This window comes from Theropithecus gelada, chromosome 7b (assembly GCF_003255815.1).
Source record: "Theropithecus gelada isolate Dixy chromosome 7b, Tgel_1.0, whole genome shotgun sequence".
Taxonomy (NCBI): domain Eukaryota; kingdom Metazoa; phylum Chordata; class Mammalia; order Primates; family Cercopithecidae; genus Theropithecus; species Theropithecus gelada.
The window spans coordinates 61,719,645-61,863,823 of NC_037675.1; the positions used below are offsets into that span (position 1 = coordinate 61,719,645).

Genomic DNA, 144,179 nt, shown 5'->3' on the forward strand with positions numbered 1-144,179 from the left:
TATTCTTCAGTCATCATCTACTGTTGGCTTGATTGTCACTCCTCTTCTTATCTGATCCCAACCAATTAAACGCCAGTGTTTTTCAACTCTTTGGCTAAGGGCAATTTTTTCTCCTACCTCTGTGCACACTGGATTGGTCAAAACAATTTTACCCAAATCGGCCTTGACAGCACTAACTCTCCCTCCTGTTGACAGGGATACTATATTCACCATGAGCACTTCATTCTTAGACAGCTTTTGAACCTTTGCTGCTTTCTTGTCTCCTTCAGTGCGTACACCTAGAAGCCGTCTAAGCAGGAAATAGGAAATTTCCAATTCTGTGAATATCTCAGGTAAAGCTCCGACTGCACCAAGTACTTGCCCCACCATTCTGTCAGCCCGGCATAAAGTGGGTCAATTTTTGTTCCAACTCCAATAAAACCGCCTGGAGCAGCATATTGCAGATCATTATGCTCTGCAAAAAGTGATACAATTTTGGAAAAGATTGGTTTACACATGAGTTTTCCTTCACTATCTTTGGAAACAATACCAGGTCTTACTTCTATCTCCTGGCCCACCTTTAATACTCCTTTTAGGATACTACCACCAGCTACACCTCCCTTAAGGTCATCAACTTCACAGCCAGGTTTGTTGACATCAAAAGATCTAATAACAATAAGCTGGGGCTCTGAACTAAACTCTCTTGGGGATACTGGAATTTTCTTTACTATGTACTCACAAACAACTTCAATGTTGTATTTCAACTGAGCCGAAATTGGAATAATGGGAGCGCCCTCTGCTACTGTAGCTTGGACGAATGCAAGGATCTGCTCGTATTGTTCTTTAGCCTGACTTTCTTTTACCAAATCAATTTTATTTTGTAGAATCAAAATACGCTTCAGTTTCATGATCTCTATAGCAGCCAGGTGTTCAGACGTCTGAGGCTGAGGACAAGATTCATTACCAGCTATCAACAGAAGAGCTGCATCCATCACTGCTGCACCATTCAGCATAGTAGCCATCAAAATATCGTGGCCAGGCTTAACAAAGTAAACGTCTAATTTGAAGTTCCCTTTGGTCCCTGCAATGTCTGCAGGAAACTCATCAGGTGTACTGCTCCCACAAGATCTACAACATTCTGGCCGAGGGCAACTTGGGTCATCAAGTTTATAAATCTTAGCATTAGCATATCCAAGCTTGATTGTAATATTTCTTTCTAGTTCATTTTTGAACCTGATGGTGTGAACTCCAGAAATAGCTTTGACGACTGTGGATTTCCCATGAGCTACCTGACCAATTGTACCTATATTAATTGTGGCTTGTCTGCTGATAACTTCGTGTGAAAGTGGCATCAACTTGGTAACATCCAACGTGGTGAGATCCTGACGCGAAAGATGCGGCTGCCCCAGAGTCACTCCAGCTTTTCCGCCCGCCATGTTGCCAGAAGAGCCCCTTGTGGGTTTTAAAACAATACTTCAGGACACAAGGAATGGAACGAGGGAAAGCGTCTGGAAACAACATGACTAACTGAACAACCTAGAATAACATTTTTGAAAGCTGTTTTGTAGAGCACTAATTCTTTGAGATGTTAATATAAGTGAAAATTATGTAGTCTAGATTGGTAAATGGAAGATTCAGCACATATAAAAACAAAATTTCCTAACTGGAACATCTTAGAACTTTGTATTTTCTAATATGCATTCTTAATTTGTTGAGAGAAGACATGTATTCCTAAAGGTTATTTAATTACAGAAGCAGTTTTTATTTTCATAGAGCATCTATTAGCAATAATGTCATGAAGAACACATTTTGGCAACAATGATAGAGCATACAGAAACAAAAACCTGTTCAACTTAGTTTAAGCATGATCTTAATTAGACTGCAGAATAAAACAGTTTCAAATAAGTACTGGAAATAAGAGGCATCATTGCATCAACAAATAAACACAACACATTCTTTTTAAAAATGAATACCATGGGAACAATCGCTGACTGATGTCCTTTACTGTATATGCAAATTCTAAGATACCTTCTTAGAACACAAAGGGTTCAGTGCTTAGCATATGGCCGCCTTCGCATACAGTTGGCGTAAATAATTTTTAGTCCTGAGTGAACTACATGAGTTAATAAGAAACAAATTTTAACCTTCAAATATTCCACCAAGTCAGTCTTTCATAATTTGGAAGCCTAAAGCTTTCTTTAGGTGTCCCTCAAAGGAGCTATAAGATGCCTTCTAAATTCCAAAATTCTCATATCCAGTTTCAATGTGAGACTTGAAAATTATGTAATGGTCTTTGGTAGTCATTGAAACTGTGGTTCCACTATTGAATCCTTTTTATTTTATTTTATTTTATGTTATTTTATTTTATTTTATTTTATTTTATTTTACTTATTTTTGTTGAGATGGAGTCTCGCTCTGTTGCCCAGGCTGGAGTGCAGTGGTGGGATCTCGGCTCACTGCAACCTCCACCTCCCAAGTTCAAGAGCGATTCTCCTGCCTCAGCCCCCTGAGTAGCTGGGACTACAGGTGTGCACCACCACGCCCAGCTAATTTCTGTATTTTTGGTAGAGACGGGGTTTCACTGCATTGGCCAGGCTGGTCTTGAACTCCTGACCTCAAGTGATCTGCCTGCCTCAGCATCCTAAAGTACTGGGATTTCAGGCATTAGCCATCGTGCCAGACCCCACTATTGAATCTTTATAGTCATTTTACCTTACAGTAGGCAGACTAACATTTTCAAAACAAATCAGGTTATATCTTCATTCCAACCCCTGAATTCAAAACTCTAATGACAGGTTGTTACACTCTCAATAAAATCTGCACTCCTTACTATGTATGGCCTGTGAGGGTCTACATAATATGGTCCTTGCTAACTTTCTGATTTCAACATCTACCTCTCCTTCCTCACTTAGTCCTCAAACACCCCTAACTTCTTTCTGACTCCAGACCTTTGTCTTCTACCTTAAATAGTCTCCTTTCATATCACCCTTTACATTACAAGCATCTTCCCACTTTTTCCTTTCATATTGGTGGGTCCCTCACCTTATTTTGGTTATTATCAAACTGCCATCTCCTCAGAGAAAGGCCTTCCTTAACCACTTTATTTAATATAGTACTTCTGTCATGCTCCACCTTCTCACCCTCCATTTCCAGTTAATTTTCTTCATACCACTTATTTCTGACACATATTTTTGGCTGACTTTCTCTTACTCACTGAATATAAGCTCCCTAAGGCATGGGCATTCTCTGTTGTCTTATCTATCATATCCCATGCCTAGCACAACTCAAAATTTATTGAGACTTCAGGCACAAAAGAGGTCTCAATAAATTTTTTGTTGACATGATAAAATGTGTTAAAACACTTTCTCATGTCAATACCAAATGAGCAAAATATAAGTATCATGTAATGCTAATAGACAATTATTTATTTGTTTATTTTGTCTGGAGGGGGTACTTATTTTTGTCAACAGTCAAAAGTCAGGTAACAAATATTTACTGAAAGCTTACTGCAAGGCAGTAACCATTCTGGTAATCATACTTAAGAAAGAATCATGGGTCTGGGCACAGCAGCTCACGCCTGTAATCCCAGTGCTTTGAGAGGCCGAGGTGGGTGGACCACCTGAGGTCAGGAGTTTGAGACCAGCCTGACCAAACTGGTGAAACTCCATCTCCACTAAAAATACAAAAGTAGCCCAGTGTGGTGGCGCATGCCTGTAATCCCAGCTACTCAGGAGGCTGAGGCAGGAGAATCACTTAAACCTAGGAGGGGAGGTTGCAGTGAGCTGAGATTGTGCCACGGCACTCCAGTTTGGGAGGCAGAGTGAGACCCCTTCTCAAAAACAAAGAAAGAAAGAAAGAAAAGAAAGAACCATGGGGCTGGCACAGTGGCTCCTGCCTGGAGAGGAAAAAATAAAACTTGATAAACCTCTAGCAATAATGACACAGATTAACAGAGACAAGACAAAAATCATCAATGCCAGCAATGGCACAGGAAATATCATTGCAGATTCCACAGCCATTAAAAGGAAAATAAGGCCAGGTATGGTGGCTTACACCTATAATCCCAGCACTTTGGAAGGCTGAGGCGGGTGAATCCCTTTAGCCCAAGAGTTCGAGAACAGCCTGGGCAACATGGTGAAACCCTGTCTCTACAAAAAATACAAAAATTAGATGGAAGTGGTGGCACATGCCTGTAGTCCCAGCTACTTGGAAGGCTGAGATGGAGGGATCGATTGGGTCTGGGAGGTCAAAGCTGCAGTGAGCCATGATTGTGCCACTGCACTCTAGTCTAGGTGACAGAGTGAGACCCTGCAAAACAAGAAAGAAAGAGAGAGAGAGAGAGGAAGGAAAGAAGGAAGCAAGGAAGGAAGGAAGGAAGAAAGGAGGGAAGGAAGGAAGGGAAGGAAACAAATAAATAAGGAATACTACTGCATTAGTCAGGGATGGATATATATATATATATGCACATATATATATTTATATATATTTTAGAAAATATGTGATTATGGAGGCTGGTAAGTCTAAAATTTGCAAGCTGGGCTGTCAGGCTAGAAACCCAGAGGAGACCTGATGCTATAGTTTGGCCCAGAATCTACAAAGAACTCAAACAAATTTACAAGAAAAAAACAACCCCACCGAAAAGTGGGCAAAGGATATGAACAGACAGTTCTCAAAAGAAGACATTTATGCAGCCAACAGACACATGAAAAATGCTCATATCACTGGTCATCAGAAAAATGCAAATCAAAAGCACAATGAGATACCATCTCACACCAGTTAGAATGGCAATCATTAAAAAGTCAGGAAACAACAGATGCTGGAGATGATGTGGAGAAACAGGAACACTTTTACACTGTTGGTGGGAGTGTAAATTAGTTTGACCATTGTGGAAGACAGTGTGGCAATTCCTCAAGGATCTAGAACTAGAATTACCATTTGACCCAGCAATCCCATTACTGGTTATATACCTAAAGGATTATAAATCATGCTACTATAAAGACACATGCACACTTATGTTTATTGCGGCACTATTCACAATAGCAAAGACTTGGAACCAACCCAGATGTCCATCAATAATAGACTGGATTAAGAAAATGTGGCACATATACACCATGGAATACTATGCAGCCATAACAAAGGATGAGTTCATGTCTTTTGCAGGGTCATGGATGAAGCTAGAAACCATCATTCTTAGCAAACTATTGCAAGGACAGAAAACCAAACACCACATGTTCTCACTCATAGGTGGGAATTGAACAATGAGCTCACTTGGACACAGGGCGGGGAACATCACACACCAGGGCCTGTCATGGGGGTGGGGGCTTGGGGGAGGGATAGCATTAGGAGAAATACCTAACATAAATGACGAGTTGATGTGTGCAGCAAACCAACATGGCACATGTATACCTATGTATCAAACCTGCACGTTGTGCACATGTACCCTAGAACTTAAAGTATAATAAAAAATAATAAATAAATAAATAAATAAATAAATAAATAAATAAAAGATTATATACCATGACCAAATGGGATTTATCCAACATACACAAGGCTGGTTCTCAAATTCAAAAATAAATCAATGTAATCCACCATATCAACAGGCTAAGGAGAAAAATCACATGATCATCTCAATTGAGGCAAAAAAGGCATTTGACAAAATGTAACGCCCACTCATTTAAAAAAACAAACAAACAAACAAAAAACCTCTTAGCAAACTAGGAATAGAGGAATACTTCCTCAACATGATAAAGAGTATCTATTAAAAAAAGAAACCCTACAGTTAACATCAAACTCCACAGTAAAAGACTGAATGTTTCCTTTAAGATCAGAAACAAAGAAAGATGTCCACTTTTATCCTCTTATTCAACATAGTACTGGAAGTTCTAGACACTGCAATGGGACAACAAAAAATACTAAAATCCATACAAATTGAAAATGAAGAACAAAATCTGTTCTTATGTGCAATGGTATGATTATCTGTGTAGAAAATTCCAGGGAATCTACAAAACTAAAACTAAAACTCCTAGAGCTAAGAGGGGTTGCAGAAAACACGATGGTATAGTTTGAATCGTTGTCCCTGCCCAAATCTCACGTTAAATTGTAATCTTCAGTGTTGGAGGTGAGGCCTAGTGGGAGGTGGTTGGATCATGGGAGTGGGCTCCTCATAAATGGCTTGGGCCAGCCTCTTGGAATAAATGAGCACTCTCTGAGCTCGCCAGTGATCACCTGAGATCTGGTATTTTTAAGGTGTGTGGCACGTCTCCCCTCCACCGATTCCTGCCCTCTCTTGCTCCTGCTTTTGCCATGTGAAGTGCCTGCTCCAACTTTACCTCCCACAATGACTGTAAGCTTCTTGAGGCCTCCCCAGAAGCTGATGCAGGAGCTGTGCGTCCTAGAGTCTGCAGAACTGTGAGCCAATTAAGCCTCTTTTCTTTATAAATTACTGGTCTGTGGTATTTCTTTATAGCAATGCAAGAACTGTCTAATACACAAGATCAACACATAAATATCAATCATATTTATACATGCAGTGGCTCCCCTTTTCCAGTTTTGCTTTCCACAGTTTCGGTTACTCATGGTCAATCACAGTTTTTGAGGATTAAATGTAAGATTTGAGACGTAAACAGTCCATATGTTTTAAATCATAAACCATTCTGAGTAGCATGATGAAATCTTGTGCCATCCTGCTCCGTCCCACCTGGGACGTGACTTATCTCTTTGTCCAGCGTATCCACACTCTATATGCTGCCCACCCATTAGTCACTTAGCAGCCATCTTGGTCATTTGATCAACTGTCCTGGTGTCACAGGGCTTGTGTTCAAGTAACCTGTATTTTACTTAATCATGATCCCAAATCACAAGAGTAGTAATTATGGCATATTGTTACAGTTGTTGTATTTTATGATTAGTTATTGTTGTTAATGTTTTAATGTGCCTAACTTACAAATTAAACTTTACCATAGGTATGTATGCATAGAAAAAAAGCATAGTATATATAGTGTTTGGTAATATTCATAGTTTTAGGTATCCCCTGAGGATAAGGGGGGAACTACCGTACTAACAATGAACATGTGGACACTAAATTGAAAAACCTAATGCTATCTGCAATTATTCCAAATAAAATTGAATGCTTACATATACACTTAACAAAATGGATGTAGAATCTGCATGCTGAAAATGACAAAATGCTGATAAAAGAAATAAAAGAAAACCTAAATAGAGATATACCATGTTCGAGGATTACAAGACTCTATGCAATAAAGATGACAGTTACAGTTCTCCCATATTGATTTAATGTAATTCCTATTATAATCCCAGAAGGGATTTTCATAAACATAGAGAAGCTTATTCTAAAATTTATATAAAAAGGCACAGGCCCTAGAAAAACTAAAACGTCTTTTAAAAGGAGAATACAATGGGAGGACTCACTCTATCCAATATTAAGGCCTACTGTATAGCAACAACAATCAGGACAGAGTGGTGGTGTTGTTAGAGGGACAGACACATAGGTCTACGGAACAAAACAGAAAACCTGGAAATAGACCCACACAAATATGCCCTACTGATTTTTTTGCAAAGGTGCAAAAGCGATACAATGGAGTAAGGACAGCCTTTCCAAAAAAAGGCAAAAAATGACCTAAACCTCATGCTTTATACAAAAATTAACTCAAAATGTATCATAGACTTAAATGTAAAACATAAAACTATGTAACTTTTAGGAAAAAAAGAAGAAAATCTTCAGAATCTAGAATTAGAGAAAGTTATTAGACTTGACAACATAATCCATAAAAGAAAAAGAAGCATAATCCATAACAGAAAAAATAGATACATTGAATCTTATCCAAATTAAAAACTTTTTCTCTGTGAAAGACTGTTAAGAGGATGAAAAAAAGGCTACTGACTAAAAGAAAATATCTTCAAAGTACATATGCAAAAAGTACTATTATATAGAATATATAAAGTACTCTCAAAACTCAACATTAAAAACAGTCTAATTAGAAAATGGGCAAAAGATTGAAAATGGACGTTTTATTGACGAGGATATACAAATGGAAAATAAATACACGAAAAAATTTTCAGTATCATCAGTCATTGGAGAAATGCAAATTCAAGCCATAAGATATCACTACACACCTATTATTAGAATGGCTAAAATTAAAATGTGACAACCAGTGCAGATGAGGATTCAGAGAATCTGATCACTAATATATTGCTGGTGAGAATATGAAATGGTACAGACACTCTGAAAAATATTTTGGCAGTTTCTTTAAAAAAGCGAAACATGAAACTACCATATGACAATGCTCAATAAGTATTGAGCATTTATCATAAAGAAATTAAAACATATTCTCACAAACACTTGTAGACAAATGTTCATAGAAGCTTTATTTGTAGTAACCAAAAACTGGAAATAACTCAGATGGCCTTCTATGGGTGAAGGATTGAACAAACTGTAGACTATTACTCAGCAACGAAGAAGAACAAGCTGCTTATACATGTAACAATTCGGATGAATCTCTAGGAAATTATGATGAGAAAAAAAAAAAATCCAATCCCCCAAAATTACATGGTCTATGATTCCATTTATATAACATTTTTGAAATTTCAAAATTATGGAAATAAAGAACAGATTAATAGTTACTAGGGATCATGAAAAGGTGGGGTGAAGATGGCTATAAAAGTTTCATCTTTGTAGTGATGAAACTGTTTATTATCTTGACTGTATAGTACTTTATCCATGTGAATACCATAGTTGTAATGTACAAAAGTTTTGCACTATATTACCACTGGGGAAAACTAGGCAAAGAATGCGTGGACTCTATTGTTTCTTAACAACTGCATGTGAATCTACAGTTATCTCAAAATATAAAAATTAATTTTAGAAATTTATATGCCTGCTGTTCCACTAATCCCAGGCCTAAGAATTTCTCCTATAGAAATAAAGCCATTAGAGGCCAGACGCAGTGATTCATGCCTGTAGTCCCAGCACTTTGGGAGGCCAAGGCAGGCAAATTGCTTGAGCTCAGGGCAACACAGTGAAACCCCATCACTGCAAAAAATACAAAAAATTAGCCTGGTGTAGTTGCATGTGCCTGTCGTCCCAGCTACTTGGGAAGCTGAGGTGAGTAGATTGCTTGAGCCAGGGAGGTTTAGACTGCAGTGAGCTGAGGTGATGTCACCGCAAAGGCCCTGTCTCAAAAAAACAAAAAAGAAAGAAAAAGAAAAAGGAAAACTATTAGAATGTAAAAACATATAAACATTTACTGAATGTTTTTAGTGGCAAAACCTGGAAGTAAAGTGAACACCCAGCAATTTGACAATGTTAGAATAAATTATGGTAAATAATATTATGTGTCTATTAAAATAATAAATTAGAGCAATACTGGTCGACTTAAAGGGATTTTTAAAAAGTTGAATAAGTAAAACAAGATGAAGATGTGTGGAATGTGCGTCTCTTTTTATAAAGCATATAATGACAAAACCCCTATATATTGATGAGTATATGTATCCATACATATGAATTTATATTCCTTTTCATAATTATATGAGTGATATAGTTTCAATCTTCCCTCCAAATCTCATGTTAGAATGTAATCCCCAGTGTTGGAGGTGGGGCCTGGTGGGATGTGTTTGGCTGTCGCGGGTGGATCCCTCAAGGGTTGGTGCTGTCCTTGTGGTAGTGAGTTCTCACATGATCTGGTTGTTTAAAAACCCTGCAGTTAACATTATACTTCACAGTAAAAGACTGAATGTGTGTGTGGCACACACCCGCACCCATCTTTTTTGGTCCCCCTCTCACCATATGATGTGCCTGCTCCCACTTAGCCGTCTACCATGAGTCAAAGTTCCCTGAGGCTTCCCCAGAAACCAAGCAGATGCCAGTGACATGCTGGTACAGTTGCAGAACCGTGAGCCAATTAAACTCTTTTTTTTTTTATAAATGACTCTGCCTCAGGTATTTCTTTATAGCAATGCAAGAAAGGCCTAATACAATGAGCATGGAAAAATATGGAAACATATATATTAGGTTGCTGATAGGGTTACCTGGGAATAAAGAGGTTTTGGGGACATCAATGTGGTAGAATAGGGAACAATGGTAGTGCAAAGAAAATGAGTAAAATAAAAATGGACTATATTAAAATGTGTACAATGGACAAAAATTATGCATTTCTGTAAAATTACATGTCTGGTACTTTTTTCTTATGTTTTCTAACAGATTATTTGTAATATATATATAAGTTATAGATGTTTTAGTTTGATTTATATCTGGCTTCTATACTAAAATATCTTATTAACTCTAATAGCTTTTCCATTGATTTTCTTGGGTAAACAATTGAATATGTTGAAAATAAAATTTTGGATCCTACTTTCTAGTTTGTATGCTTATTTTGACTCCTTTAATCACTTGAAACTTTAGCTTCCAAGAAGGTATTAAAGAATATTGGTTTTCTCAGCCATCTGTATTTTGTTTCTTTAATATTCCTAGGGCTTACAATTAAATATGGTGTTAGTTATAAACTTAAAATATTTTTTGGAGGAATATATGTGTGTGTACTTTTTATGAGGAAAATATGCTGAACATTAATGAGTACCTTTGACATCTATCAACATAACACTTTTAAAAAATTTCTTTAGGCCTGGCAGAATGACTCATGCCTGTAATCACAGCACTTTGGGGGGCTGTGGTGGGTGGATAGCTTGAGCCTGAGAGTTCATGACTAGCCTGGACAACATGGCAAAACCCTATCTCTACAAAAAAATACAAAAAACTAGCTGGGCATGATGGCACATGCCTGATAGCACATGTCTGATGGCATATGCCTGTAGTCCCAGCAACTCAGGAGGCTGAGGCAGGAGGATCAATTGAGCCCAGGAGGTGGAGGCTACAGTGAGCTATGACCATACCACTGCACTCCAGCCTGGGTGACAGAGCAGTACCCTGTCTTAAAAAAAAAAAATTCTTTGACCTATTAATATGATATATCATATGAATATATTTATTAATATTAAATCATCATTGCATTTTAGAAAATAAATTCTCTATGGGTAGTGTTCATTTATTTAACATAGTTCTGGGTTTAATTTCCTAATATTTTATTTCAAAGTTATTCCAAATTCATTGGCGGATTATCTGTAGTTTTCTTTTTTAACTTTTATTTCATTTTATTTTATTTTTGTGGGTACATAGTAGGTGTATGTATTTATGGGGTACATGAGATGTTTTGATGTAGGCATGCAATGTGAAATAAGCACATAATAAAGAATGGGGTATCCATTCCCTCAAGCATATATCCATTGAGTTGAAAACAATTCAATTGCACTCTTTATTTTAAAATAAATTAAAAATTGACTATTTTATAGTCACCCTGTTGTCCTATCAAATAGTAAGTCTCATTCATGCTTTCTATTTTTTTGTCCCCATTAACCATCCCCACCTCCCCTACTAGCCCCCCCACCAATCCTTCCCAGCCTCTGGTAACCATCCTTCTACTCTCTATGCCATTGAGTTCAATTGTTTTGATTTTTGGATCCCACAAATAAGTGAGAATATGAGATGTTTGTCTTTCTGTGACTGGCTTATTTCACCTCCAGTTCCAACCATGTTGTTGCAAATAACTGGATCTCATTCTTTTTTATGGCTAAATAGTACTCTGTTGTGTATATGTAGCACATTTTCTTGAGCCATTCATCTGGTGTTGCACACTTAGGTTGCTTCCAAATCTTAGCTGTTGTAAACAGTGCTGCAACAAACATGGGAGTACAGATATCTCTTCAATATACTGATTTCCTTTCTTTTGGGTATACACCCAGCAGTGGAATTGCTGGATCATATGGTAGCTCAATTTTTAGTTTTTTAAGGAATCTCCAAACTCTTCTCCATAGTGGTTGTACTAATTTACATTCCCACCAACACTGTACAGGGTTCCCTTTCTCCACATCCTCGCCAGCATTTATTATTGCCTGTCTTTTGGATATAAGCCATTTTAACTGGGGTGAGATGATATCTCATTGCAATTTTGATTTGCATTTCTCTGCTGATCAATGATGTTGAGCACCTTTTTATATGCCTGTTTGCCACTTGCATGTCTTCTTTTGAGAAATGTCTATTCAGATCTTTTGCCCATCTTTTGACAAGATCATTATATTTTTTTCCTATTGAGTTGTTGGAGCTCCCTATTTATTCTGGTTATTAATCCCTTGTCAGATAGGTAGTTTGCAAATATTTTCTCCGATTCTCTGGGTTGTCTCTTCACTTTGTTGATTGTATCCTTTGTTTTGCAGAAGCTTTTTAACTTGATTTAATCCCACTTGTCCATTTTTGCTTTGGTTGCCTGTGCTTGTGGAGTATTGCTCAAGAAATTTTTGCCCAGACCAGTGTCCTGGAGATTTTTCCCCAGTGTCTTCTTGTAGTCGTTTTACAGTTCGAGCATTTAGATTTCCATCTTTAATCCATTTTGATTTGATATTTTGTATACAGCAAGAGATACGGGTCTAGTTTCATTCTTCTGAGTATGGATATCCAGTTTTTCCAACACCATTTATTGAAGAGACTGTCTTTTCCCCAATGTATATTCTTGGCACCTTTGTTGAAAATGAGTTCACTGTAGGTGTGTGGATTTGTTTCTCGGTTCTGTATTTTGTTCCATTGATCTATGTGTCTGTTTTTATGCCAGTGCCATGCTGTTTTGGTTACTATAGCTCTGTAGTATCATTTGAAGTCAGGTAATGTGATTCCTTCAGTTTTGTTCCTTTTGCTTAGGATAGCTTTGGCTATTCTTGGTCTTTTCTAGTTCCATATAAATTTTAGTATTGTTTTTTCTATTTCTGTAAAGAATGTATTTTGCTAGGGTTTGCATGGAATCTGTAGATTGCTTTGGGTAGTATGAATATTTTAACAATATTGATTCTTCCAGTCCATGAGCATGGAATATTTTTCCATTTCTTGGTGTCCTCTTGAATTTCTTTCATCAGTATTTTATAGTTTTCATTGTAAAGATTTTTCACTACTTTGGATAACTTAATTCCTAGGTATTTAATTTTATTCATGGCTATTGTAAATGGGACTTTTAAAATTTGTTTTTCAGATTGTTCACTGTTGGAATATAGAAGGCTACTGAATTTTGTATGCTGATTTTGTATCCTGCAACTTTACTGAGTTTGTCGGTTCTGATAGTTTTTTGGTGGAATCTTTAGATTTTCTAAATATAAGATAATATCATCTGAAAACCAGGATAATTTGACTTCTTCCTTTTCAATTTGGATGCCCTTTATTTCTTTCTCTCGTCTGATTGCTCTAGCTGGAACTTCCAGTACTATATTGAATAACAATGGTGACAGTGGGCATCCTTGTGATGTTCCAGATCTTAGAGGAAAAGCTTTCAGTTTTTCTCCATTCAGTATGATACTAGCTGTGGGTCTGTAGCTTTCTTTTGTGTACAATTTTTATCAAATGTTGGTACCAGCGTTATTAAAATGATCTGAAATTCTCTCGTATATTTTTGTTTCTCAGTAAAGCACAATTTTTCTATACTTCTCAAACTTTAAAAAACATATAAATTATTTCTTGGAAATTTGCTAAGGCCTGCTACATTCCACAGAGGCAATTTTTAATAAACTTTTCAATTTGTTACATGGTTGTTCTCTTGAGTCAATTTTTTATAATGTACATTTTCAGAAAAGTATTCCTTCTATCAAAATAGCTCTATCAGATCTTCTCATTTTCAAGAGAAGCCAGAAATTTTCATTACAGTAGTACTGCTTTTATTAAAAATAATTTTAGACTTATATTAATGTTAACATCTTATGTAACCACAGCACAATTATCAAAGCCAAAAAATTAACATTAACAGCTTATTAGCTAATGTGAAAACCAATTGTCCTATTAATATACTTTTTTTCTGCAACAGAATCCAATCAGATCCCATGTTGTATTTAATTGTCTCCTTTGTCCTTATTTTTTAATGTTAACAAATAAGTTATAATGCTGCAGGACTAACAAGACCTCAGACCTCCAGTTTGCTACTTCTGGACAAGCAAGGCACAGCTAATCCTTATGTCTTGTGTGTCATCAGCAATAGCTGTCCTGAAACTAAATGCAGGGTTGATGAGAGTTTAATAATGTATAGAAAAGTGAGTGTTTACTATATCTTTACTTTCTTTAATTTGCCAGAGGAATAGTGGCACTTACTGTATCATGTAGAAATCAATTTTTATTTTCTTATTCTGGTATTCTCTACATCTTGCATGGCCTAGCATATAGTATATGTTGAGTATCTGTCAAATAAATGAGTAAATTCTAACAAAAAAGGAAATGCTGGCCATTTGGGAAAAGTTTCTACTAGCAAGAATGTGTGTGTGCTATATTTTTGTGCACATGTGATGTTTTTGTTTATTCATCATCTATTTTCCTTTCTTTTGGAATAGTAACCCAATTTTCCTTTTGGAAACGACGTCTCCCAACACTATGCAGTCTTGCTGAAACCATCAATCAAGGTGCCAAGAAGTGAGCAAATGACTCAGGTTATACCAATAAAGTTTTCCTGGAATTTCAAGCCTTGAGCAGAATGATACTCTGCTCAATGAATGGCTGGAGCTGATTCATTCCATTAGCAGAACACTGAATGGACCTAGACTCCTGGAATTTTTCTGATTCCTATCCTTCCCATGGCTTAATTTGTTCAGCTTTTGCTTCTATTTTATACGCTACTTCCATCCTTCCAATAAATTCTCACCTCCCCCCGACTTGGTTTGGCTGTGTTTAGTCAGTGTCAGTTTATTGCTTATAAAGAAAGAAATTTAAGTATATATGAAAGGGGAAGTGGGAAGCCTATTTCTAGATTTTCTTCCCTAAATGAGTAGAAATTAGCAAAGAGGAAAGGTATGGTATATAAAATCCAAGTTCTCCCCTCTTCCATATGTAAGCTAATCACATGTCCTTCATAATATTACAGCTTATTTAACATCCATATATCAACTATAGTATTATATAACAGCTATGGATATATCTATAGTACATACAACATATATCAATATCATATAATTATGTTCTATATTATATATAAAGATAACTATTACATATATTAAATTTAACAATATATCTTAATATAAAACAGTAATATAAGATATAGCAAATGATACTTTTTTTCATGAAAAAAATTCAAGTAGATATTTCATCATGGAAAAGAATAATCAGGCATTTCTCAAACTACTAGATTAAAATTTACTGAAGCTAATATCACTTGTTAAACAGGTATATAATAATCTGAAAAATACATTATTTGACTTCCAAATCCTTGGTAATAGTGATCCACTATGTTCTAAAATGTCTTACCCTATAACAGTTTGCACAGTTCAATCATAATTTTAAAAAAAGACACATTTAAACTATTTGCTTATAAAACTCTTGACATATTTGTGTTATTTTTCTTTATGTGTTTACAATATGGAATTTGAACATCACAGCACAAAATAATTCTTATTACTGGTTTAGGAATCTGTGTTTATTAACTTATAATAAAAACACATGCATTTGTATCCAATTTCATTTCTTAACATAAAGATATGGTCAAAGCATTGACCATCAGCTGTCATCTTTCATATATTGATAGCTCAGAGAAAAGTTAACTACATTTGAAATCCTGGAAAAAATTGTTAAGCCTTCAGCATTCCCATGTCAAAGTAATCACTGTGACTAACACACAGCAATAAATGACAAAAAACAGAAATACAAATAGCTGTTTTACATTATGTCAGTACTTACAGTTGACCTAGTCTTTGTGTTTGGTCTCTGATGATCTTAATTGTGAAGTGTCATTTCCTTTAAGAGCTAAAGAAAATACAGTGTACATAATGTCCCATGAAGTCAAATTAAACAATTAAGTACATAATTTTTGTATAATTAAAATTGTGATAAGTTATATGAAGGAGGTATGCAGGGTGTTATGAAAGTGTAGAACAGGTATTCCAGTAGTCTTTGGTAGGGGAAGGAAGACTTCTTTGAGGAAGTGGCATGAATCAGTGAAAATCCTGTTAACGAAGTCTATGATTCTCTTCAGATCTAAAGCCACATTTTTGGTTACTTTTCTGTTTAAGCTAGTCTGAGTTGGGTGTCTGTTACCTACATGTGAGAATCTTAACTAATATGCCATTTAATGTCAAGTAAGAAGTAAAATTACTTTTGTTCAAGATATTCAGGAAAAAACATTATTTTTAGGGTTTAGTTTGCTATGTGAAGTTCACTTCTAATTGCAATTAATTTTTCCTAGGTAATTTTTTTCAAGCTCATTCCCCAAAGAAAATGTAAAGAAAATAATTTGATATATCCACACATATGTTTTTTGAAACTCAGGAAAACTATACTTTAGGACAAACTAATTATCCACTAGGACAAAAATGTTTCAATTTCAAGTATTTTCTTTTTTTTTTTATTTTTATTTTTTTCTGGAGATGGATGCTTGCTCTGTCACCCAGGCTGTATAGTGCCATGGTGCCATCTCAGCTCACCGCAACCTCCACCTCCTGGGTTCAAGCGATTCTCATGCCTCAGCCTCCTGAGTAGCTGGGATTACAGGCACCCACCATCATGCCCAGCTAATTTTTGTATTTTTAGTAGAGACAGGGTTTCACCATGTTTTCCAGGCTGGTCTTGAACTCCTGACCTCAGGTGATCCACCCACTTTGGCCTCCCAAAGTGCTGGGATTACAGGTGTGAGCCACTGCGCCCGGCCTCAAGTATTTTCAAACAACTTTAAGGAATATCAGAGAAGACTATTTTTCAAAGTTATCATCTGCACATACATTTACCAAGTGTATACTAAATGTTATATAGTAATTTGGTAAACATTTATTGAGCATATGCTAAAAACCAGACTATAGGATGCGAAGATTAAAGACCAAATTATTGCTCTCAAGAAGCCCACTTCTAGGATTGTGAGAAAATTTCATAGGGAAAACTATATTCAACAAAACAGTAGCGTTAGATACTGGAAACACAAAAATGATTAAGATTTACTTTGATCTGGAGGACCAGCCTAGTGGCACAGTTAGCTCATGCCATTCACCTTTCTTTCAAAAATTATTTATTGAGCGCCTACCATGTGCTAGGGACTCTGCTAGGCTCTGTCTGAGGAAGCAGTAGCAAACAAATCAAATACATTCAAATGGGAAAGATGGAAATTACTCAAGAATTATAAAAATAATTAAAGCATTACTGCACTTTGGGGTCACTAATAGACCTAGAGCTTAATCCTTCCACTTATAGATCACAAAGTGTAGTTTTAAAAATAGATAAATTATAAAAGAATGTTTTAAAAGCTATGATAAGAGGTATGAACAAAGTATTTTTGAATCATACAAGAAGTGCCAGGATCTGCTTAGTGAAATCAGAGAAGGCATTGCAGAAGTGTCTTTGAGCTAAATTGTAAAGGACAAATGAGAATCAATAGCATATGGGTGATATTTTAATCAATAAAAGAAGATAAGAGATTTTTTGCCTACAATTCTCTAATCACAATGAAAAGATAAGTACTATTTTATTGATTTTGTTTTTGTAGGCATGGAATGTTAATTATGTTTCTGTTTAATTAAGCTACCTGTTATAGATATACTGATAAGTTACACGTCTTGTGTTACATTGAAATATAGGAATAAAATATTTTGTTTTATACTCACAACTGTGTTTTTGAGATCAGGTTGATTTATGTATGAATAAATTCAAGTTCTTAGAGAGGTGCTACTGTTGCTGTGGAGGATTAATTTTTGTCTGGCTCAGGTAAGCTACACTATTATTTTGTTCCTCTTTTCTCTCCCTTATTCACCATATTCTTGCCACATTGACTTCTACTTCCTAGAAATTCCAAGTTCCTGCCTCAGGACCCTTGCCCATATTATGCCCATTACCTAAAACATGTTACATATTTACACAAGTCTTGTACATTGCCCATCTTTCCCACATAGCAAGCCTTAAATTTTTTTCTTGAATTAATTATTGTCAACCACATTTTTACTTCTAAGATCCTTTTATTTTTCTGCTTCTATCAAGAATAGACAGAAAGAGACACATTAATTCAGCAAGGAAGACTGTTATTGGTTATGTTTTAAAATCCTCATAATTCACAACTGAAATATTTCTCTATAGTGAGAATGCATCAATTATTTTATTTTATTTAAGTTTCGGGATGTGCAGAATGTGCAGGTTTGTTATGTAGGTAAACGTTTGCCATGGTGTACCTAGATAATACCTAGGTGCTGGGTTGATAGGTGTATCAAAACGAATATTAATCCTCCACAGCAATAGTAGTGTCTCTCTAAGAACTTGAATTTATTCATACATAAAATCAACCTGGACTCAAAAACACAGCTATGAGTATGAAACAAAATATGTTATTCCGATATTTCCATATAACACAAGAAGTGTAACTTATCAGCGTATCTCCAACAGATAGTTTAATTAAACAGAAATATAATTAACCTATCAACCCATCACCTAGGTATTATGCCCAGTATACATTAGCTATTTTTTCTGATGCTCTCCCTCTCTCTGCACCCCCTAATAGACCTCAGTGTGTGTTGTTCCCCTCCCTCTGTCTATGTGTTCACATTGTTTAGCTCTCACTAACAAGTAGGGGCATGCAGTGTTTGGTTTTCTGTTCCTGCATTAGTTCACTTAGGATAATGGCTTCCAGTTCCATCCATGCCCCTGCAAAGGACATGATCTCATTCCTTTTATGGCTGCATAGTATTCCATGGTATATCTGTACCTTTTCTTTATCCAGTGTATTATCGATGGGCATATGAGCATTTGGGTTGATTCCATGTCTTTGCTATCGTGAAGAGTGCTGCAATGAACATATGTGTGCATGTATCTTTATAATAGAATGATTTATATTGCTTTGGGTATATATCCAGTAATGGGATTGCTGGGTCAAATGGTATTTCTGTTTCTAGGTCTTTGAGGAATCTCCACACTGTCTTCCACAATGGTTGAACTAATTTACATTCCCATCGACAGTGTAAAAGCAATCCTATTTCTCCACAGCCTCACCAGCGTCTGTTGTTTCTTGACTTTTGAATAATCACCATTCTGACAGGTGTGAGATGGTATCTCACTGTGGTTTTGATTTGCATTTCTCTAATGATCAGTGTTGTTGAGCTTTTTTCATATGTTTGTTGCCTGCATAATTGTCTTTTTTTTTTTTTTTTTTTTTTTGAGAAGTGTCTGTTCATGTCTTTTGCCCACTTTTTAATGAGATTGTTTGTTTTTTCTTGTAAATTTGTTTAAGTTCCTTGTAGACTCTGGATATAAGACCTTTGTTGGATAGATTGCAAAAATGTTCTCCCATTCTGTAAGTTGTCTGTTCACTCTGATGATAGTTTCTTTTGCTGTGCAGAAGTTCTTTAGTTTGGTTATTTTAATTTAAATTAGTTTAATTTTGATCCCATTTGTCAATTTTTGCCTTTGTTGCAATTGCTTTTGACATCTTTGTCATGAAATCTTTGCCTGTGCCTATGTCCTGAATGGTATTGCTTAGATTTTCTTCCAGCGTTTTTATAGTTTTGGATTTTACATTTAAGTCTTTAATCCTCTTGAGTTAATTTTTGTATAAGGTGTAAGAAAGGGGTCCAGTTTCAATTTTCTGCATGTAGCTAGAAAACAGGCTAGCCTGTTCTCCCAGTGCCATTTATTAGAATATTCTTTCCCTATTGCTTGTTTTTGTCAGGTTTGTCGAAGATCATATGGTTGCAGATGTGCAATCTTATTTCTGAGTTCTCTATTCTGTTCCATTGGTCGATGTGTCTGTTTTTGAATCAATATCATGTTGATTGGGTTACTGTAGCATTGTGGTATAGTTTGAAGTTGGGTAACATGATACCTCCAGCTTTGTTCTTTTTGCTTAGGATTGCTTTGGCTATACAGGCTCTTTTTTGGCTCCATATGAATTTTAAGAACTTTTTTTCTAATTTTGTGAAGAATGTCAATGGTAGTTTGATGGGAATAGCAATGAATCTATAAATTACTTTGGGCAGTATGGCCATTTTCATAATATTGATTGTTCCTATCCATGAGCATGAAATGTTTTTCCATTTGCTTGTGTCCTCTCTGATTTCCTTGAGCAGTGGTTTGTAGTTCTCCTTGAAGAGGTCCTTAACTTCCCTTATTAACTGTATTCCTAGGTATTTAATTCTGTTTGTGGTAACTGTGAATGGGAGTTCATTCATGATTTGGCTCTCTGTCTGTTGTTGGTGTATAGGAGTGCTTGTGATTTTTGCCATTGATTTTGTATCCTGAGACTTTGCTGAAGTTGCTTATCATCTTCAGAAGTTTTCGGACGGAGACGATGAAGTTTTCTGTTATCTGCGAATAGAGACAATCTGGCTTCCTCTCTTGCTATTTGAATACCCTTTATTTCTTTCTCTTGCTTGATTGCCCTGGCCAGAACTTCCAATACTATGTTGACTAGGAGTGGTGAGAGAGGGCATCCTTGTCTTGTGCCAGTTTTCAAGGGGAATACTTCTAGCTTTTGCCCATTTGGTATGATAGTGGCTGTGGGTTTGTAACAAATGGCTCTTATTATTTTGAGGTATGTTCCTTCAATACCTAGTTTATTGAGAGTTTTTAACATGAAGGGATGTTGAATTTTATCGAAGGCCTTTTCCACAAGATACTCATGTGGTTTTTGTCTTTAGTTCCGTTTAGAGGATGAATTACATCTATTGATTTGTGTCTGTTGAAACAGCCTTGCATCCTGGGGATGAAGCTGACTTGAGTGTGGCGGATAAGCTTTTTGATGTGCTGCTGGATTTGGTTTGCCAGTATTGTATTGAGGATTTTAGCATCGATGTTCATCAGGGATATTGGCCTGAAATTTCATTTTTTGTTACATCTCTGCCAGGATTTGGCATCAGGATGATGCTGGCTTCATAAAACGAGTTAGGGAGGAGTCTGTCCTTTCAACTGTTTGGAATAGTTTCAGAAGAAGCAATACCGCTCCTCTTTGTACCTCTGGTAGAATTCAGCTGTAACTCATCTGATCCTGGGGTTTTTTTGGTTGGTAGGCTATTAATTACTGCCTCAATTTCAGAACCTGTTATTGTTTTATTCAGCGATTCAACTTCTTCCTGATTCAGTCTTGGGAGGGTGTATGTGTCCAGGAATTTATCCATTTCTTCTAGGTTTTCTAGTTTATTTGCATAGAGGTATTTGTAGTATCCTCTGATGGTTGTTTGTACTTCTGTGAGGTCAGTGGTGATATCCTCTTTATCATTTTTTATTGTGTCTATTTGATTATTCACTCTTTTCTTCTTTATTAATCTAGCTAGAAGCATATCTATTTTATTGACTTTTTCAGAAAAACAGCTTCTGGATTTGTTAATTTTTTCAAGGGTTTTTCATGTCTCTATTTCCTTCAGTTGTGCACTGATCTTGGTTATTTCTTGTCTTCTGCTAGCTTTGGGGTTTCTTTGCTCTTGGTTCTCTAGTTCTTTTAGTTGTGATGTTAGGATGTCTATTTGAGATCTTTCTAGCTTTTTGATGTGGGCATTTAGTGCTGTAAATTTCCCTCTTAAGACTGCATTAGCTGTGTCCCAGATTTTCCCTGTTAACACTGCATTAGCTGTGTTGTCTCTTTGTTCTCATTAGTTTCAAATAACTTCTTGATTTCTGTCTTAATTTCATTATTTACCAAGGAGTCCTTCAGGAGCAGGTTGTTCAATTTCCATGCAGTTGTGTGGTTTTGAGTTAATTTCTTAATCTTCAGTTCTAGTTTAATTGTGCTGTGGTCTGAGAGACTGTTATGATTTCATTTCTTTTGCTTTTGCTGTGGAGTGTTTTACTTCCAATTATGTGATCAATTTAGAGTTAAGTGCCATGTGGCACCAAGAAGAATGTATATTCTGTTGTTTTGGGGTGGGGAGTTCTGTGGATATCTATCAGGTCCACTTGATCCAGAGCTGAGTTCAAGTCCTAAATATCCTTCTTAATTTTCTGTCTTGATGGTCTAATATTTACAGTGGGTTTTAAAGTCTCCCACTATTATTGTGCAGGAGTCTAAGTCTCTTTGTAGGTCTCTAAGAACTTGTTTTATGAATTTGGATGCTCCTGTATAGGGTACATATGTATTTAGGATAGTTAGCTCTTCTTGTTGAATTGAACCCTGTACCATTATGTAATACCCTTCTTTGTACTTTTTGATCTTTGTTGGTTTAAAGTCTGTTTTGTCAGAAACTAGGATTGCAACCTCTGCTTTTTTCTGCTTTCCATTTGCTTGGTAAATTTTCCTCCATCCCTTTATTTTGAGCCTATGTGTGTCTGTGCATGTGAGATGGGTCTTGACTTTTTATCCAGCTTGTCATTCTGTGTCTTTTAATTGGGACATCTTGCCCATTTACATTTAAGGTTAATATTGTTGTGTGAATTTGATCCTGTCATCATGATGCTGGCTGGTTATTTTGCAGACTTGTTTATCTAATTGCTTCATAGTGCCATTGGTCTGTGTACTTCAGTGTGTTTTAGTAGTGGCTGGTAATGGTTTTTCCTTTCCATATTTAGTGCTTTCTTCAGGAGCTCTTGCAAGGCAGGCCTGGTGGTAATGAATTCCCTCAGCATTTACCTATCTGAAAAGGATTTTCTCTTTTGTTTATGAATCTTAGTTTGGCTGAATACGAAATCCTGGGTTGGAAATTCTTTTCCTTAAGAATGTTGAATATTGGCCCCCAATCTCTTTTGGCTTGTAGGGTTTCCACTGAGAAGTCTGCCGTTAGTCTGATGGGCTTCCCTTTGTAGGTGACCTGGCCTCTCTCTGGCTGCCCTTAACATTTTTTCCTTCATTTAAACTTTGGAGAATCTGATGTTTATGTATCTTGGGGTTGATATTCTCGTGAAGTATCTTACTAGGGTTCTCTGGATTTCCTGAATTTGAATGTTGATCTGTCTTGCTAGCTTGGGGAAGTTCTCCCGGATGATATCTTGAAGTATGTTTGCCAACTTGGTTTCATTCTCCCCATGTCTTTCAGGTACTCTAATAAGTCACAGGTTTGGTCTTCTGACATAGTTCCACAGTTCCTGGAGGTTTCTTTTGTTCCTTTTCATTCGTTTTTCTCTAATCTTGCCTGCTTTTTATGTTTTACTTTTCTCCTTCAACTTTTATTTTATATTCAGGGGGTACAATGCATGTTTGTTACCTAAGTATATGGTGTAATGCTGAGATTTGGGTTTTTTTTTTTTTTCCGATTCTGTGAAAAGTGACATTGGTATTTTGCCAAGAATAGCATTGAATCTGTAGTTTGTTTTGAGCAGTAGGACCAATTTAATGATACTGATTCTTTCAAGTCATGAGCATGGAATGCTTTTCAATTTGTTTGTGTCATCTGTGATTTATTTCAGCAGTGTTTTGTAGTTCTCGTTGTAGATCTTTCACCTCCTTGGTTAGATATATTCCTAGATATTTAATATTATTTGTGGCTAAAGTAAATGGGATTGTATTAATTTGGCTCCCAGGTCAAACATGATTGGTGTATAGAAATGCTATTGACTTTTGTCCATTGATTCTGTATCCTGAAACTTTGTTGAAGTTATTATTAGTTCCAAGAGCCTTTTGGTGGAGACTTTAGGGTTTCCAAGGTATAGAATAATTTTGTCCATGAAGAGAGATAGTTTAACTTATTTTCCAATTTGGATGCCTTATATTTCCTTCTATTGCTTAATTGCTCTGGCTAGCACTTCCAATACTAGGTTGAATAGGAGTGGTGGGCATGTGGACTCTTATCTTACTCCAATTCTCAGGGGGAATGTTTCCAGTTTTTGCCTTTTCAGTATGTTAGCTGTGGATTTATCATAGATGGCTATTACTATTATTTTGAGGTATATTCCTTTGATACATAGTTTCCTTAGGGTCTTTTTTTTTTTAATGAATAGATGTTAGATTATGATGAAAGCTTTTTCTGTATCTATTTAGATGATTATACAGTTTCTGTTTTTAATTCTCTTTTGTGGTGAATCACATTTATTGACTTGTGTATGTTGAATCTACCTTGCGTCCCAGGAATCAAACCTACTTGATCATGGTGAATTAACTTTTTGATGTGCTGCTGGATTCAGTTTGCTATCATTTTGTTGAGGATTTTTGTGTCAATGTTCATCAGGGATCTTGGTCTGTAGCTTTCTTTTTCATTGTGTCTTTGCCAGGTTTTGGTATCAGGGTGATATTGGCTTCAAAGAATGAGTTAGGCAGGATATATGCCATAATCGTAAGTTTCTTGAGGCCTCCCCAGTCTTGCTGAACTGTGAGTTAATTAAACCTCTTTCCTTTATAAATTACCTAGTCTTGGGCAGTTCTTTATAGCAGTATGAAATGGACTAATATAGGAGGAGTTTGTCCTCCTTGATTTTTTGAAATAGTTTCAGTAAAATTGGTACCAACTCTTTGGTGTATGTCTGGTAGAATTTGTCTGTGAATCCATCTGGTCTGGGACTTTTTCTTGTTGGGAGGTTTTTTATTACTGATTCAATTGTATAACTTGGTATTGGTCTGTTCACAGTATCAATTTCTTCCTGATTCAATCTTAGGAGGTTGTGTGTTTTCAGAAATTTTTCCATTTCCTCTAGATTTTCTCGTTTGCATGTGTGGAGGTATTCATAATAGTCTCTGAGGATCTTTTGTATTTCCATAGGATCTCTTGCCTTTGTTGTTTCTGATTGTGCTTTATTTATATCTTCTCTCTTTTTCTATTGTTAATCTAGCTAGCAGTCTATCAATCTTGTTTATTCTTTTAAAAAACAAATTTTGCTTTTGTTGATTCTTTGTATGGATTTTTGGGTCTCAGTTTTATTCACTTCTGCTCTGATTTTAGTTATTTCCTTTCTTCTTTTATCTGTGGAATTAGGTTGTTATTGTTTTTCTAGTTCCTCTAGGTGTCATGTTAGATAATTAATTTTAGATCTTTCTAACTTTTTGAGGTAGGCATTTAGTATTATAAATTGTACTCTTAACACAGCTTTAGATGCATCCAAGAAATTTTGGTATGTTGTGTCTCTATTTTCATTTATTTCAAAGAATTTTTAAGTTTCTGCCTTGATTTTGTTATTTATCCAAAATCACTCAGATCAAATTGTTTAATTTTCATGTAATTGTGTGGTTTTGAGAGATCTTCTTGGTATCAATTCTATTTTTATTCCACTGTGGTCTGAGAGTATGGTTGGTATAATTTCCAACATTTTGAATATATTGAGACTTGTTTTATGACTGAACATGTGGTTAATCTTGAAGTATTTTCCATATGCAGAGGAGAAGAATGTATAGTCTGTGGTTGATGGATGGAGTATTCTGTAGATGTCTATTAGGTCCAGTTGATCAAGTGTAAAGTTTAAGTCCAGAATATCTTCGTTAGCTTTCTGCCTTGATGATCTGTCTAATGCTGTCAGGGGTGTTGAAGTCCCCCACTATTATTGTGTGGCTGTCTAAGTCTTTTTGTAAGTTTAAAAGTACATTGTTTTATGAATCTGAGTGCTCAAATGTTGGATGCATATATATTTAGGATAATTAAATATTCCTTTTGAATTGGACTCATTATCATTATGTAATGCATGGTATTTTTTGTCCATTTTTACGGTTGTTGGTCTAAAATCTGTTTTATCTGATAGAAGAATAGCAACCCCTGCTTTTTGTTTTTGTTTTTGTTTTCCATTTGCATGGTAGATCTTTCTCCAATCTTCTACTTTGAGCCTATGAGTGTCATTTTGTGAAATGGGTCTCTTGAAGACAACAGACAGATGGGTCATTTAAAAAAATCCAATTTATCACTCTGTTCTTTTTAAGTGGGAGTGTGTAGACCATTTATATTCAAGGTTAATATTGATAGGTGAGGTTTGATCTTATCGTTAAGTCATTAGCTGTTTGCTTTAGAGTTTCAATTGTTTGGTTGCTTTATAGGGTCTGTGGGCTATGTACTTAAGTGTATTTTTGTGGTAGCAAATATAATTCTTTTGTTTCCATGTTTAGAACTCCCTTAAGGATCTCTTGAAAGGCTGGTCTAGTAGTAATAAATTCTTTTAGTGCTTGCTTGTCTGGAAAAGATTTCATTTCTCCTTTGCTTATGAAGATTAGTTTAGCAGGATGTTAAACTCTTGGTTGGAATTTCTTTTCTAAGAAAGCTGAAAATAGGGCCCCAAGATCCCTGGCTTGTAAAGTTTATGCTTAGAAGTGCACTGTGAGCCTGATAAGATTCCCTTTGTATGTGATCTGCCCTTTTTCTCTAGTGGCCTTTAAGACTTTTTCTTTAGCATTGACCTTGGACAGTCTGGTGACTATATGCCTGGTGATGTTCATTTTGTATAATATCTCACAAATGTTCTCTGGATTTCTTGTATCTTGATGTCTACCTCCCTAGCAAAATTGGGGAAGATTTCTTGGATTGTTCTCTTAAATATGTTTTCCAGATTACTTGCTTTTTCTCCTCTCTCAGGAATGCCAATAATTCATATGTTTAGTTGCTTTAAATAATTCCATATTTCTCAAAAACTGCTCATTTACAAAAATTATTTTTTCTTTATTTTTGTCAGATTTAGTTCAAAAGATGGTCTTCAAGCTCTAAAATTGTTTCTTCTGCTTGGTCCAGTCTATTGAGAAAGCTTTCAGTTGTATTTTGAAATTCCTCAAGTGAGTTTTTCAATTCCAGAAGTTCTGATTGGTGTCTTTTAAAAATATTGATCTCTTCCTTCATTCCCTGGATTCCTTTAGAAGTTTCTTTGTGTTGATGTTTTAAATATTTTATTTTATTTCAATAGTTTTTGGGGAACAGGTGGTTTTTGTTACATGGGTAAGTTATTTAGTGATGATTTCTGAAATTTTGGTGCACTCATCACCTGAGCAATGTACACTATAGCCAATGTGTGGTCTTTTATCCTTTATCCCCTGCCCAACCTTCCCCCCAAGTACCCAAAGTCCATTATATCATTCTTATGCCTTTGTATCCTCATAGCTTAGCTCCCACTTATAAGTAAGAACATACAATATTTGGTTTTCCATTTCTGAATTACTTCACTTAAAATAATGGTCTCTGACTCCACCCAATTTGCCACAAATGCCATTATTTCATTCCTTTTTATGGCTGAATAGTACTCCGTGGCATATACATACCACATTTTCTTTATCCACTTGTTGGTGAATGGACATTTAGTTTGGTACCATATTTTTGCAATTGAGAATTGTGCTGCTATAAACATGTGTGTGCAAGTGTCTTTTTTACATAACAACTTCTTTTCCTCTTGGTAAATACCCGGTAGTGGAATTGCTGGATCAAATGGTAGTTCTGCTTTTAGTTCTTTAAGAAATCTCCATACTGTTTTCCATAGTGGTTGTACTAGTTTACATTCCCACTAGTATTGTAAAAGTGTTTCCTTTTCACTGCATCCATGCCAACATCTATTATTTTTTAATTTTTAAATTATGGCCATTCTTTCAGGAGTAAGATGGTATTGCATCATGGTTTTAATTTGCATTTTCCTGATAATTAGTGATGTTGAGCATATTTTCATTTTTTTTTTTTTGGCCATTTGTATGTCTTCTTTTGAGAAATGTCAATTCATGTCCTTAGCTCACCTTTTGATAAGATTACTTGTTTATTCCTTTCTGATTTGTTAGAGTTCCTTGAAGATTCTGTCAATTAGGAGTTTGTTGGATGCATAGTTTGTGAAGATTTTCTCCCACTCTTTGGGTTATCTGTTTACTCTGCTAATTATTTCTTTTGCTGTGCAGAAGCTTTTTAGTTTAATTAAGTCCCATCTGTTTATCTTTATTTTTGTTGCATTTGCATTGAGGTTCTTGATCATGAACTCTTTGCCTAAGCCAATGTCTAGAAGAATTTTTCTGATGTTATCTTCTAGAATTTTTATGGTTTCAAGTCTTAGATTTAAGCCTTTGATCCCTCTTGAGTTGATTTTTGTGTAAGGTGAGAGATGAGGATCCATTTCATTTTTCTATATGTGGGTTGCCAATTATCCCAGCACCATTTGTTGAATAAGGGTGTCCTTTCCCCACTTTATGTTTTTGTTTGCTTTGTCAAAGATCATTTGGCTGTAAGTATTTGGCTTTATTTCTGGGTTCTCTATTCTGTTTCATTGGTCTGTGTGCCTATTTTTTATACCAGTACCAAGCTGTTTTGGTAACTATCGCCTTGTTGTATAGTTTGAAGTCAGGTAATGTGATGCCCTCAGATTGTTGTTTAGTCTTGCTTTGGCTATGCAGACTCCTTTATGGTTCTATATGAATTTTAGGATTGTTTTTTCTAGTTCTGTGAAGAATGATGATGGTATTTTGATGGGAATTGTATTTTAACCAATGGATGAAAAAAATTACAAAGGAAATTAGATATAGACACAAATTAGACAAATTATAATTAAAGACAAATGAAAATGAAAACACAATGTACCAAAACTTATGAGACACAAAGAAAAAAGTTCAAGGGATTTATAGCAATAAATGCTTGCATTAAGAAACAAGAAAGGTCTCAAGTCAACAACCTAGCTTTCAACTTGAATAACTGGAAAAAGAAAAAGAAAACAAACCCAAAACCAACAGAATGAAGGAAATAATAAAAATTAGAGAACAGATCAATGAAATAAAGAAAAGAAAAACGATTGAAAAAAATCAAACTAAAAGTTGGTTCTTTAAAAAAATCAAGAAAGTTGACAAACCTTTAGTTAGACATACTGAGAAAAAAAGAAAGACTCAAACGACTTAAATAAATGAAAGTGGGGAAATTATTGATTCTATAGAAATAAAAAGGATCATGAGACAGTATTATGAACAATTATATACCAACAAATTATGCAATGTAGATGAAATGAAAATTTTCCTAAAAACAGAAAACCTACCAAGACTAAATCACGAAGAAATAAAAAATCTGAATAGACCTATAACTAGTAGGGCAATTGAATCAGTAATCAAAAAATCTCCCAACAATAACAGCCCTAGACCTGATGACTTCACTGGTTAATTCTACCAAATATTTAAGGAAGAACTAATGCCAATCCTTTTCAAACTTTCCCCCCAAAATTGAAGAGGATGGAACACTTCCTAACTCATTTTACTTCTTTGCTTTTTTTACTTTTCATCAACTTTTTTCAGTTCTGGGGTACATGTGCAGGGTGTGTAGGTTTGTTACACAGGTAAATGTGTGCCATGGTGGTTTGCTGTACAGATCAACCCATCACCTAAGTATTAAGCCCAGCATCCATTAGCAATTCTTCCTGATGCTCTCCCTTCCCTTGCCCCCATGACCGGCCCCAGTGTATGTTGTTTACCCTGATGTGTCCATGTGTTCTCATAGTTCAGCTCCCACTTACAAGTGAGAACGTGCAGTGTTTGGTTTTCTGTTCCTGCATTAGTTTGCTAAGGATAACAGCTTATAGCTCTATCCATGTCCCTGCAAAGGACATGATATCGTTCCTTTTCATGGCTGCATAGTATTCCATGGTGTACAGGTATCACATTTTCTTTATCCAGTCTATCATTGATAACCATTGGGGTTGATTTCATGTCTTTGCTATTGTAAATAATGCTGTGATGAACATACTTGTGCATGTATCTTTATAATATAATGATTTCTATTCCTTTGGGTATATATCTAATAATGGCATTGCTGGGTCAATTTATATTTCTGCTTCTGGATCTTTGAGGAATCACCACACTGTCTTCTACAGTGGTTGAACTAACTTACACTCCCACAAACACTGTGAAAGCACTTACCTCATTTTATAAGACCAGAATTACCCTGATACCAAAGCCAGACAAAGACAATACAAGAAAACTATATATCAATATCCCTTATGAACATTGATGAAAATATGCTCAACAAAATAGAACTCAGCAGCATATTAGAAGGATTATACACTATGACCAAGTGGGATTTATTCCTGGAATGCTAGGATCGTTCAACATACAAGAATCAGCCAGTTGTAACACACCACATTAACAGAAGGAAGCACAAAAACCACATGATCGTCTCAAATAAGGTAGAAAAAGCATTTGACAAAATTTTACATCTTTTGTGATTTAAAAAATACTCAACAAAGTAGGAATAAAATGAAAATACCTCAACATAATAAAAGGCATATATAAAAGGCCCACAAGGATCAATATACTTAGTGGTAAAATACTAAAAGCTTCTCCTCTACAATCAGAAATAAAGGCAAGGATACGTGCTTTTCACCACTTCTATTCAACATAGTACTGAAAATTCTAGCCATAGCAATTAAACAGGAAAAAGAAATAAAAGGCATCCAAATTGAAAAGGAAAAAATAATATTACCTCTGTTCACAGATGATATGATCTTATATGTAAAAAACCCTGAAGATTCTACTAGAAATACTGTTAGGGCTAATATATAATTTAGCAAAGAAGCAGGACACAAAGACAACAAGCAAAAATCAGTTGCATTTCTATACACTACAATGAACAATCCAAAAAGGAAATTAAGATAACAATTCCATTTGCAGCAAAAAGGATAAAACACTTAGAAATAAACCTAACCAAGGAGGTTACACTTATACACTGAAAACTATAAAATATTACGGAAAGGAATTGTAGAAGATATAATAAATTGGAAGCATCCCACGTTCTTGGAAGACTTACTATTAAGATGTCAGTACTATTCAAAATGGTCTACAGATTCATTGCAACCCTTATTAAAATCCCAATTATTATTTTTTTGGGCAGAAATAGAGAAAGCTATCTTAAAATTCATATAAAATCTCAAGCGACCCCAAATAGCCAAAACAATCTTTAAAAAGGTGAACAAACCTGGAAAACTCACACTTCTTGATTTCAAAATTTAATACAAAGCTACAATAATCAAGCTACAGTAGACAAGAGATGGAAATAGCCCAAGCATCCATCAGTAATTAAATGGATCAGCAAAATGTGGTATGTGCTGCAATAGAATATTATTGATCTCTAAAAGTGAATGAATTTCTGACATGCTACAATATAGATGAACCTTGAGAATATTATGAGTAAAGTAAGCCAGTAACAAAAAGGATAAATAATGTATCATTTCACTTATACGAGGTACTTAGCATGGTTAAAATCAGAAAGATAGAAAGTAGAATGGTGGTTGCCAGAGGCTGGGGAGAGAAAGGAATGGAGAGTTATTGACTAATGGGCACAGAATTTCAGTATTACAAGATGAAGAGTTAAGAAGATGGATGATGGTGATTGTTGCACAACATTATGAATATATTTAATACCATTAAACTATGCACTTAAAATGGCTAAGATGGTAATTTTTTTATATGTATTCTACCACATTTTAAAATGAGGGAAAAAATTAAAGTTAGTAACAAAAAAAGTCATTTGAAAGTGAGTTGCAGACATGTATTTTCTAATAAAAACATTCTCTCTTATTTAACCATAATACCATTATCACATCTAAAAAATCTAACATTGATAGAAGAATATTATCTAGTATATAGTTTATATTGCAAATATATCTATATATAAACGGTAATTTTTAAACAGAAAAAAATTAATTAACATTTTGGCATTTCATTTCAATCTTTTTGTATATTTATATTTTGACATAGTTGAATGAATACACATTATATATAACAATGTAGTACTAGTTTTTTTAATTTTTTCAGTTAACAATGTATATTACAAATTCTATGATGGCATTATTTTAAAATACTTTATAAAAATAAAAAGTGATGTGTCTTGAAGCAGAACTGCCGAGCTGCAAACAACCTGGGTGTGAGTCAAAGGATATTAGGATGAGCCTGTCCACCAGGGATATAAATTTAATTGCATGTGACTTGTGTCAACTTCGGAGAAATCAAGAGCAAATGTAAAGCAAGGCAATAGAAATGTTTTTAAACGAGCCATTCAGCCTCTAAGGCAAGTTATAGGGCAGCAATTGAAATTCAAAGGGAAAGCATCAACATGTCAGGTTTACCATCTTTAAATTACCCATCACTTTTTCATTCATTCCTTCAAAATATCAGAAAAACTGTTTTTTTTGTTTGTTTGTTTGTTTTTTGTTTTTTTTTTTGAGACGGAGTCTCGCTCTGTCGCCCAGGCTGGAGTGCAGTGGCGCGATCTCGGCTCACTACAAGCTCCGCCTCCTGAGTTCACGCCATTCTCCTGCCTCAGCCTCACCAGCAGCTGGGACTACAAGCGCCCGCCACCACGCCCAGCTAATTTTTTGTACTTTTAGTAGAGACAGGGTTTCACCGTGTTAGCCGGGATGGTCTCGATCTCCTGACCTTGTGATCCGCCCGCCTCGGCCTCCCAAAGTGCTGGGATTACAGGCATGAGCCACCGCGCCTGGCCAGAAAAACTTTATTTTTAAAATTTTAATGTCACGTCAAAATTACTGGCACTATCTGGTCATTTAGCAGTTATGCAAGCTCCAATCAGTCACATGTTCAGGCCCTTGAAATTCTAATACCCACCCAGTTGGAATAAATAAAAAGTTAATCTTTATCTTTTCCTTCCACTAAAAATAATTTATAGCCTTGAATCAGCAGGGTAGTAGAGAGAACATTGCTTTTCATAATATAAATCTACATATTCCAATCTGCTCTAATCAGTAGCGTTTACATCTTATTTTCTGACTATGCTTAAGTACCTTAAAGCTATAATGTTCAAGTAGAGGGTTATTTCATTCCAAGTTTAAATTTAATATAAATTACACTGTTAAAAATGTAACAGAACTGCGAATAAAAGTAAAGTCAGTTAAATTGTGAATTGTCTTAATACCTAATACTAAGGTACCACATATTTTAATATTGAATAAAACGTAAACTATAACCAAGTCAAGTGATTTCTGCATAGTGATAGTATGGTTTCAAACTGTCAAGAAAGTAAAACCAATTTAAATAAACTTTCTCCAGTCTAAGAGTTTCAAAATGCTGTCTAAATTTCAATGTCAAAGATAAGTATTTCCAGCAAGATGGCAGCAGAGGAGTTTCCAATGCTTATCCCCTTGCAGAATCATCAATTTGAACAACTATCTACATAAGAAAATGCATTCACAAGGGCTCAGGAATCCGGGTGAGAGATTACAGCACCTGGGTGAACCACAGAAATGAAAAAAAGATGCATTAAAGGAGGCAGGAAGGACAGTTTTACTTTGCCAGTGCCACTGCTCTCCCAGCCCAAGTTTCACAGCACAGAGGGAGATTCTTCTGCATGAGAGGAGAGTGTATGAGCACCCAACTTTACTGAAAACCCCAGCACCAAGCTCACTCCAGTGAACCCCAGTGCCAGGCCTGTCCCTGCAAACCTAGACTCCTGACCTACCCCATACTCTGACCAGCTTGTGCAGCTTCTGGTTTCAGAACCATCCTTGCAGATCCAGACTCTAAGTCTGTCCCAGCACTCACAACCCCAGGGTCCAGGCAGGTCAGGCCTGCTTCAGCATGTCCATTATCAAAAAGACAAAAAATAATAAATATTGGCAAGGATACAGAGAAAAAGGAACTTGTATACATGGTTGATGGGAATGTTACTGAGTGCAGTGATTATAAAAAACAGTATGGAGTTTCCTTAAAAAATTACAAGTAGAACTACCATCCCACTTCTGGATATATGTCCAAAAGAAATAAAATCAGTATGTCAAAGAGGTATCTCTTCTTTGCAGCATTATTCATGGTCATTGCAGCATTATTCGCAATAATCAAGATATGGAATTAACCTAGATGTCCACTAACAGATGAACAAATAAAGAAAATATGATACATACACACACACAATGGACATTATTCAGCACTTAAAAAGGAGGAAATTGGCCAGGCACAGTGTCTCACGCCTATAATCCCAGCATGTTGTGAGAAGAAGGTGAGAGGACCACTTGAGGCTCAGAGTTTGAGACCAGCCTGGGCAACATAGCAAGACCCTGCCTGTACAAAGAAATAAAAATCAGGCAGGCGTGCTGGCACCCACCTGTAGTCCTAGCTACTTGGGAACCTGAGGTGGGAGGGTTGCTTGAGCCCAAGAGTTTGAGGTTACAGTGAGCTACAATTGTACCACTGTACTCTAGACTAGGCAACAGAGCAAGATCTTGTCTCTTTTTTAAAAAAAGGAGGAATTTCTGTCATTTGTGCATTTTTGACAACATGGATAAACCCAGTGGACATTATGTTAAGTGAAGTAAGCCAGGCACAGAAAGACAAATACTGCATGATCTCACATATATGTGGAATCTAAAAAAGCCAAACTCATAGCACACGGTAAATGATAATTGCCAGGGACTGGGGCATGGGGAAATGGGAGATGTTGGTCAAAGGGTAGAGTTAGGCAGGATTAATACATTCTGGAGATCTAATGTACAGCTTGGTGACTATAGTTAATAATATTGTATTGTTGAAATATGCTAAAAGTGTAGACCTTAAATATTTTCACCATTTAGAAAAGCCAAACATGTGAAGTGATGGAGATGTTAGTTAGCTTGATTGTGGTAATCATTTCACAATGCATATGTATATCAATATATCACATTGTGTATCAAAAATATATAAAATTTTGTCAATTTTGCCTCAATAAAGCTGAAAAAAATAAAAATTATTTTTAAAAATGTATTTCTGGTTTTATAGAGCATCTTATTCAGTCCCAGTCCACATTTCTTTAAGTTTTATGTTTATGTTTCCCTTAAAATTTGTATTTAGGCTGGGCGTGGTGGCTCATGCCTGTAATACCAGCACTTCGGGAGGCCGGGATGGGAGGACCACCTGAGGTCAGGAGTTCGAAACCAGCCTGGCCAACATAGTGAAACCCCGTCTCTACTAAAAATACAAAAATTAGCTGGGTGTGGTGGTAGGTGCCTGTAGTCCCAGCCACTCAAGAGGCTGAGGCGGGAGAATTGCTTGAACCCGGGAGGTGGCAGTTGCAGTGGCCCAAGATCGTGCCATTGCACTCCAGCCTAGGAGACAAGAGTGAAACCTCTACTCAAAACAAACAAACAAGCAAACAAAAAATTGTATTTAACCTGGTTCAACAAAATAATATGTAGAATTATGAGATTAGTTCTTTTGGAAAGAAGGCAAATATTCCCTAACTCTGTCCCAAATATTTTATTCTCTAAATCTAAAAGAAAATTACCTTTTTGAATAGATAATTCAAGTGTGCTGACTATGTAAGAAAATAATGGTTAGAAAATGGGATGCCAGGAATGCAGCATATGTAATTATCCCAGATTTTATGAAATTTCCAATAATTTTCAAAGGCTATCTGTAAAAAAATACAAAAACTGAATAACAGCATAAAACAAAGAGAGCACACAAGCATGGACTATCGTTTTTCTCCTCAAACCCAAATGTGAAGATATCACAAAAGCTAGAAAAACTTTGAAGTATCTTTCAAACTAATATAAATACTATGAGAAACCATCACAGCTGAACAACTCTATTAGTCAGGGTTCTCCAGAGAAATAGAAGCAATTGGAAATAGATATAGATAATATAGATAGATAAACAGATTTATTATAAGGAAATGGCTCAGGAGAGATAGTGGTACAGATTCAGTCTGAATCCAAACGCCTAAGAACTAGGAGGGCCAATGGTGTGAGTTCCAGTTCAGGTCCACGCCCGAAGGCAGAAGACTAACGTCTCATCTTGAAGACAGTCAGGTGGAGAGAGGGAATTCACCGTTACTCAGTCTTTTTGCTCTGTCTAGGCCTTCAATGAATTGCATGAGGTCCAATCACATTGGAGAGGGCAATCTGTTTTCCTCAGTCTCCCAATTCAAATATTAATCTCATTCAGAAACACACACTTAGAATAATGAGTACCCCAACGCCCCATCAAGTTGACATAAAATTAACTATCACAGCACTGTTCTGGGGAGCCAGCATTGGGATAAGTTTTTAGGTGTGCCCTTTTATCTTACCCTGGCAGTGGCAGAAACATGTGTTTGGTGTGAAATGGCAGGGAAATATTAGGATCTGAAGAGCAACTGAGAAGTACAGGAATGTTAGCCAGCCCCTGAATATATCCTCTACCTCGACTCCCTTATACATCCTCTTTTCAAAAACAACTGTTAAAAATGTGTATACCTATTTGACTTAAAAAAATACGAACAAAGGGACTTGAATAGATGTTTCTCAAAAGAAGATATACAAATAGCCAATAAGTATATGAAAAAATGCTCAACATCCCTATTCATCAGGAAAATGCAAATTAAAAACAAAATGAGAGATCAGCTCATACCTGTTAGAATGGCTATTATCAAAAAAGATGAAAGATAAGTGTTTTGGGGGAGAAAAGAGAACTGTAGGTGGGAATGTTAATTAGTACAGCCATTATGAAAAACAGTATGAAGATTCCTCAGAAAATTAAAAATAGAACTACCATATGACCCAGCAATCACACTACTGGGTATACATCCAAAAAACAAGAAATGAGTATGTAGAAGAGATATGGCCACTTCCATGTTCATTGCAGCATTATTCACAAAAGCCAAGATATGGAATCAACCTAACTGTCCATTAAGAGATGAATAAAGAATATGTGATATATATATTATATATTTATATTTATACATACAATAAATGTTATTCAGCCTTAGAAGAGAATTCTGTCATTTGCAACAACATGAACGAACCTGGAGGATATTCTGTTACGTGAAATAATTCAGGCACAGAAAGACAAATATTGCATGATCTCACTTATACATGGAATCTGAAAAAGTTTAACTCATAGAAGCAGACAGTAGATTGGAGGGGTGGGAGTTGGGGAGCTATTGGTAAAAGAATACAAAATTTTAGTTAGACAGGAGAAATAAGTTCAAGAGATCTAGTGTATAACTTGATGACTATAGTTAATAACAATGTATTTTATATTTGAAAACTGCAAAGAGTAGATTTTCAGCGTTCTAACCACAAAAAAGATAAGTGTGTGAAATAATGCATGTGCTAAACAGCTTGTTTTAGTGGTTCCACAATATATACATACTTCAAATATCATGTTGAACACCATAAACATATATATCTTTTATTTGTCAATTAAAATTAATTAAAACTGGCTGAAAAATTTATATCTAGTCAAACTTTTTAAAATACTTTTATTGACATATAATATTTATACATATTTATGGGCTACATGTGATATCTTATTACATGCATACAATGTGTGATGATCAAGTCCATGTATTTATGGTATCATCTTGAGTATTTATCATTTTTGTGTGTTAGGAACACATTTCAGGTCCTCTCTTCTAGCTTCTTTGAAATATATAATACATTGTTGCTAACTATAGTCACTCTACTCTGCTATTGGTAATTGGGGCTTATTTCTTCTATCTATCTTTGTATTCACTAAATTAACCTCCCTTTATCCCCGACTCCTAACCTCCCTTTATCCCTGCCTCCTACCTACACACTCTTCCCAGCCTCTGATATCTACCATTCTATTCTCCATCTCCATGAGATCAATTTTTCTCATATATGAGTGAGAACATGCAGTATCTGTCTTTCCAGGCCTGGATTATTTCATTTAGCATAATAACCTCCTAGTTCCATCCATGTTACTGCAAACGACAGGATTTCATTCTTTTTTACAGCCAATTAGCATTCCATTATGTCTATATACCACATTTTATTTATCCATTTATGGACACTTAGCTTGATTCCATGTATTTGCCATTGTAAATAGTGCTGTGATAAACATTCTAGTGCAGGTGGATATACAAATTTTGATATACAAATTTCTTTTCCTTTGGATAAATACCCAATAGTGGGATTGCTGGATCATATGGCAGCTCTATTTTCAGTTTTTCGAGGAACTTCCATACTGTTTTCTGGATTTACTGTACTAATTTACATTCCCACCAACAGTATATAAGAGTTAACTTTTCTCCACAACCTCACTGTAATTTTCTGTCTTTTTATAATAACCATTCTAACTGAAGTAAGATGATACGTCATTGTGGTTTTGATTTGCATTTCCCTGATGATAAGTTATGTTGAACATTTTTTTTCGTATATCTCTTGGCCCTTTGTATGTCTTCTTCGGAGAAATGTCTATTTGTGTGTGTCCTCAGCTCAATTTTTAATGGGAGTTTTTTTCCTGTTGAGTTCCTTGTATATCCTGGATATTAGTCCCTTGTCAGATGAATAGGTTGCAAATATTTTCTCTCATTCAACAGGTTGCCTCTTCACTCTGTTTACCATGCAGATGCTTTGGTTTCTTTTACCATGCAGATGCTTTTCAGCTTAATATAGTCTCATTTGTCTATTTTCAGGTTGGTTGCCTGTGCTTTTGAGGTTATAGCTACAAACTCTTTGTCTAGACCAACCTTCTCAAGTGTTTCCCCTGTTTTCTTGAAGTTTTACAGTTTTAGGTATTACATTAAGTCTTTAATCCATCTTGAGTTGATTTTTGCAAATGGTGACAAGTAGGGGCTCAGTTTCATTCTTTTGCATTCAGATATCCAATTTTCCCAGCATCATTTATTGAAGAGGGTGTTCTTTTCCCAGTGTATGTTCTTGACACCTTTGTCACAAATCAGTTGGGTGTAAATATGTGGATTTATTTCTGGGTTCTTTATTCTGTTTTGTTGGTCTATGTGTTTGTTTTTACACAAATACCATATTGTTTTTATTACTATAGCCTTGTAGCGTATTTTGAATATAGTCATGAAGGCATATTGAAAATGAAGGAATGAAACTGTCTCTATTTGTAAGCAACATGATTGCTTACATAGAAAATCCCAAAGATTCTACAAAAAAAGCTAGACCTCCTGAGTTCAGCATGATCACAGTTGGTATATAAAAATCAACTGTATTTCTATATACTGGTTAGGAATAATTGGCATTTAAAATAAAAAAAATTGCATATTTATATAACATTCTGGAAAAGACAAAGCTACAGGAATAGAAAACAAATCTTTGGTTTCCAGGCTTTGGAAGTAGGGGAAGGGATTGACTACAAAATTCAATGCTAGGGAATTTGGGCTATGATGGAACTGTTCTGTATGGTGCTATGATGGTAGATACATGACACTATTTGTCAAAACCCATAGACCTGCACATCACAAAGTGTCGACAAAAAGAATCAAACTGGGGGATATACCCAAAGGATTATAAATTATTCTGCTATAAAGACACATGCACACGTATGTTTATTGCAGCACTATTCACAATAGCAAAGACTTGGAATCAACCCAAATGTCCATCAGTGACAGATTGGATTAAGAAAATGTGGCACATATACACCATGGAATACTATGCAGCCATAAAAAAGGATGAGTTTGTGTCCTTTGTAGGGACTTGGATGCAGCTGGAAACCATCATTCTCAGCAAACTATCACAAGAACAGAAAACCAAACACCGCATGTTCTCACTCATAGGTGGGAACTGAACAATGAGATCACTTGGACTCAGGAAGGGGAACATCACACACCGGGGCCTATCATGGGGAGGGGGGAGGGGGGAGGGATTGCATTGGGAGTTATACCTGATGTAAATGACGAGTTGATGGGTGCAGCAGACCAACATGGCACAAGTATACATATGTAACAAACCTGCACGTTATGCACATGTACCCTACAACTTAAAGTGTGATAATAATAAATAAATTTTAAAAAAAAAGATGTACACAATTAAAAAAAAAAAAAAGAATCAAACTGTAAAATATTTGAACAGATTTATTCTGAGCAAATTATGAGTGATCAATGGCCGGTAACACAGCCCTCAGGAGATCCTTACAACATGTGCCCAAGGTGGTCAGGCCACAACTTGGTTTTATACATTCTAGGGAGACATAAGGCATCAATCAATACATGTAAGATGTACATTGCTTTGGTCCAGAAAGGCGAGACAACTGGAAGCAGAGGCTGGGGTTGCTTCCAGGTTGTAGGCAGATTCAAAGATATTCTGATTGGCAATTGGATGAAAGAGTTATTATCAGTAGGATGTTTGGTTATATAAGGGTTGTGGAGACCAAAGTTTTATCATGAAGATAAAGCCTCCAGGTAGCAGGCTTCAGAGAGAATAGATTGTAAATGTTTCTTATCAGACTTTAAGAGCCTGTTCTCTCAGTAATTCCAAAAGGGAGGAGAGTATAATGAGTCTTGTCTGGCTCTCCCTTCCCATCATGGCCTAAATTAGTTTTTCAGGTTAATTTTGGAATGTCCTTGATGATAGGAAGGATCCATTCAGATGAGTGGCAAGCTTAGAATTTTATTTTTGGTTTACAGAAGGAATTTTACTGTATACAATTTTTTAAACCAAGAAGTAATTCAGATAAACCCAAGATGGAATGTAGATGGCCACAAATGAATCTGTGTTATAAATAAATAACACAATCAAATGTAAGGGGGTATAGAAGATAGGAGCTAACTTAAGTAACTTTGGAAAATATTGCTGTAACTGGATAAAGAATACACACAAACACTATACTTTATGTAATAGGCTGAAAATGGCCCCCCAAAAGATTTCCACGACCTAATCCCTGGAATCTGTGATTGTTACCTATATGGGAAAAAATGGGGCTTTACGGATGTGGTTAAGTCAAAGATCTTGAAATGGGGAGATTATCTGAACTATCCATCCAGATAGACCCTAAATGCAATCACATTTACGATTATAAAAGGGAGGCAGTGGGAGAGATTTCATACACTGAGGGAAGGCCATGTGAAGGCAGGTCAAAGAGAAATTTGAAGATGCTGGCTATGGTGGCTAATTTTATGTCAATTTGGATATGCTATGGTACCCAGTTGTTTGGTGAAACACCATTCTAGATGTTGATGCAAAAGTATTTTTAGATATGATTAAGTTAGTAGACTTTGGGTAAAGCAGAACTCTCCATAATGTGGGTAGGCTGCATTCAATTAGTTGAAGGCCTTAGGAGCAAAGACTGAAGTTTCCTAGAGAGTAAATTTGACCTTGAGACTGCAACACAGAAACCCTGCCTGAGTTCCCAGCCTCCCTAGTCTGCTCTGTTGATATTGAACTCAACTGAAACATCAACTCTTACCTGAATTTCTAGCCTGCCAGCTTGTCCTACAGATTTCAGACTTGCCACCTCTACAATCTTAACAACCAATTCCTTAAAATAAATCTAGATGAATGGATGGATAGATTAGATAGATAGATAGATAGATAGATAGATAGAGATAGACAGATAGATAGATGCTATTGGTTCTATTTCTCTGTCGAATTCTGACTAGCTTTGAAAATTGGAGTGATGTAGCTATAAGCCAAGAAATGCTAGCAGGCACCAAAAGCTTAAAGAAGAAAGGAATGGATCCTTCCCTAGAGGGTTGAAAGTATGATCCTGCTGACACCTGGATTTTTGACCTGTAACACCAATTTTGGATGCCCCGCCTCTGGAACTATAAAAGAATGAATTCCTATTGTTTCAACCCAAAAAGGCTATGGTAATTTGCTATAGCAGTCACAGAACACTAACATACCCTAGTTGATAAATTTGTTTATCACAGCATCTGGGTTACCAATTTAGAAAGAACTTTACATGTATACTAGGACTGAAAAGGAAAGCAAATAGTTAATGACAGCCAGGTTTCTCATTGTCAGAGAAAGCAGTTACAACTAAACCAAAGGGGAATACTAGATGAACCTCTTGTTGCTAGAGTTATCAGCCTAAACTCGTGTTTTGTTTTCAGTAGTTAGATACACCGACAAACATGTATATAGATATAGTATACATACATATATTTCCTAGGTGTGTCTACTGACAGATCCTAGGTCTGTCCACTGAGAAGCAGTTATGTGCCAGGAACCACTGTCTGCTTATACATATACCTCTTGTGACAATAAATCAAGAGTCTTAACTGATTTTGGAGTATTACTCTTATATTCTTAGAATATCTTTTCTAATCATAGAGAAAAAATTCATTTAACAATATTAAAATAGATTTTTTGGACCTAAACAAAATTAGATATACAGTGGCTATTTCTCTTCTAAATTTAACAGAGAGCTCTGGGGCTAGACCCCTTATTTCTGAAATCTCACTGAATAGAAGTAGGAACAAACTCCTATTTTAAAGGTGATAGAATATTTGATTTGTCTCTAGGGGAATAATTCTCTTTTAAAAGTTATCTTTATAAGGCTATTTGATTACACAAAGTTATTTTTGTGATTTGTATTTGAAACATTGCATATGCCTCTACTAGTTGGATAAGCTATGATATTCAAACACAAACAACTCTGGTTCCTTTCTCCTTTTACCTTATGCTCAGATGGTGTTCAATCAAATGTATTTCTTTTAAACAAGATATATTTTTTCAATTTGAGATGTCAGCAGTGTGAAACCACAAGACAATCAGTTGTTATCACCTGGAACATATCACTACACACTTGGACCACTGCAATTGACTCCTAATTTGTTTATCCAACTCTAATTTCTCCTAACTGTGGCTGTATTGTAAGTTTAATTTTCCTAGTCATTTATTTTCTCTTGAAACTCTGACATTAAAATATAAGTTCTGTATTGGCCTCAGAAACCAAGTCAAAACATTCAAGATCCTCTATAAATCAATCCTATCATATCTATCAGGGGAACCCCAATATTTCACGCAGGTTTTTTTCTATTTTCCGTGACTGTCGGCCGGTCTGAGAAATAAAGGGAAAGAGTACAAAAGAGAAAAATTTTAAGGCTGGGTGTCTGGGGGAGACATCACGTGTCGGCAGGTTCCATGATGCCCTCCAAGCCACAAAACCAGCAAGTTTTTATTAGTCATTTCCAAAGGGGAGGGAGTATATGAATAGGGTGTGGGTCACAGAGATCACATGCTTCACAAGGTAACAAAATATCACAAGGCAAATGGTCAGGGCAAGGTCACAAGGCGAAGGCAAAATTAGCATTACTGATGAGGTTCCCTGTCCCGTTGTGCTTGTATTGTCATTGATAAACATTTTAACAGGGTTCAAGAGCAGAGAACCAGTCTGACTAGAATTCGCCAGGCTGGAATTTCCTAATCCTAGCAAGCCTGGGGGCACTGCAGGAGGCCAGGGCGTGTTTCATCCCTTATCTGCAACTGCATAAGGCAGATATTCCTAGGGTGACCATTTTAGAGCCCCCGCCCCGGGAATGCATTCTTTTCCCAGGGCTGTTAATTATTAACATTCCTTACTGGGGAAAGAATTAAGCGATATTTCTCTTACCCATTTTCGGTAATAGGAGAAATATGGTTCTGTCCTGCCCGGCCCACAGGCAGCCAGACTTTAAGGTTATCTTCCTTGTTCCCTGAAAATCACTGTTATCCTGTTCTTAAGGTGCCCAGATTTCATATTGTTCAAACACACATGCTTTATGAACAATTTGTGCAGTTAAAGCAATTATCACAGGGTCCTGAGGTGACATACATCCTCAGCTTAATAAGATGACAGGATTAAGAGATTAAAGACAGGCATAGGAAATCACAAGAATATTGACTGGGGAAGTGATAAATGTCCATGAAATCTTCACGATTTATGTTCAAAGATTGCAGTAAAGATGGTGTAAGAAATTATAAAAGTATTAATTTGGGGAACTAATACATGTCCATGAAATCTTTACAATTTATGTTCTTTCATGGCTTCAGCTGGTCCCTCCATTTGGGGTCCCTGACTTCCTACAACACATATCTATTAAACTCAATTTCCTGATATTATTCTTCATTCCAGTTAGGTCTATTCTTTAATTTCCTCTACACATATTAATAGTAAATATGTGATTGCATTTTTCTTTTGATCATATTAGTCCCCTTATCTAGAAAGCTCTGTCTCCTTTACCAATTCAGTTAAATTCTATTAATTCAATAATTGTTTAATGCAATCCTACTAAAGACTAACAACTAGTTAGGTAATTAAAACACAAAAGGCTAAAAAAGCATCAATCTTACACTTGAAAATTTTACAATCTACATACCTATAAAGTCCTAATTCAATTCTACCTCTTTGGTGAATCCTTCCCAGGTTTTCCAGTCCATGATGACCTTTTTCCCCTCATTCTTAAAGCGCTTGGTCTCTTCTATAACAAAAGTCACATTATAATAATATAGTTATTATATTATTGTTTTAATAACATAGTTATATTATCGTTATAATATAGTTATTATAATGTGCTTTTGTTATTTCCCAAGTTTTGTCTATTCAATCAAGTTATAAGTTCCTTGAGTATAAGACCACATCTGTGTTCTAGTCTTTTATACGCTGTCAAAATGCCATGTGCACTGTAGATACTTTTAAAATACTTATTTCATATCACTTATTGATACATGATAAATATAACCATACTGATGTGCTAGACATTACTCTATTTAAAGTAAAAATAAATCATGGAATCACTGAATCATTCAAGGCTAAAACTAGTTTTGAATTTCTCCATAAACAAACAAATTACAACTTTTTCTCCTGTCTCATATATAGCCAATGTCTTTATTATATCAAAACTACCAATTAATTCAATCATAGAGTCAATAAGATAAATACCTGTTTAAAAAACAAAGAAAATCCAGTTTTTTAACTGAAATTTTCATCTTTTAAGCAGTTGTTGAAAGTTTGATGGTTCTTTTTTAACAGAGTCTAAAATTTTCTTGAAGTCTATCATTAGTTAGATGGAGATCCTTTTTAAGTCTTTGAGACAGCTTAATGTAATACAACTGTGATAATTTGTAGATACCCTGAAGAAGCAGTATAGACCCTTACCCAAAATTTGATCTGCATATTGAAACTGATGATGCCACACATCCCAATAGGGTATTAAAAGATTTTTCTAGTCATATATTAAGGCCTTCTAGGGAGAGCTGGGCAGGCCTCCTAAGCTAAACTGAAAAATAGCTTGAGAAGTAGGGAAAGAAGATTGGCTTTCAGTTTTTATGGTAGTTAGGGGGTGGGGCTGGGTGGGAGCTCCCATATGTGGTTTGAACTTCCTAGTGGCACCAAAGGAAGAAGCAGCCAGGCTTTCTGATCAACTTGACCAGATGTGGGGTAGAAAGAGAAAAGAAGGGGTTAGGTTTAAAAACTCATCAACAGTCACATCAAAATAAGGAGTCCAACTCTTTAGTACTTAGTAACTCAATATAGCTAATTTACAAAGCACAAAATACAATGATATTGAGCAAAATGTTTACAGAAGTTCATCAAATGTTAAATATCTTTATGTAAGCTATATAACTAATTGAAAAATACTGAACACAAAACATAAAGATGAAATTGTTTTTTATTGACGGAGACAAAATTTTAAATGTTCCTCAAAAAATATTTAAGCAAAAAACATTAACAGGATCACCACTGATAAAACAATCCAATTTTCAGAAATTACTCTTGCCCTTCACATTTAATTTTTATCCATTGAAGGCATTAGCATGACTCATAAAATTAGAATTGTACCATGTGTTATATTAGAAGAAAATAACACAGATTTTGTTATTAACATAAATTATTTGAAATTATTATTATAGTACCACTCTGTATACTACATAGTGAAGCAGAAGTGAATCCCAATAATTTTAAAAGAAATTCTTAGTAGCTACAGTACACTTCAGCACTAACTCTGGAGTTACTACTGCAGTTCTTGTTCTTATCAAAGTACCAACAATACTACCAGAAAAAACCTTAGGTTCCAAGGAGAAGCAGGCTTAATATTTAAAATAAAGAGTAATGAAAAAAGTCCCAAATTCTATTAAGATTAATAAAAGTTCTACCTGAACACGGCTCACAAAATCCAAACCAAAATAAATGATTAGTTAATAGCACACACAAAATCCAAAATATTCAGTATTTCAATATTTCAATAAAGATAATCAAACAATGTAAACATTACTGCTTTAATCAACAAAATAAAGCAGTCTTCATGTTTTAAGCAATAATGTAAATTTATGCCCTCATGAATACAGAACAGTAAAATAATTCAAGGAATTAATGACTAGCTCAAAAAAAAGTAAACTGTGTTGTATTTTGTGAGGAAGATGAAAAACCTTTTAAAGAAGAAGAAGGTATTGAATTTTGACCCTGTCCAAATGAAAATGGAAAACTAAAATCATCTTTTCCAGCTCCAAATGTATGAGTTGAAGTGTCTGATGGAAAAGAAAATGTAAAGCCATCTTCTCCTTCTGGCTTCTCAAATAAGTTTCCTAAGGAAGATAAACATTACAATATCATGCTCTTCATCTTATATAAAATTTTTATAACCTACTGAATTATAGCATACTGCATACAATAAATATGGTAACAATCATTCTTCTATTTAGCAGGTATTTAACTGTATTCCTCTTAAGTGCAAGGCATTGTCCTTGGTACTATGAAGATTAAAACAGACTCAAACTTAAACCCTATTTTCAAGTAATTTGAACTCTAGTATATAAAGAACTAGTATAAAAAGTAAAAAGTGGAATAAAACGCCTCAAATGAAGAGAATGATACAGAGGCACAGAAACAGACATGCAAAGGATGCATTAGAGTAACAGAAATCTATTCAGCTTAGCAGGAGCAGTGAGAAATAATAAAGATGTATTAAGCAGAAATTAATGAAGATGAGCTTGGAAAGATTGCTGAATGCCCCACTATGGAATCTGGACTTTATTTAGTAGATAACAAGAATTCATTGAAGATTTTCAAGCAGAGATATGACATAATTTGAACTGCTGTGTAAGTATTATTCAGGAGAGAATAGGTATAAAGGCTGGAACAAGAGAGTCTAGAAGTGGGACTAACCAAAATAAAATAAAAGTCCATTGTCCAGTAAAGACGTAATGAAAGGCTGACCCTATCTACAATCATAGCGATGGTAATGGAGGAAAAAATGCTGAATCTGAGAGATACTGTATAAGTTAAACTTATTCAACTATTATTTATTGAGTCACTACAATATACTGTCCATGGCATTGTTCAAGGAAACTGACAGAACATTAAAAAGAGTTCCAAAAGGAATTTTTAAAATAAACTTTAAATGTAGCTCTGGTTGATGAAGCCCAGAATTGCCATTAAGGAAAAATACTGTTCTTAATTTATTATATTACTTATTAATAAAATTATAAATATACAAATATATTTTCAACATCCGAATTCTAATTTAAAATTATTAAATAATTTTGAATCTACAGTAATCAAATATGTACTTGAAACAAGTCTTTTAAAATATCTATTTTTATATAGAATTAATCAAATAACATATTAAGCAAAATAATTTACTTTGCATCACTTTGAATGTTTCATATATTTTTTAAACTTTCATATATTTAATAACTTTATTTTTATTTTTAAACATCTCAGTTATTTCACCCTAAATAGAACCAAACCAACCAGCAATAAGATGGGTGGATAGATGGATGGATGGACAGACAGATGGATAGATGGACAGACTGACTACCAGATACTTGTGTTCTTCCCCTCTCCCTTTCTCACTTTATTTTTTTGACTATGTGTATTTCTCAGTACACATCCATATGACTTAAAGAAAAATAGGTATAATGGAAACATAGATCCAAAAAGAACTAAAATCTTGAATTTCCTTTTGAATAAATGAATTTGATTTTGTTTTTAATTTCACAAGAAGTTCATATGAAGTCTTCATAAAACTCATATGATCACTGTAAATAAAAGAACACATTACTGTGCAAGGCAGCATTATAGGTGCTGTGGGGAATTCAAAGGTACATTTAAAAATCCCTGCCCTCAAAAAACCTGTGATCTAGAGAAGACTTTGTATCTATTTATAAATAATGATGGTAGAATGCTAAAAAGTATAAAAAAGAAGAGAGATTCAGAAAAGAGAGGGAGAGATCTTTTTGAAAAAGAAAGTTGAGGGGATAAATAAAAGGTATTATGGAAAAGAATTCTATCTTGAAAGACAGAGATACAAGCTGAGGACTGCAAGAAGTAAAAAGCAGGTAAGAAATTGTGGGCATACTTGAGACACACTGAGTTCCAGAGTCTGGTCAAAGCACAGGTTACTCTTATAAGATAAAAGGCTTAAGAGGTATGTTGGGGGATGAATAGAGATTGGTTAATGAGTATAAAAATCAGTTAGACGAAAGGAATAAGTTCTAGTATGAAATTTAAGAATAAGTTCTAGAGTAGTAGTATGGTTTACAAGGATCTATAGCATATTTTGACATAGCTAGAAGAGAAGATTTGGAATGTTCCCCACACAAAGAAATGATAAATGTCTGAGGTGATGGATATTCCAATTACCTTGATTTGATCATTACACATTGTATGCAGGTATCAAAATATCACATGGACTCCATAAATATGTACAACTATATACCAATAAAAAACAAAACAGGTAGTTGGAGCTAAATTAGAAAAGTAGAAGCATAATTTGATAGTCAATGGGAGAGTCACTTGAAGGTATCTGATTAGGGCAGTGACGATATGGCCAACATTATGGGCACTGAAGGTTAATTAAGTAAGCTGTGATCTATACGTAAGCTGAAAAACGGAAAACACCAATTAGGATGTTATTGTAACAGTCCAAGTGAATAGTAAGACTCTGAAATATAATGGTTTCCATGAAAATAGAAATAAAAATAAATATTTAAGAGAGAGAACTGACAGAACTTGATGAATAGTTGAATGTAGTCACAGTCACAGAGAGAAGTTAAAATTGTTACTATGCTCCAAACATTAAAAGCTAGAATAATGGAGATACCATCAGGGACATCAGAAGGAGAACAAGTTTGATTTCAGCTACACTGAGTTTTTAATGTCAAAAGATGTCTGAAGAGATTTAAACTGTACAATCAGAAATAAGGTCCTAGAGTTTAGAAGTTAGTGCAGCAAGATATAAATTTGGTCATTATCTGTATGTAGTATATTTGAAAACACTGAAGTGAATGAGTGTCAAATGAATGAGAGTGTCAAAAAAGAGGATGTGGGTTGCACGCGGTGGCTCACGCCTGTGATCCCAGCGCTTTGGGAGGTGGAGGTGGGTGGATCGCCTGAGGTCAGGAATTTGAGACCAGCCTGGCCAACATAGTGAAACCCCGTCTCCACCAAAAATACAAAAAATTAGCTGGGCATGGTGGTGGGTGCCTGTAATCCCAGCTACTCGGGAGGCTGAGGCAGGAGAATCGCTTGAACCCAGGAGGCGGAGGTTGCTGTGAGCCGAGATTGTGCCATTGCACTCCAGCCTGGGCAACAAGAGTGAAACTCTGTCTCAAAAAAGAGGATGTAAATAGATTTAAATTTTTAGATGGTAGACATTTAATAAATACAATTGGTAGATTCATTCTGATCTCATAGCATTAAATACCATTTATAAAAATTCCAAAATCTGTGTCTCCATCTCACTGAATTCCAAATTCATATGTACAATTTCCTACTTTACTTTCACTTAGATATCTAATAAATAGGCTTTTCAATTAAAACACTTCCTAAATGAAACCCCTGGCTCCTCAATCTCAAATTACTCTTACAGCCTTCCATATTTCTATAAATGGCAACTCCATTCCAAGTTATTCATGTCAAAACCACGGCACAATCCTTGTTTCTCTCTCTCAATCCTTATATCCAGTCCATAAGCAAATTCTTCCAGCTCTACCTTCAGAACACTTTGTAACCAAAATCTGACATCTTCTCACCACTTCTACTACTACTCATCAGTTCTCACTTTGTGTCATTTTATAGCTTCCTGACCTTTCCCTGCTTTTGCCCTTGTTTCCATAGTCTGTTCTCCACATAGCAGCCAGAATAACCGTTTTAAAACCTGTCAGATCACTTCAGTCCTTTACTTAAAACCTTCCAGAGGCTTTCCATCTCACTCAGAAAAAAACCCCCAAAGTCCTTAATGATCTACAGGTCCCACATGATTTGCTCTATCCACCTCTTGGATTTAATCTCCCACCAGTCTCTCCTTCCTTATTCCACAAAGCATACCAATTTAACTAATTTTCAGTGAACATACTGGGTATGTTCCCATTTCAAGACCTTTTTGCCCTTTGCTTGGAACACTTTTCCCAGTAGCTTGTATCTGCACCTCCTTCTGCTCAATGTTGACTTTTAGTGATGCCTTTCCTGACTCCCTTGCAATACAGCAATCACTTTCCCAATCCAAGTATTCCCCATTTCCCTTACTATACATTACTTTGCTGCATAGTGTTTATCACCAATAATAAGTAAAGCATTAACATCAAGCCTGGGCAGATTCAGGCCCACCTGGAAAAATGAACTTGAAGCCTGACTTCCCACAGCACTGTTTTCACAGAATTAAGGTAAACATAGAATGTTTTATCTATCTAGTCTGCTGTGTGAGACTGCACCTGAATTAGAGGAGCTATGAGTTAGCATACAGGCCTTGGGCATCATGACTAGAAAAGTATAAAAGACTGGTGTGAAATTGAAGTTACATCTCTCTTGTGTCAAGGTGACCTACATGAAATATGCCTTTTGTCCATAGCAGCCTGACATGTTCCTTGGGTGGCAGTGGCAAAAGAAGGTGTATTACTTGGGTAGTTGGTGATCCTTTCAATGAAACAAGGATGCTGTACCTACCATTATCTCTTATCTTGTATCATTCTATAACATAAAGGTAATATTAGATTAAAAATCATAATATGTGAGTCTGACTATTCAAGTCCATAACAATTGTTGTTTAGTGTACTATCTGATAAATTATACATTGATTTATTTGTCTATTTTCAGTTTCTCACACTAGAACATAAACCATATGAGAATTTTTCATCCTTGTCCACTGTTCTGTCACCAGAGCCCAAAAGCATACCTGATATAAAAAATATAATACACATACACATTTATATTCATATGTTGAATGAATTAATCAATCAAAGGAAAAATAAAGAAAGAATATCCAATTAAAAGTATCAAAGAGAGAAAAGGAAATCCAAAAATTACAGAAAAACGATGGAAATAATCAACTATATCGAATGTTGCAAAGAGTCTTAATATGATAATAAATACAAGATACCCATAATGTTTGATAATTGGGAGGTCAATAACCTTGGAGAAAGTAAGTTTTAATAGAGTAGTGAGAAAAGCAAATTGCTTTAAAAAAGAAAGAAAATAATATCAGTGAGAAGTGCAGAAGTAACAGTAATTTCTAAAGAATAAATTGAGCACCTAAGAAAATAAGTTAGAGAAACTAAATACTATACTAACGAGTTAACATGTTTTTAAATGTAGCAAACTTCAAACAACTTACCAATCTCTTGCTCTGATGACAGAGGATTTAGATTTCTTGCAGAATAATGTTCATTAAACTGGAAAATAATTTTCATTACATATTACTTGTGAAATCAGTATATACAGTATATATATTTGAATCTAAAGCCTAGTTCTTCTAATACACAGAATTGAAGTAGACATATGGTACTTTTATATAGCACACTCTTATACTTAAAAAGATCTATCTTCAAAACCTGTCATTTATTTATATTAAAATAAGGTCTGTTGATTTGATTCAGGCAAAATACACTGTACTAAAGATAGCTCTTACTTTAGAATTTAATATGATCTTTTGCTTTATCCTGAAAGCTTTTAACAAATCAGGTTCTTGGTTTTGTTTTGTTTTGTTTTTTGCCTAGAAAAGTAACAGAAAGTGGATAGCTTCACGTCCGTTCAGATCAAGTTTTGCTGCCAAAAGTCTATTTTCTCAGTAAACAGGCTTTTTAAAAAAATGAGATCATGACAGCATTGTTTTCTGTGCACTCTTTTCCTCTTCACATTGCATCATGAGCTTTTGTCCATGTCATTATTCTTCTAAAATCTGACTCTTTTCATGGCTCTATAATATTCCTCCAAATAGACAAACCAGACAGTTTCAACCATCCCTTTATACTGGACATGTAAGTTGTCCCAACTTTGTTTCTTATATAAAAGTCACACCTGAATGAACACTGTTATGCACATTTATTTTTCTTTGACAGTTAATAAGGAAATCTGTTTTCTCATAGATTTTATTAGCCACTTGAGTTTCTTTTTCAGTGAAGTATCTATTTGTCAAATGGACTTTGCTCATTTTTCTATTGAGAAAGTAATTTTTTACTTATTGGTACATATAAGCACTTTATATTCTAGAGATGTTAATTAATTCTTTGCAATCTTATTGCAAACATTTTACATCTTTGTCATTTTGCCCTTAAAATTTTTTAACATATAGAAGTTTAGATTTGGAGGTTGCCTCCAAGATGGCCAAATAGGAACAGCTCCAGTCTGCAGCTCCCAGTGAGATTGACGCAGAAGACAGGTGATTTCTGCATTTCCAACTGAGGTATCTGGTTCATCTCAATGGGACTGGTTGGACAGTGGGTGCAGCCCACAGTGGGCAAGCCAAAGCAGCGCGGGGCATCCCCTCACCTGTGAAGGGCATGGGGTTGAGGGATTTCCCTTTCCTAGCCAAGGGAGGCTGTGACAGACTGTACCTGGAAAATACTGCACTTCGCCCAAGGTCTTAGCAACCAGCACACCAGGAGATTCCCTCCTGTGCCTGGCTCGGCAGGTGCCATGCCCACGGAGCCATGCTCACTGCTAGCACAACAGTCTGAAATCAAATTCCATTTGAACACTTGGAAAGCCTCCTCAAGAAAGACAGGCACATACAAGCCCAGACTGCAAAGACTACAGTAAATACCTAATTCTTCAGTGCCTAGACACCGACAACAACTACAAGCATCAAGATCATCCAGGAAAACATGAACTCACCAAATGAACTAGAAAAATCACCAGGGACCAGTCCTGGGGAAACAGAGATACGTGACCTTTTGGACAGATAATTCAAAATACCTGTTTTGAGGAAACTCAAAGAAATTCAAGATAACAAAGAAAAGGTATTCAGAATTCTATCAGATAAATTTAACAAAGAGATTTAAATAATTAAAAAGAATCAAGCAGAAATTCTAGAGTTGAAAAATGCAACCAGAGTACTGAACAGTTCATGAGAGTCTCTTAATAGCAGAATTAATCAAGCAGAAGAATTAGTGAACTCGAAAACAGGCTATTTGGAAATACATAGTCAGAGGAGATTTTAAATAGTATAAAAAAGAATGAAGCACACCTACAAGATCTAGAAAATAGCCTCAAAAGGGCAACTCTAAGAGTCACTGGCCTTAAAGAGGCGATAGAGAAAGAGACGGGAGTAGAAAATTTATTCAAAGAGATAATAATAGAAAACTTACCAAACCTAGAGAAAGATATCCAGATTCAAGTATAAGAAGGTTATAGAACACCAAACAGATTTAACCCAAAGAAGACTAGTTCAAGGCAACTAATACTCAAATTCTCAAAGGTCAAGGATAAAGAAGGGATCCTAAAAGCAGCAAGAGAAAAGAAATAAATAACATACAATGGAGCTCCAATATGTCTGGCAGCAGACTTTTCAGTGGAAACCATACAGGCCAGGAGAGAGTAGCATAACGTATTTAATGTGCTGAAGGAAAAAAACTCTTACACTATAATAGTACATCTGGCAAAAATATCCTTCAAGCATGAAGAGAAATAAAGACCTTCCCAAACAAACAAAAGCTGAGGGGTTTCATCAACACAACTGTCCTATAAGAAATGCTAAAGGCAGTTCTTTGATCTGAAAGAAAACAATGTTAGTCAGCAAGAAGAAATCAACTGAAGGTACAAAACTCACTGATAATAGTAAGCACATAGAAAAACAGAATATTATAGCACTGTAATTGTGATTTGTAAACTACTCTTATTTTAAGTAGAAAGACTGATGAACCAAGCAAAAATAATAACTACAACAACTTTCTATGACACAGACAGTACAGTAAGACATAAAGAGAAACAGCAAAAAGTTAAAATGCCAGGGGATTAAGTTAAAGTGTTGAGTTTTTATTAGCTTTATTTTGCATGTTTGTTTATGTAATTTGTGTTAAGTTGTCATCAATTTAAAATAATGGGTTAAAAGATAGAATTTCAGGCTGGGTGCAGTGGCTCACGCCTGTAATCCCAGCACTTTGGGAGGCCAAGGCAGGCAGATTACGAGGTCAGGAGATGGAGACCATCCTGGCCAACATGGTGAAACCCCATCTCTACTAAAGTACAAAAAAAAAAAAAAAAAAAAATTCGTGGTGGCACGCACCTGTAGTCACAGCTACTCAGGAGGATGAGGCAGGGGAATCACTTGAACCCGGGAGGTGGAGGTTGCAGTGAGCCGAGATTGTGCCAACTGCACTCCAGCCTGGTGAGAGAGTAAGATGTGTCTCAAAAAAAAAAAAAGATAGAATTTCAAGCCTCATGGTAACCTCAATCAAAAAACAGACAATGGATACACCAAAAATAAAAAGGAAGAAATTAAATTACACCATCAGAGAAAATCACCTTCACTAAAAGGAAGACAGGAAGAAAGGAAAAAAGGAATGAGACCCTGTCATTTGCAACAACATGGATGGAACTGGAGGTCATTATGTTAAATGAAATAAGCCAGGCACAGAAAGACAAACTGCATATTCTCACTTATTTGTGGGACCTAAAAATAAGAACAATTGAAATCATGGAGATAGAGACTAGAAGGATGATTACCAGAGGCTGGGAAAGGTTGGGGGATGGGGGATTGGGGATAGGTGGGAATGGTTAATGGGTACAAAAAACATAGCAAGAATGAATAAGACCTAGTATTTGATAGCACAATAGGGTGACTATAGTCAAAAAATCTAATTGTACATTTTTAAATAACTAAAAGAGTATAATTGGATTGTTTGTAGGACAAAGAATAAATGTTTGAGGGGATGGATACCCTCACTTTCTATGATATGATTATTTCACATTGCATGCCTGTATCAAAATATCTTACCTACCCCCATAAATATATACATCTACTATGTACCCATAAAACCTAAAAATAAATAAATAAAATTTTTTTCTGATTTATCTCATGATTTCTTCTTTGATCTATGGCCTACATATTTAGGATTTTCTTAGATATCACATTGAGCTCTAATTTAATTCCGCTGTGGTCAGAGAACATACTCTGATTTCAATCCTTTTAAATTCATTAAGACTCATTTTATGGCCCAGAATATGGTGTATCTTGCTGAAGGTACCATCAGAACATGAAAAGAATATATATGCTGCCATTGTTGGATGTGATGTACCATAAAGGTCAATTAGATCAAGGTGATTGATGATGTTATTCAGATCTTATTAAAGATCTTTACTGATTGTGTTGTCTAATTCTACCAGCTGCTAAAAGAGGAGTATTAAAAACCTCTATGTTTGAATTTTTGCCTATTTTTCCCTTTAATTCTGTCACTTTTTGTTTCATGTATTTTGAAGCTGTTATTAGGCTTTACACATTTGTGACTGTTATATCTCCCTTATGAACTGACTTTTTTGTCTTTATGAAATGTTCCTCTCATTTCTAGTAATATTCTTTAAGACTACCAGAAATTATATTAATATAGCCATTGTGACCTTCTAATGCTTAGTTTTTATGATACATCATTTTCCATCCATTTACTGTCAACCTGTCTTTGCCTTTATATTTAAAGTATGTTTCTTATAGATAGCTTATATTTGGGTCTTGCTTTTTTTTCCCCCATTCTTACAATCTTTGTCTTTTAATGAGTGTTTAGCCCATTCACACAGTGTAATTATTAAAAAGCACATTCTTTGGTGTAAAATTTATTTGTTTTATGATTTTTTTACTGTGTGTATTTTTTTTATTATACTTTAAATTCTAGGGTACATGTGCACAACCGTGTGTATGTTTTTTATTGTTTCTTTTCTGCTTTTTGGGGTTGAATTTTTTAGAATTTCATTTTAATTTATCATCAATCTTATTTTCAATGTTTTCTTGATTATTCTTGACCACTTTCCCCCAGGACAGTTATTAATTATTTTACCAATCTCCTTTCCCAATCCCACCACCACAAAAACAAAACAAAAAATTAAATATAATCTTGTCAGGATTATAATTAGATTTGAATTGGACTATATTTATAAATTGTATTGGGAAGAAATTTATCTTTACAATATTTTCTTCCTATACAAGTACTGCATGTGTTTATGTATTCATTAACTTTTTTCAGTAGTTTTGTAGTTTTCCTTATTCAAAGTATACATGTTTCCTGTTAAATTTATATACATACATTTTGCATTCATGTTATTATTGTAAATGAGAATTAAGTAACTATAGTCTATTTTCATGCCCAGCATACTCCTAGGAATTACTTGTTTTTAAAATAAGCTTTTAAATAAAAAATGAGACAAAAGTTGAAGATGTAAAATACTATAACATGTATGTTACTATATCATCCATCAATAAATTTGTAATTTCAACAATTTAATGTCAGATATGCAAATAAAATATTCTAATCCACATAAAATTGGCTAAATATAATTAACTTAAATGAGCAATAACAATATTACTCATATCACATTGATACTTATGTAGGATTATTAAGTGGTTGATACTTTTCCAAGTGCTTTATGTATATAAACTCGAATACTCACAAACCCTATGATAATAGTTATTATTTCATTTTACAGATAAGGAAACCAAGCCACTTACCCAAAATCCCACATCTGGTACACACCTCAGTGGTCTGGCTTCAGAGTCTAGTTTTAACCACTACACTGTATTGTTTCTACTTTTTGAATAAAGCATGTCTCAGTTTTCAGCTTTAATTTCTACATATAGAAATAAGCACTTTATCATGATTCATATCACTGAACAGTAGAAACCAATATTAGGTCTTTTAAAATTAACCAGTGATAATGCTGCTGTGTATACACATGTAGTTGAAAAGACCAATTTATAATATGGAACATTTTTATGTTGAGAATTCTACTTTGTCTGAAAGTTAGATACATTAACTATAAAGTCAAATTCATTTTTTAAACTGCCTTTAGCTGTAATTTAAATTATCCCTGTCCTGAGATCCGTTTTTAATGAGCAGATGTCAATATGAGGCATTCGAAGTTGAAAACAAAAAGGTAATAGAGAACTTTGTCATACCATCAATACTCAGAATTTTTTTAAATGCTTCTGTTGATAATCTGCCCCAAGACAGTTTTGTATTAAAGAACTAAAATTACTCAAAGTTCCAGAGCACAATTTTTAGAAATAAAACTTTTGGCTTCTCATATTACCTGATCTGATGAGATTTCTGTATCAAATACAGAAGAATCAAATAAATTCAATCCAGGTGATCTAGAAGTATAACTCATAAGAAAAGAAAGTCCAGGGGATTCCTTTTGTGTTTGAACTTCAGGTACTGCATTTCTATTTCTGTTACTGAGAAATAAGAAATCATCAAAATGTTAAAAATCTATTATTAAACACTGAATACTGGTAAGCATCATAAGCAATAGCATAGAGGTGAGAATTAGCACAGTAGGGAAACGTAGGAAGTAGTTATTGAAGTGACAATCCTATGGGGAAAGGATTGTATGAGGTAAAGACTAATGTTAAATAAAGTAGAACAATCAATTTGGGGATAATAACTATGAAAACCTACTGCGAATATACTGTCTGGCTCTATTCTAGGTTCTTCCATAGGCATAACTTACTTATTCTTCACAAGAACCCTATGAAATAGGTACTATTACTATCACTTCCATTTTACAGTAGGGAATTTTGAAGCATAGAAAGGTTAAATGATTTGCTTAAAAGAATAATAAGTGCCAGAAGTGGCAGGTGAATGCAGCAATCCCGATTCAAAGTCCAAGCTCTTAACCTTGACACTGTGCTGTCTTCAAGATTTTGAATGCCAGTGACAAGATTTTAGTGTTGATGAGAAGCCAGCCATTACAGTGATGTATAAGGAAGTTCAATTATAATATGATTTGGGAAAAATAATTAGACAAGACAGTTTATACCAGTGGTTAAAAGCATGGATTCTAGAGCCAGAACGGCCTGGGCTTAAATTTCTATTCTGATGTTGATTAGTTGTATCACCTGTGATTCTGTTTCCTCTTCTGTAAAATAAGGATAATAATGTACCTACAGCTAATAAGGTTGGTGTGAAAATTAAATGAGCAGTATTTATAAAATGTCTAGAGCAATGCCTTGCACATTTTGTTAAGTGTTTGTTAAATTTAATAGAAATCTGATGATACTGCCATAACTATCTCTATTACTGTGAATGAGTCACTTAACTTTACAGATCATAGTTTTCTCATCCATGGAGAGAGGTTTTAGCGTATGAGCTCACATTCTTTCACAGTTCTCAGGTTTGATGACAGGTTCCATTTTGAATGCACTGCGCTTGAGTCAACAGCATGACATTCAAATCAATAACTCTTATTAGCAATTTAAAATGCGGAAGTAGAGCACAGGTCTGATGCAAAACAACCCTGATGTGAAATCTGCTTGACATGTTTTAGAGAAACCTCAGCGTTCAGTGTTAAGGAAGAGGATGGACTAAACAGAAAGGTGAAGTACAGCACTATTTTCTTGGCTGCAAACTACAAATATGTGGTTTCCAAAATTTAATAATCATGTGAGAGATATTTATGCCTAAAGAGCTTGCTTAATAGAAATGGCAAGTCTTGCTTCAGACACTACAACACATGAAGAAATGACTGACGGAACATTAATTGATGATAAGTCTACATTCTACCATATGTGACAACAGCTTTTTAGCTTGACTTTTTTTTTTTTTTTAATAGAGTCTCACTATGTTGCTCAGGCTGGATTCAAATTCCTGGGCTCAAGGAATCCTCCTCCCTTAGCCTCCCAAAGAGCTAGGACTGCAGGCACATGCCACTATGCTAGGCTTAGCTTGATATTTTAAATTTTCTTTATCCTTTGGAAAAATCTTAAATCTACACACTATTGCTTTATAAGTACATGGGATTTATGCCATCTTCAGCTAAATGTTGCAGGAAAAATGGAGAAGAGGGTCTATGAAACAGGAACAGCAGGGTATTAATAATTGTTAAAACAGGGTGAGGGTAAATGGAGGTGTGTTATATTAGTCTTTCTCTTCTTTGTATGTCTGAAATACTACATAATAAAAACTTGTTAAAGTTACAGGTACTAGGCATTTTACTATTCCTATCAGTTATTTATCTAATTCAACACAGAGATAATTTAACAGTAGTTATTAATTAAAATCCTACATTTCGAACGGTGGGGTTTTAGGGAATTTTATTTTCTCCAATGACTCAGATGCTTTCACAGCTTCAGGAGTTCCTAAAAATATAGGAATTTCAGATGTTCGTGGAAAATTCTCAGCTCTCTCTTCTACTTCGTCACTATCATTTTCTATTGGCTTCCCAAAATGTTCAGTATATATGGCCTGCAAATTCAAAGTAACAGAAAACTATAAAAAACAAATGCTGTGGCATATATGACATACATAAAAATGCATGAGGAAAATACCTTATTAATCCATGATGCTAACATTTCACAGACAAAATAAGTGAAATAAGAATAACTGGTGAAAGTGATACTAAAACATATACCAAAATATAGAAAAATAAATATTTATCCAATTTTTTCTTTTCTTTCCAGTTCCATCTTCCACTCTTACCTGAAAAAGTAAATGATAGCCAGAACATATTGGAATTGATGAAAAAAATGATTAGGAATGATTTTTCTTTTAAAATTTCCACAATATGCTCTTTGGGTGAACAATTACATATGCTATCTCCTTGAAAGTGAAAAATGATGTACTTTTAAGCAATCTTGCTCTCATTGATTAATTTCGTTTTCACACTTTTTTGACCTTATAAATCTGTTATGCTACTTTCTCTACAATAATTGAGAATCTGAATACTAATTTTCCTTTACGTCATTTTGTAGAATAGAGATATGATTTGTCAAATATGCTCGTTATGCCAAATCCCATTACAGAAATAATTTGGGTCCCTTCATCAAAAAATGTGCTTATTACTTGTGTTTCTTTACAGCAAAATACTACTTGATGTTTCTCTTATTTTAGCCTTTAATAGTTAGACTGAACTTGATATACATTGTTTACATCTATCATCAGGAAAGTGTTCCACTATTTAAATAATGCTTTCAAGATACTTTTATGGCAACCACTGCTCTTGAATTGCCGTGGTGAATCATTCAATCTTACCAAACAAAATCATTTTCCTCAATCATTATTTAGTTGTAGTCAAGATATACTGTCACTTACTAATGATAATTTTTTGTATATGTTTTTTAATTTTTAAAAAAATTTATTGATGCATAATAGTTTACATAGTTTTGGGATACATGTGATAATTTAACACATTCATGTAATTTGTAAATATCAAATCAGTGTAGTTGGGATATCCATCACCTTAAATATTTGTCTTTTCTTCATGCTAGAAACTTTGACTTATTCTCTTCTAGCTATTTTGACAGGTACAATAGATGGCTGTAAGCTGTAGTCACTATACTGATCTATCTAACACAAGGCCTTATTTCTTTTATCAAACTATATAGTTGCATCCATTAATCAGCTTCTCTACACTCCGCCTTCCCCACTACCCTTCCTGGACTCTGGTAACCACCAATCTATACTGTATCATCTTGAAACCCGCTTTTTTAGCTCCCACATATGAGTGAGAAGATGTGATATTTGTCTTTCTGTGCTTGGTTTATTTTGCTTAACGTAATGACCACCAGTTCCATCCATGTTGCTGCAAATAACTAAATTTCACTCTTTTTTATGGCCGAATAATATATTTTTGTATATTTTCATATAAAATGTTTGTGGCTTCATCTTTTAATCTGAAAAACAGAATCTGTAACTCTCTAGAAACCTGATCACCGAGCTGACAACATCTCACATAAATCACATAAATCATTGTACTAAATCTGAAATTTAAATAGACATAATATTTTAAATTGGAATTTTTGCTTAGAAATTAGAAATAAAATATTTGACTTACTTGTGAAGTACATTTTGATTCTCTTACTTGTCTTACTGTCTCTTTATCTCCATACTCAGCATCTGCTGTCATATAAGAACAAACTATTTTTCTCTTTTTGTAATTTTATTGTAAAATAAAACATTAGTCTAGCCATTTGAAATAGCTAATATTTAGCTGTTTTAACCTGCAAAAATGGCAAGTTCATATGGTTCAACATAATACATACAGATAAGAGAGTAAAAAATATGAACAGTTTAACAAACAAAATTATAAAGAGAATACCCATGTTTCTTTACCCAGGTAAAGAAATCCAACATCATGAGCACTCTAAAAAGTTTCACATTCACCAAGTCTTGCTCCTCAGAGGTAATCACTATCCTGACTTTTGTGACAATCATTTCCTTCGTTGGCTTTGTTTTATCATCTAAATAATATAGCCTATTTTTCCTGTTTTAAATGTTATATAATAACATATGTATGCTCTTATGTTTTGGTTTTTTGTTTTGCATATGCTTGTAAGATGCATCCATATTATTGCACAAAGACACAGTTCTCTTATTTTTACTGATGTAAAGTATTCCATTGCACAAACACAATATATCTATCCATTCTATTGCAAATGGATATTTGAAGTGTTTCTGCTTTCATGTACAACCAATGATATTATGAACATTCTTTTATGTATATCCTTGCATGTATGTACTTCTATTTCTCTAGTATATACCTAGGATTGGAACTACGAGGTATGGGGTATGTATATCTCTAATTTTACTAGATGCCAAATTTTTCCAAACGGTTGTACCAATTTTTTGTGGTAACCTGTCATTCTGAATTACTCCAGGAAATCATTCAATATCACCAGACAAAATGATTAGCTCCAATTATAATTTAGGTATGGTCTCAATATGTAGTCATTTATTAATGGAGTTCCCACCAATAGTTTATGAGAATTCCTATTGTCCTACATTCTCCTACTTAGTATTGTTAGACTTTTTAAGTTTTGCTAATCTGGTGGATGTGTAATGATACCTCACTGTAGTTTTATTTTGAGTTACCTGATTTTCATATGTTTATCTGCCACAAAAGATTCTCTTTTCTAAAGTGTATACTTTTATACTTTGCACATATTTCTAATTGGGTTGTCTGCTTTTTTCTTCTTCATTTATAGAAGTGCTTTACACATTTTGGAAACTACTCTTTTGAAAGTTTTATGTACTTCAAATATATTATTTGCCCTTGTACTCTTTTTATGGTATCTTTTGATAAACAGAAATTCTTAATTTTAATATTGCCAAATTTCTCCATCTTTCTTTCATGATTGGACTTTTTAATGCTTGAGAAATCCTTTCCTATCTTGAAGTCATGAAGATGTTTTTCTATTTGATCTTCTGAGAGTTTTATACTTTTTGTCTCTTAAATTTAAGTCATAAGCATTATTTTTACCACATATTACTTTCTTCAAAAGCTGGGTTTGAAAATTATTGAAAAAAATTTTTAATTCCAAAATAATTGTATTCATTCTTGGGTATGAAGCCACACTATACATGCTCCACAGCAGGTAGGGCTATGTGAGATATGTGCATTTCCCCATATTCCTAGAGATTGGCTATTCCTCCTTGTCAAACACTCTGTCAGCTTGGCGTATATAGATTATAAACAGGTGAAACAGATCACCTGCACAGGTAATATATAATTTTTTTTCTCTCAGAAGGAGCATCTTTGTGGATTAAGCATACTGTGTTGGGTGAATCCTATGCTGAGTGTGACAAAAAGACTTATAGTATATTAAATGAGCATTCTAAATATACATCCATTTCATATTGTCAGAATAAGGCATTTTTAAAACTTCAAAACAAAAGTCAGTTATGAGACAAAAAGAGATATAGACTTTTATATACTTTAATAGAGCAATTGTTATGCATTACTAGTTTACAAAAATATATCCATCTGTGTAGTATATATTATATATACATTCACCATTATGTTAATATACATATACATACATGTATACACATGTGTGTGTATATACATACAGAGAATGAGTTCATATTTTCAAGGGTGTGTCAAAGTTAGAAAAGCTAGATGACTTGGGGATGATAAATTCATATATATATCCTGTGACCCTTCAGTAACTTTATTCAAAGAAAATAGTCCAAGGTTTTAAAAGATTAATGTAAAAGAATATAGAGGCATTATTTATAATAGCAAAAAAACTGAAAAAAAAAAAAACCTAAAATATTCCACGTGAAAGAATGACTAAATAAATTACGGCATATCCACACAATGGAACATTATACGATCATTACAAATAAAATATATTTACTGACATAGAGAAATAACCTAAATAGTATATCAAGTGGGAAAAAAGAATAAAAAATTATGTATAAAATATGATTCAAACTTGGAGGAAAAAAGAATAAAAATGCATAGAAAAACCGGTATACACCAGTATTTATGATGTTCAGTTACGTCTGAGTGATGATATTTTTGTTTTCTTTATATCTTTTTTTGTTTTCCAAATATTCTTTTGTTTTTATATACTTTAAGTTCTAGGGTACATGTGCACAACGTGCAGGTTTGTTACATATGCATACATATGCCATGTAGGTGTGCTGCACCCATTAACTTGTCATTTACATTAGGTATATCTCCTAATGCTATCCCCCTCCTCTTCCCCCTCCCCACCACAGGCCCCAGTGTGTGATGTTCCTCTTCCTGTGTCCAAGTGATCTCATTGTTCAATTCCCGCCTATGAGTGAGAACATGCAGTGTTTGGTTTTCTGTTCTTGTGATAGTTTGCTGAGAATGATGGTTTCCAGCTTCATCCATGTCCCTACAAAGGACATGAACTCATCCTTTTTTATGGCTGCATAGTATTCCATGGTGTATATGTGTCACATTTTCTTAATCCAGTCTGTCACTGATGGACATTTGGGTTGATTCCAAGCCTTTGCTATTGTGAATAGTGTCGCAATAAACATCCGTGTGCATGTGTCTTTATAGCAGCATGATTTATAATCCTTTGGGTATATACCCAGTAATGGGATGGCTGGGTCAAATGGTATTTCTAGTTCTAGATCCTTGAGGAATCGCCACACGGTTTTCCACAATGGTTGAACTAGTTTACAATCCCACCAACACTGTAAAAGTGTTCCTATTTCTCCACATCCTCTCCAGCACCTGTTGTTTCCTGACTTTTTCATGATCGCCATTCTAACTGGCGTGAGATGGTATCTCATTGTGGTTTTGATTTGCATTTCTCTGATGGCCAGTGATGATGAGCATTTTTTCATGTGTCTGTTGGCTGTATAAATGTCTTCTTTTGAGAAGTGTCTGTTCATATCTTTGCCCACTTTTTGATGGGGTTGTTTGTTTTTTTCTTGTAAATTTGTTTGGGTTCCTTGTAGGTTCTGGATATTAGCCCTTTGTCAGATGAGTAGATTGCAAAAATTTTCTCCCATTCTGTAGGTTGCCTGTTCACTCTGATGGTAGTTTCTTTTGCCATGCAGAAGCTCTTTAGTTTAATGAGATCCCATTTGTCAATTTTGGCTTTTGTTGCCATTACTTTTGGTGTTTAGACATGAAGACCTTGCGCATGCCTATGTCCTGAATGGTATTACCTAGGTTTTCTTCTAGAGTTTTTATGGTTTTAGGTCTAACATTTAAGTCTCTAATCCATCTTGAATTAATCTTTGTGTAAGGAGTAAGGAAAGGATCCCATTTCAGCTTTCTACTTATGGCTAGCCAATTTTCCCAGCACCATTTATTAAATAGGAATCCTTTCTCCCTTTCTTGTTTTTGTCAGGTTTGTCAAAGATCAGATGGCTGTAGATGTGTGGTATTATTTCTGAGGGCCCTGTTCTGTTCCATTTGTCTATACCTCTGTTTTGGTACCAGTACCATGCTGTTTTGGTTACTGTAGCCTTGTAGTGTAGTTTGAAGTCAGGTAGCATGATGCCTCCAGCTTTGTTCTTTTGGCTTAGGATTGTCTTGGCAATGTGGGCTCTTTTTTGGCTCCATATGAACTTTAAAGCAGTTTTTTCCAATTATGTGAAGAAAGTCATTGGTAGCTTAATGGGGATGGCATTGAATCCATAAATTACCTTGGGCAGTATGGTCATTTTCACAATATTGATTCTTCCTATCCATGAGCATCGTATGTTCTTCCATTTGTTTGTATCTTCTTTTATTTCACTGAGCAGTGGTTTACAGTTCTCCTTGAAGAGGTCCTTCACATCCCTTGTGAATTGAATTCCTAGGTATTTTATTCTCTTTGTAGCAATTGTGAATGTGAGTTCATTCATGATTTCGCTCTCTGTTTGTATGTTATTGGTGTATAAGAATGCTTGTGATTTTTGCACATCGATTTTGTATCCTGAGACTTTGCTGAAGTTGCTTATCAGCTTAAGAGATTTTGGGCTGAGACGATGGGGTTTTCTAAATATACAATCATGTCATCTGCAAATGGGACAATTTGACTTCTTCTTTTCCTAATTGAATACCCTTTATTTCTTTTTCTTGCCTGATTGTCCTAGCCAGAACTTCCACCACTATGTTGAATAGGAGTGGTGAGAGAGGGCATCCCTGTCTTCTGCCAGTTTTCAAAGGGAATGCTTCCAGTTTTTGCCCATTCAGTATGATATTGGCTGTGGGTTTGTCATAAATAGCTCTTGTTATTTTGAGATACGTTCCATCAATACCAAATTTATTGAGAGTTTTTATCATGAAGGTCTGTTGAATTTTGTCAAAGGCCTTTTCTGCATCTATTGAGATAATCATGTAGTTTTTGTCTTTGGTTCTGTTTATATACTGGATTACATTTATTGATTTGCATATGTTGAACCAGCCTTGCATCCCAGGGATGAAACCCACTTGATCATGGTGGATAAGCTTTTTGATGTGCTGCTGGATTCGGTTTGCCAGTATTTTATTGACGATTTTTGTATTGATGTTCAGGGATGTTGGTCTAAAATTCTCTTTTTTTGTTGTGTCTCTGCCAGGTTTTGGTATCAGGATGATGTTGGCCTCATAAAATGAGTGAGGGAGGATTCCTTCTTTTTCTATTGATTGGAATAGTTTCTGAAGGAATGGTACCAGCTCCTCCTCATACCTCTGGAAGAATTCGGCTGTGAATCTGGTCCTGGACTTTTTCTGGTTGGTAGGCTGTTAATTATTGCCTCAATTTCAGAGCCTGCTATTGGTCTATTCAAGGATTCAGGTTCTTCCTGGTTTAGTCTTGGGAGAGTATATGTGTCCAGGAATTTATCCATTTCTTCTAGGTTTTCTAGTTTATTCGTGTAGAGGGTTTATAATATTCTCTGATGGTAATTTGTATTTTGTGGGATCAGTGGTGATATCCCCTTTATCATTTTTATTGTGTCTATTTGATTCTTCTGTCTTTTCTTCTTTATTAGTCTTGCTAGCAGTCTATCAATTTTGTTGATCTTTCAAAAAACCAGCTCTTGGATTCATTGATTTTTGAAGGGTTTTTGTGTCTCCGTCTGCTTCAGTTCTGCTCTGATCTTAGTTATTTCTTGCTTTCTGCTAGCTTTTGAATGTGTTTGCTCTTGCTTCTCGAGTTCTTTTAATTGCGATGTTAGAGTGTCAATTTTAGATCTTTCCTGCTTATTCTTGTGGGCATTTAGTGCTATAAATTTCCCTCTACACACTGCTTTAAATGTGTCCCAGAGATTCTGGTATGTTGTATCTTTGTTCTCATTGATTTCAAAGAACGTCTTTATTTCTGCCTTCATTTCCTTATTTACCCAATAGTCATTCAGGAGCAGGTTGTTCAGTTTCCATATAGTTGAGTGGTTTTGATTGAGTTTCTTAGTCCTGAGTTCTAGTTTGATTGCACTGTGGTCTGAGAGACAGTTTGTTATAATTTCTGTTCTTTTACATTTGCTGAGGAGTGCTTTACTTCCAACTATGTGGTCAATTTTGGAATAAATGTGATGTGGTGCTGAGAAGAATGTATATTCTGTTGATTTGGGGTGGAGAGTTCTGTGGATGTCTATTAGGTCCGCTTGGTGCAGATGTGAGTTCAATTCCTTGATATCCTTGTTAACTTTCTGTCTCGTTGATCTGTCTAATGTTGACAATGGGGTGTTAAAGTCTCCCATTATTATTGTATGGGAGTCTAAGTCTCTTTTAAGTCTCTAAGGACTTGCTTTATGAATCTGGATGCTCCTGTATTGGGCGCATATATATTTTAGATAGTTAGCTCTTCTTGTTGAATTGATCCCTTTACCATTATGTAATGGCCTTCTTTGTCTCTTTTGATCTTTGTTGGTTTAAAGTCTGTTTTATCAGAGACTAGGATTGCAACCCCTACCTTTTTTTGTTTTCCATTTGCTTGGTAGATCTTCCTCCATCCCTTTATTTTGAGCCTATGTGTGTCTCTGCATGTGAGATGGGTCTCCTGAATACAGCACACTGATGGGTTTTCAGTCTTTATCCAATTTGCCAGTCTGTGTCTTTCAATTGGACCATTTAGTCCATTTACATTTAAGGTTAATATTGTTATGTGTGAACTTGATCCTGTCGTTATGATATTAGCTGGTTATTTTGCTCGTTAATTGATGCAGTTTCTTCCTAGTGTTGATGGTGTTTACATTTTGGCATGTTTTTGCAATGGCTGGTACCGGTTGTTCCTTTCCATGTTTAGTGCTTCCTTCAGGATCTCTTGTAGGGCAGGCCTGGTGGTGACAAAATCTCTAAGCATTTGCTTGTCTGTAAAGGGTTTTATTTCTCCTTCACTTAAAATGTATTTGTTTTATATTTAGGGAAGATGTATTTTAAAGCCTGGCATGCATGATCAGTTAACCAGAGATGCAAATAATGCCAACAATTTATTTGACTAATATAAAAGCCTCATATAATTTGTTACCCCTACTTCTTAGAAAAAAATATAAACGGCAAATACCTTTATCTCCTTTTTCAAACCACTGATTGGAATTTGATCGTTTCTGTGGAGTTAACAATCTAAAATAGAATAAATATAATTTTTGTATTTTTTCTGAGTTGATATCCATAAATTATTTCAGAGGTTAAAGCATTTTCTTATTTTTAAAAGTTACCTGACTTGCATAAACTTTTGTGAACTTTTGATAGCCGTAATATGTGAACATTTTGAATGGTTATCCACAGCAGAGTCATTAAATATCTGAAAGAAAGAAATTAAGCATCTGACTTGGCTATACAAAGCAATAAAAAATTTTTTCCTTGTCATAGCAACTCAGAACTCTCATTTCGTTAGCATTTCATCCTTACCATCATTACCATCATTATCAACATCAACAACTACACACATTAACTGAAACCACTACATACAAAACATTAAGTCAAATGCTGAGAAACAAAAAAGTTTAAGAATTTAATGTTTTTGACTAGTAACGATCTGTAGTAGTATTTCTGTATGTAAGATAAGCCTTTTAAAATTTATACCACCCATATTCATGACTCATCAACTAAATCTTACCAGTTTCTCAACTGATTATCTGATTTCTGTGTCCCTCCATTCTCTATTACCTCTCAAATTTAACACAGGAAAGCAAAACAACAGAGTAAAAGATTAAAAGCTGAAACTTTCCTTTTTATATATATATAAAAAAGCTATTATTCCATTCTAACCTTAAATTGTTTAATATTAATATCTAGCTGGGAGTGGTGACTTATGCCTGTAATCCCAATACTTTCAGGGACTGAGGCCGGAGGATCACTTGAGCACCAGGAGTTCAAGACCAGCCTGTACAACATAGTGAGACCCTATCTCTACAAAACATTTAAAAATTAGCTGAGTTTGGTAGCCTGATGTCCTAGCTACTGGCGATGGGGGGAGCAAGGGTGAGGTTGAGGTGGGACGATCCATCGAGCCCAGGATTTCAAGGGTACAGTGAGCCATGATCACGCCACTACACTCCAACCTGGAAGTGACACAGCAACACTTTGTCTCAAAAACAAATTGTTTAATATTAATATCTAAACCATTGTTTTATTAATGTTTGTTTCAAGCCTTTTGTCCTCCTTGAATCACTCATTTTAAAGAGTCCCTGCTTTTTGTTATTTGACTCAAAATGAAAATATAGTTTTAACAGAAAAGTTTATCTCATTTATTTTTGCTATAACAGACATTGATCTTAATTCTGTCATCTTTCTGTGCTCTTCAACTGTAAGAAAAGGTGTCAACCTCCTTTAAAGAACAAGTGATGCTACTGTTTTGATGTATGCTTTAAACCAAGCTTGTTCAACCCATGGCCTGCAGGCTGCATGCAGTCCAAAATGGCTCTGACTGTGGCCCAATACAAATTTGTAAACTTTCTTAAAACATGAGATTTTTTTCAAGGTTTTATTTTATTTATTTATTTTTTAGTTCATCAGCTATTGTTAGTGTTAGTGTATTTTATGTGCGGCCCAATACAATTCTCTTTTTCCAGTGTGGCCCAGGCAAGTCAAAAGACTGGACACACCTGCAAGGAGAATACACGTCTGTATATGTCTCCTGGTACAAATACCTGTACAAATATTTCAAATATTTGTTTCGAGTAGATGTCAAGCAGTAGAACTGCTAACTATATACATTTTTATTTGTAATAAATTTATATTGTGAATCAGTCCTCCAAAGTGGTTGTACCAAATTACACTTCCACTATTCTTGACCTCACTAAATATTACCAAGCAAATATTTTAAGTCTGCTAACCTGATAGGTAAAACCAGGCATTTCAATGGTTTAATTTGCATTTCCCTATACTTCTGGGGTCTGGCATCTTGTTATGTTTAGTGATCCTTTGGCTTTCCCTTTTTATAAACTGCCTTCTTATTTTTTGTCCATTTTTATTATCTCTTTATTAATTTGTAAGAGTTACTATGTACTTCTTTATATAGTATACATTGTGGATACCAATATTTTGCTCATTTTGTTATTGTCTTTTAACTTTGTTAGTGTCTTTTGTCACATATAAGTTTTTATTTTTATGTAGTCTGTTGTTCACTTTGTCTTTTTCCTTCACCACATTATTTATTATAATTACTATGTTTTGATAATATTTACAAATGTTTCGGGTGATGGAAATATTCTGGAATTAGAGTGATAATGGTTGCACAACCTTATGATACACTAAAAACCACTAAATCTACACTTTTAAGTGGTAACTTTCATGGCATATGAATTATACCTCAAGGAAAGAAGAAAAATAATGGATATTTTGACATATGGCCATACAGATCCCCCTCTTTATCTTGCAAGTTTTTTAGGGGAGGGCTACCTTTGTGTTTGACTTGTATTTTTTAAATTATAGTAAGTAAAAATAGCAACTTTTTAGAATTCATTGAGATATACTTTTTATTCTAGTAATGGGTCAATTTTGGTTAATATTGCAAATAAAAACTTAACTGTATTCTGTGTATGTTGAGCACAAAGTTTGCTAATTGTGCTATTCAGATTCCCTAAATTCTTATTTATTTTTCACCCATTTGATTTACCTCTGTGGCAGAAACTGCCATTTGCCTGTCCTATCCAAAATCTAATTTCTCCTTGTGTTCTACTTTAAAAAACAAAGAAACAAACAAAAAAACCCTGTTTCCCAACCTCTCCTGCAGATAGAGGTACCCAAGTGACCAAGTTCTGGCCAATGAAATGATATCATAAATTGTTTACGGAGCTTCCGGGAAAAATCCTTAAAAATGGGGCTGACTCAGCTGGCCCTTCTCCCCTATTTCTTTCCTGCCTGGAAGGCAGATATGATGGCACATTTACATAGTTACCTTCTGACCATGAAGTGACCTAAAGGTAAAAGCATAGCATGAAAAATAGCAGGAAAACAAAACATAGATGAAGCTTGAAAAATAACGACATTGTTGAGATGATGCTATCAGTCCTGAATCTGAATCACCTACTTTAGAATTTTACGGCAAGTAAGAGAAAAATTCATGTTTATCTTGTTTAAGATGCTATCATTTCACTGGTTTGGTTTTATATTGTTTCACATATAGCCAAACTCAACTCCTAAACTCACAATCAGTACTTTTTTTGAGAGACTATATTAAGCTTCTTGTTTTAACTGTGTATTTAACCATTTATTTGAAAGTCTGTCAAATTCTGCTTTACATGTTTTGAAACTTGAAATAATTTAGCACATTGTGGTTTTTATAATTTCTTGGTAAATTGTTCTTTTTAAAAATATGAAATGTATTTACCCCATTAATGCTTTTCACCCTGAACTCTATTTCATACAACATTGTTACATCTGCCTTGTTTTTGTTTGCATTTGCCTGATATATTTTCTTTTTTTTCAGTCTCAATGTCAAGTTGTTTCTGCTCTTCTGCTTTAACAGCATATACTTGTATTTTGTTTATATATCCCATAGAAGTAGTTCTGTCTTTTAATGGGGGTTTAACTCAGTCACATTTTTGTGGTTACTAATTTGTTCAGAACTATTTCTGGCACCTTATTCGTTTTCTATTTACAATGCTTTCTAGCTGTTTTATTTTTACCCCCATTACTGTCTTTTGTTGGACTAATTAATTTTGTTTTATCTATTTTATTCTACTTTTTTAAAACTAACACATTCTATTTCTCTTCTGGTGGTTACCCTTAAATGTTTAATATATATGCATAAATTTACATTTTTCCAACAATGTATGGAGTTCATCAGTGTTCATATCTTCTCCCTACCTCTATCCTTAAATAAAAAATAGAACTCTAGTAAACTTATTTTTCTCATTTATTTTTCCACCTTCATCCCATATTGACATTATCTGGAATTTCAGTACCAGATTAAAAAATTTTTTTAAGTTACACATGTTTACACTTGAGTTTCACTAATTACTTTGGTCACCATTACCAGTGTAAGAGCAATTATATTTTTCATTGAGGCTTTCCCTCTGGACTATTTTCAGGAAGAATGGGGAAAGATAAAAAAGTGTGCCAGCAGCAGTTAGCTCTCTGGGTGGTATGCTCCTTACTCTTCATGGGCATCAAGAACCACCCAGGGGACCTGCCTATCTCTCTCACCCAAACTTCCATATTCACTGCTTCCACCTGGAGTCAGTCATTCCACTGCTGATGCCTGGCCAAAGATACAGTGGATATAAGATGAACAGGGGGTTAAGTAAACTAACTACGACTGAGGTAATGCAACCAATTACCTTACTCATCGTCCATATACCTTTATCTTGTGGAACAGTATTATCCTGTGCATGTCCTGGGCAATAATTTACCTCTTCAATCCAATCCTGCTATTTTTCCTTCAGGAACTTCTCACAGTTTTGGGTCTACTATGTACAGGGCTTGGTATTTTAAAATATCTTTTTCTATTATTTTTAGGAATAAGGGGACAAGTTACAGTATACAATCAGAATACCATATTGAAACACCTTTAAATTTTTTAGACCTTGAGTTTGCACTAATGGCTGATTTAATAAATTTATAACACACACACACACACACACCCGTCTGTGTCTTAAGGGTAGTACATTCATTATTACATTTAATGCAAGCAGGTATTTAATTTATACTACTAAAAAAGAGATACCTACCTGTGTATCATTTTCTTTTTGTCTGAAGTCAATATTGGCAAGCTTTGACTGATTCACAGAACTTTCTTCTTTTACATCTAGATTATTAAACAGTACTACTTTAAATCAACTCTGGAAACAGAATCAAGTATCTTCCCCAACATTTAACCTAAACTTATAATTTAGAAAATCAAATCCACATGAATATTTAGTTTAAATTAAAATATGGAATTATGAAATTATTTTAAAACTCTTAATTCCTTACTATATAATAGCTTTACAATAACTATGAAGATGAAATGACACCAAAGAAGACAGAGTGGTTGAGGAGACAAAGAAACTAGCCAGTGTAGTTAATCTAATATAATATATTAGGTTGGCGCAAAAGTAATCATGGTTTTTACCATTACTTTTTTTTTTTTGAGACGGAGCTTCGCTCTGTCCCCCAGGCTGGAGTGCAGTGGCCGGATCTCAGCTCGCTGCAAGCTCCGCCTCCCAGGTTTACGCCATTCTCCTGCTTCAGCCTCCCGAGTAGCTGGGACTACAGGCGCCCGCCACCACGCCCGGCTAGTTTTTTGTATTTTTTTTAGTAGAGACGGGGTTTCACCAGGTTAGCCAGGATGGTCTCGATCTCCTGACCTCGTGATCCGCCCGTCTCGGCCTCCCAAAGTGCTGGGATTACAGGCTTGAGCCACCGCGCCCGGCCTACCATTACTTTTAATGCCAAAACCGTTATGTAATGGCAAATGCCATTAAATTTTAATTAAAAGCAATGGCAAAAACTGTGATTACTTTTGCACCAACCTAATAGTTCATTTAATCTGCAGAGCCACTGAATGAAACTTGACTCAAATATCTCAGTGACTAAGTTACAGATACTATTAGCATAAGTCTTTTACCTAAGTCACACATATTGATAATCAACTCCTCAAATGAAAAATACGTAATTTTTCATCCTCCTCTAATAGTTGTGCAACCAGGCCAGACACTGTTTTTGAAAATTATTGTGTGAATAATTCCTTTCTCAAGAGAAAAAAGTTAGGTATAGGAGACATATTTTGTTTGCTCTCAGAAAGATTCAAAGCAGCACTTTCTTGAGTTTATAGGTCCCCAGTATTGTTTTTGCTTACACCGAATGATAAATAAAATTGCTCCCTTTTATTTCTTCTGTGTGTTTGCAAAAAAAAAATGATGTTTTTGAATAACAAACAGATATTATACCTGCAATTCTTGGTTCTGAAGAATGCATCTTTATTGGTCTTACTAATTTCTGAGATTCATAAGGAAGAAATAATTGACTGCTTTGAGTTTTATTAAATGCAGGTACATGTTCATCTTTTTCAAAAATTCTAAAGAGAAAGGTGAATTACATTAAATATTAGATAAGTTAAAATTAACATATTTTAAAGCTAGGAGGCATATTTAGATACTATATAATAAAAACCACTCATTTTGCAGATAATAAAACTGAGTTCCAAAGAATTTAATAGACTTGCCCAAAATGACTGAATTACTTAGTAGTGGTGTCAGAGCAAAACCACACTTCCCCTGATTAAGTTCAGTGCTCTTCCCAATATAGTCCACTCTTGTTTTTAAAATATAATAATTGAAAAAGACTTTCTACACATGTCGAAAACATTTTAAGCCAAAACTTGTAACTACAAATAGCATGCTTCAGATTTCATGGTACTTCAAACTTTAAAAAGACATATTCAGAAATAAATCAACCAACATGAATACAGAAATTGTTAAAACAGTATTATAATCATAAATGGGTCTTTTAAGTTTTTTACTGAAGGAATAGTTTTCACTAAATTTTACCTAAATCAAAGAAATAGAATAAACACTGTCAGAATATATATTGAGTTAAAAATGACTAAATATTCATATGTTTCTGTAAATATATGGAATTTTTCAATAAAGTAAAATTCCATCTATTTACCTATTTTTTCAATTAACTTCATTACAAAATTAAAGACATACTTGCATTGAATGTGGTACATGGGAGTGGAGGAATCGAGAAAATAACACTTCCAAAAAAGTAGGATCAGGGAAATTAACCTGACAGAAGAGTATGTTGAAAAATCAGATTAAGGGCCATGGAACTTGAGGAAAGGAGTTTTAGAAGAATGAAAAAGGATTAAGTAGGAGGGAAAAGTAAAAGTTGATCAGAAACAGCAATAGTAATACATCTATTTTTCTGTCATATGATAACAGGCAGATCCCATCTTTTTTTTTTTTTTTTTTGCCTCTATAACTAATCTCTATTTTATCACCATTAAAACAAAAGACAAGGAAATACGATGTCACACATTTAGCAGCATGCTTTGACTCATCTTCACTCTATAGCAAAGGAAGAACTGGTCAAGGTGGACAGGGTGATAAAAAAGTAAATACCTTGCTATTCCCACTATTGTTTCTGTTTTACTCCTATTGCTGGCCCATCATGGAAAACACTGGATGACTTATACAACTGACAGGTTCTAGAACAGCAGATTTGCTGCTGCTACTCTATTTCTCTTTACATATTATCCTCAGCCTTACTAAATAACAAGCAGATTTTAGTACTAGTTCAAAATATTTAAGTTAATAATATTTTTCATAAGAAATTAATAGAAAATAGCCTGCACAACAAAATTTACCAATACTGTGTAAATATTAGTGGTTTGGGATGGAATATAGAATCAAACTTTTAGATGCAAAATATCTGTTCACATAAAATCTAATTTTAAAGGTTACCTATACCTTTCTTTCAGTTCTTTTCTGTTTTCTACATTTTTGTTCTTTTCTTCCAGAGTTTCTGAAAGAGCCTTAGTTTCATAATGCCTAGATATCTGCTAAAAAGACAAATGGGAATGCAAAACAAAATAATTACTTGCAAAGCAGTAAAAAAGATATGCTTTATCTTATGTTTTTCTATATACTCTTAAGATTCATATTTTTGATAGTATCTACTATCGTCTATTTACAGTTATTAAAACAAAAACAAAATTAACAATAAATTGCACCCCTTTAACTCTTCCTTACAATTCCACTGGCAAATGTAGATTTTAACAAACTCCAATCTTTTTAAAAACAGATAGTCATAAGCAAAGTAGACATTGATTCCTTACATAAGGACACAGTTACCATATATTTTAAAGGAAATGGCATCTACTTTCTTCTGTTTACTAAAATGATATTACTGTTATTTAGTACCTCATAGTTAATGAATGATAAGAATACAATATTTAACAGAATTTTCAAACATTTGGAAAATAAGGTATTCAAATTTTTCTCAGAATTTGGAAGCGACTTTGATGGGTTATCATACCTATGTAAATAAAAGCCACAATTTCGTGGATGGCATCCAAACGTATCCAAGAAAAAAAATTTTTTTTTTTGAGACGGAAAAGGCTACACTAGTTCTAGCCTAGCTCGCTAAAGATTATAGTCATGTATTTTTCAAGTTTAATTCTTTATCTACTACCTTTTAAAAAAACCCTGGCGTAGGTCTTTTACTGCCTTTAAAATCCTGTTATTATGCTGCATCTTATTCCTTCCTCATGTTCTCTCCTCAGACCTCAAAGAAAGCTAAACTATTCCCCAAAACTCAGTTTAATATATTCAGTACCTAAAATACATTTTGGCTCCAAAGGTAATCTGAGGCAAATAAATTATCTTAAACCTTTCTCCATATCAGGCTGTCGTAAAAATAGCTCTTCTAAAACTGTCAACTAACATACCACTATATTTATACATTAATACACATATTAGAAATATATAACAAAATATATACCTGGTTTAAATAATTAATTTCTATTTCCATTTCATCTACTTCTTTCTTCAATTCAGATGAACTTTTGGTAAAATTGCTGGCATTTTTAAGAATATCTTGTGTTTTACATCTCAAATTAACACTTCTTAAGTTAAGGAACTATGTCATGTAAGTAAATTTTAAATTTATAATATATATACCATATCAGAAATGATTATGACATCATTTATATGTACATTCCATATAAACAGTAAACAATATTAAAAACAGTATCTGAAAACAGGAGAACAACATAAACATTTGGTAGACTAACAAAGATAATTTATTGTTTATGTTATATATTGAGCTTAAAAATAACATTTAATACAAAATATTTGTTAGGATTATTTCAGTTAAGTATTTCACAGGGTAGTCTTTTTTTTTTTTTTTTGCTTTTTAAATCAAAGTTCATTGTGTCACTTGCCATAACTAATAAAACATAATTCAGGCCCAAATTTAACTTATGTGCTTCCATTATTTATTTGTTCAAAGACAATATTATACTCATTTCAAGCCAACAACAGTATGCTGGACAAAAACAAAATCGACCAAATTTCCCTTTTCTTGCTCTGTAAGGCTCATCAGTGTACCCTACAGAACTCAAAAGAGAGGCAGATCTTCAATTTGGACTTTCTACTTGAACTGGATTTGTGCCCAATTTCAAGTAAAAAATCCTCAGCTATTAATAGACATTCCACATGGTTCTTAGCTAATACAATGTCCTAAATTACAATCCATTTAGGAGAATTTGAAAATGATAGAATAGTGACAGTTAACAAGAATTCCAGAGAAAATTAATCAGGGCTTTCCTATTCTGCCTTAAAATATGTATGATTTATAAGATAGAATATAAAATTTCAGGTGAATCATGATTTATAAGTCTATTGTTATCAAGTTTCCATTAAAATGTTAGATACAGATAATTAAATCCTAATCTTCAAATCTTCCTACCTCCATTCACCTCTTCCTGTTTGTCATGCAACCTTGTATCTCATCCCATTCCACATCCAACTCCCTAAACCCTTGCTATACCTTCCGCATCTACGAACTTTTGCCCCTTCCCACTGAAAAGTTAAAGCACAAATGGGCAGCAAATGAACAGCAAAAAATCGAAGAGACTAAAACCAAAACATGGAAAAAGCTAGCAGCAGAAGAGTTAAAAGGATGGTTTAGAATGAAGCAGACAGAAAGGAAGGTAGAATGCAGGGATAAAGAAGACTTAGTACAAATAGTGGAGTTATAATCTGATAGGAAAGCATATGAAGGATTGCGGAGGTTGAAAGAGGATTAAAGTTTCAAGTTCATCATCAGGGAAGAGCTCTCTGACGAACAGGTGAGACTTAGACCAATTAAGAATTACTTAGGCATCTATTACAGTGGTACTGTATTAGAATTATTTGTTTACATGTCTGTCTTCCCTACTAAACTCTGAGCTCCTTGGAAAAGAGCTCTGTATCATCTTCAGTATTGCCTGGCACAAGGTAGGTTTCCAATGATAGATGAATGAATAAATGTAACTCACGTCCTTTGCACCTTCCATTCTAACAAGTAATAATCAAGGAATTTAACTGGAATTTTCTTTGGTAAGACAGACCAATATGACATTTTCATGGTTTGGTTCCTAAGATACACCACTTAAACCCAAATATATATGCCATTTTATTCTTACCAAAGTTGCTTGCTTCTGATCACATGAATATACATGAAAATGAATCCAAGATGACCTTTAAAATGACTTTTAAAATCTTTTAATTAAACACAAAACAAATCCATGTTATTCTCACAAAGGAAACACAGTAACAAAATACAAAACAATGCTTATCTAATAAAAATTATAAGTACAAATACTATTGTGGATACATGTTTAATGTCCATTTAATAAGTGATGGAAAGGGAGCAGGCACTGAAAAACAAAGTCATAGCATAAGCTGATTTATTATCTTCTTTTTGTTACAAAGATACCATAATTAAAACAAAATGATAAAAATATTAATACCTTGAAATTTCATAAAAATTGTTTCATTCATTTTTAATTGTTCAGTACATGCCAACACTCTGCTTTGAATTTCTTCATGTTCTCTTTTCTTCTCATAATATTCACATGAAAAGGGTGTTTCTGAGTATTTTAGTTGGTATTGCTTCAAAACTTCTTTATATTGACGTATATAATCATGATACATTTCTCTGTTAAAATTAAAAGAAATTATGTCTATGTAACAACAATAGATCTAAAAGCTTTGCAAATAGACTGTTAAAGTCTATTAAATTAGGCATAAAAGGCAAATCAAATGTCTTCTTATTCTTGCTTCCCTCAATATTGCCTGTCCTTCAGACTTTCCTTAACTCCACCACACTTCTCAACTTGACTCTTTTTCTTCATTATCTGAGTTATTCACTTCCTAATTCTATTCAATTTAACTCCTACTCCCATCATTTTAATGATGCTATTCTTCCCAAGGTCACCAATGATCAAATTTGTCCAACTGAATGATTTCTTTTTAGTACTGCTCTTAATTAACACTGCAGAACCTGGTTCTTCTGATCACTTACTCCTAGTAGAACCTCTATCTCCCCTGGCTTCTGAGTCTCTACTCTCCCCAGCTCAGCTACTTCTATAACCATATATTTTTAATCTTCAATTTTCATTAGCTAAAATTACCACATGAAGTCATGTTCTATGTGTTAGAACTCTGGTTCACCATCATGTATACCCCATAACTATTTTATGAAGAAAATTTTATCACGGTTTAGAAGAACTCCTCTGGTCCAGCTCCAGTAGTAGTGGCCGCTCATCTACTTAGGCACAAATCTTTTTTTTTTTTTTTTGAGACGGAGTCTCGCGCTGTGTCACCCAGGCTGGAGTGCAGTGGCGCGATCTCGGCTCACTGCAAGCTCCGCCTCCCAGGTTCAGGCCATTCTCCTGCCTCAGCCTCCGAGTAGCTGGGACTACAGGCGCCCGCCACCACGCCCGGCTAGTTTTTTGTATTTTTAGTAGAGACGGGGTTTCACCATGTTAGCCAGGATGGTCTCGATCTCCTGACCTCGTGATCCGCCCGCCTCGGCCTCCCAAAGTGCTGGGATTACAGGCTTGAGCCACCGCGCCCGGCCAGGCACAAATCTTAAATGAGACAGTTAATTCTTGCAAAAGGACATTAACCTTTTTTTCTTATTTGACCTGTGCTCGATTCTACAAGAATCAAAATTACAATGACCTATGGGCCAAATCTAATCTGCCATTTTTTTTTGTACAGCCTATGAACTATGAATGATTTTTACATGTTTCAATGATTGAAAAAAATCAAAAGTTTATTCCATGACACATTAAAATTATATGAAATTTCAACTTCAGTGTCCATAAATAAAGTTTTATTAGATTATAGCTCATTTATTTACATATTATCTGAAATTCTCTGGTGCCTTAATAGTAGAGTTGAGTAGTCATGACAGATGTTGGCCCACTAAGGTTAAAATATTAATACTTACTATCTGGTCCTTTACCATAAAAGTTTGCCAACTCTAATCAACAACATTGAAAATGTTAAATCCAGTTCTTTATAGAAAATATATTCTTAAATCTTCTTTTTGCCCAATTCTTATCAAATACTTAGTTTCAAAAAAAATCATAGAAAAATTTTTGAAAATATATGGTTCTTACATTCCTCAAGATTTTGTCATTTCTTGGATCAAAGTATACTCTATGGGGGAGTTTCTTAAAAAATACTCTGATTATCTCACCTTAGCAGATTAGGGAAGAACAAGTCTTCAAAAACTGCACACATGAGAAGAAAAGTAAGGATAATAGCCCTGTGCTGGTGAGCAGGTCTGAATCTTAAGAAAGTTTTAATTTCTTAATATTACTAAACTGTCCCCTTTAGCAAGAAAAAGCAGTTCAGCCCTAAACAAGCTCCTATTCCTCTAAATGCATACTTGCTAATTAAGACCCACTTACTATTTAATAGCTTGGGAAAAATGGTACAGGGAAGAAATACCTATAAGAAAATTAAGCCTGGGTCACCAGTTCCAGGTGAGATGAACATACCACATCCACCCTATTCATACTGTATATTCATGCTCACTCTTCTAACATACTCCATATAGAAACTCCAGCAGAGCCTAGCATAGCTATGTCATAGTTAAAGAAGAGCCATTATTATCTCATCCGTGCCAGCAATACTATTTTTCATGAACGACTTGAACAGGGATGGGAGATTAGGAGAAACAAGCAACTGGTGCCTCTACTTCCTCCATTATCCACGAAACCAACAAATGAGTTATTTTCCATTTATAAATGCCTGGTACTGAATCATCAATTCAATTAAGCTACGTGGCTGGTTTAAGAAAGAAACAGACAACTGTTTTCACTTTAATACCTTCAGTTAGCTCACAGAAGTCCTCTATAACAAACACCGTGAGAGAAGTACATATTTTAACTGGTTTGCTTTAGCCTCTTACAGAATCATTTTTAAGAATTAATGTTTTATAGTCATGACTTACATTGATAAATGTTATAAGAAGCAGTTATATATATTGTCTTTGGGGCTGGGGGCGGTCACTGAAATACATTGCACAATTTCCCCTTTAGAGGACCCAGGGGACAAATTTCTCTCAAGCCTCAGGAGAAGCCTCTACTTACCCTAAGCAATTGACCTGTTTTTTTAAATGAATATTATGAATCCCAAACTGATTATATTTCCACAATGCCTTGACTACTAGGAATTTGAAAGCTTAATTCCTGCCTGTATCTAACAAATGTGTGGGATACATAGCATGAATTTCTAACTTCATCAAAACCTTCAATTTCCTATATTTTCCTTACTTCTCTGTAGCCTTGATTTTTAATCTAGTTTCTTTAAACACTATCCTTTGAAGATGATTATTTAGTCAAATCATCTAAAATCCTTTTTTAAATAAAGCAGGATGTATAAATGACAACACAAGTCTCCTTCAGTGATCCCACCCTCTGTCTACCCTCTAGATGATGGTGTACTCCAGCTTTCTCCTCTTTTTGCTCCATATATTTCCATGGGCAATCTCATGTATTTCCATAATTTCAAAATGAAGTCCATATCTATAACTTTAGTCCCTGCCTTTTCTTAAGACTTGTCTTTGAATATATAGAGTATTGCATTCTAGATTTTGCACATATGTGTTTAGTTACAATATAAAAATACATACTGCTCTCATCCAATTATACTAAAAATAAAAACATTTCAATGTTTTATATTAAGTGAAATTTTAATGCTATATAATGTGTTCAAAGTCTCTTGCCTTGTTTCATTACATTCACTAATTACATTTAATCCCCAAGACAATGTGATTATACATATAATAAATTCATACAATTATTGGTGTTTCTCTATTAGAATATAACCACTCCATTAAATCAGCAGTCTAAGATATACAAGTTTGATATAAAATATCCTTCAAAAATCAATATCCCAAATTTGTAATAAGCTAATTCTACAGTTAACTATTCCCCCAGATGTTTGCCTAAACAGTTCACTCATAAAGACCATTAATTGATGGACTCTGCTATAATAATTGCTACTGAGAAAGAGTTTATATCTAAGGCCATATCTAAATATATCTAGGGTCAGAGAGAGCTTTACAACAAGTAGGTAGAACCTTCCACTGCACCCAAGGAGTCCAAAATACTACATTTACTTAAAATCAAAAACTCCTTCATAGTACAAAATGGCTACATTTTTCAATTGACATTCTTACACACCATGTCCTAGTAATACAAACTTATAGAATTGATAAACTTAATATATGTATTATACTTGTCTTTTTCAGTAGTTTCTTGATAAATAGTAAGTTGATCCTGCATATAATCTTCATGTTTATGAAAAACATCACATGTTGGCTTCCAGCTATAGAAAAAAATATATTTGTAATTAGCAACATGGAATGATAAACAAATTGACAGAGATAATTAAAAAATGAACATAATCATTTGAAGAGAAATGAATCTTTCTCTTCCTGGAGAAAACAAGCTTACATCAAGAAAAGTATTTCCATCTCATATCACTCCCACTACCTCCATTTGTGGACTATTATACTCAAATATCAATATTCATGAATTTTTATATTAAACTTGTTTTTGAACCATTACTAGGGAAAGAGCAAATGTGACATGGCTGGATTGTGTATTGCTATGGCATTTCTATTATACACTTTATAACACTCCAATATCAGCCTTTCTCTCTCATCACATTTCTAAGATTTTGGCCAAAAAAATTCTTTTGGAGTAAGCATTCAAAGAACTAGAATAAGGACTAAAGAGAGGCTTTTTGCTCCTTTAACACTTAGAAAACAGGTGTCACATCATCCTGAGTAACAAAAAAAGATAAACCAGAGCAAACGAATTACAAAATCAGACAATACGAATATAACAAATATTCCCTTATACATTTTTATTATGTAACTTGAAAGAATATTACCAATACAAAAATCTAAAATGAATATAGACCATGGTGGCTTCCAGTCTAAGTATTGTTCAAATATTTCCCTTTTTTCTAACATTTTTTTCAGATTCAAAAAGTATACATGCCCAATTTGGAAGCACAGAAAAGTATATGTAAGACAATAACTATTAATCATATTCTCAATATTGAATAATGACTACTATTATTGTTTTAATAAATTGTTTCTACACGTTACTATAATGATACATTTTAACATCATTGAGATCTTACCCTCTTTTTATCACTTAGTAACAGAACTTGTACCTAAATATTTGCCTGATTTTCTGATCATTTCCTGAGAAAATATTCTCCAAAATGAAATTAGAAGGTCAAAAATTATACATACATATATTCCCAATATTTTAAAATATCATAAATACTCATGGTTGTAAAGATAGCAACACTAGACACTAGAAACTAGTATGGGGGGAGAGGTGAAAAACTATTGAGTACTATGCTTACTACCTGGGTGATGGGATCAGTCATACCCCAAACCTCAGCATCACACAATATACCTATCTCATAAACTTGCACATATGCCCCCGAATCTAAAATAAAAATCGGAATTATTTTAAAATTCCATAAAACTACATGTTCATTGAGAAGGTATTCACTATAGGCCTTTTGATGTACATCCTTCCAGACTTTTTGTAATTATATATAAATATACAATTACTAAATTGGCTTAATATTATGAATATTGTTATTTAACCTGCTTTGACCAATTCATAATTTTAAAAAGCAAGTTGGAGACCTTGCTTTTTAAAAGACTTCCTTTACTGTTAACATCTTCCCATGTCAACAAATAAACGCCTATATCACAATTTTATTGGCTGCCTAGCGTTCATTCACATGGATACACCAAAACTCATTTAACCAGTTCCCTAATGCTGAACATTAGAGTTGCTCCTAATATTTTCCTATCATTACAAAAAGACTGAAATAGAACTCAACTCAATAGAAAAAATAAATAAATAACCTGATATTTTAAATGGGCAAAGGATCTGAATAGACATTTCTCAAAGAGATACAAATGGCCAACAGACATATGAAAAAATGCTCAATACCTCTAATCATCCGGGGAATTCAAATTAAAACCAAAAATAAGAAATTACCTCACACCTGTTAGAATGGCTGTTATCAAAAAGATGAATAAGGCTGGGTGTGGTGGCCCACACCTGTAATCCCATTACTTTGGGAGGGTGAGGCAGGCGGATCACCTGAGGTCAGGAGTTCAAGACCAGCCTGGCCAACATGTGAAACCCTGTCTCTACTAACAATACAAAAAGTCGCTGGGCATGGTTGCGCATGCCTGTAATCCCAGCTACTCAGGAGGCTGAGACAGGAGAATCGCTTGAACCCGGGAGGTGGAGGGTAGAGGTCGCAGTGAGCCAAGATTGTGCCATTGCACTCCTGCCTGGGTGACAGCAGTGAAACTCCATCTCAAAAAATAAAAAAGGTGAATAACAACAAGTTTTGGGGAGGATGTGGAGAAAAGGAAACTCTTGGACACTGTTGGTGGAAGTGTAAATTAGTATAGCTACTTCAGAAAATAGTATGGCAGGTCCTCAAAAAACTAAAAGTAGAATTACCATATGATCCAGCCATCCCACTTTTGAGTATTTGTTCAAAGGGAATGAAATCAGTACATCAAAGAGACATCTGCCCTCCCATATTCATTTTAGCATTATTCATAATATCAACATATGGAAGCAACCTAAGTGTCCCACAAGAGATGATGGATAACGAAAGTGTGGCATAGATACACAATAAAATACCATACAGCCCGAAAAAAAGTAGGAAATTCCGTCATTCAAGACAACACACATGGAACTAAAGGATGTTATGCTAAGTGAAATAAGCCAGGCAGGTAATGGCAAATACTGTATGATCTCACTTATATGTAGAATCTAAAAAAGTCAATCTCATATAAACAGAGAGTAGAAAGGTGGTTACCAGAGGTGGGGCTGAGGTAAAGAAAAAATGGGGAAAGGGAAAATGTTGATCAAAGAACACAAAGTTTAAGTTGGAGTGGAGGAAAAAAAATTAGTGATCTATTGCACTGTATAGTGACTACAGTTAAATAATATATATTTCAAAAGTGCTAGAAAAATAGCTTTTTAACATTCTCATCCCAAAAATAATAAGTTGGTAAGGTGATGAATATCTTAATTAGCTTGATTCTTTCGACAATGTATACACAGATCAAAACATCACATTGTACCTCCTAAACATACATAATTTTCAATTAAAAATAAATTTTAAAAATGTTCTGTGTATGGAAAAAAAGACTGACATAAACATTTGGTTGTACATTACATCTTTGAGAGGATCTCTAGTTCCTTACGAAAAATTCTCAGAAATTGAATCACTTAATCAAAAATTATGTTTGGGCCAGACGCGGTGGCTGACATGTATAATCCCAGCACTTTCGGGGGCCAAAGTGGGAGGATCACTCGAGTCCAGGAGTTCAAGACCAGCCTGAGCAACACAGTGAAACTCCATCTCTATTTTTAAAAAAATCATGCTTAGTTTTAAAGCTTTTAAAAATATATACTGGCATGTCATCTAAAAGATTTATACTACTGTACACTCCTACGGTGTATGAGAGTTGATATTCTTATTTCTTGCCAGTGCCAGGTGGTTTTTTTTTTATTCTCAGCAAAACTCAGAGGCAAAAATAATAGCATTTAATTATTGCTTTAATTTAGATTATTTCTATTAGTAAGATTGAGCATTTCTGCACATGTTAGACTTGTGTATTTTTTTCATTTTGGTATTTACCCGTTTACCTTCTTTGCTCATTTTTCTAATAGTACTTTTGCTTTTTCTTATTATTTCTACAAGTATTTTATGTTTTTAAACAATCCTTATTTGACACTTTTCCTAGCTTATCCTTTTGTCTTTCACATCATTATAGGGTATTTTTCTCTTTAATTTGTGTGCAGTCATATTTATCCATCATTTCCTATGTGGTTTCTGATTTTGGTGACATATTTAGAAAGACCTTCCTCTCTCAAAGATTATATAGCACTTTTATTTTTCTAGTACTTTCACAGATTCATATTTCACATTTAAATCTCATAACCAGTATGCTGAAATCATGCACTGGAGGTATTCATGAATTTAGACATATTAAAATCAACAGATCCTACCGACCCTCCTCAGACCCAGCAGAAATTAAGCTTTTACAAAGTACGACATATCTAGGACACGGTAGATTCTAAGGGGAAACTATTAGTACTTTTCCACAACCCAATGCAGCTAATTGAGGAAAACCACTGGTAAACTCTACTACAATAAAACCCAAATAAAAATAAAAGAAAATGATCAACAACATGTAAGTTTTGGCTGATCAGATTACCAAAATATTTAAACACTGACAATTCCAATGTTGGCAAGAGTATGAGGAAATAGGAACTCTCCTACATTGTTTTTTAATAATTCATTTTCTATTTATAAAAGTAACAATCTTTATAATAAGTCAATCAATGTGTCACTGCATAAAATTTTGTTCTCATACATTGTTGGTGGGAGCATAAATTGGTATAAACTTTTTGGAGAGCAGTTTGGTATTATCCACCCAATGTTTAAATGTGCATACTCTTTAGCAATTTCACTTCTAGGAGCCCATTCCATAGCATCAGATCTCTATATGTAGAAGTATATCTGTACATGACTGGAAATAACCTAAATTTCCATTAATAGGGGAATGGCTAAATAACAGGCTACATCAATACCATAAATACCATGGAGCTGTTAAAAAGAATGAAATATACATACAATTACATGCATAGTACGAATTGTATTACATATTGTTAAATGTTAAAAAGCAGGTTGCAGAATGAAGTGATTCCATTTTTGTAAAAAGGAAAGATACCTATATAAACAGGGGTGTGTGTGTGTGTGTATGTGGGGTGTGTAATAATGATGTTAACTATTCAAGGTCTAAAAGAATGTGAATGATTACCTACGCAGAGGATGACAGAGTAGGGGATGGGAACTGCAAGCAGGGAAAAGCTATTCACACCATATATATGTATATTGCTTGAATCTTTGTACTAGGTATATATTACTTTTATAATTTCTTAAAACCAGTGGGAAAAAAGTAATGGGGGAAAACCCAAAAAGGCTTATTAAAATTTTGAATAACAAAATATTTCAAAACAAATATGATCCTAAAGTATAGCACTTATTACAATATCCATATAAAAGTACAGAAAATTTATATTTGTAATAAGTCTTTGTTCTTTTTATGCCTTTGTTTCAAAATGTTTGTCTTCTACTAGAGTTAACTAGTAGAATCCAGAACCTGAAGCCATGTTGAAAGAATTCTTAACAAATATGTTTATTTTGAAAAACTTTAGGCTGTATTCCCTCACACAAAAATAAGATCTTGAAAATTCAAAAATGGAAATCGTTTCAAATTTATCTAATAGGAATTTTATATACTGAGCTTATTCAAAAGTCTATAGTTAGATTAACTGGATCTGAATTAGTGAGATCTTATAGCTGTTTAGTTCTATTTCTCTTTTGATCCTCCTATAATCCCTTTACATAGTGGCATAACAAGGCACATTAAAACTTGATTCATTAGCTAATATAGAATACTACTTTGAAGCAAGTATCTTCAACTATAAGCTCAAAAACCCTGAATAAAACAATGTAATGAAAATTGATTCTTTCAAATACTCACTTTCTACAGTTGTCTTTAATCTCCTCACTATGTTTACAGTAATGATCAATTTCCTCATCTGTTGTATTTATAGTTTCATGTATCCTACAAATAGTTGCTTTGTTTTCCTTAATATCTTCACAGCATTCTAGAGAGAGGAAATATTTTCTTAACGCAGAAATCATAAATTCAAAATAAACAAATAGTAGAAAAAATGGGTATGGCAGCTTACCTAAAAGGAAGAGAGCCAGAGAATGGAGAGGAAATGAGGCTTGAGATGGGTGGAACCGTATACTAAAATGCAGAGAACCAGGGCCAGGCCTGATCCTATAGCCAGAAGCTAAGAAGGATTTCAGTTGGGATTGAGAAATAAATGTCCCTTGTACCTCATCTTTAACATAAGAGGGCTAGATTCAGTGATATCTAAGGTCAATCGTATCTTAAGATGCTATGAATTCGTGCAAACATTTACTCATTAATGATACTAACACAAGCCTTCTGTTTCTGAAAAATGTGAAATTTCTATTCATCAACTCTATGTCAATTAATTATTAAACTCACTTATCTTTGTTACTAGTGATTAAATAAGATAAAATGGACATAATTTCTTGAAAAGATTAAAATAAATTCTTAATATGCTGTATTTTTTTGATTGCAGAAAAGATAACTAAACTCGACCTTTTCAGAACGATTAAGAAATTTAGAACTCTATTTTTTACGGTTGTTTTGTCGGATCTTAAAATACTATACAGTATTTGTGTGACTTGCCTTGCTATTTCTCTGATAACATTATTTTTCAGAATTATTATTCCTGAAAATGTGGCATCTATCAATTTTGATCCCTGATTTCTGGTGGTTTCTATAAAGATAAAAAAATTTCACTCAACTATTTGAAATAACTTGTTATTAGAGAAAAATAACATCTTTTCAACTGCACCTAAGGGGTCATTTCTACTTAAGACAAAATTCTTCACAAAATAATTAAATGCTGAATATAGAAGTTTATTATCAAACAACTATAGTTAAGTCACATCTATTTTGTCTAGGGTAAACAGTTTATTTGTCGCTAGAGAGAACTGACACAAAAGTTATAACGCCAACAATAAGTTGCCCTAAACATGGCAATTGTATATTATGTGCTATAAGGAATTAAAAGACTAAAATATCTTGATCATGCAAAGCTACTTACTATTAATTCTTTGAATCATCTCTTCTTTAGTACTTATGTCTTGCTCATACTGGAAGACTAAAATAAACAACTCTCTTGTGACTTCAATTCATTGTTAAAATGCCAAAGCCTCATACAAAAAGCTACCTATTTTTTCACTTTATACCTACCAAATTCTAGCAAAAGTCTGTCCAAACTGACAAACAGGCTGTCATTCATCTTGGATACTATGTTAAATGGAAAAAAAAAAAAAATTATAAGGAAAGATTTTAAGTCATATGCAAAACAGGATATATTTGGTAACGACCTTTTCAATATAGCATTCTTCACAGGAATATGTGGGCGGAGCCAGAACTGGAAGGAGAGAGGCCCCCTGAGCCCATGGCGACTTTCCCAGTCCCTTCCTGGGCCAAGCCCAACGAGCGCTTCAGAAATCGTTGTTGAGTCGGCGCACGACTTGAAGCTTTGGGGATGGGGTGGGAGGCACCCGCATAACCGCTTATGCGTGGGACTGCAACAAGCGTCCGGATCTTCCAGGGTTCACGGACACCCAGATTTCTCCACAGGATATGCCCTTTAAAATAAACGTTCTGAATATGTCCCTTGGTGGCGTGTGTACAACCACGTGTAGCAAAATTCTAACGAAAGCCCTTCCCCAACAGCCGGGTAAACCTAGAGAAACAGTGTGATTTCGCACTTATGAATTTACCAAGGAGAATCAAAAAAGCGGAGTTTTTCATAGGACTGCCAATTCGCATTACAGCATACGCCTGAGGCGGGGTTCGTGTCTACCGTTCCCCTCAGAGCCCAGGGGCCACAGCCCGCGCGCTTCGCGGTGGGAGCTCGCCGGCCGACTCCCACCCTCACAGCCTCCTGTCCTGGCTTCCCCTCGCCCGAGGCCGCAACACTGCATCCCCCCACCCATCCCCGGCCGCGCCCACAGCCTCGGGCCGCACCAACCCTTGAGAAAAGGCGACACTGGTGGTTCTGAGGGGCAGGGCCAGCCAGCCTCCTCCCACCCACTCACATGCTCCCCCTCAAAGTCGCCGGCCCAGGGAAAAACCGACACACACAGCTCCCTTCCCCACGCACCTAAACAGCCCCTCTGGATCCAAACGCCCACACCCTCCCTCCCTGGGGGTCCCAAACTCCACTCAGGATCCCCGGGCCCGGGGACGCCACAGCTGATCCTGACTCCAAACGGCCAGAGCCTTGGTCTGGCCTCGCTCAGCCCCGCCCCCACGCCCCTGGTGCCAGCCCTAAGAGACCCCGCGGAGCACGCCGCGGGATCTGCAGATCGCGCTGAAGAGCAGCGAGATCGCGCTTTGGACGAGACCTGAGTGGCTGCAACCGTTCCTTCCTCGCGGGTGGAAGCGCGGAGCCAGCCCCGTAAAACCCCAGAAGTGGGTGCTGAAGTCAGGGGACCCTCAAAGAAGTAGGGACCTGTCAGGGACTCTCCTGTTTTCTTGAAGACTAGTGTTTTTAAAAGCCTATTTATTCCTCTTGTAACAAGTTTTTAAAAATATTTTGGAGTACAGCAATAAAATTGATATTAACTTTAACAAGACAGTAAAAAGTATTCGATTCAATAATCAAAATTCAATTTTGAATTCAGCATTTTTCAAAACATCTTAAAAAGCAAGCACAATTCAAATACATATTAGTTGAATGGACGTTTTGAGACTGACTCATTTGCTCAGTTTCAAATAAAGCACATTTTCTGTCCAAAATGCTGTCTTTAGGTAATTTATGCTCTTAGGTTTTGTCTGCCTATCCAACGTGAAATAAAGAGTGTAAACGAAATCATTTAAGCAGTTCAGTCCTCCAAAGTGCCTCAATCCATTGTATATTTCTGGTAGAAATGTTTTTAATCCTAAATGATCTCAATAATTGTCTCAAGTCACCAAAACCTAAGCTGTTTCACAGAATATTTAAGTGAAAAAGAAGGTTTCAGAAGTTTTTCTTGCTTAATTGCCTCAGATCAGATATGCATAACCAGTTCTATTATACTGTGCTGTCATATGGCTCACTAGTTGGTATTAATATGCATCAAAACTAACATACGTTTTGATAATGTAAGAATTTAGCAGATTTATTCTTTTGTGTGTGAAAAATCTTTTCACTTCGTTTTTCCAGGTTTACTGAGGCATAATTGACAAATAAAAATTGTATTTACCAAGTACATGATATTTGGACGTATGCATACATTGTGAAATGATTACCATGATCAAGTTAATTCGTATAACACATCCATCACCTCATATAATCATTTTTGGGTGTGTGTGGTGAGAACCTTTAAGATCTACTCTCTTAGCAAATTTCAAGAACACAATACAGTATTATTAACTATAGTCACCATGCTGTACATTAGATCTCCAGAACTTATTCAGTCTGCCTAACTGAAACTTTGTACCCTTTGACCACCATATTTCCTCATTCCCACCTCCTCCCTTCCCCAGCCACTGGCAACCACTATTCTACTCTCTGCTTCTATGGGCTCAGCTTTTTCAGATTCCACATACAAGTGAAGTCATACAGTATTTGTCTTTCTGTGCCTGACTTACTTCACTTAGCATAATGTCCCACAGGTTCAACCACCACCCACGTGGTCACAAATGACAGGATTTCCTTCTCTGTTAAAGCTGAATAAAATTCTGTGTGTGTGTGTGTGTGTGTGTGTGTGTGTGTGTGTTTATCCATTCATTGACAAATGAATGGATAGGTTGAGTACATATATTGGCTATTGTGAATAATGTTGCAGTGAACATGAGAGCACAGACATCTGTTCCACAAAGCAATTTTATATCCTTTGGATATATATTCAAAAGTGGGATTGCTGGATCTTATGATAGTTCTATTTTAAAATTTTGAGAAGCCTCTACACTGTTTCCATAATGGCGGTACCAGTTTGCATTCCTGCCAAGAGTGTACAACTTTTCCTTTTTTCCATATCCTTGTCAACACTTGTTGCCTTTTTTTATCATAGTCATTCTAACAGGTGTGAGGTATCCTATTGTGATTTTGATTTGCATTTCCCTGTGATTATTGATGTTGAGCATTTCTTTATACATCTGTTGGCCATTTGCACATCTTCTTTTGAGCAATGTCTATTCAGGTCCTTTGCCCATTTTTAATCAGATTGTTTGTTTTCTTGCTTAGTTGAGTTCCTTATTTAGATATTAACCCAAATTTACTCTTATTACATTTGTTTATATTTATTAACTACTTCTTTTTAGGAAAACATAAGAAAGCAAATACAAAGTGCAAAGCTATTTTGTCTTGCTGGCACTACATTGCTATGACTGTCAAGAAAATTTAGTAGGTAAAAAGTTAGTGCACTTCAATTTAACACTAGACTTTCTTATGAAAATTTGTAGAAATCTAGAAACATCACCTTACTGAGATCTGAAAATCAATTTATTTCCATTTAAATTCACATCTATACATATCCTAATTACCCTCATAAAAGTATACCTAAGTTCTACCAACACCACTGCCATCTATCTTATTCCATTCCAAAATTTTCTTCTGGAAAAGCAATGAAGATGCTCCATCTACTGGAGAGTTTTAAATAAATTTTATTTCCCCCTCTTCCCATTCCCTCTCACTCCAATGAATTATAGTGCTCCATTTGAAAAATTATAGAACTTTGACTCAGATAAACATTTATCTTAACAAATCATTTTCTGGGAAAGTACTCCCATAAGATAAAATTTTCCTTATCTACTATTGACACCTTTGCCTCTTGATCCATAATCAAGAATCTGAAGAAATCCATTACTTAAACCCACTGCTCATTCTAATTGCACCGTATTCCTTTTCTTCCTTTTATTGCTTAATTTGTCTAATAGGAAGCATCTGTCTCCTACCTACAATTCCTCTCCACTCATTTCCTAATTGACCTTTTCAATTCAACTACTATCTCCATCACATTTAACTACTTTCTCAGGTAATCAAGACAACATTTTAATTCCAAATCTTACGGTCTTTTCTCAGTCTTATCCTCCTCCCTTCCTTTTTTTCTAACTCTCTTCCATATTTGGTTCCATTAAAACTCTCTGCAGTCCTGACTTCCAAGACACTACTCTCTTCTAGTTCTCCCACCTCTCCTATCTGCCCCTCAGATTTCATCTTCTACTTCGTTCCCCTCACCATCACCATGGACTCTTACCAAGATTTTTTTCCTTAACTCTACCCTTCTCTTTTTGGGGGGTCATGCATCCATAATAGCTTCAATTATCACACCTGTGCTTATACTTCCAGTCCTACTCTATTATCAGGGAGTTATCCAAATATTTATCTTTATACTCTTTCTATCAATTTTGATTTAACCTGATCTAAATCCAAAGTCATCTCCCGTAAATAGTCATTCACAAAGTCTTGCTGATTTTTTCTTTGATACATTCTTTGTATGCATCCAGTCAACTTTAAGTCAAAACTCTTAAGTCAAAACTCTGGGCAAGTTTCTAACCCAAGCTTTCATTTCCTCACACATAAAGTGGAAACTGTAATAACTCCAACATCATAGGATAGTTATGAAAATTAAATAAAATAATTTCTATAAAGCCCCTAATATAATGCCCAGCACATAGTATATAGAAAATATAGAAGACATCAGAATGAAACTTCTTCAAATTCCAGCTATCAAACATATGATCCTACTTAAATCTTCATCATTCTATCCTCCTTCTGTTCTGTTACAATAGTGGAGCTCTCTCTCCTCGTATCTAAAGCCAATTCCTCCACCTGTACTTGAGTACAATCTCCTCTTGCCTCCTCAGAAGTGTTAAAATATCAAATATTTTCTCATGTGTATTCAATCTCTTCCATTTAATTGGATCCCTGTCATCGGCTTTAAACATGGTCAACTCTATACCAGAAAAATGAAAGAGAGAGAATCTTCCCTAACATTAAAGGTTTTATGAATCAATTCATATTTCTCTCACAGCCAACCTGCTTTCTAAACAGTTGTCTAAACGCACAGTCTCCCTCCTAACTCTTTTCTTACTCCAATCTGCCTTCCAATGCCATTATGCCATAAAATTTGTTCTATGATGACGGTGACCTCATGACACTAAATCCAATGAACATGTTTCAGTCCTTACCTGACCTGACCTGTGCAGCGTTCAATGGTATTTATCACTTTTCCTTCTTAAAACACTGCAGTAGCTACATGATTTTTCTCCCATCTCTCATAATTTTCTCTATCTTCTCTTTCAGCCTCCTCTCCTTCCACTCAGCCATTAAATGTTGTAAATCTCAGGCTCAGTCCTAGGCCTTTTTTCATCTGTGCTCCATGTGCATGGTTTCTAATGCAACCACTATACAGGTGACTCACAATGTGTATCTCTAGCCCAGGCCTCTAGTATCAATCCAAATCAGCAATTACAAACAACAGAAATTAATTCTGGCTGATTTAAGCAAAGGTAAAATTTGTGTGAAGAATACTGCGATCAGGCATGGTGGCTAATGCTTGTAATCCCAGGACTTTGGGAGGTCACGGCACAAGGATTGCTTGAGCCCAGGAGTTCAAGACCAGCCTGGGAAACACAAAGAAACACCATCTGTATAAATAAATAAATAAATAAATAAATGAATAAATAAATGAATAAATAAATAAATTGGTGCACAACAAGTCCTAGCTACTTGGGAGGCTGGGGCGGGAACATCACTTGAACCCAGGAATTCAAGGCTGTGATGAGCTATGATCACACCACTGCACTCCAGCTTAGGCAGCAGAATAAGATCCTGCCTCTAAAAAATAATAATAAAGTAAAAAATTTTTTAAATGATGCTGTGTAATACAATACTCCCCAGAAGAGCTAGAGAACCAGACTCATGTGCTATATAGCATGAAGCAATAACCAAACTCATACCATAGATTTGGTAGTCAAGACACCATCACTACAACCAAGCACTGAGGGCTGCAGCTCACACCACTATCATGAGCACTACCACAACTGCCCTACAAACACTATCTTACTTTAACTGTCACCTGTTAACAGATAGGATTCTTTCTAGGGCACACTTGTTGGTGTCACTCATTCCAATTCAAAATCTTGGGTAGATATATTTCATTAAAGAATCCTATGACACATAAATCACTTCTTCCTCCCAGACTGTTAGAGTAAAATATTGTCCAAACATAAGAACTGGATATAAATGCTGGGTAGTCAAAAAGAATAGCAACTGTTCAAGACATCTATCCTCTGAGTTCCAGACCCACGTATCTAATTGCCGACATGATAAGCTATCTTAGTCCATCCTGCACTACAACAAAACACCACTAACTAGGTAATTCATAAATAATAGAAATTTATTGCTCAGTTTTTGAGGTCAGTAAGTCCAACACTGAGGCACTGGCAGATTCAGTCTCTGGTAAGGGTGCACTCTTTGCTTCCAAAATGGTGTCTTGTTGCTGTCCTCCAGAGAGGACAAATGCTATGTCCCAACATGGTGAAGAGGACAAAGTCATTCCCTCAAGCCCTTTTATAGGCACTAATACTAAGCCCTCATCATGCCTCTTAATACTATTGCATTAGGAATTAAGTTTCAACATGAATTGTGGAGGGACACAAACATTCAAACCATAGCACAAGCTGAAACACAGCTCATGTATTTCCCCCACTAATGCTGACCTCCTTCATCCTTTTCATTAATGAGACCAGAATCTATTTGTGCGTACCAGAAACCTACACCTTGACAACCTTCCTCTCCTATCATCCCCCATATCAAATCCATCATAAATCCTACCAATTTTTCCTCTTTTTTTTTTTTTTTTTTTTTTGAGACGGAGTCTCGCTCTGTCGCCCAGGCTGGAGTGCAGTGGCCGGATCTCAGCTCACTGCAAGCTCTGCCTCCCGGGTTCACGCCATTCTCCGGCCTCAGCCTCCCGAGTAGCTGGGACTACAGGTGCCCGCCACCTCACCCGGCTATTTTCTGTATTTCTTAGTAGAGACGGGGTTTCACCGTGTTAGCCAGGATGGTCTCGATCTCCTGACCTCGTGATCCGCCCATCTCGGCCTCCCAAAGTGCTGGGATTACAGGCTTGAGCCACCGCGCCCGGCCCAATTTTTCCTCTTAAATATCTTCCAAATATAAAGATATTTCCTCTTAAATATCTTCCATCCATTTTTCTCTATTTCAACTGCCACCATCTAAGTCCATTCTCTCACCTGGATTATTGTACTAGCTTCCAAACTGGCTTTGCCACATATCCACTCTAGCCCTCTTGCCCATTCTCTGTCCATCCTGTGACAGAACAATTCTTAAATGTAAATATTCTCTCTCTCTTTCTCTCTCTCTCTCTCTGTCTCACACACACACACACACACACACACACACACACCCCTATGTTAAAGCATATCAATGACTTCCTATCATTCTAAGAATAAGGACAAAATACTTTTTTATTGGAAAAATTCAAAGTTTATTTTTCAACAGACAACATCAGCAGGTACAACTACAGGTGTTTCTCTACAGATCATGTATTCATAAGGCACTACTAGCTCAACAGTGAGAAAGCCACTTGGGTGTCTTCTGCAACAATACCTACTTCACAGTGTGAACGGGTACTATTATCGTGTTCTCTTAAAATTCCAGAAGGAAAGGCACAACTTGGCAAAACTTAAATTTTTTTTTTGATCCTAAGTCAGGTGCAATAACTAAGAGACAAAACTTGGAGTAGCACTCTGGCCTTCAATAAAGACCTTCCACAGGAAGAGAAAAGACTTCTCCACCCTAAAGTTATGGTCTTTTTCTCTCCTTCCTTGTTAACCATTAGAGCATTGTTTCATCATTTGCTCAATATTAACACATGTACAAAAGTGAATTTTTAGAGAAGAAATAAAAATATCTTGAATATCCAGCTGTTCCCACCAATACATCAATTCTTAGGTTTAAGACAGGGCCTGGGAATCCTTCATCAGTCATAAAGTAAGAAAATAGAGACTATGGCTACAAAAATAATTTTAGAAAATGAATTATGGGCCCAGCGCAGTGTCTCATGCCTGTAATCTCCACACTTTGGGAGGCCAACACAAGCGGATCGCTTGAGTTCAAGACCAGCCTGGGCAACATGGCAAAACCTTGTCTCTAACAAAAAATAATAATAATAACAAATTAGCTGGGTGGGGTGGTATGTGCATATAGTCCCAGCTACTCAAGAGGCTGAGAAAGGAGGATGGCTTGAACCTGGGAGGTGGAAGTTGCAGTGAACCAAGACTGCGCCACTGCACTCCAGCCTGGGTGACAGAGCAAGACCCTATCACAAAAATAAAAATAAAAAAGAAATGAAGTAGATAAATTAAAGCTTTCACAGCCAGGACTTGCCTGTTCTAACTTCGCAGTCTCCATGAAATACTTAGGAAAAAAATCTTCATAATTACATGGCGTCAGTCTCACTAACGAATTTTTTTTTAAATTAGTACGTGAACCTGTGATAGAAAACATGCCTTTCCATGAGTGTCAACTCTAGAATAAAAATCCAGATTTTCAATAGAGTAGGCATTGGCAAATTGAATTACATCACCTAATATTCCCCACTCAGGTGCCCACCTCTTCTAGCGTTCAGGAAGATGAAGACATCTGGGAAGTATGGGAAGGGCATTGGCACACTTGGGGCTTCGAATAAACTGTACTTAAATAAGCAGCAACACACACATTGACTCCCTAATGACTAAAGTAAGCCCATATGAGGGTATCCTAGTTAAGGTTCTAGGGTTGAAGAAACTTTGTAATTCTACAACCTCAGTATTTTGGAGTTTTTTTAAGGTACACTCAAAACAAACAAAACAAAACAAAAGATAGGTACATGGTTAGATGGCATATAAAACAGGTCCCTAAATATATGACAGATCTTGTCCACTTACCCAAATACAGTTACCTTGTAAGTATACAGCACCCCTTCCCCCAGTTAGGCTAAGCAGTTATGTTTTCCACTTGGTTCAATAAGCTCCAACTGTTCTACCTTGGAATAGGTGACAGACTTTGGAAACAGTCACTCTAGGGGTACGAAGTTTCTATGTGTACTTTGTCACAAGTGACAAAGCTACTTTCAAGGTCCACTTCTTTCAAAATTAAAAAAAAATTCTAGTCTGTATTTGTGTTGTTACAAATTTTTTTTATTTTTCATTTTTTGTTTTTATTTTTTGCAAAGCAGCATAGCAACAATTGTGATTGTAGGACTGCCTGAGGTTGCAGACACAACTGGAAACATCATTTGCATATCAGTAAGAAAAAGGAAAACAGGAAATGGAGATGAGTTTCTTAAGAAAATGAAAAAAAAGAAAGCACAGATTCTAGAGATTTCGCCAGCTGCATTCCTCCTCCTATGCAGGTTCCCACTTGGTTTAGTTGACCACAGTCTTGTTTTCTTCCAAGAAATGAGGGAAACTGGTGTTTAGGAACACTGTTAGTAGCTCCTGGTTTTTCCACATTAGCACTGATACCTGATTGGGAGCTATCCATCTTAGAGATAGTACATCATTCACAATGAAAAGAGGGATGCTGGAAGGGTGTCAACACTGGCGCTGTAGACCACAGAGATCTCATTGTTCTTCATGGCAAGGCCACCATTGAGCATGCTGATGTACTAGTTCCACACGACAGGGTCCACATTCATCAAATGGGCCAGAATTTCCTTGGGAAACATTTCTGAGACTCTTTCCATTCATATTTAACATCCACAGTGAAAAAAACAACATCCATGGTGTTCTTGATAGCCAGCTTCTTTCCATGGCATGTCTAGTTATTGTTTACCTTGTGCATCATATAGTGTACCTTTAAGTTGCCTTTGGTGGCGAAAGCTTGTCTATATATGTTGCACACAAAAGGTCTCTCTCCAGTGTGAGCTCATTAATCTGAAGGCACTAGCAGACAAGAAATTCTTCCCACATCATGTGCAGCTGTGTTGCCTGGCCTGTCTGCATGATTGAGCTGCTAAAAAGTTGTCAACCCAAGAACATGGCCAAGGGTCTGATAAATATGTTAGAAACTTCAATTCTGACATAGGTTGGATGTGCTTCTATAAATATTAATGGAGACTGCTCCCACCTTCCATCTCAGTGCAGCTATTGTCAGAGCTCTCAGCTTTGCCCTGGCATCGGAAGACTCTGATGTGATAGTTTCTGCTTGGCTATTGGCTGGGTAGAGTGCCTGAAAGGCCATGGTTTCCATGGCATCTGGACTTTGGCTCTCCATTGGACCATTTTTTCAGCTGCTCTACCACTGCAGGCTAAAATGGGCAGAACCCACATCTGGGAAGCCATCATGCAGTTAGAGTAAGTGATGCCAAGTGGATTCTAGGGGGAGGTGCAAGGACCTTCAAGAAGCTGCTGGGAGCATCTTGGCAGTTGACATTGTCTACATCAATGCTTTCTACAACATCATCATAACAGATGGCACTTACATTGCCATTCTCACTGGCCATCATTGGCTCAAGACCAGTAAAATCACCAAGATTCTCCAGCATGTTAATATGTTGATACAACATGACCACACTGGTAAATTTCTTTTGACTGATGAGGCACAACTTTATAGATGTGTTGGACTGGTGAACCCCAAGATGTATCTTCAAGTTGCCTTTGTTAGAAAAAGCTTGGCCATAGATCTTACATTGGAAGAGTCTCTCCCAAGTGTGGTCAGGGTAATGCATTTTGAGGGATTTATAGCAGCTTAAGATTCAGTGGTAAATGAGACATTCATTGGGGTTGGTGGTGGACTTGTCAATGTTCTCCATCAGTTGCTGCAATTTCTGGGTCTCTCACCCTGGCTCATGGGTTCCACTCCCTTGGAGGCCACCAATCCTTGGGGAATTATAGTTTGGTCCCACCCCAGGTTGTGTGAGTCCACCCTTACATTCTGAAGAAGATCTGAGTGGCAGGTCATCAAGCAAACAGGTCACTGATGAGGTCCTTGAGCTCAGTACCCGAAGGGAGATTTTGAGGTACACCTATGGAGGGCATCCCTGCTACAAAAACAAGTTTGCTGCCTAAAGAGAGACTCAATTCACCCATGGGGACAGGTACAGAGAGTGCGTGGGAATGCCACTGCCTGCTCCCATTTTGTCCTGGAACTTGAAACAGCTGAAGGTTTGCCTTTACCTGAAAATATCTGTGAAAGCACATGTTGGGTTATCCTTGATGGTGAAGCCATGACCACAGACAGAGAACATGAAAGGTCTCTCTCCAGCGTGGGAGCAGAGTTGGATCTACAAGGAGCTATCAGTCCCTTAAAACTTGCTATGATAATTAACCTTGTACTTGTAGACAATGGTTTTGTCCTTGGCTTTGACATCCACTTCGAGGTGTTCCATGGCTTCCTTTTCCCTTTCTTGGATAAGTCTAGCACTACAGTGTAGAATATAGAAAGAACTCTGGAAGAGCACAGAGTCCAGGATGTGAGGTAGCAAAGTATTCAGGAGGCAAGACATGACATTCGGGAGCACGTGTGTCCCACTTCATGACGAAGGGTATCAGTCCTGGGGACAAAGAGCTTGTTGTGAAAGGGATGTTGGCATGAGGTAGCTTGGCTTGTTTCAAGACATCCAGAGACAGACCTTGGCTTCCAGTGTTCTGGCTGAGAAAAGCCACAGCTGCAGAAACCTGCTGGAACATGTGGCTGCCCAAGGTCTATAGAGTATCACACCCCTCCCCCCATATGAGTGCAGGAGACTCACATGTTCACCTGAATTCAGATCTGCTGGATAAGCTGGATCTGCTGCAGCTGCTGCAGAAACAGGATCTGCTCAAGGACCCACTGGATACTGTTGGTGCCAGGCACAGAAGCTGATTCATCATACCTTGTTGCCCCATAGTGCCTGAAGAGTCACATTTGTGTTGGCCACTTTCCCTTTGGGTAAATAGCTTATGTTCTGGGGTGCGGGTGTCTCTAAGTACATGACAGACTCTGCACCCAGCTTCTCCTTTATGTCCCCTTAGCTGCCACCATTCTCCCTGTGACCATTCTTACTGCTTGGACTGGGTGGCTGGTGGCTCAGTACAGCTCCATAAAAGTCTTCTCAAGGCACTGGCCTCTCGCTGTCATACATGACGAAGACAGGTGGATTTTTTTTGTACAATTTTTCTTATGTTCCAAGAACTGAAAGGCTAAAGAACTTTGCACAGCATCTCTCAGTTGTTAGTCTCTTCCCAGTGAAGCTGCTTTACCACTGCTTCATTCTCATTCAATTTATCACCATTTCCGAGGTGGGTCATTGGAGCACCTGGCTCCCCTGCCACTGGTGCGATCAGGTTGCATCTGCAAACTCCGAGTCAACTCTGCAATGACTGCTCACCCTGGTCCTTCTCCAAGGTGATGCGCTGTGGTTTCACCTGCTTGTTCAACAACATGATGCGAGCACTGGGTGCTGGGGGAAGCTGCAGTTATTTGACCTCCAGCACAAGTTACTGGAGTTGGGAAAGTTAGCCCCCTTCAGCTGGAAAGCACATGTCCTAGTCAAGGACAAAGTTCTTATCATGGCCTACAGGGACCTTTATGGTCCTGTCCCTACCTATCTTTCCATCTTCATATTATACTAACTCTACCTTCCTCTGCAATCCATCTTTATGAACTTCTTTCAGTTCTTAACATGCTCTTTCCATCACGGGGGTATTGTACTTGTTGGCTTCTCAGCCTGGAATGTTCTATCCTTCTTTATTTAATAACCTACTACTCATTCTTCAACTTTAAACAGTCTCTCAGCAATGTGTGTTATAAACTCTCATAGTTCATGCACTTGTCCTTCATAGCAATCAGCACAGTTTTAATTCTCTATTATTTGTGTAATTATTGTATAAATACCTATCTCATCCACTATACTGCTATACTGTAGTCTCCATGAGTACAGGCCCAGTTCCCCATACACACACACACACATATACACACACACACACGCACACACCCCTTGGCACTGAAAACAAATAGGCTATAGCAACAGTTTGTCATAATGGCTATTATCCCAATTCAATTCATAAGCACTTCTGAAAAAATAAAGTCTAAGAACTGTCCTTATAAGGAAAACAGTCACAGATGAGGAAAAATCTGCTACCTCTAGACTTTCAGTTCGGCAAGTCAAAAAATTCTCTTTGGGCGTGACACAGTGGCTCACACCTGTAATCCTAGTACTTTGGGAGGCCAAGGCGGGCCAATCATTGGAGGTAGGAGGTTGAAACCAGCCTAGCCAACATGGTGAAACCCCATCTCTACTAAAAATATTTTTTAAAAAATTAGCCGGGCATGGTGGCGGGCACTTACAATCCCAGCTACTTGGGAGGCTGAGGCAGGAGAATCGCTTGAACCTAAGAGGCAGTGGTTGCGTTGCAATGAGTCAAGTTCGCACCACTGCACTCCAGCCTGGGCAACAAAAGTGAAACTCCATCTCAAAAAAAAAAAAAAAAAAGTAACGAAAAAGAAAGAAAGAAAAAAGAAAAAATTCCTTTTGGACTTACGGTAGTCTAAGTTGGGTTTCTATCGCCCACACCTATAGTGTCCTGATAAATGCAGAGAAGTAGAGATAATGAAATTTTGTGTCACTGTACATGCCACTTGAAAACTTACTTGCACCACATTTCTAAGTATCAAAGTCAATTAAATTTTCTTTGTTTAGTTTCCATGAATTTATTATAATGAAGCATGTTTTAGTATTTTTCATATTTCATTTATAATTTCTTATACAGATTTGGTTTTCCCTGGAGTTTCTAATTGCACTTCTATATTTCTATACACAAAATAATCCTACATATTCTTTACTATATCATTAAAACTCTTTGGCTCCTTACTAATTGTTGAATGAGCTAACATAATTTCCAAACTCTAATTAAGCACAAACATTTCTCATTGAGAGGTCTATAGCTTTCCAGGCTAATCACTCAATTTCATTAAAGACTATTTCTCAGGCTTCAGCCTGGGTGCATTCATGGGATTAGGGAGATATAGGAAAGGCCAGTTATCACAGCCCTGCTCCAAATAATTTTTCAAACTCTAACCTCATTTCCTGCTCCCCTTCCCCTCCAATTATCTATATTTACAACTTAAGGAATTCAATGGAAAAACTTTTTCACTTATTTTAAATAATACTAAATGTTAATTATTGTACTACTCTGTAATACAATGACGTCTTTGTAATCTATGGACTTCTATAGTACTTAAGGCCTTTACAATAATAACCTCAATCCATGGTGCATTTTCAAATGTCATGTCTGCTTTTCCTACATGAGGAAACTATAAACTTTTACTGAAGGACATTTTAAAAAACATTAGAATAAATGACAGTCATTTCATGTATTTGAACTGGAACATTCAACATTGCAAAGATGTAATTTATCACAAATTAGTCTGCTGATGTAATACAATTCCATGAAAACCCCCACTGGACTCTGAGGTAGTGGAAAAAACATTGACAAATTGATCTTAAGGTTCATCTGGAAGAAAATATTCACAGAACAGCCAAAGAATTTTCTTAAAAATATTACTGAAGGTCCAGGCACAGTGGCTCACATCTGTAATCCTAGCACTTTGGGAGGCTGAGGCAGGCAGATTACCTGAGGTCAGGAGTTCGAGACCAGCCTGGTCAACATGGCAAAACCCCATCTCTACTAAAAATACAAAAAATACCTGAGCATGGTGGTGGGCGCCTGTAATCCCAGCTACTCGGGAGGCTGAGGCAGGAGAATCACTTGAATCCAAGAGGCGGAGGTTGCAGTGAGCCAAGATCACACCATTGCACTCCAGCCTGGTCGACAAGAGCAAAACTCCATCTCAAAAAAAAAAAAAAAAATTACTGAAGAATCACTTGCCTTACCAGATATTAAAATGTACTTCAACTGCAGTCGTGAAACAATAGGAATAAATACACGTATCAATGAAACAGAATAGAAGATCCAGAAGAACTTCTATGTATATAAATTTAGTATGCGATACAGGTGGCATTTCAAATCTGTGGAAAAAGAATAGATCAATCAATAAATAATGGTGGTAGAATCAGAAAATGATTTGAAGAAGAAAAAAACACTGTTAGATTTCAAATTTACATGAGACCACAAAATAAATCCAGAAGTATTAAGCAGTTTTAAAATGTTTTTAATCTAAGAATAGTAGGAGAAGGAAATACACATTATTTTTATAACTGGCAAGGTTGGCAATATTAAGTATGGCCCCCAAGGCAGAACTGGATTTGATAGATTCGACTATGTAAAAACTATAGGTGATGGCCTGTAGGGCAATCAATACCATAAAGTTAAAAGGCAAGTGAAAAACTGTGAAGAAATATTTGCAATACACGACAAGAAAAAATATATATCCTTAATATTTGAAGTGATCTTACATATGATTTTGAAAGAACAAACATCCCAAACAAGGGATATAATTGGAAAATTCTCTAAAGAATAAATATAAATGACCCATAAATATATGAACATGTATAACCTCATTAATAATCAAAGAAATGCCCATTTTAAAAAATGAGAAACCATTTTTCATCTATCAAGTTGGCAGAGATTTATAAGAAGATTAATGACCAGAGTGTGAGGAGGGAATAGCACTCTGTTTTTTATTTTTATTTTTATTTTTCTTGAGATGGAGTTTTGGTCTTGTTGCCCAGGCTGGAGTGCAATGGCGTGATCTCGGCTCACTACAACTCTGCCTCTTGGGTTCAAGTGATTCTCCTGCCTCAGCCACCCAAGTAGCTGGGTTACAGGCATGCGCCACGACACCTGGATAATTTTGTATTTTTAGTAGAGATGGGGGTTTTACCATGTCGGTCAGGCTGGTCTCGAACTCCTGACCTCAGGTGATCCACTCACCTCAGCCTCCCAAAGTGCTGGGATTACAGGTGTCAGCCACCATGCCTGGCTGGGAATGACACTCTTATACAGAGTGAGTAGAAGTAAAAATTGGTAAAAAGTCTTTTTGGATGGCAATTTGGAAGTATATATCCATTTTTTCATGTGCATACATTTTGACCCATCCATTTCACATCCAATAATGTGAAGGAAAAAACTGGACAATACATAAAGATGTTCATTGCTTCATTGTTATAATGGTGAAAAAATGGAACTTAAACATCAATAGGGACTGGTTAAATAAGTTGTGGTATTTATGCTGTAGAACACAATGCAACCTTCAAAATGATAACATATTTATGGTCAAGAAAAATGTTCAGAAAATGTTAGCAGGAAAAAGCTATAAAACAGTATGGATAATATGAAGTACTTCCATCAAAGGGGAAAAAATGTGTGTTTCTGTGCATAGAGATAAATGTCCATAAAGATATGCACCTAGCACTAATAGTAGTTATCTCTAACAATAGCACTACAAGAAACTCATTTTTTACTCTACATAACCATAGTGCTTGGATTTTTATTTCAATGACCATGTATTGCTTTTATAAGAAGGAAAACGAACAAAAAAAAGATATTTCCAGTAGGAAAAAAACCTAGCTCTCCAGATGAGGACGATATATGAGAAAAGAGCACAAATAGCAACAAATGAACTACAGCAGAGGGAAGAATGGAGAGGAATGCGTGTGTGCATGTATGGGTGCGTGTGTGTGTGTGTAAGTGTGAGTGTGTGTAATAAGAATAGACTGTCTAGGGCCAGATAAAGGAGGATCACTTGAGGCCAGGAGTCTGAGACTAGCCTAGGCAACATAGAGAGACCCTGTCTCTACACACACAAAAAAAGTATTAATTAGCCAGATGTGATGCCATGCATCTGTAGTCCTAGCTACTAAGAAGGTTGAGGTGTGAGAATGGCTTGAGCCAGGAGTTTGAGGTTGCAGTGAGCTATGATTACGCCACTGCACTCCATCCTGGGCAACAGAGCGAGACCCTGTCTCAAAAAAAAAAAAAAAAAAAAAAAAAACCAGCAATCACATGAATCCTTATAAAATGTGGGCAGAAAGAGTTTTCACATCTATACAACCATACACAGGAGAGAAAGTAGCAAAGAAGGAGGCAGAGATTGGAGGGATGCACCCACAAAACAAGAAATGCCAGCAGCCACCAGACGCTAGAAGGGGCATGAAGAGGCTCCTCTAGAGCCTCTGGAGAGGATATCGCCCTGTCAACACCTCAATTCAAACTTGTTGCCTCCAGAACTGTGAAAGAATAAATTTCTGTTTTAAGCCACTCAGTTTGTGGCAATTTTTTATGGCAGCCACAGGAAACAAATACAGCGGGCATTTCAGCAATTTCATGTGAGCTATCTATTGACTTCTTTAGACTAATTTATTGCAACAGCAGTGGTCCACAGAATAGGAAGGCCTACTTCAAAATAACCTATTGCTTGGAAAGTTTCGAGAAACCTAAGGTGGGCACCAAAAGATTATGAGACCCAGGACAAGACAGAAAGTGAGACATCACTAAGACAATATGGCCTAATTGATATATTAAGTGGGTAGTTGCCCACAAGAGGGGAACTAACACTTGTTAAGAATTTACTATATGTCAAGCACTGAGCAAGGAACAATCATTCATAATCTCATTTAATCCCTACAACTATCCCATAGGATAAGAATTATGCTATCAGATAAGGAAACGGGGGCCCAAAATCATGTGGTTATTGCAATGATTTAAACCTAAAATATTAGAAGTCCTTGCTCTACTGCTTTATCTGCTTCTATAAAGTTTAGTTTGAGAAGCATCACTGCCCTAAAATACCATTATAGTGACACTATTTCCTCTTCTATGAAAACCACTCCCCGTCTTCCCATCTACCTTCAGGAATCGAGTATTTCATCTTTGTCTATCTCACAGTTTTAACAAGGCTTAGTCTAGTGAGGAGGTCCTAAGCAATGGGGAATAGGAAGGAGTCATGGAGTCAGAAGAAACACAAAAGAGAAAAGGGAACATAAATATGAATTATTACAACACAGAGAAATACAACCATTGGGAAATAATAAATCTTTCAGAGACAACAAAAAGGATAAAAAGGTAAAAAAACAGAAAGATGAGAGGGATAGAAAGAAAACAACTAAATGAAAGATAAAAACTAAATACTAAAATTCAAAAAAATCAGTTCAGCCCCCAATTTTAATTACTGTAAAGATATATAATCTTACATTAATTTCACCAAAACCAAGGCATAACAGAGAAAGTAATAACAGATAAAACACTAAAACAGAAAAAAGATTAGAATTTCATAGTTTGAAAGATCTGAGAACAAAAATCTGCTGTTAAAGGAAACATGCACTCATTTCTCTGTCCCTTAATTTTTTCTAAATCTACTCCCACTGTCTGCCCATATAATTCCCTGCCAGAGCTTTGCAGCTGGTCCCCACTGGGGCTTAAGCAGCCTCCTCTCTGTGTTTCCATTTAAAAATCTTTATTTCAATAGGTGGGCCTAGAGCATCTGCACTTCCAAAATTACCACACAACTGATCCAAAATGATTGAAACAAAATTGGTTTCAAAAATTGCCCTTAGGCTGAAAAGAAGATGAAGGCTAACATTTCAGACCTAAAGAAACATTTATCACAATTCTGTGGTCTGTAATAGACTTCTGTAGTTGTAATAGAAATGTTGACAGCTTGTTAATTATAGAAATGCTTGTGAGCATCACTGTTATTCTTTTGGAAGACCTGACAAAAGAGTTCAGAGGTTTTTTTACTTAAACCAAGCTTTACAACACCTCAAGTCCAATCTCTTTTCCTTACAGGCTGCAATCAGTTCCATTTTTCCTGCCAGTACACAGTGTGCTGACTCAGGGAAGGGTCTTCAGTACCACCACACTCCACCAGTTTCCACCCCCGCTCAAAAAACAACAAAAATCCCAGAGACACATTTTTGATTCAAGGGTTTTTAGGGCTTGCAAGGGTTATACCACCTGACAAGACCCAGAAGTTGAAGTCTCTCTGAGGTCCTTGAACTATGGTGCACCAAACTCTGAAAGTCATAACAGCATGAAATGGTACTGGACCTTACACACAGCAGGCATTAATAACTATTTGTGTGTGATACAGAACTGCCCTCAAACTCAATTGGAATTAAATTATTTTCCTTGGGTAAGAAAAGTAAGGTATATAATGGATAGACTTTTGAGCCTATGTTTTAAACCTATGTCTGCCATTAACTATCTGTGCAATACAGGTAATCATTTAACCTCTGTAGTCCTCATATTTTATTCATTTATAAAATAGAGATACACTAACAAAAACTTTCAACCACTGTTCTCTGTCCCACTAATTATTCAAAGAACATAGATCCTAACAAGATAGAAACAACTTCACCGTTCCCACAAATATTTACAAGCTTTATAAGTATTTGGTTATCCTAAGTATCATTTAAAATAAATTTTAAGAAAAAACAAAATTACAGTAAGCTCTTAGGAACAGATTTTATTAGTATGGCCTAGACCCAAGATGAAATTGAAAGTGCCCTGAGTCCTTTGCAAATGCTTCAACTCCACAATAAACCAAACTTTAGCAGGTTTTGTATGTCTGTGCCTTGTTGATTATTTGGGGCAAGATCCTTGGGGTCAAGGTTTCTTAACAGCAGTGTTATTGACTTTGTTATTGTGGGGTCTGGCGGGCCACTGTTCTGTTCATCGTAAGATGTTTAGCAGCATCTCTGGCCTGCACCCACTAGATGCCAATTGAGACCACCAAAACTGTCTCCAGATATTGACAAATGTCCCCTGGAAGTGAGGAAGCGGGGAGAAACAAAATTTCCCTCAGTTGAGAATTGCTGCTTTGAAGGGTAAGATGTCATGTGCGTGTATTTTTTTATAATGCAATATTTAATAAGCACTTTTTGTGAACTAGCTGGATCAACTCAGATAATTTAAGGTATTTGTTGAAGGCTGATGCCTCTATTTGACTTTAGAGTACTTAGAAGGAAATTATGATTTACTATGCATATAATACAAACGGTTGATACAATGTATGACACATACAGTTTAATGTGAATAATATTTGGTGCATCCCAGAGGACGTTAAACAAACTTACATTCTTTCACGTCATTGAATTTTAAGGTTTCCATGTGTATTTTAGAAGGATATTTCAATCTTAGATTCGAAAATTGTCAAAAATAACCTGCTGCTGGGAAAAAAGTAATGTCCCAATAGAGAACCATGAACTAATCATTCTTTCACTTATTCAACAAATGTTTCATTACTAATAATAAAAAGTGTTTTTAAGTGACAAGCTGGCTACGTTTTTTAGCACTAATCCTTCAGGCAAGAACCCACTGGTATGTAGCTCTAAGCAAGTAATGCAGTAGTGTGGTTAACCCTGTAAACATTTAGGCTTCTCCTAAAGAAGTAGACTACAGAAAAATGAATTTAAGACCACAGTTTATATTACAAGGAGTACAATTTGTAATATGCTCTTTGACTTAGATACAAATTTTTATCCAAGTGCCTAGAATCAACCACAAGCTAGAAGTCAAAACACAGTTGAACCGGCAGTCTAACATTTTTTAAGAAAACATTACTACTAATTAATCATCACTGTGAAGTAGCGCATTGTCCCACATTTAAACATACAAATTTCCTCCAATTAACAATATAAACAATTTTGTACCACTTGAAAATGTCATTTAAAAATAGCTGATGAAGAATAATAACAAAATATACTAATCTCTTAAAATGAGATCAATATTTTAATTGTAATACTTTTTTGCCAGTTAACTTAACAACACTAGGAAACCTACAAACATTGCTCAAATGGTGTTTGTTCTCAGAAATATACAATTAAAGCGCCTTCTCTGTTCTTTGTTACAAGGTGCACAATGGCAGGGGAGGAATGCGTGAAATACAGCAATCTACCTTGGCAGTTTATTAGGATAGTTAGTAGTACTTTAAAAATAGAATATTGAATTCATTCCAAAATCTGAAGGTCTGTACTATCAAATACATGAACAAACACACATCTATATTTATGCATACGATATACCTGAAAATCAGAATGCCAAATAAATGTTTGAAAGTGTAAATTTTTAATACTGTAATTTCAAAGTCTGAAAAATGCCTTTTAAAACTTTCTAGATTATTTTTATACTTTTTTAAAAGTAGAGTTATAAAAATTAAAAGCCAGTTGTCACTACCAACACTCGGCTTTGAGACACAGGAAAGGGAAACCAAGATCTCTTCCAAAGTCCAAATCACACAAAAGACTGGGGACCTCATTGTCTTCCAGTCTGTGACTCTCAGATGCAGCACAAATGTCTTTATCAAGGAATTTAGACGGACTCAATTACTGCATTCTTAAAACATCTCATTATGTGAAATTGCGTGAGAAAAAAAACAAAAACACATCATTTTAAAAAAGACATTTGATTTAGGAAAAGTCAAAGAAAAGATAAGATTGGAACCCAGAGGTAAGAAAGTATTGACTTCTAAGCACTGCTCTCCTCTGGCAAATGTGAGCTACTGGTCAGCAGGGTGTAACAAGAATTCCACCTGTCCTCTACTCTAGAGAGGAAAATCAGTAGGGGCAGAGCGAGGAGTGAGATCCCCATATGTGCAGAAGTCCCACACTGAACTCCGGATATTTCTGGCATGAGCCTCAGAATTCCCTGGGGCACACTGCCTAAATCCAGCAGCAACAGTTAGCTACAGAACCTGCCCTTGGACATCATCTTCTACATGCTTTTTTTCTCCATATTTGCCCCACAAAATGCAACTCTAGAGAAAGCTGAGTAGACGTCTATGGATTCCCGGCAAGACCCGAGAGTTTGTCCAAGACCTCATGTCTCAATCTACTAGCTGCAAACCAGCGGTAGAAAGTTGCAAAACTACCCAGACAGGCCCAAGGCCAAGTGCTGCCACTGTACTTTCTTGATTTCCTGGTCAAATGCAAAAGAAAAATGAAATGTGGGATAAGAAGTGAGGGGTTGCCTGAAGGGTTGGCACAAAACCTCAAAACTGGTAAAAGAAAAAAAAAATTACACTCTTCCGTAAAATTAAGAAAAGCCAGCCCGAAGATAACAGTTTTCGTCTGGCAAACCTAGGAGAAGTACACCTTAAGGGTGGGGTGAGGGTCACCGCCTTCCCCCAAACAGGGTTATTTCTAAGGAATCCCTTGAAGCTTCCCTTTTTCCCAGGGGGCTCGGCTCACACACTTCTTCCTGTTCGTCCCTTCCCCTTGTGAAGCCGGGGAACAAATAAGTGATTCCAAGGTGCCCTGGCGCAGTCTATTTCCTTTGGGTTAATAAAATTAAATCAAGTCCCTTGCGATGGCGAAGATGGATCTCCTGATAGTAGACCCCGGATCTCCAGGCGCTTCTCAGTCCCTTCCTGCCGAGCGACCAGACAGTGCTCGGACTCTGCCACAGGCAGCCCGCACCCTTCTGGCGGCTCCCGCGTGGCCAACTCAGACTCTTAGTTCCAGTTGCCCGCAAGCCTCAGAAGCCAAAGCGCCCTCATCTAATTATCTGCAGAACTATTATCCAAGAAATGGGCCATAGGATAAAGATTCCCATTTCCTGGATGGGGCCCCTAGACTGTCGACTTGCTCACAAAGATTAAGGGTAAGAAACCAGCTCTCCCCGAATGTGCCGCTTCCAAACTGTCCAGCAAAAGGGCGAGGGGGACGTGTGGTCTCCTGGGGCATGGACAATCTCTCCCACCTCAGCAACTAGGCGCTGGGATCCGGGTCGGCTCTCGGCTCGGCTCGAAGGCTGTAAGGTCTCCGAGGACCCCACCGCCTCTTCTGCATGCTAAGGGTGCGCGCCAAACAATTTCGCGAGCAATAGCCCGCAGAGGAACCATCCCGAGAGGGAAAATAAACCTCTGCAAACTGGAGCAAGGGGGTGCTTTCCTTCCCTGGCCAGAAGCTCCGGGATCACAGCCCTCCCGGGTCCGGCTTCATCCCTGCCCGGCCCCCTCCCAGGCCCTCATTTTCTGCACCACGGATTCTCCTCCGCCTGCATGTTCGGGGCCCTTGTACGCGATGTTTCTTTTTAAAAGTTGTCCTGCCGGCTGATTCAAAAGTCGCTCCAAGGGAAATAAGGTTTATGCTTTGTCATTATCTTCATCGCCCTCTTTGTTTTGCCCCTGCCCTGTCGTATTTCAAGAAAATGAACTCTTAGAAAAGAAAGCCTCTCCGTTGAGGCGGTTGGCAATCTCACAGAAATGATGTAAATGGTTTCAGGGCTTTTTTCTTCCCCTCTGCTATTTTTTTAGAGTGAACTGTGAAGATCTGTGAAAATAATATCAGGGTTTTCCGTCAGAACGAGCTTTGCCCTGCACTCAGGCGTGGCGTGATCTGACCCGACACCTCCAACCATCTGTGCTATCTATCTGCCTTCTGATTTACCAGATCTGTACAAGCCGCATACAAATTGTACTTGATACTAAAGAAAAGACCGTCGGGCCCAGTCCAGTTCGGCGGTGAACATTCTCATCTCATTTCTGTCTAGGGATGGACCTCCCCAAAACTGTTTTCCTGGCGTTTTTGTTATACAGCCCCCTACCAGTTATTTTTTTCAGACTAAACAAACCCCTACCACAGGCCCGGATGAGATCATGGTTTCTTTGACCCAGGCCTCAGAAAATGGTACGATGTGGACTGCCAATTGGGAATCAATAAAAGTTGCCAATTCACTCTACTAGCCCAAAGTCAGAGACACCAAGTCACTCCTTCCTCACTACAGGAGGGGTCAGTGCTCAGCGGCTTAAGAAGCGCTTTCTAGGCCCCCCGCATTGTAGTGGATTCCTTCCTGTATTGTATTTTTACCGAATTGCTTTTGGGCTAAAATGCCAAGGTTAGAGTTGTTATCCCCAGCTCAAGAGGTATATGTTCTAACACAAGGTAGGGGCAAAATAAGCCTGCAAGGAAAGGAGTTAAGTCGATATATTTTAAAAGATATCGGAAATAAGCTTTTAAGTTGCTGTCCTGACCTACCAATGACTTCTCGGCTCTAGATGTGGCTATACTGCACATTTGTTCAAGCCCATTAAACTGGGGGAGGGGGAGAAAGTATATTTATCCTCTTTATTTGGAGGTCCCTAGAGCCCACCCTTCTTTTCTTAAAGTGTCTGACTTCGTGGTCTGCATCTGCGTTATCAGACGTGAACATGTCCTTGTTCTCATTTAAAATTTTAGTGGGCTTTGAAGGGAATAAGGCTAGAGTTCAAACTGACCTCTTCTACAGATCCCTGGTCCTGTTCCTGCTGCTCCAGATTTGCTTCCCACTCAGCTGCTTTGGCAACTGGAAACGGGAAGAGGGAGGCATGTAGAGATAGGTACTTGGGAAAAAATGAGAAGATCGCTTCCCCCCACCCGCTTCCTGCTCCCACCGCAAGGTTTGCTGTTTCGCTACAACTAAACTTGCGAATTCTCAGAGCATTTCAGTTTGGCTCAGTCCTCTTTGTCCTCTGGAGACCTCTCGACCGAGACAACGCATCGCCCCAAAGTGAATTCCTGAATTCCTGTAGCATCACTGCTTCTTTGGTGGGAAAGGGGAGGGAGGGGTAGAGTGGGGTGGGGGAGGGAAGAAGAGTGAACGCTGCCGCACTCGCCTTTTTCTCCCAGACACTCGCATGTCTTTTCAACCTCCAGGTTCTGCAAGATACTGAGGAAAAGTCCAGGGACTAACGGCGGGCGCTGTCGAGCACGGGGAGGTGCTGAAACAGTCCTGGCTTACTGGTCCAAGCTTTGATTGGCAGAGCCAGCCGGTGACTGACAAGGGGTCTCCATGGCGCCCGCGCGGCCAATCCGCCCACCCCAGTAGCGGAGCCAGCTCTCCTGCGGGCGTGCTTGAGCGAGCCGAGCCCGAACCCGGAGCCGCGGAGCCAGCACCTCCTCCAGTCAGGGCCGCCCGCTCCCGGCCGTTGCGCCACCGCCGCCACCAGTCGTGTGTCCCCGCGGCCCCAATCCGCCTCATCGACAAGAGCCTGGCGCACTCAGCCAGGCCCGCGGGCATCTGCTGCGTGTCCCGCTCCGGGCTCAGTGCCCTCGCCGCTGCCGGAGCTGCCTCGATGTTCCAGCTACCCATCTTGAATTTCAGCCCCCAGCAAGTGGCCGGGGTATGCGAGACTCTGGAAGAGAGCGGCGATGTGGAGCGCCTGGGTCGCTTCCTCTGGTCGCTGCCCGTGGCCCCTGCGGCCTGCGAGGCCCTCAACAAGAATGAGTCGGTGCTGCGCGCACGAGCTATCGTGGCCTTTCACGGTGGCAACTACCGCGAGCTCTACCATATCCTGGAAAACCACAAGTTCACCAAGGAGTCGCACGCCAAGCTGCAGGCGCTCTGGCTTGAAGCACACTATCAGGAGGCTGAGAAGTTGCGTGGAAGGCCCCTGGGGCCGGTGGACAAGTACCGAGTAAGGAAGAAGTTCCCGCTGCCGCGCACCATTTGGGACGGCGAACAGAAGACACACTGCTTCAAGGAGCGCACGCGGCACCTGCTACGCGAGTGGTACCTGCAGGATCCATACCCTAACCCCAGCAAAAAGCGTGAGCTCGCCCAGGCAACCGGACTGACTCCCACGCAGGTGGGCAACTGGTTCAAAAACCGCCGACAAAGGGACCGAGCGGCTGCAGCCAAGAACAGGTCGGTACCTAGAGGCCTCCGCGATTTGCGCGCACCGGGGAGGAGGCGGGTGAGGCACCTCTGGCGCCGTTACCCAGTCCCTGGCGACTCCAATTCAGCAGGAGTTGGGAGCGCGGTCTGTCTCGGGTAGAGAGACCACTTGCGTTCTGGGTTTCTGGAGTTCCCTTCCCGGCTCTGCTTCCCCACCCACTGGTTCTCCACGCCTCCAGGCAGCTGCAGCAGCTGGTCCCGGTCACCAAACCAAGGCTTCACTGGGACGGAGAGGGGAAGAGAAACAAAAATTAAAATCCTACAATTAGAGACCCCAAGACTCAAAGCTAATTCTTGTCAGCCTGGGCACAGGCTCCTACTATTAATGGAAGCCTGACTTATTAGCAGTATGTCGGTTTCATGTTAATTATCATTTTCAAAGCCCAGGTGCATCCCTCCGTAATGCTTTGAAAACAGTTTTCAATGGACTTTTGAGAAATAGGAAGTCGAGTTTTCCTCTTCCCATGCGCTGCCTGCCACCCTTGTCTCAAAACAGCAAACTAGTCAATGGGCCGAGGCTTTTCATTTCCCGGAGTGTGGATCTCGATGAGCCAAACATTTTGCGGAAGAGCCCAGCCTCATCCCCCAGGCCCAAATGCTTCTTACAATCCTTTTTCCCTTTAGGTCGGGCCGACCCGATCCAACGCGATCGCAGGAGCACTGACTCAGGCGTACGCCCCAGGCAGACGCACCATTAGAAATGGAATCCCATGTCCCCGGGACCGATTTGTCCTTGTCACCCACGCTTCGTTTATTTCCTGACAGTCCTGTTTATCTCCCAAAGGTGGACAACAAATGGGGAGGACCCTGCAAGCCCAGTATACCAAAGACCTGGGAGCTGGGTCGCTGAGAAAGGGCACGAATGATGGTGGGGCACAACAGTAGGGGCCCGCGGAGCGATGGCCACGGACTCCTGCCCGACCTCTATTGCCTTGCCGGGAAATCCTCGCCTTAACTGCTCGGGTCTACGGAAGAGCCTCTGGCCGCCGGGCTGGAGGGATGCAGGAGGTGGTGGGGGCGGGCGACGGGCGGCTGTGTTACGAGCTGTGACCCGTGTTCCCTTTCTTCCCCGTAGACTCCAGCAGCAGGTCCTGTCACAGGGTTCCGGGCGGGCACTACGGGCGGAGGGCGACGGCACGTCAGAGGTGCTCGGCGTCGCCGCCAGCCCGGCTGCTAGTCTATCCAGCAAGGCGGCCACTTCAGCCATCTCCATCACGTCCAGCGACAGCGAGTGCGACATCTGAGTTGCCCATCCAGGATGCTAAGAAGCAGATTCCAGTGTAAAAACGAGAAAAACAAAATGAAAGAGGGAAAGAAGATGAGAGACCTGCAAATCCAGCGCCAGAGAAGCCAGGTGACCAGGGACCCGCGCGCTCGGGTTTGCCATTTCCGGCCCCACACCGCGCGGCCAGCCTGGCTCCACTGGCGCCCTTTGGCCGCGACCACGGGAACCCGCGGTGAGGCCTGACCCAGCACCACGTTCTTCTCGCTTTGCTTTGTCCTAAGGATTTTGCTGCAAAGTCGCCTTCGGAACCGAACTGCAAGCTGAGCGCCTGCCCAGATTCTCCCATGGGTATTTCACGTCGAAAGGACGCTGTTATATATGTATAACTTTTGCTTTAAAGTTTTTTTTTTTTTAACAAAACATATATATGCTGTTTATTTACTTATTTAAGAAACCGCCATGGTAGGTTTCTCTGTAGCTTGGGGAACTTGCTGTTTCTAAACATGCAGGCTGGTGCTGATGGGTTCTGTGTGGAGAAGCCAAACAATAAAACAACCTAGTGGGCAACCTTCTTAATTAAGGGAGCTGCTTTCAGATTCCTTTTATTATTATTATTATTATAAAGATCATTCCCTTCACCAGGCATGCAGGGACCCTTGAGCAAATGGTCTCCGGAAGGTGTTATCTATATATCTTTTGCCTTCTTTGGTGCTTCCTGGTGTATGTTTTAAACAACCTATGGTAGGTCCATAACCACCTCCCACATCAAATTACATGTATGTGTATATATGTATGCACCTATACAAACACATATGTATGTATGCATACACATGATATATTTAAGGCTAAAAATTGGCAACATGTGAGCGTCCTCTCTAAGGCAAGTCCCCGCATCCCCAGCACAGGTAATTATGGCATGTCCACTTGACACTCGTTTATATGAAGTGTCAACAGCTTTCAGGAGCAATTTAGGAAGCCAAACTCTGGAACTCAATAAATGAGTCCTATTTTCTAAAAATGCAAAACTATCCTGACTCAGACTCTGCAACAAGAAAGGCTTTCTACCTCCTTTGAGGCCCCCTTCCATACAATAGCAGCAGGCACCCATGATCATGCTACAGTGAGCATATATCTGCATTTAGGATTGACCTATTACTAAAATAAGACAAAAGATGACAGGAGAGGTTGTAAATAATTAGACTAACATCTTCTTGCTGCAGAAGTGGGTTTTAATGAAATGAATGGTTTTTAACAAGAGGGATACTGAGATGGGGGAAAGGATGTAATCATGTCACATATTGAGGGTAAAACAAGGCTGTAGAAATAACTGGCATTTTAAAAACCTAATCTCCGAAGTAAGCATAGAACAAGTCATCAAGGGCCCCATTGTCCTCGTAATGGCCTCAATTAAAATATAAAATATTTTTAGCATTTAATTTTTCCTCGTGCACATGCATGTGTGCACCTACACATGAACAAATGCATGCCTATACAGCACAAAAACATCTACCATCTTTGCACTAAGAAAATAAATGCTAGCCAGAGTCTCTAATTTTGTTCCTAGTGAAACAGATTGCATATTATAAAATTTGACATTGATCTTTAAATCACTTGAGCTGACTTCCCTCTTTACTGTCCCCATCCCCCAATTACAGCCTTTTCCATTTGCCTTTCTGTCCTTAGAAGATGATCTTTGGATCAGAAGCCTGCTAACTTCTTTAGGCAGAAGTGCCAAAGTGCAAACCAAACAAAAATAAGTGAAGTCATGGAAGACAAAAAGCAGCCAAACGGCAAGACAGACAATGGAAGCCCAGGACCGAGTAAGGGTTGATTTTTGGTTTCTAAATCGCTTAAATAGATTTGGCTCATTTGGACTTTATAAATGTTGTCATTGTGTGTGGCGGCCCTTATCCAGAGAATTCTTGAAAATCAAAACTCTCTTGCACAAGAGCTTTAGATGGAAGGAGTGGGTAAGTCTTCGTGATAAAACTGGTGTTCTTTCCAAAAGCAAGCAAAAGCCCTCCTGTGAGTCCTCAAAGGCTCCCATGGTAGAGCTTGGTCAACACTTAATTTTGTTTCCTAGAGCCCCAGGTAGTTCCTAGAATGCCAACAAGGGGCCGGCCAGGACTAGAGGGAGGCCAGGAGGGGACTCACTGTCAAGGTTATGCAAGTGCAGCAAGTGCAAGGCATCTGAGATTGAGTGCCTCCTTAAATTTTGCACTCTAAGTACCTCCCTTGCCTCATCCTAGTCCTTAATCTGCCAAGGAGTAGCCACGGATACCCACTCTTGTTCCCCAGCCCCACTCCACCCTAACTATTGGGCTGTCCAGAACTAGCGTTTGGAGAAGTTTGTTTGCAAATTTTCTCTTAAGTTTATGCTTCCAGGTCTGAGAGGGATGGGAAAGAACTAATTAGTGGAATAATGTAAAAGAATTTGAGATTCTAAAAATCCCACTCCAGCCACCAGTTCAAATGATACCTAAAAGCAGAAGAAAATGTCCATTCTGCAGTGTCAAGAAAATGGGGTAACTAGGGAACTAAGCTTTCTCTTTACAAAATAATTTTTAAGTGACAGTTTATTGCTTGAACAAAAAGAGAAGACCAAACAGTGATGGAGGATTTTTAATTCCTGCTTTGACAAAAGCCTTTAAACTACATCTACCATTTACTTTAACAAGCTGCCTACATTTTAAGGTAGCTATTCTGTTTCAACAATCTGGAGATGTATTTATCTAATTTCACTTTAGAATCTGAAGGGGGTGACACATGCAAGATTTTTAAAAATGTTTATCTGAAATGTGATGGCACCTAATTGCTTCTGTGAATAACCAATTCTTTGGTGACCACATGTTGGAAATTAGTCCAGATCTTCACAGAGATTTATTTTATTTTAATCTTTCCAATCTTCCCAAGGACATATAAAGGGTTTCTTTTTAAGACTTTTTCCATATCAGCTTCATTCTGGTCTTTAGGGTTTTGGGGGGAAAAAAATCCAGGTAGTGGTAAGGCTGAAGGTTTCTGAATTTGACAAAATCTCTATAAAATGGGTTTCCTTCCTTTCTTTTCCTGCAATACTTCTGTCACAATTTCCCAAAAAGCAGTTACTCCAGCAGATTGGAAAGAGCATTTTTATATTAAATATTTCAACGAACCTGACCAATGTTAAGATTTTACCCCAAGCCCCAGGTCAGGCTCTTTCCCCGGCTAATAAACATTTCACCCACACTCCAGTTTCACCAAAAAAAGCGACGGTCCCTGCTGCTCCCCAAATGCCGCAGTTCCTCTCGCCTCCACGTTAATGACCCACTCCGCTTCCACCCGTCACTCCCTCCTTTCACTTCCCCAGTTTGTTTATAAAAAATCTGGGAGGGAGGGGAGAAGAGGATGGGGGTGGGGAGGGCTTGCTCTTTGTTTACATTAAACAAATGACAGGCAAAGAGCTCAAGCAAAGTCTTCCTTGACCTCGTTCCCTCTCCCTAATTTTAACAAAAAGGAAAAAAATATTGTATCCAAAGAGAATGTGAATGGGGCGGGAGGAAAGGAGAAGCAGCTTTTCGCTCTATTCAGCGGGGACACGAGAGCGCGGACGATTTCCGCTCCTTTTGTGAGGCGGGGCCCGGGGGCGGCCGTGAATGGGGGGTCTGTGGAGCGGCCCGCGGGGCTGTCAGGCGGCTCTGCGTAATCAGGGCTAATGACGGTGGCCGGGCGCTCGGCAGGACAATGCGCGGGGCCGCGGGGTTTTGTCGGCCTGAATGGCTAATAGGTTTGCCTGTGAGCTGCGAGGGGGCGGTGTCGGGGAGGAGGCGGCGGCGAGGAGAGAAGGGGTCATTGTCCGCGCGCTGGCCCGGGCGCCGAGGCGTGTCCCTGCCTGCGCCGCCCGGCCACCCCCGGGCCCGGCGCCGCCGACGGGAAGGCAGCGGCGGGGAGGCCCCCTGGAGGCCTGCTGGGAAATGGCGGCTGGAGCGGCGGGCGCGTGGGTCCCCTCGGGGAGGCTCTCCAAGCCACGGTCCGCTCCCAAAGAGAAGGCCAGACTCGGCCCACAGTACCCGGGAAGGTGAGTCCTTCCTCGGGGGCCCAGATCTCCCCACGGAGACCACGGAGTCGCGATCTGGGCCTCCGAGGAAGAAGAGGCCCCCCTCTTCGCGCACCCACCTTTTCCTTCCAGCGCCCCGCGAACTCGCGGACGTGTAGGCCCCGAGCCACTCCTACTGTTGGGCTTCCTGACTCAGCGGCTCGAGGAGAGAAACCTCTCAAAACCGGGGGACCGAAAGGGGCTCCATTTAAACCTAGGTGGAGAATGAGCCCACAGGCGCGCGCCCCAGAGGCTGCGGAGACGCGCGTCCGCCCACTCTCGGGCGCCTGAAGTCGCGGCGGTTGCCCAGCCTCGAGCCTGGGGTTGCGGCGCGCGCCGCGGTCTGGGCCTGCGGGAGAGGCTGCCGCGCGTGTCGGGCCTGGGCCTACGCGTGTCTGGCCTGGGCCCGCCGGTGCAACGGCAGTTGTTGCCACCGGCCCTAGGCCGCGCCGAGCGAGTCGCCAAGAGGGGCGGGAAGAGGGGAGAGGTCCGAGACCAGGGAGCAGGACCTAAAGGGGGCTTTCCGCGCCCGGCAGGTCCGCCGGGGTCAGCCGTCGAGGCGAGGAGAGGGAGCCGGGCGCTTCGAACCGCATGTTCGCGACAGCACACTGGAGCCCTGGCAGGCCACCTGGGCCCCCTTCTTAGGTTTACAATGGGAAACCTTATTTCCCATTGTAAGCTCTTACAAATCTCCGGCTAGATCCTTCCTTGCAGCTATCTTTGCTAGGATTTATATTACCAAACTTCTTCAGACATGCCATACGGCGAGGGACCGAACTGGTTTTCTTCCCGTTTTCACCTCCTTGTCTGCAGACAAAGGGGTGTGAGGGCGATCCCAGAGCTGAACAAGCAGTTTCACGCCTCCCTGCCCGCTCATGCTGTTTCCACTTGCCCTGTGGTTTGCTTTGCCTGGAACGCCGCCCCCTACCTCGACTGCTACCCTGTCAATCCACAAAGCCTACCCCACCTCCACTAGATTTTCCATGAGCCAGTGAGCTCCACACAGATAATGTGTCACTACCTTTTTTAATGCTCCCACCGCACCTTATCTAAACGTCTGTTTTAGCGCTTGTAACACTTTTGCTCATTTATATGTCTGTTTGACTTCCCCCTTCAGCCCTTGTTAGAATGTAAGCTCTTTAAGGGCAAGAACCGACTCTTACCCATCTTTGTATTCCCAGCATCTAGCCTAAGTAGTAGGTGCTCAATAAATATTTTAAAGCTGAATGAATTCATGTATCTTCCTTGAAATCTGTCTGCTCTTCCATTAGTGGGGGACCTCTGCTAGCTCGGGAAACATTTGAACAGAAAAGACGAATTATACTGGCTGGACCCGGAGTTCACTGCAGTCCTCCCAGCTCAGTAAGTTACTGGCTATTACCTACTTGTCGGGTTCTCTGGGATGATTCCATAGAGTGCTCTCTCCCTCTATTCATGTGGTTTTTTTAGTATCCTGTGACTTTGGGTTCATACCATGAAAATTGTCTTCTCACACATTTTCCCAAAAAGGTAAGAGTAATCCCCTTGGATTTTGAAAATTCTAGGTATTACACTCTCTGAACCCTACAACATAGAATTTCTGTTCTGCTTCCAAGATAACTGCTATGGTTTAATGTTGATATCCCTCCAAAATTCACGTTGAAACTTAATCCCCAATGCAGTAGTATTAAGAAGTGGGACCTTTAGGAGGTGATTCACTGCCCCATGAATGGAATGAGTGCTTTCATAAAAGGCTTGAGGGAGTCTGTTACTCCCTTTTTGCCTTTCTCTCCTCCTGCCACGTGAAGATGCGGGAAAAAGGCACCATCTTAGAAGCAGAACCAGTCCTTACCAGACACAGAACCTAACTGGGCTTTGATCTTGCACTTCCCGGCCTCCAGAACTGTGAGAAATTTATAAATTACCCAGTCCAAAGTATTTCCATTATAGCAGCAGGAATGGACTAAGACAATAACCCTTTCCTTTCTCCTCCCTCCCACCTTTTCTGTCCTCCAGCTTCCCCACCTCGCTCCTGTGCTGACCTACAAATGATAAAGTAAACCACAAAAACAAAATATCACAAACCCAGACAAGGTGTCCAATTCTAAGATGATAGACTGGTGTCCCACCACTATGCTTAGGCTCACCTAGTGGGGATAAACAGTATCTTTTTCTTTTTCTTTTTTTTTTTTTTTTTGAGATGGAGTCTCGCTCTGTCGCCAAGGCTTGAGTGCAGTGGCGCTATCTCCAGCTATCTCCAGCTGGGACTACAGGCACCCGCCACCACGCCAGGCTAATTTTGTGTATTTTTAGTAGAGATGGGGTTTCACCGTGTTAGCCAGGATAGTCTCAATCTCCTGACCTCATGATTCGCCCGCATCGGCCTCCCAAAGTGCTGGGTTTACAGGCATGAGTCACCCGCACCCGGCCATTAAAATCTTAAATCACAAGGGCTCTGTGAAAATGCTGGATAACAAACTCCTCTCTCTTTTAAAATTTAATGGGCAGAAGCAAGTGAACTGTGTATAATTTTGAATTCTGATAAAATATATATAAGACTGCCTCTTGGAAAGTCATTCTAGCCTGGCACAGCCAATCTGCAACCTGAGAATACTAAGTTACTGTTTGTTTTTCTTACTGAAGGGATTAGTCTTGAATTTTCTAGCACAAAATCAAACACTTAAGTTGAGAGGGCACATTAATTTGGCACATAAAGAGTCTGGTGGACAAAAAATTATTACGCATTTCAAACATTTTCAGATATTTAAGATTCCTATGAAAGATTTGCCCATTTAAATTAATCACCATTTAAAGCATTTTCCATGGCATTGGGTAAACTCCTGACTTTCTATAAATTCCTGCTAAATTATGTATTTGAACTGAAGACCTATGCATGTATATCTTATCTAAATAAATTATTTTTGCAGATACTTGTGACTGTATGAAATGAATTTGTCCATTTAAAATAGAAAGCAAGTAGGAAAAAGAAAACTATACTGGACACAGTCTGTGGACAATGGGCTGGCACCTGAGAAGGTGGGATCAGACAAACCTGGCTTGAAATACCTAATCGCTGTGAATTTGAGAAGTCACTCAACTCTCTGAGCCTTAGTTTTTACTTCTGCAAAATGGGTCGATAATATCCAGGAATATTGTGAGTGTTATTGGGTTAATGCATGTAAAGCACCTAGCACAGACCCTCACATATAATAGGGGTTCAGTGAATGGAACTTCCCTTTCCCCATTTTTCCTGTTAAGTGCTAAGGCAGAGAAATAAGCTGTACAACTCCCCTTAAAAATTGTTTTTAATAGATGTACATATTTGTAATATTGAATTTAAATGCTAAATGCTTTCCTTAGTACTAGAAGCAGCTTCCACTCACCACCCCCAGTAGGTAGGACACAATATGTTGGTTTTCCAGCAATGGCATTGGAGGAGCTTGTGCTCACATACCATCATCCTTTCCTTGCTTCTTTACTCTGCCTATGGCTGCTTGTCATCTCCGTGATGCTCTCCAAAGGGATCCTGGCCCATCGTGAAAGTCAGGATATCCCCGAGTATAAAGTACGATCACTGAAAAGGTAACATAACATTTTGGGGAAAATGCAAGGTTCATTTCTTTGAGAAGAAAGTAGTGATCTCACTTCAGTTACACTCACATGACTCTTTTTATAGCTAGTAATAAACATTTCACTTGCACTATTTCACTTCCTCACAAGAACCCTGTGAGGTAAATCAGCGGATAGGGGCGGTTCCCATCTTCCGGATGAGGAAACTGGGGCTCATTACTTGCTCAAAGTCACAAGACTAGCAAGGAATCCAGATTTTGTAGGGTTTGAAGCTTACACTATTTGGAGGGCAGGGGTACTCTTTAAGACTAAAGATACAAAATTATGAGTACAAAATAGGGCACAAAAAATAAATAACAATAATTACAATTTTTTTAACCTGGCAACACAACAAACCACAAAATCCAGGCAAGGAATAAAATCATTTCATTAACTGTCTTACATACCTCTAGAATTGTTTTTTCCCTACTGTTTTTCTGTATATTCTTTAATTGCTCCTTTGTATGACAATTTTATTATACAACCTCAAATAGAAAGATAATTCAGTCTTTACTATGGGTTGGTTTAAATATTTTTATTATTGATAACTTGGAAAAGTTTCTCGCAGTTTCATAGTTCATTATTGGTAATGCCCTATATTATTTTTAGGATTTGCATCAAATATGGGAAAGCCTCAATGAAATTTCTTCCATATATAGGCAGTAAAATTTCAGGACACTGCAAGTTTCCTTGAGCAATAACCCATTAAATAATCTTTGCATTGACAACATTCATTAACTAGTTTGTGATCAAGGTATTACACTTACAAAGAAGTAACAGCAAATCATAAAAATATAACACTAAACTCAAACTAACTGTATATCGAACTCAAGTTCCCTTTAACTACCAGCTCCCAAAAATGACTATGGTTACTCCACTGAAACCCAACACGAAGGGAAATGGACAGAGGGAAAATAGGAGTGGAAAGAGACAATGATCTATTGTTGTTAAATTGCCTATTTTATAAATTTTCAAAAACTGCATGATTATGTGAACATATTGCTAGAACCACTTCCAGGGTCTTGGAAGAGACCTGTGCAAGTAAGGAATCTTTTTTTTTTTTTTTTTTTTTTGAGATGGACTCTTGCTCTGTCGCCCAGGCTGCCCAGGCGCGATCTCTGCTCACTGCAAGCTCCGCTGCCTCCTGGGTTCACGCCATTCTCCTGCCTTAGCCTCCCGAGAAGCTGGGACTACAGGCGCCCACCACCACACCCAGCTAATTTTTTTGCGTTTTTAGTAGAGACGGGGTTTCACCATATTAGCTAGGATGGTCTCGATCTCCTGACCTCGTGATCCACCCGCCTGGGCCTCCCAAAGTGCTGGGATTACAGGCGTGAGCCACCACGCCAGGCCGCAAGTAAGGAATCTTAAAGTGTCATTTGCTCCAAGGTAATTCTACCTGTGCACAGGCCCAGTGAGTGAGTGATGAGAACAGGTTTTCTGACTCCAAGTCCATTACACTTTTCTATTACCTGAGACATAATGTATTTTCTCAGAAAGTTTTGATAAGTTTCTACTGAAATCCTGTTTTAAAAAATGGCTCACAGATGGAGGGAGAGAGAGTTTAAGATTGCAACTGGAGAGCTGGCCCTGAGTAGAACTGTGAGGTACACAGGTTACCCCTTTGAACCTGGTTACCTTTCTGTTTCCTTTTGGAGGTCTTTCACCTTGTCTGCTTACAGGTGCCCCATCCTAAACTGTCAGAAGTCCTTCAATGTTCTTCACCCTCCATTTATCAAAATCTATTCTCAGTTGTCACAAAAATCAGATAAACCAATTCACATCAACATGCAAATAGAGCTGCTAAAAGCTTGATGAATTACCTACAGATGGGGGCCTGGGAGAGTACTTACTATCTGTTAGGAAATAATCCTTTAATTCAATAACCCCAAATCACTAATGGTAGCAATTCAGACACCACTAGCAGGCTAGTAGAAAATTATTTTTGGTTGGAAAAGAGCCAAGTACCCTTCAAATCATTCCATTGAAGTAGATGACTGCTTTGGGAGTCAGATATCACCAATATTAAAAGTAAAATAAAGCAAAAACCTTTTCAGGCTCCTCAAGTTTTCCCCTCAAGAAGCAATTTCTTCTCTTCACCACCCAACTTCATGAGAGAGTAGCCTACATTCTTTGCCTCAGTTTCTTCTCTAGGTATTTACTCCTTAACCTTGTGCAACCTGTCTTTTACTCACATCATTACATTAAGACAGTTGCCTCAAAGGTCACTTTACGTGGTCCTCAAACTACTCAACCTGTTGATCTTCAACTCTGTGAAGCATCCTGTCCTTCTAAACAGGGCCAGGATTAAATTGAGGCAAGCAAGGTGACTAAGGTACAAAATTTAAGGAGGCATTCACTCTCAAGGTCCTGCAAGTTCAGGGTTGGCATCTAAGAATTAGTATTCCCTTAAATTTTGCACCATACATGCCTCGCTTGCCTCACCCTTGTCCCTGCCTTCTTCTGAAACATAACTGAACTTCTTACCATATTCAGAGCATGGAATGCATTTTGCTACCTTCATGACTTTGCTCATGATGCAGGTGTAAATAGACCTTCACACTTGATGCCTGCATGCATCCCTTCCTGCCTTTTTCTGTAGCAGCACACTTGGGGAACTGTTCTTTCCCAACTCAGTGTGTTTTGGTTGAGGCCACCAAACAGTACCTCCCACTCCCTCAACCCACAGTGAGGTATAACCACAAAGTTGGGCCAGTCCTTTCCAGAAATTTATGAATTAGAAGTAGAGGAGCAGTTTTCTCTGTACTCTTGGATTGAGAGCAGTAAGAATATGATGCTACAGCCATATCACCTATTACAGGAAGGAGGCTCAAGGAAAAAGAAAAAGAATAGAGGAAGGAGAGACAGAAAAGGCTAAGACTGGTAAAATATTTGTATGCTATTGACACCAAAGTTGGGTTCAGTTTTGTCTTGTGTTTTGGATGCAGGAGCTAACATATATCCTCCTCCCTTTGCACTATTTTTTAAAAACTACTTTGAGTTTCTATTACTTGCAAACAAGAGTACTAAGTTATAAAATAGAATGTTCTTTCTTTTCCCTTACCCCATCTACACAGGTACATAAACCCAACTATCAGGGCTCAGCTCTAAGGTCATTTTCATCCCAGAACCATTTTTGATCCATGTCATTTAACTAATCTCTCCCTTCTCTGAACTGCTGTGATATTTTATGCATCTTTCATAGTAGTTAGATTCATAGCTTCTATCTTCCACTATACTATGTTTTCTTCAAGGATAAGGTCTATCATCTTTGTAATCTTCCAAGAACTGAGTACAGGACTTTTGCCACCACAGAAAATCAGTAGATCTTTGCTGAATAATTGAATTAAATGAATGAATGAACATAACTAAAGAATAGCCAGAATCCTTATGTTTTATTTCAGGAAAGTTTAGTCTGAATGAGCTGAAGTTATTTACAAAAAAAAAAAAAAAGGATTTCCTTTTCCAAAGAAAAGTAAAAGAAGGTATGGCCAACTGATTGCTAGACAAAGATAGTGAGTATAAAAGGATGCCAGAGTCTTTTTGTAAGTGGGGAATTAAGACCTTACATTTATATTTATTCATATCTGAATAAATAAACTCTGGAAAGATACACATGAAGCTATAAACAGTGGTTTCGAGTTTGGGGGACCAACTGAGCAGATGGGAGATATGGGTGGGAGGGAGACTTTTCACTGTATACCTTTGTATAGTTTAAAGTTTTAAAATCATGTGAATTGATGCCTATATTATATTTACTACTTAAGATGTTATAAATCAAATGCCAAGCTGCTTCCTTTAGCTAATGGGAATGCTATTTTAGCTAATACACATTATAAAATAATGTGTAAAGTAGGTTTTGTGGTAGAGATTATTTGCCTACAAAATGAAAGGAAAAATCTAGATGCCTAATGTGATATGCAGGCAGTGATAGCACCATGGTCAGGTTTTAAAAGTGCTGTGGTTCAAATAATTTAGAGATAAAGATGATGTGCCCTGAAAAATTCTGTTAGAGGTCTCAACAAATGGTACAAACAGTGACGATAATAATGATGATAAGGACACTAATATTGAAGCTAAACATGAAGGGTTCAAATAAAATTGCTTCCTATTAAAAACAGTATAATACAGAATCCAAAATTTTTCATAATCTTCATCTATTAACTAGTGTTTCTCTTTCAAGTGGAGGGGAAGATATGTCCTTTTGTCAGAACTTTTTGAAATACACACTTTCAGATGGGTGCGTTTTGTTGTATATAAATTATACCACAATAAAGCTGATTTTTAAAACATGTCAACTATTAGATTGAAGAGGACCTTAGATATTTTGTGTAGTCATTCCCAATATTTTCATCCAAGTATTCCTTTTATTTTGTTTTCAATTATACACCACATATCTTTAAATATCTTGTCACCTAAATGAAATCATAAAAATGACTGTGATGGATAATACTTATAAGCAATAAAATTAATTAGGTTTACAGACAAGAAAATCTTAACCTCATTTTGCTAGTTTAAAAGTTGAGAGTCAGGTCTTTTCACATAATCTACTTAGATTCTAATTTATAATTAGCTAAAATAGCATTCCTGTTAGCTAAAGGAAGCAGCTTGGCATTTGATTTATAACATCCTAAGTAGTAAACTTATTTTTTTCTTTTTTAAATTGTACTTTAAGTTCTAGGGTACATGTGCACAACGTGCAGTTTTGTTACATAGGTATTCATGTGCCATGTTGGTTTGCTGCACCCATCAACTCGTCATTTACATTAGGTATTTCTCCTAATGCTATCCCTCCCTGAGTCCCCCAACCCCCAGCAGGCCCTGGTGTGTGATGTTCCCTGCCCTGTGTCCATGTGTTCTCATTGTTCAACTCCCACCTATGAGCGAGAACATGCGGTGTTTGGTTTTCTGTCCTTGTGATAGTTTGCTTAGAATTATGGTTTCCAGCTTCATCCAGGTCCCTGCAAAGGCCATGAACTCATTCTTTTTTATGGCTGCATAGTATTCCATGGTGTATATGTGCCACATTTCCTTAATCCAGTCTATTATTGATGGACATTTGGGTTGGTCCCAAGTCTTTGCTATTGTGAATACTGCCTCAATAAACATATGTGTGCATGTGTCTTTATAGTAGCATGATTTATAATCCTTTGGGTATATACCCAGTAATGGGATTGCTGAGTCAAATGGTATTTCTAGTTCTAGATCCTTGAGGAATCACCACACTGTCTTCCACAATGGTTGAACTAATTTATAATCCCACCAATAGTGTAAAAGCGTTCCTATTTCTCCACATCCTCTCTAGCATCTATTGTTTCCTGACTTTTTAATGATCGCCATTCTAACTGGTGTGAGATGGTATCTCATCGTGGTTTTGATTTGCATTTCTCTGATGACCAGTGATGATGAACATTTTTTCATTGGTCTGTTGGCTGCATAATGTCTTCTTTTGAGAAGTGTCTGTTCGTATCCTTTGCCCACTTTTTGATGGGGTTGTTTTTTTCTTGTAAATTTGTTTAAGTTCTTTGTGGATTCTGGATATTAGCCCTTTGTCAGATGGGTAGATTGCAAAGATTTTCTTCCATTCTGTACATTGCCTGTTCACTCTGATGATAATTTCTTTTGCTGTGCAGAAGTTGCTTATCAACTTAAGGAGATTTTGGGCTGAAACAGTGGAGTTTTCTAAATATACAATAATGTCATCTGCAAACAGAGACAGTTTGACTTCCTCTTTTCCTAACTGAATACCCTTTATTTCTTTCTCTTGCCTGATTGCTCTAGGCAGAACTTCCAACACTATGTTGAATAGGAGTGGTGAGAGAGGGCATCCTTGTCTTGGGCCAGTTTTCAAAGGGAATGCTTCCAGTTCTTGTCCATTCAGTATGACATTGGCTGTAGGTTTGTCATAAATAGCTCTTATTATTTTGAGATCCGTTCCATCAATACCTAGTTTATTGAGAGTTTTTAGCATGAAAGGCTGTTGAATTTTGTCGAAGACTTTTTCTGCATCTATCGAGATAATCGTGGTTTTTGTCGTTGGTTCTGTTTATGTGATGGATTACGTTTATTGATTTGTATATGTTGAACCAGCCTTGCATCCCAGGGATGAAGCTGACTTTTGGTTTGCCAGTATTTTATTAAGGATTTTTGTATCGATGTTCATCAGGGATATTGGCCTAAAATTCTCCTTTTTTTGTTATGTCTCTGCCACGCTTTGGTATCAGGATGAGGCTAGCCTCATGAAATGAGATAGGGAGGATTCTCTCTTTTTCTTTGGAATGGAATAGTTTCAGAAGGAATGGTATCAGCTCCTCTTTGTACCTCTGGTAGAATTTGGCTGTGAATCTGTCTGGTCCCGGACTTTTTTTGGTTAGTAGGCTATTAATTATTGCCTCAATTTCAGAACCTGTTATTGGTCTATTCAGAGATTCAACTTCTTCCTGGTTTAGTCTTGGGAGGGTGTATGTGTCCAGGAATTTATCCATTTCCTCTAGATTTTCTAGTTTATTTGCGTAGAGGTGTTTATAGTCTTCTCTGACGGTAGTTTATATTTCTGTGGGATTGGTGGTGATATCCTCTTTATCATTTTTTGTTGCATCTATTTGATTCTTCTCTCTTTTCTTCTTTATTAGTCTTGCTAGTGGTCTATCTATTTTGTTGACCTTTTCAAAAAACCAGCTCCTGAATTCACTGATTTTTTGAAGGGTTTTTTGTGTCTCTATCTCTTCAGTTCTGCTCTGATGTTAGTTATTTCTTGCCTTCTGCTAGACTTTAAATTTGTTTGCTCTTGCTTCTCTAGTTCTTTTAATTTTGACGTTAGGGTGTCAATTTTAGATCTTTCCTGCTTTCTCTTGTGAGCATTTAGTGCCATAAATTTCCCTCTACACACTGCTTTAAATGTGTCCCAGAGATTCTGGTATGTTGTGTCTTTGTTCTCCAATTGGTTTCAAAGAGCATCTTTATTTCTGCCTTCATTTGCTTATTTACCCAGTAGTCATTCAGGATCAGGTTGTTCAGTTTCCATGTAGTTGTGGGGGTTTGAGTGAGTTTCTTAATCCTGAGTTCTGATTTGATTGATTGCACTGTGGTCTGAGAGACAGTTTGTTGTGATTTCTGTTCCTTTACATTTGCTGAGGAGTGTTTTACTACCAATTGTGTGGTCAATTTTAGAATAAGTGTGATGTGGTGCTGAGAAGAATGTATATTCTGTTGATTTGGGGTGTAAAGTTCTGTAGATGTCTATTAGGTCCACTTCGTCCAGAGCTGAGTTCAATTCCTGGATATTCTTGTTAACCTTCTGTCTCATTTATCTGTCTAATATTGATGGCGGGATGTTAAAGTCTCCCATTATTATTGTGTGGGAGTCTAAGTCTCTTTGTAGGTCTGTAAGGACCTTCTTTATGAATCTGGGTGCTCCTGTATTGTGTGCATGTATATTTAAGATAGTTAGCTCTTCTTGTTGAATTGATCCCTTTACCATTATGTAATGGCCTTCTTTGTTTCGTTTGATCTTTGTTGGCTTAAAGTCTGTTTTATCAGAGACTAGGATTGCAACTCTTGCTTTTTTTTTTTCTTTCCATTTGCTTGGTAGATCTTCCTCTATCCCTTTATTTTGAGCCTATGTGCATCTTTGCACGTGAGGTGGATCTCCAATAGGTCTTGACTCTTTATCCAATTTGCCAGTCTGTGTCTTTTAATTGGGGCATTTAGCCCATTTATATTTAAAGTTAATATTGTTGTGTTTGAATTGTTATATTGAATTATGTCATTTTGATGTTAACTGGTTATTTTGCCCGTTAATGCATGCAGTTTCTTCATAGCGTTGATGGGCTTTACAATTCAGCATGTTTTTGCAGTGGCTGCTACCGATTGTTCCTTTACATGTTTAGTGCTTCCTTCAGGAGCTCTTGTGAGGCAGGCCTGGTGGTGACAAAATCTCTCAGCATTTGCTTGTCTGTAAAGGATTTTATTTCTCCTTCACTTATGAAGCTTAGTTTGGCTGGATATGAGATTCTTGACTGAAAATTATTTTCTTCAAGAATGTTGAATATTGGCCCCCACTCTCTTCTGGCTTGTAGGGTTTCTGCTGAGAGATCTGCTGTTAGTCTGATGGGCTTCCCTTTGTGGGTAACCCGACCTTTCTCTCTGGCTTTTCTTAATATTTTTCCCTCATTTCAACCTTGGTGAATCTGACAATTATGTGCCTTGGGGTTGCTCTTCTCAAGGAGTATCTTTGTGGTGTTCTCTGTATTTCCTGCATTTGAATGTTGGCCTGCCTTGCTAGGTTAGGGAAGTTCTCCTGGATAATATCCTGAAGAGTGTTTTCCAACTTGGTTCCATTCTCCCCATCACTTTCAGGTACACCAGTCAAACATAGATTTGGTCTTTTCACATAGTCCCATATTTCCTGTACACTTTATTTATTTCTTTTTACTCTTTTTTCTCTAACTTTTTCTCCTCATTTTATTTCATTAATTTGATCTTCAATCACTGATATCCTTCCTCCCACTTGATTGAATTGGCTATTGAAGCTTGTACATGCGTCACGAAGTTCTTGTGCTGTGGTTTTCAGCTCCATCAGGCCATTTTAGGTCTTCTTTGCACTGTTTATTCTAGTTAGCCATTCATCTAACCTTTTTTCAAGGTTTTTAGCTTCCTTGCGATGGGTTAGAACATGCTTCTTTAGCTCGGAGAAGTTTGTTATTAACAACCTTCTGAAGCCTACTTCCATCAACTCATCAAACTCATTCTCCATCCAGTTTTGTTTCCTTGCTGGAGAGGAGCTGCAATCCTTTGGAGGAGAAGAAGTGCTCTGTTTTTTGGAATTTTCAGCTTTTCTGCTCTCGTTTCTCCCCATCTTTGTCATTTTATCTACCTTTGGTCATTGATGTTGGTGACCTACAGATGGGGTTTTGGTGTGGATGTCCTTTTTGTTGATATTGATGCTATTCCTTTCTGTTTGTTAGTTTTCCTTCTAACAGTCAGATCCCTCAGCTGCAGGTCTGTTGGAGTTTGCTGGAGGTCCATACCAGACCCTGTTTGCCTGGGTATCACCAGCAGAGGCTGCAGAACAGCAAATATTGCTGCCTGATCCTTCCTCTGGAATCTTTGTCCCAGAGGGGCACCCGGCTGTTTGAGGTGTCTGTCAGCCCCTACTGTGAGGTGTTTCCCAGTCAGGCTACGCGGGGGTCAGGAACCCGCTTAAGGAGGCAGTCTGTCCGTTCTTGGAGCTTGAACGCCGTGCTGAGAGAACCACTGCTCTCTTTAGCACTGTCAGACAGGGATGTTTAAGTATGCAGAAGCTGCCTGCTGTCTTTGTTCTACTATGCCCTGCCCCCAGAGGTAGAACCTATAGAGGCAGTAGGCCTTGCTGAGCTGCATTGGGCTCCACCCAGTTCATGTTTCCCAGCCTCTTTGTTTACACTGTGAGCTACTCAAGCCTCAGCAATGGTGGACCCCTCTCCCCCACCAATTTGCAGCATCACAGATTGATCTCAGACTGCCACGCTAGCAGTGAGCATGGCTCTGTGGGCATGGGATCTGCTGAGTCAGGCACAGGAGGGTATCTCCTGGTCTGCTGGTTGCTAGGACTGTGGGAAAAGCACAGTATTTGGTCAGGAGTGTACCATTTCTCCAGGTACAGTCTGTCACGGCTTCCCTTGGCTAGGAAAGGGAAATCCCCTGACCCCTTGCACTTCCCAGGTGAGGTGATGCCCCACCCTGCTTCAGCTCACCCTCTGTGGGCTACACTCACTGTCAAACCAGTCCCAATGAGATGAACCAGGTACCTCAGCTGGAAATGCAGGAATCACCCATCTTCTGCATCAATCTCGCTGGGAGCTGTAGACCGGAGCTGTTCCTATTCAGCCATCTTGGAAGCACGATTTTAAGTTGTAAACTTATAATAACTTGCCTAAATCAGAAATCTCATTCCTCTAGTAAAGAAATACTTTCACCAACAATACCCTAGTTGTGTCGCCAACATTAGATAGACACTCACACTGGTCAGAAACTCATTGACTCATTCAATTATCCTATAATCATCCAACCATCCATTCACCATCTATTGGGCACCTATTTTGTGCAAGGTGTTTTCAGCCTTCTATCCACACTAAAAGTATCTTAATCTTTTAACAGTTTACTTTTCAGTAAATGAGTGTCCAACAGGTAAAGATTAGAAAGGAACAATTAGCCACGTTAAACAAGTCCAGATATCCAAACCCTGATGAATTACATTCTGAGACACGGAAGGAACTTTCCGAGATTGTTTCTGAGTCACTACCAGAAATGTCAGAGAATCTATAGACAATGGGAGGGGTGCCAGAATTCTGAAATCAGAAGACAATCTCCTTTGCTCAAAAAGAAGAAAAAGAGTAGATTTTAGAAACCATAGATTTAGCCATAATTCTCTAACTGCAGGGAAGACGACAGTGCAGTGCCACAAGTCACCATCCTGAATTAACATTTTTATTCTTGACTTAAAGGTTTTTTTAAATCATGTTTTTAAATGAACCAAATTATAACTGAAAAGAAAAATTAATATGATAGATGATCAGAACAAAATTCAACATGATCTTACTAGACTGGAATGTTAGACCAAAACAAGCAAGATAATTTTTAATAGGCCTATCCCAAATTTCCAGGCTTTAACAACCTGTAACTACAAAATAAGGTCGCAGGTCACACTTCTCCTACCTATGAAAATTATAGTGAATCTTGTTAGATTGATCGAAGGAAACTACCTGACAGTTCCCTTCCCCAGATTGTATTTCAGGTATGCTTATGTTTTTCTGGTATGAGAACCTTGTTATGGTACCACATTCCTACTGTGGCATGAGCCTGCCACATTGCCAAGTACAGCTGTCCCCACTTATAATTCTCCCACTGCAACTCCTCTGTAGCCTCAAAAATGGAACCACTGCTCTTCCCTTTGCATTTCCATCTATGTGAGACAGACCCTCCACTAAAATCCCTGAAGCACAGCTAATGGGAAGCCAAAACTTATGAATAAAATTTTGCTCAAGGTTAAAGGATTACAGACAAGAAGTATAAAACAAGTAATACAGTTGCTAGTAGAAGTGACTATTTTCAGAGTTCACAAACAAGACCCTTGCTTTGGAGGATCCTTAGCCTGGATCTACCTCCTGGGATCAATCACTGGTCTGTTAGATGCTCTGACATCTCTACCCACAAGAGTTCAAGCCAAATTCTCCCCCAGACTCAGAGAGAGAAACAAGTTTACCCCACCCTATCTGGATGTAATCAGCACTGTTAAAGTTAACAGGAAAGTATTCCTCCATAGTACTCAGTTATGCCACCTAGTAAGATCTGGGCTGGGAAGAGACTGAGCTTGGAGTTGGCAGGGTCAGTAAGTACAGTAAAAGAGTAGGCTCCAATATTGGAATCCAAGTGTCCCAGGCTAGGTAAGATAGTAGCAAAAAAGCACTAGTAGACACCAGGAACCAAAGGGGGAAAATCCATTGTTCAGGGGGAACTTCACAATGAAGGTACAAGGAGAGGATTATCAGCTATTGCTCAGGAAAGTGAGTAGGGATTGACCTTCCAAAGCCAAAGTCAGAGAAAGAAGCAGTAGTGGAGGAGGACATCACACTGAAAAGGCTGCCCGCCAGGCAGAGATCAGTGCAGGACTTCAAGACAAAGCCAAGGCTGAGATAAGATGACCTGAATAAACTTGTGGTACCAGAAAACAAGGACATTCTCAAGAAAAGGATGGAAACAAATCAAAAGGAGACAGGAGCCAACCCAAAGGAATCCCACAATGGCTCCTTTATTGGGACAATTTAGCAACTAAATTACATGATGCTAATACTGGATTATAACTCATAAAGTAAAAGAAATATCCATGAGTCCATATTAATATAAATAAATAATGGAATAAATAAATGGTTAAGAAAAGGCAGTGTTTCCTTATAGAAAAATTCTAATTAGTAATATAAGATGTAAAGAGAATACAGAGGAAATAAGAATATAGTCATCATTAGGCAAATACTGCAATAGTAATTGTTGCAGAAAAGATCCTATGGATGCAACAAATAATAGGCAAAAGTCTGAGGAAAACCAGGATATTAGCATACTCTCCAAGTACCCCAAAATAGTTATCAATTACAAAGGGGAAAAGAGTAGCTTTACAGTGTAGAAACCCAGCACAACCAACTTAACCAAGTGATCCAGTTAACATCATGAGTAATAAGACATGTTGACATCATATATCTCCCTTACAATGTTCTTAAGATATGAGATGACTTCCATGGTATTCTTGACAAAAATGCATAACCCATCATGAGGAAATGCTAGACAAACCCCAATTGAGGAACATTCTGCAAACTGATCAGTATTCTTCAGAAATGTCAAGGTTATGAAAGACAAGGAAAGACCAAAAAACATCTTTGGAGGATACTAAAGAAACACAACTAAATACAATGTGGGGTCTTGAAAAAGGAAAAAAGACATTGGGATAAACTAGTAAAATTTCAGTGAAGTTTATAATTTAGATACCAATAATGTATCAATGTTAATTTCCTGGTTTTCATAATGTACAATGGTTATATAAATAGTTAACATTAGGGGAAGCTGGGCAAAACATGTATATATGTATCTTTGTATGATTTTTGCAAATTTACAAATTTAAATCATGATAAAATACAAAGTAAAAAACATTATCACCTATTCTGAAATCAAATAACACATTCTTGATAGGAAGGCACCATAATATTTGTGCTTCCAGGTGGGAGTGATAAGAGTTTCCATCAAATAAACATGTGCTTATTCATTTGTTAAACTGCAAAAACCAAGAAAGGTAATTTTGCAGAATTTTAATTCATCTAAATGGAAAACATTAAATTTATTTCCCCTCTCCCTCCTCCACCCTTCCCTCAGAAAAGACTGAGGAGGACAACAAAGAAAATCCTGTCTTAGGCACCTTAGCTGAGTCACCATGAATCACTGGGCATATTGTTTTTTAATTTGTATCTACTTCTTAATGTGGTGTTCTTGATCAGTGTTTTTTAGAATCCTTTTAAATGTACTGTTACTTAATCTTGAATCCCAGCTACAAAATATAACGTGTTGTTGGCTCTGAATTACTTCTCAACTTGTATGACTACTATTGCCTTCTTCATAGATTCTTTTGCTCTCTTCCTTCCACAACAGGGATTTAGCAGTTATCCCAAGGAAATCAAAGACCCATGACTATTTTATATCTCAAGTAAAATATGGCAATTCAGACTATTCCTGATTCTTTTTCTTCATTTGCTCTGTAGAGTCAGAATTTGAGGGAGGCCCTAGGGATCCTCCCCATCTCAGAGCAAGTTCAAAAGTCTTCCAAAGGGAACTTACCTCTATGCTCAGTACTGACTGAAGAGAAGGCATGAATAAGGTGCAGAGTGAAAATAATGGCAGATATTTTGAAGGTAGAATTAAAGAGATAGATATCCCTTTGGTGTTTAAAGTCCTCATGCTTTCCTATATGTTATTAGAGAATTTCCTTGCTCTATAAATTTTTGGTATAGAAATTTGAAAAGCACTTTTCTAGAACTCCTTGATCCCTTAACTACTTAGGTTTTCTCCAATAACTTTGGAAAACATGTAACTATTTTCATCTTTATACTATTAATATTTCAATTTGAGGTGGCACCTCTCTACCATTCTATGTGGATCTGATTGAGCTGCTGAGTGTCCTGTCTCTCCTCCCAACTCCCACTAAGGGATGAGCCTGTGAGCTACACTGAGCTGATTACAAGATGACAGCCTGATATGGTTTGGCTGTGTCTCCACTCAAATTTCATCTTGAATTGTAGTTCCCAAAATTCCTATGTGTCATGGGAGGAACCTGGTAGAAGGTAATTGAATAATGGGGGCAGTTACCTCCATGCTGTTCTCGTGATAGTGAGTTCTCACAAGATCTGATGGTTTTATAAAGGGCTTTTCTTCCACTTTACTCTGCACTTCTCCTTGCTGCAGCCATGTGAAGAAGGATGTGTTTGCTTCCCCTTCCGCCATGATTGTAAGTTTCCTGAGGCCTCCCCAGCCATGCTGAACTGTGAGTCAATTAAACATCTTTCCTTTATAAATTACCCAGTCTAGGGTATGTCTTCATTAGCAGCATGAGAACAGACTAATACAGAGCCCCCTGGAAACAGTGTCTGGTTTGAGGGGCAAGTATGGCAAATAATCCAACCCAGAACAATTAATAATTTATGACATTTTCCAAATTGGACGCTAAGGGATAGCTTTCTCTCTCCTTTTGGAGCTGAAGTTTTAGGCTAATGATGCCTGTGTTACCAGAGGGCACATTTCTGCCATGGGAAGAAACGCCTCATGTAGTACAAAAGAATGAAACTAAGCTGAAAGAAGCAGAGATGAGAGCCAGATAAGGAAAGAGAACCATAAAAGCATTGTTTGAGACCCTGGATCCAGGCATGCCCAAGGCCATAAGTTCCACAGATTTGCTAGTTAGGTGAACAAATAAAAGTCTCTCTTTTTCACTTCAGCTGGTTTGAATTGAATTTCTATCCTTGCAGGTAGGCTTCTTGACTAATACACAGTTCATACATTTGAAGATGGCTATACTTCCAGGTTTTTTTTTTTTTTAATAATCAGTTTATTTTTTAAAATCCCCTTTCCCATAGATTTTCTAAACTATTTGGGGGATATGAAGTACTACTATGAGATCTCCAAACCCCTACCTATTTTTCCCAATAGTCTATTTATTCCACCACCCTTTGGAGCCACACTCCCCCCACGAAGCTCCTGGGAATCCTCTTCAGAGCATCTTGTTATCAAGGCTGATGTATGTGGGGATTTTTACCTCTCTGATTGGTGAGGTTTCTGAATATTTTTCAAGTCTTATATATGAACACTCACTCTGTTGAGAGGACAATAGATTGGCCTATTTATAAGTGGATTCTGAGAACACTTAATGGAGGCTCCATGCATTAATCCTACAAGAAGAGCCCCTGTACGCTAATAATGATGAAGGATCTAAATGGTTACAATGCTTTGCTTTTGAAAACATTGAGTGCATCGTGGCCATTTTAAAAGATTGCTTCAGTTCAGATTATTTGGTAAAGCTAAAGCAAAGGAGTAAAAACATTTGCTTTAGAGAGCCAATTCTAACTAACTATGGGGCAAATGCAAACCATCGCATTTATCCACTTATCCTTGGAATCTAGAGACAACAAATGTGTATATAGTGATACAGACAGGAGTAACCTAAAATCATTTTTTTTATCTTGAAGGGACATGGCCATTATAACATGCTAAAGCTCTTTTTTACTAACCACTTCTCTATAACACTGGAGTTAGGCTAATGTTAGAGAAAAACCCCTTCAGAAACGTTTCCAAACCATACCCATATAGTAAGGTCAGGAGAGGGCAGACCATTCAACTATGTTCAACATAATGGATTTATGTAAACCAGTGAGCATCACTGTATTTCACAGTCATGAAACTCCATTATTTATGTTTCATGATTGTGTCTTACTGTTATAAACAAACAAACAATGCTAGTGTAGGTCAGACCAATGACCCATCTACTTCAGTAGCTCTTTTTCTTTTCTTTTCTTTTTTTTTTTCCTAACTATAACTTACTTAATTGGAGAAAAGGCCAGGCAATCTTCCTCCCCTACATGTTTCTGCTTTCTAGGGAAAAAATAACTTGATAATAAAATGGCAACCACACATAAAATCATAAGAAAAATAACAGCAATTCTAGTATTTTCATTAATACACCAGTAGGAACAATTTAAAACTGCAACCAACGGAAGATAGCACTAGTGATATACTATGATAATAAAATATCCTACTGAAAAATTTGGAGGAATTCCAACTATATGTACATATGTAACATAGGTGCTTTGTAGCATCTTGTCCAGGCTCGTTAGCAAGCTATATTCTGGTATATATATGTGCTGTCCAGTATAGCAGCCAGTAGCCACATGTGGCTATTGAGCACTTGAAATGCAATATAAATTTTGCTTGAGATGTGCAGTAAGTTTAAAGTGCACACTAGCTTTTGTAGACTTAGTATTAAAAAAGAATTAAGCTGGGCACGGTGGCTCATGCCTGTAATCCCAGCACTTTGGGAGGCTGAGGTGGGTAGATCACCTGAGGTCAGAAATTCAAGACCAGCCTGGCCAACATGGTGAAGCCCCGTCTCTACTAAAAATACAAAAATTAGTCAGGCATGGTGGCGGGCACCTGTAATCCCAGCTACTAGAGAGGCTGAGGCAGGAAAATTACTTGAACCTGGGAGGCGGAGGTCACAGTGAGCCAAGATCGTGCCACTGCATTCCAGTCTAGGTGACAGAGCAAGATGCCGTCTCAAATAATAATAATATTTATATTGAACACTCTTTGAAATGATAATATTTTGAAAATATTGAGTTAAGTGAAATATATTTTTAAAATTAATTTTTACCTGTTTCCCATAACATTTTTAATGTGGCTGATAGAAAATTTAAAATTACATATGAGGTTTGTGTTATATTTCTATTAAACAGCACTATTACATTATATTCACTATTATATTGTGCTCACTATTATATTATGATTAGGAGCATAGTCTAGAGTCAGGCTGCCAGAGTTTGAAACCCAGTTTCATCATATGTAAAATGGAGTTAATAATAGCATAATTATATATAATTGTGAAGATTACAGGGGTATTTATATATAAAGTACATAGAACAGTGCCTAACACATACTGAGCAGTCAGTGTATGTTCACTATATATATATATAAAATATATATATATCTTCCTGGTAATATACTAATTTTCATTTATGGACTCCAAATTTTAGTATTTCACTAAATTTTAGTGATACATTTAGTAAGTGTATTAGTCAGCTCTGGTTGCCATAACAAAATAACATAGACTGGTTGGCTTAAACAACAAAAACTGGTTTCCTCACCGGTCTGGAGGCTGAAAATGCAAGATTAGTGGGCCAACAGAGTTGGTTTCTGGTTAGGCACCTCTCCTTGGCTGGCAGATGGAAACTTCTTGCCGTGTCCTCACATGGCATTTTGTTTGTGCAGAGCACAGAGAGGAAGAGCTCTGGTGTTTCCTCCTCTTCTTCTTTTAAGGTGTTATGGACTGAATGTCTGTGTTCTTCCAAAATTCATATGTTGAAGCCTTAACCCCAGTGTCATGATATTTTGAGGTGGGGCCTTCGGGAGTAATTAGATACAGATGAGATCATGATGTTGGGGCCCCCATCATGAGATTAATGTCCTTACAGGAAGAGGAAGAGAGACCAAAGCTAGCTCACTGTCTCTCTCTCTCTCTCTCTGCCATGTGAGGACACAATGAGAAGGCAGCCAGCCAGGAAGAGGACCCTCACCAGGAACTGAATCTGCTGGCACTTTGATCTCAGACTCCCAGCCTCCAGAAAGAAACGCCTGTTATTCCAGCCACCCAGTCTGTAGTACCTTGTTATAGCAGCTCAAGCAAACTAACACGTGAGAACATCAGCCTATTGAATCAGGGCCCTGACTTTATGACCTCATTTAATCTTAATTACCTTCTTAAAGGCCTTATCTCCAAATAAAGTCACACTAGGGGTTAGGGCTTCAACATATGAACTTGGGGTCAGGGGGGTGACACAATTCAGCCCATATAGTCTCTTAGACATATATAAAACTGAAAGCCAATGGCCTCAAAATTTTGGATCCATTCACAACCCACCAAGAGCACCAGGTGGCTATAGATGACTGAGAAACATTCATCTTAATAAACAGTCTGTCCTTGGCATAAAAGGTATTTGACAAATAGGCAGGATAGTTCCCCATGATATCAACCTCAAAGCCTTTCTGTGTATTTCCAAACCAGTCCAAGTTTAATGACTTAGTATAAATTAAGTAGCCTTGATTTTTTAAAATTTTTATTTCTTTATTTTTTTTTAACTTTTATTTTAGGTTCAGGGGTACATGTGCAGGTTTGTTATGTAGGTAAACTTGTCACAAGGGTTTGTGGTACAGATTATTTTCATCACCCAGGTACTAAGTCTAGTACCCAATAGTTATTTTTTCTGACCCTCTCCCTCCTCCTGCCCTTTACCCTCAAGTAGTCCCAAGTGTCTGTTGTTCCCCTCTTTGTATACATGAGTCCTCATCATTTAGCTCCCACTTATAAGTTAGAACATGTGGTACTGGGTTTTCTGTTCCTGCATTAGTTTGTTATGGATAATGGCCTCCAGCTCCATCCATGTTCCCTCAAAAGGCATGATTTTGATCTTTTTCATGGCTGCATAGTATTCCATGGTGTATATGTACCACATTTTCATTATCCAATTTGTTATTGATGGGCATTTAAGTTGATTCCATGTCTTTGTTATTGTGAATAGTGCTGCGGTGAAAATTCACATGCATGTATCTTTGTGGTAGAATGATTTATATCCCTTTGGGTATGCACCCAGTAATGGGATTGCTGGGTTGAATGGTAGTTCTATTTTTAGCTCTTTAAGGAATCACCACACTGCTTTCCACAGTGGTTGAACTAATTTACACTTTCACTAACAGTGTATAAACGTTCACTTTTCTCTGCAACCTCTCCAGCATTTGTTATTTTTTCACTTTGTAATAACAGCCATTCTGACTGGTGTGAGATGGTATCTCATTGTGGTTTTGATTTGCATTTCTCTAATGATCAGTGGTGTTGAGCTTATTTCATATGCTTGTTGGCTGCATGTATGTCTTCTTTTGAAAAGTGTTCATGTCCTTTGCCCATTTTTTAATGGGGTTGGTTTTTTCTTGTAAATGTGTTTAACTTCCTTATAGATGCTGGATGTTAAACTTTTGTCAGATGCACAGTTTACAAATATTTTATCCCATTTTATAGGTTGTCTGTTTACTCTGTTGATGGTGTCTTCGGCTGTGCAGAAGCTCTTAAGTTTAATTAGGTCCCATTTGTCAATTTTTGCTTTTGTTGCAATTTGCTTTTGGCAGCTTTGTCATGAAATCTTTGCCCATTCTTATGTCCAGAATGGTATTGCCTAGGTTGTCTTCCTTTGGGTTTTATATTTAGGTCTTTAATCCAGCTTTGATTTTTGTATATGGTGTAAGACAGAAGCCCTGTTTCAGTCTTCAACATGTGGCTAGCCAGTTATCCCAGCACCATTTATTGAATAGACAGTCCTTTCTCCACTGCTTGTTTTTGTCAGCTTTGTTGAAGATCAGATGATTATAGGTATGAAGTCTTATTTCTGGGCTCTCTATTCTGTTCCATTAGTCTATGAGTCTGTTTTTGTACCAGTGCCATGCTGTTTTGGTTACTATAGCCCTGTAAATATAGTTTGAAGTCAGGTAATATGATGCCTACAGCTTTGTTCTTTTTGCTTAGGATTGCCTTGACTATTCAGGCTCTTTTGTGGTTCTATATTAATTTTAAAAGAGTTTTTTCTAGTTCTGTGAAGAATGTCATTGGTAGGACAATGATAGGAATAGCATTGAATCTGTAAATTGCTTTGGGCAATATAGCCATTTTAATGATATTGATTCTTTCTGTCCATGAGCATGGAATATTTTTTCATTTGTTTGTGTCATCTCTGATTTCTTTGAGCAGTATTTTATAATTCTCATTGTAGAGATTATTCACCTCCCTGATGAGCTGTATTCCTAGATATGTTATTCTTTTTGTAATAGCCTTGAATTAATTACAATTCTTAGTCTATATCACCTCTTGGAGTATTGAGTTTAATAGCTGCCTATTAAGGTAAGTTGTTTCTTCTTATTTATTTTTAAATTGATTTGTCAAATACTGAAGTGTGCCCCCAAATTTTTGTATTTTGGAATTAGATATAAATGGCCTTTTTTTTTTCAACAAATGGTCCTTTTAAAATTTGATTTTTTTTTTTCAGATTTCGCACTTCTATATCCATGATCTGTGGTGTCAGTCTATCCTCACTCAGCAATTCTTTTATTCTCTTAATCATCTTACAGCTTTACAGCCTTTTCTAGATCTTTACTTGAGATTAAGAAGTCAAGATTCTAACAGATAGGAATTTGAACAAAGGTAGGATAACATTCTCTATTTTGCTTCCAGTTTTTAGTATGAGGATGTTACTATTTTTCACTTCTGTATTTATGGTTTTATCTCTTTTTGCTTTTATCTAGCTTTTTGGCTGAGGTAACATATTAGGTCAAAATCTTCTGGAAGTAATCTAGATGGGCTCCTAAATCCTATCCCTGTGTTGGAAATCGTAGCTTAGAACTCATTAGCCATATGTATGATTCCCAGATTGCAAGTCTTATACTTGATCCATCTGCCCACAGCCTCATTATATCTTCCTGCAGCTTATCAGCATCAGTGTGGTGTTACATTATCCAGTGAGCCTAGATGCCATGTATGAATGGTACGTTTTTTCTATGTACTTCCTTTACCGCATAATTTCAAAGTGTTAAATTCTAGCACAGATTGTTTCCACTTCTCTATCCAAAGAAATGACAAGAAATTAAATTGGATAAATGTTCACTACATACTGATAAATGCAAGGTATTAAATGGGGATAAAAAATAATGTAGTCTCTACTTTCCCTTCCAGGCAAGAGAGGAGACAGCCATGTAAACAATTAACCTTAACAAGTGAAATAAAGTAGTACCAATTTGATTTAAGTTTGGCACATGGCTTCTAACCGGGTTGAGTGCATAAGCCTCAAATGTAAGAAACAGTTAAGCTGAGCCTGGAGAGTGAGCAGGCTTTTGATTGATACAGTTACCTAAGGACAAAGTCCACACACAGAGTTGGGGAGAACATACAGTCTCAGAGAAATGGAGCCAAAGCCCTGATCACACCATGACTGGAAACCACCTTATCTATGTATTCCCTGTTAAGTTCCTTACCGTTTAGACCACTTTGACTTGATTTTTCTATTACTTGCACTCGAATTGATATAACATCTCTAACACTCAGCCTCTATTTGTAACTGTCAGCTAGGTATCTCCAAATGGATGTCTCAATAACATTTTGTGTTAGTATGAGTTGTCTGAAAAGTAGACGGGATTAAACATACAAGAGATGAATTAGAGGTATCATGGGTGAGGGAAAATGAGGTGGAAGCCCATGAGGCAGGGAAAGCCATCAAACTGGTGGATATGTGAATTTGATAGAATTCACATAAGAGGGCCCGTCAGGGTGGCTCATACCTGTAATCCCAGCACTTTGGGAGGCTGAGGCAGGCAGATCACTTGAAGTTAGGAGTTCGAGACCAGCCTGGCCAACACGGTGAAACCCCATCTCTACCAAAAATACAAAACTTAGCTGGGCTTGGTGGCATGTGCCTATAGTCCCAGATACTCAGGAGGCTGATGTGGGAGAATTGCTTGAACCCAGAAGGCAGAGGCTGCAGTGAGCCAAGATCATGCCACTGCACTCCAGCCTGGGCTACAGAGTGAGACTCTGTCTCAAAAAAAAAAAAAAAAAAATTCACATACAAGAAGGAAGGAT

The 144,179-nt window shown here is 37.2% G+C and overlaps 2 protein-coding genes and 1 pseudogene across 3 annotated transcripts in view; 1 reads left to right on the forward strand and 2 right to left on the reverse strand.

Moving 5' to 3' along the window:
- LOC112628900 overlaps positions 1-1,426 on the reverse strand; it is a 1,695-nt pseudogene extending 269 nt beyond the window's left edge. The window contains exon 1 of the transcript XR_003120498.1: positions 1-1,426. This exon is cut by the window's left edge and continues 269 nt beyond it. The product of XR_003120498.1 is annotated as a eukaryotic translation initiation factor 2 subunit 3 pseudogene (transcript).
- A 43,533-nt stretch (positions 1,427-44,959) lies between these two features.
- Positions 44,960-89,569, reverse strand: C7BH14orf39 (chromosome 7b C14orf39 homolog). Its single transcript, XM_025392545.1, has 18 exons — positions 89,410-89,569; positions 88,488-88,544; positions 88,339-88,395; positions 87,171-87,297; positions 81,791-81,880; positions 78,004-78,191; positions 77,868-77,910; positions 75,990-76,110; positions 74,957-75,048; positions 73,433-73,560; positions 72,233-72,309; positions 67,775-67,860; positions 67,621-67,679; positions 60,714-60,775; positions 58,947-59,125; positions 56,973-57,117; positions 51,073-51,130; positions 44,960-46,045 (listed from the first exon to the last, which is right to left on the reverse strand). The coding sequence occupies exons 2-18, from the start codon at positions 88,534-88,536 to the stop codon at positions 45,843-45,845; spliced, it is 1,764 nt and encodes a 587-aa protein (XP_025248330.1). The 5' UTR covers positions 88,537-88,544; positions 89,410-89,569; the 3' UTR covers positions 44,960-45,842.
- A 23,225-nt stretch (positions 89,570-112,794) lies between these two features.
- SIX6 (SIX homeobox 6) lies at positions 112,795-116,669 on the forward strand. The gene is made up of 2 exons (XM_025392403.1): positions 112,795-113,807; positions 114,913-116,669. Exons 1-2 carry the CDS (start codon positions 113,236-113,238, stop codon positions 115,079-115,081), a joined length of 741 nt encoding a protein of 246 aa, XP_025248188.1. The 5' UTR covers positions 112,795-113,235; the 3' UTR covers positions 115,082-116,669.
- Positions 116,670-144,179: the final 27,510 nt, after the last annotated feature.

Coding starts and splice junctions, on each gene's coding strand:
- C7BH14orf39 (XM_025392545.1), bottom strand. CDS start 88,536: ATGAATGACAGCCTGTTTGTCAGTTTGGACAGACTTTTGCTAGAATTT. Junction 75,049..75,989: donor AAATTAATTATTTAAACCAG/GTATATATTTTG, acceptor TTGTCTTTTTAG/CAGATATCTAGGCATTATGA. Junction 67,680..67,774: donor CAAAAGTTTATGCAAGTCAG/GTAACTTTTAAA, acceptor ATTCTATTTTAG/ATTGTTAACTCCACAGAAAC.
- SIX6 (XM_025392403.1), top strand. CDS start 113,236: ATGTTCCAGCTACCCATCTTGAATTTCAGCCCCCAGCAAGTGGCCGGG. Junction 113,808..114,912: donor GCGGCTGCAGCCAAGAACAG/GTCGGTACCTAG, acceptor TCTTCCCCGTAG/ACTCCAGCAGCAGGTCCTGT.